Below are 105589 nucleotides of genomic sequence, written 5' to 3' on the forward strand. Positions count from 1 at the left end.
GGTACTTGTGAGTGAAAATTTGGGTGAGGAATCATGGAAACATCATTAAATATTTGGCTCTAAACTTTACCCTGGTATGTCAACATACAGTGAATGAAAGAAGGTTAAAGGATGGGGTCAGTATACAGCTAGTTCACTAATCAGCCACTGGCTTCTTACCAAAAAAAGCATTCAAATCTCATTAAACTGCTCTTTATCTAGTGGAGGAAGAATGTACATCAGCTGCCTTCATTGAAGGACAAATGGCATACAAGTGTTATGGCTCTTACTGCTCTCAGGGATGAAAGAGAAGAGGGAAAATGCACAAATAGCATCTGCCAGGTGTTATTTTGTGATTATTATATGATGGACAGCAGTGGAACAAGAAAAGACAATGGCTGAAAACTTTGGTGACAGATGAGAATGAAGGAAGAGTCCTCAATTTTGTGGTTAAAGTGCAGGTCTCAGCTGATAGATTTGAGTGAGGTTTGTAGCTCTCCCAAAGACTTCCGGGGTGAGGCTGGCAAGTCACCTAGGCATCAGTTTTCAAAATTCTTCATTTAGATAAGCTTGAAACAAGTGGGCGATATAGATGGGATCAGCCGCTCAGAATATCTTGCTCTAACTGTCTCAAATGAGCCCCTGAAACTGAGGTAGTGTCTGATGCATGAAAAGTTAATGGTTTCAAGCAGAAGCTGTTACTTGCGTTTTCTCATCTGCAACATGGGTGCATCTTCAGGTTAATAAATCTGAGTCAACAAACATTACTGAGACTGTCTTTACCTTCTCTTACTGTAGCATCATTCTACTTGGTCCCTAACATTTCACTTTATATTGCCTTCCTTCCTTAGAAATACCTGTTGAGCGCCCAAAGAGGCAGGTTTTAGTGGCCATCCTTCTCTTGTAACCTCTCCTCCCTGCCTGCAACGTCACTGTAGAGGCTGATGGATACTTTGCAGGGCTAAGTGGGGCTCCTCTTGGTCTGCTATGACCGTGTAACCTCTTTGCTTTCTGCACCAACTTGTAATCTGACCGTGGTATCCTTACTGATACAGGCAGACCTAACTGATAGAATTGCAACTAAAAGAACAACTTACATTTGTAAACCTCACACACTGGAGCGCGAATAGCCAAGACTGGGCCCTTAAAAATCTGCTACCCAGATGAACACCCAGGAGCGCCACTCTGTGAGTCCCACTTCTGCTTTCCTCCACCCCCTTCCATGGGTGATGTAACATATTTTACTATGGCACAGATTTCCCGGCTACAGTTCCAAAACACTGTATGAAACACCCTATGAACCGCAGGCAACAGTACAATGTGAGTCTCAATAATCATTCATTCTTTCATTCATGGATTGTGCCCTGGGAAATGACTAGTTGTGTTGAACTACAAAACTTGATGCTTTACAGGTGAGACATTATTTAGGACTGATCTTAAATTAAGTTCTTCAGGTTAAACAATGAAGTAAATACTGTTATGGATGGTCTCAGAAAGGTAATTATTTAAAATATTATTCTCATGCCATTTACATCTCGTATATTCACATCTCATATATCTCATGACATCTCACATATTCTCATGACAAATATTGTTCTCATGACATTGTCACTGTGAAAATCGCCGGAATAGCAATAGGAATGTCTTAAGTGTTAAAAAAAGTTATTTTTCTACAAACAGATCCATAATAAAAATAATACAAGAAAATGACTTGTTATGTATGTGATATACTATAATTTGAAAAGGATAAGATCTCCAAAAGAAAATAAAGTGATTTCTGAGGTTTATATGGGATCACATGCTATCATTTCATTTCAGAAATGCGATTTTTCTCATCTAGAACTGCCATATGCTTCCTTCCTTGACAGATAATGATTTGCCCATCACTTTTAAATTTCAGCATACCAAAGGAATGAACAAAACAAATATTAAATTGACTTAATATACTTCTTTTCTGGTTCATAACCACTCATTTTTTCTAATTTATATGTCATATTTTTTACTTTTTCAGAAGGGATATAGCACAGTGACAAGCTTAGTAAGTCAGCCTTGAAGAATTATATTTATAAAAAATCATTAGCATAGCTTTTAAAGAAATAAAAAGAAACACTGCTCCAACTGGATAGAAATACAAATCAACATGTAGTGCGCAACTTTCTTTTGTGGAAAGAGACTACAGAAATTATCTCTTTTTAATTGGTAGGGAAATGAAGCTGTCTAATGAAAATAGCTGTTATTTAAAGATGACAGGCAGAAATGATGATAACCTCCCTGTGCAGAGTTGGGAAAAAAATATTGTCACTAGTAAGCAAGCATTTCTTATGGAATAGAGGTGTTGGCTGTCATGCTCTACTACTAGCTGCTGTCTGGCAAAACAGTTTCCAAACTGAGACCACTGATGGTCCATGTGGTCAGGATAATTGGTCATAGGCATATAGGGAACTATATAAAGCAGCAAAACCCAAAATGTAGCCATTTAAAAATTTAATGTTAAACTGTGCATAATAGGCTGCAAGAAAATGTGAAGGTTGGCAGAAGTCTATCAATTCAAAAGGCTGTGGGAAAACCAGTCTGCAGTAATGCCAGGAAATTGATACAGAGTCTTAGATATGCAAAATTAATAATAAGCCCCAAAGTAATTTGATATCCCTTTATGACTAAAGGAGATAAATATAAACCAAATATACAGTCTGAATATGATGGAGCACTGGGGCACTTCTAGAATTTCTCCTTATAGCATCTCTTGGGATTGCAGACTAACTAGTAAGAAGGTAGGGAAGCGAAACAGGGTTTTACTGCCCTGAAAGATTATCAGACCAGAAATGTTGGTGCCTTAAGTTTTTCTTGCTTATATTAATTTTTTTTTTTAAGAGATTCCAGAATTGTTACCACTGGGCGAAGCTTGTGGGAGCCTTTTGTTGTAGGCCAATGAAAGAGAGCCACAGGCTCTGTATAAAAATAGGTTAAGAGTATAGACTTTCTCTTCGTAAATGAAAACATTATCTAATAAAAGCGTGCTGCTAAGACTGAAAGATCCAAACAGCTGACTTTCATCCCTAGGGGGGCACATGCCTTTCCTCAGCTCCCACGTCTTCAAGGGAAGCGCGCATGGCGCAGTACAAAGCACCTCTTTGAGAGCGCCTGGCCGCCTCCCCGGAAGGACCTTTTTGGACGCCCAGGCCTGCGCAGAGTGCGAGGAGAGGATGCAGCTACCACAGCCGCCCTCCTTCCGTCGCTGAGCTGGAGGTGAGAGCTAACAGCCTTCCAGTGTGTGCAGATGTGCAAGAAGAATTAAGAGGGCATCGTGCTGTCTCTACCCCTCCATTTAAGCTTGCAAGAAGATCAAGCACAATTTGGTCCCAAACAGTGGAGTTACTGTTGCTTTCAGACTGCAACCGAGAGTGTAAGGAAGGTTGTGAAATAAATGCTTTTAGTAATCTCCAGGATGATTCTGGCTAGCAGTCAGACTGCCTCTGGGGATCGGGAAGAAATACATGCCAAAGCAAGAGCCCCGCCGCCATTCAGCCAGGTTCAATGCCTCAGATATGGTAAATTAATTTAGCTCAGCTAATGACTGTTTAGCTCAGTTAACGACTTTTTTTTCAGACTCTTCTCTATTTACACCTCTTAAATGAGTTTGGAGGGATATTTTGTCCAAGAAAGGTCAGTAAGTGTCTTTCTCAACATGTTTCCTTAGCAAAACTGTTTACAGCTTGCACTGGAATACTTTCCAGGGATGTCTGTCCTTTGATAAACCTCCAATATCTAAGTAAACACAAGCCCAATTACTCATTTTTTCTTCTTTTTTTGAGAGCCAGTCATTTTTTCTCTCATGCCTAAAATGTTCATCATTCTCTCTCCCTCTGTTTTGAAATCAGCTTTGAATTTGCTGTGTTCAGCAGCCATTTTTACTGGGGAGAAAAAAAAAAGTGATGTTTTTTAAATTATATTGATGATGCCTTGAGAAAGAGAAGCTTTCAGATTTTTCAAAGGTGGCTGTCACAGCAGTACTGCAATCATCCAGAGTTCCTTTTGGATATTTTTTCTAAGTTAAATATAGGTATTTTACTAAATATTTGACCTCATGATTTTTTTCTAAGTACAAATTCTTGTTTTAAATAACTTGGTGCCTTTGAGAAATTTGTCTCTTTGGCCATTTTGTCCCCACTGGACAATGAGTGAAACCCTAGCACCATATAAAATGTGGGAACATTGCCAAGGCTTTCAATGAGGCCAGACTTAGTTAGGGACTATGTCATCATTTTATATTTACCATACATCTTTTCTGGCTATCCAGCCCAGGGTATAGCTTGGATATTGTAATATATTTTAGGCTGTAATTGTAAAACATATACAACTTGTCCTTTAAATTTGTATTTATAACAAAAAAAATAAGAACAGAGAAGTAAAGCAACCCAGCTGCTTGTTTGTGCCATTGAAATATTTCATTATATAGTTCTAATACTTTGTGCAATTTACATTTTTCATGTCATCATTTTGGCTTTAAGTATTAAGTTATTTACAAATATGACTCACTGCAATGCAAGTAATCAATTTCTCTATTTTTATATCATCATGGCTGAGCACTTTGGGACTGTGTATCCTAATGGAACAGTAATTCTATTTCTCCTTAAGCCTACAATATAAGAGGGCACACAGAAATCTCAGCTATGTCAAAACTAGTACAAATCTAACTAATGTGATTACAGATGGAATTTGGCATTTTTTTCATTCCCTAGATGAGGATTTGTTGCCATCTCTTTGAGCAGAGTTGTGAGAAAGAGAAATGATTCTATCATATGGGAAAAATACTGCAATAGGTATTTTTATCAGAATATTTTGGGGCACATACAGGTGTATACTTATCTCTCCCTTGTATCCAGACCCTTGCAACTACTCCTGATCCCTTTTTAAGGGATGTGGGTAATCACTTCAGACCCGATGAACAGTGCGTTCATTGTGGGTGAGACCTCCGGCTACCACAGAAATCAATAATAACCTCTGAAATTTGATCTGCAATCTGATTTCTAGGCCAGCCTTTTCCAAACTATTTCTAGCCAAAGACACTCTTCAAAAAATGAGCAGTACTCCATACATCACTGTGTTCAGCCCCCTAGACCTGTCACAACCTGCCCTCGGCCCCTGCGGGCTGCGCTGCCAGCTCTGGCAGGACCCTCGCTTGGACAAGGCTCGCCAGGGGCAGGACCCTGCGTTGGCAACCGCAGCCGGCCCCGTGCCGGCCCCTGGCACGCCGGCTCCCAGCCGCGCAGCGTGGGGACACGAGCGCCGCCTCTGTAGGGCCACAACGCCTCTGCCAACTAGGCGCCGCACTGCTCCTGGCTTTACACCTCACCCGTTGGAAGCTGCTGCGTTAGGGTATGGTATTCTGCAATAAGGGAAATCAAGGACCAATAAAGAAAGTGATGCAACACTTTATTCCAGGAAAGAATTAGGTAAATTATAAGTAGGAGGAGAAAACTGGCAATCCTCCTTCTCTTTCTCTGAGTCATTTCTATTCCCAATTCCATTGCTCCTCTATCTGGGATCTACCTGATATCCCCACTATCTTTTTCTCTCTTTCATAGCCCTTATCTTTTTTCTAGTCTTTTCTTTCTCTGGTTCTTTTTCACCAAGATGTTTTTATCTTTCTCAAGTCTCAATCCTCTAAGCCAATCTCTAACCTCTCACAGTATCTCCTCCAGGACCACTACCTAGGAAATAACCCACATACAGATGTTCACAGTTGCTTCCCAGGTTTGTGTAGGCCACCAGCACTGCTCCTGGCAACAAGAAGAAGGACTTAAGAATTCCTTTGCTGCTCTGTTCCCTTCACTCACTGTGAAGACAGAAGAAAGGGGTCTTAACCTGTGTCTCTACACCCCTCTTTGTTGATTTTGTTCTCCCCATATGATAAAAGAATGAAGTGAAAAATCTTTGCCAGGTAGTCACTTCCATCTTTTCCCATGGTTCTACTACTGTCACTTTATTGCTACTTTTCCACCCACAAAACACGTGTTTAAAACTTTTTAAAAGATCAGTGCTAGTGACAGTAGAGGACATTCTCAGTGTAACTCATTAGACTTTTTCAGGTGATCTCCAGAGATTTCTGCTGTTTATGAATTGCTACTGTTTCCAGATGGAAGACTGGTGACTTTATGAAACAGGAATCCAACAGGATCCAGTGTTCTACTGAAAAAAACTTGGCTCATCAATAAAGAACAATATGAAGATGATGGAAATGTTTGTGAAGAATTTTCTGTTAAAAATGATACCTAGATAGATGACTAATGTTTATTATGGCTGCAGCTGCCACTAATCTTGGTTTAAATGTTGATGACCTGCTTCACACCTTCTCCCTATCCATTTACTTAGCATACCAACTCGAACTTTTAACCTGTCCGATGAAACTTTATACTTAATTGTGTGCTTTCACTTTGTTTTAATTTAAACACATTAATGTCAATACGCTTTTTACCTTTACTACAGAGCATTTACATTTTAAATTCCACTCAAAATGTACTTGACATCCATGAGTAATCTCAGAGAGATGGGTGGTGCAGATTGCTTGAGGCAATAGCAACTTTAGTTGCTACTGTTAAATTTTTCTTCACTTGTGAATCAAAACCTGTAGAAAGGCCACTTATTTCTTTGTAGTAATACAAAATAGAAAGTAACTTGAGATAGATCTCAACACCTAACACTAAACACCATCTTGACTATATGTAGTTGAAAAAATATTTTTAATTTAGAAAAAAGTGGATCAAATCCTTGCAAGCAATGACCCAAATGTAAAAAGTTAATCTGTCATTTCTGAGAACAGTGAGTTCTTTAGGGTCCCAGCCTGACAGAGATAGTCCATGAGTTTGACTAAAAAGAAATTTTCTTAGGTAGGCAAAATATCAGTGATATTACTGTGTTTGTGTAGACCAGGCACTAGTTAAGTTAGTGACTTTGCAGATACTGAAGGTGAATGGAGAATTTGGTCTATGAAATTAACTAATCTGTGATACTTCCTCCGTCCGAGCAGCATCCCCAGTTAATCGTGTGTGTCAGTGACCAGGCCTTTGCAAGTTTGTGTTACTCATCTTACCTTGTTCTCATGTATGATGCTTTCAAAAAAAGTGAACTGAGTAATGTTGAACAAATCCTGCCATATTGTATTAGAATACTTAACTATATGAAAACATATATTTCATTAGCTACTTAAATATTTTCTTTCTTCCTTTTTCTTTTCTTTCTTACTTTCTTTTTTTCTTTCTTTCTCTCTTCTCTTTCTTTTTTTCATCCTTTTGTTCTTTCTGTTTGTCTGTCTTATTCGTCTTAGTAGCTTAAAAACAGTGTATTAATGCATATACTCACATTTGGACTTTCTTCTCCCTTTATAAGACAGTAGTGCTCTGTCGAGTTGCTCATTTTTGCTAAGTTTCTTGATTTCAGTTATTTCTTGTCTAGGCAACATGATAGCTCATAGTACTCTGCCAGATCCACTAACATTAGGCAAGAATAAACATCCCAGAAACTAAATGATGGAGACCCACAGAATACAGCTTCGTTTCTCCCCTCACTTTGATGGTCAATGAAACAGTAATATTAACATTTAAATATTGTCCATGAACATTTGAGTTAGCATCTCACTGAGATGAATTGGACAGTAATGCCTCTTCCATCTGTTGTTTTAGAATCTGCAAACTTAGGCAAACATCACAACTCTTTTACATTTAATTAAGTATTTCAGGGTTTTCTTCAATCATAACTTTACACTGACTTGCAAATACAATGCTTAAATATTGGAATACAAGACAAAAACTTGGAGGAATCATGGGTCACCTTTCCACCGTCTATTGAACACCTCAGTTTGATGCCTATTTCTGTGCTGAACAAACCAAAAAAAGTGGTTCTTGGTTAGCTAGAGAACAAATTTGCATGGGAACTGCATAGTTTCCCTTATGACTAAGAAAACTGCTCTTGTATCCAGATGACTTCATCTCAACTGCATGCTCCTGTCAAGGAAAATGAGATGTTTAAAAGGCAATTGATTAGGATAACAAACTATGGTGAAAATACCTAAAGCTGCTCCTAGAAAAAAGATCTGCAATCACATAGAAAGGAGTACAGTGCAGCCTACAATTAGAAGAAAAATTAAATGTATGCCTGTACAATGCACAGCCTAGTGCAATGTAGAGATAGTTAAGCTGGTTCTAAGTTTGGGACTTGTCTAGCATGGAACTCTATGACTCGCTTTCTCAGGCTAATTTACTCTGCTGAGAAGACAAGTAAATTAGCTCATGCTTTGTTATGTACTTTCATGGCTAGGATGGTTTTGGTACCCAGGAAACCTGCAGTCATGACAGAGTACAATGCCTATATATTCCAAATCAACAGGGAGACAACATACTTTTTTCAATAACCCTTTTCCATCATGCGTTCTTGATAGTACGTCAGATGTCAGCATCATCTGAAATGGACCATCAGGGAAGACTTTTCCTTTGGACAGAAGATTATCTTGGATGGACCCCTGCAGATGATGCTGTGTGCATGGAAAACAGAAACTATTTAAACACATATTGCTGCTGCTTATCCTTAGAGCAAAAAGGGAATATAAAATAGAGTATTATTTGTCTTCTGTATGTACAGTAGCTTACAATATCAAGTCTGAAGGTGTATTTCAATGGAGCCTAGCTAGCTGCTCCTGAAAATGTATTGCTTGCTTATAAATATTTCACTTTATTAAAATAGAGAAATCTTAATAAAGTTGGCAGAAAGTGAGTACTCTGGACTTACCTGAACTCCAGTTAGAGCCAGACAGATGAACTCTCATCTTTCAGGCTTCCCTGCTTTGGTCTCTACTCAATGAGAGGCCACATGGGGCCTGGATTGTTTGAATTGCAATAGCCAGCAAAAGGCTACTCCAGCAACTGGAGACTGCGAAGTACAAGGGCAGTGTGGCCACATGGGCTTCCCAGTCATGTTTAGCAGGAATACCTGAGTTGGTTAGGCCAGTTCTATAACTTTCCTGTATTATGAATGGGTTAAAATACCTGTAGTAGGAAGTGGGAGATAGCACCATAACTTGAGCATGTCTAGTTCCCCCCTATATATCCACTAAACCCTCTGTGTTGTCACAGGCTCCTTCCCACATCTTTAGGCTGACAGCAGGGCCACAAACAGCATGATGAGATTGGCTGCAAACTACACGTGCAGGATGGGTTAGCCAGTACGTTGGCGCTGATGGACTGGTCGTATACCAAATGGGTAACAGCCCTTCCTACCACCCCTTCGCACCTCTCCTTGTTAGTACAGCCCTCTCTTCCACCCAGCTCCCAGCGGTCACAAGACTTGAACCTCCACCTGCCAGTCAAATTCAACTGCAGTTTGGTTCAAAACTGCTAGGAAAAGAATAATAGATATCTAGACATCCAAACAGAGACTAGAATTGCATAGCTTCATGGCATGAGGAAAGCAGGTCGGGATTTGACTGATGGTTGCTATACGAAATGCAGATAGATATCTTTTGTGAATGAAGTAGAGAAGTTTGAAAACTGGGGTTTTCTGGATTCTGAGTAGCTGGAGTATTTTCAGTGTCTTTTTAGAGTTTCTATCTTTTTTGTGCATTAAACATAGTAAGTGAAAAAGTTAAATGGGACCATTTCATTTACATAAATGTGCACTATGTAAATGTACATTACATATCACCATACAAAATACAGTTTTTACTGTGCAAATGCATTTTTATTGTTGCATTATCTTGCCTCTTTTTTACTGGAATATTTGTTTTGTTTCTTTTATAAAATGAAATATTATTGAACAATTTTAATCATTTCTATCAGCAGCTTTTACTTTGACCTGTCAAGTCGCATGTTTTCAATATGAGACTCATGAATTTGGCCCTTATCTCCTTTCTTCCAGCCATGGCAACTGCAGCTAACACATTTGCATCCCAGTGTTATGGCTTCTTGCCTGCTGTAGCTGTGGCTGGCATATAGAATCCCAGTGCTGGAGGTAAGGTATATAATTTATATCCCTGCATGTGGAAAGGCTGAACTGGAAGTCATAGCCCCACATACTTAATGTAATGTTAGGTGAAAGGTCTGGTTTTATTCTCAGATTGTTGATATACTGTGAGATTGTTGAATGCATAAATATTAAGCTAGAACTCAGTGTAGTACAACTAAGTACAGTCTGTAACTACAATATAATCTGTTCTGAACGTTATGCAGTAAAATAATACTTGAGAAAAATAACAGGTATTTAATGGAACTGTGTAGGTAGGGTTTTTTATTACAGAAGCCACCTTTTGAATGTGTACATACAGATCTTTCAGCACAAGGAGATCTAGAGGTAGTACTGAAGTGTTAATACTTGCAAGATCACCAGATAGTTCCCATGCAAAACATGAAATTGTCTTAAGTGTTGGAATAATAGATAGTGCACTTGTTAAGTATCTTGTAAGCTTTTAGTGCTCTGTCCTGTCGTGCTTTCAAGCTTTCCTCTACAACAAAGAGGATTAGAAAATGACCTTTGAGAGAAATTAAAATGGAGTTTTAAAATATTGGAAGTAGTCTGGCAAAACACTAGAGCTGGTGTAACACAGCAACATTACAGTACTGTCTCAGAAAAGTGGCTGCAGAAGTGGTTTCTATTATGGAAGACATTGTCAAGTGCTTTTGGTAGTTGTGATATAATGATGGTATGCTGGGGCGGAGGATACGTGCATGCTATGAGGTGCACGGGGGGATGTTTTGGATGAGGAGAGTCTGAGAGAGGATGGTGTCTACCTGAGACTGTCGGAGCAGGCAGTGGGCAGGGGCAGAGACTGCACAATAAGCAATGCTACCGACTCTGAGTTTATCTCAAGGCGCACAATATTACGTGCTCTTCAAAAAGCTCTGTAAGCTTTGGAAATTAGGTGAGAATGTTCAGCGTTCACTGTCCAATAAAAAGGTACCGAGTGCTTATAGTCAGGCGGAGATTGCCGCTGTAACTCGCCTGGACGGCAACAGCCGGGAATGAACGCGGCTGTGGTCCTCTGCTCACGGCAGCTGGCCACGCAAGTCCGCAGCGGCCCTGGCTATGCCCTTGTGCTGCTGATCCACGACGAAACGCAGGGCACTGCTTCTTCGCTGCCCAGCCCTTAGCTTCGCTTTGCAGCGTTGTTATTTTGACAAGTGCCTCGGCCAGCTCCTGCGGCATTCCCGGGACCAGCTGCCGCCGCAGCCCTGGGCACGGGCAGCGGCGCCTGGCTGGGGCGGCGCGGCGGGGCAAGGAGGGCCGGGCGCCGCTGCGGCGGCCCGTACGTGCGGGGCGCCGGGCGCGGGCGGCCGCTGGTGTTGGAGGAGGCGGCGGCGGTTTGGAAGAACGGCGCGTGGGCGCCTTCGAGCGGAGCACGCGCGGGGCGGCCCCCCCGGGAGGAGGCCGTGCCTGGCGCGGGGCCCGCGCGAGCCCTCTGCGGAGGGCGAGCGGGGAGGGGAAGCCCCGCGGGCGCGGGAGGGAAAGCCTGGGGGCGGGGGCCACGGCGCGGGCAGCGGGGCTGGGTGGGGCTGGGCGGGGCTGGGCAGCCATTTCACCGCCGGCTCCATCACGCCCGAGGCCGCGGGTCCCAGGCGAGGCCACGGTTGCCAGGGTTACCGGCCGGCGGCGCCCCCGCCCGCCCCCGCGCGCCGAGCGCCGCCCCCCTCCCGCCCCCCCGGCCAATCGGAGGGGCGGTGGCGGCGGAGCGAGGTTCCCTTTGTTCAGCCATTTCGGGGGCCGGAGCGGCGTCGGGCGCGGAGCCGTGGCGGGAGAGGACGGGCCGCTCCCTCGCCACTCCCCTGCCGCCGGGCTCTGGGATGGTGTGGGTAGGTGTCCGAGCGGCGGGGGCGGGCCGGGCCGGGCCGGGTGTCCCATCCTCGGCACCCGCGGCCTGTCCCCGCAGCGCTCCGGCCGCGGGCCCGAGCCGGGCGAGGGGCGCCGCCGGGGAGGGGAGCGGTGGGGCGCGGCCGTGGCCGCCCCTCGCCTCCCGTGGGCGCCGCGGGCGGGCGCTGCCACCGCCTTGCGCCGGTGGGTGGGCGGCGGGCGGGGGGCCGCGGCCGGGGCCTGCGGGGCGGGCAGCTCCCCTGCCCCGGTGCTGCCCGGCCCGCAGCCGGGCCGCCAGCTCCGGCACTACAGCGGGCCGGGAGGTGAAAGTCGCCTCGGAAGTAGGAACGTGGCCATTTTTCCTGCCTTGCTTTCTGGAGTGTGTGGTGTCAGCCCCGTCCAGATCTGTTTTGATGCGATCTTCTTTCTTTATTTATTTATTTTACTTTTTTTTTTAAGAAATGCCAGAGAGGAGGGAAAACTCCATGTCTTTTTTTGTTTTGTTTTTTGAGGGAAGGATGTTATTGATTTAGGGGCTCGATAGGATTAGCCAGAGGAACTTGTAAATCCTTTGTGGGGCAACTGTACAAAGGGGCGTTTTGAACGCTTCTTGGTTTGGTAGTAAATGGGTTGCTCAGCTTGCGAGCTCTTTATGTCCTTGCTCAGAAGATAATAATTCCTCTCGCTTGGATTTGTTCTCAGGACCCGAGAGATCCTCCTACTGTGAGGATTGTTCTGCTGCGCATTGTGGCCACCACAGGCTTGTAACTTGTTGTTTGCTTGCCTGCCTGCATTTTTAAGTAGTCATTAATGTGGTGTTTGAATACTTTGCAGATATTCTTTAATCCTTACAACACTTATTCAACAAAAAGTTGATTTGTCTCTATTCAGTAGATGAGTAACTGAACAGAAAAAATAACAAAGGCTTCTTGTAGCATCTTGGGCATGCAGTTAGAATTGGAAATTGAGCCCAGATCCAATGTTGCAGCTACATTTGAAAAATGACAGTATATGGTCTGTTTCTAAAAGTCCTCATTTTGCATCTGATGTGTGAACTGTAGTTATTTTTGAGTTATAATGTGGGAGGATGGAAGAAAGGTGCCCAAAATTGGGAAGAATAGTTTCTACATTGTTGGAGTTACTTCAGAGTGCATTTTTAAAAATTCTCTAGCAAGCTCATACTCAAAGCAGTAGAGTGCAAAGGGAGAGCTATGATTCTGCAAAAATAGGGTTAAAATGCAATTTACTCTGTGTCTTAAAGTATGAAGTCTCTGGTTAGAATTAACATTGACTAAGGGTGATGTTTACCATTGGATACAGGCAGTGACATACATTTCAGTGACTTCAGAAATTGATACAAATGTAAGCACAGCTGCTGAATTGAGCTCAGCATGCCCTGTGATAGGAAAGTAGAAATAACATTAATGATGGGCTTTTTATTAGATTATCTGACATACATTTTTTCCAGTATATTTATTTAGACTCCAGTTTAGGAGTCTCTGTATGTGGATGTTCAAGACAGCACAGATACATGTAGTTAGTTTTAAGTTTGTGGTAAAAATTGAAGCAACCCCAGGAACAGGGCTACCTTATAATCAGGTGATAGGTACATACAGAGCTGTCCAGCAGAGCTGGAGTAGAGTATAATTCCATCAGGTTTCCTTCTTATTCGCGCTTCTGGCATGCCGATATGCGATGGCTACAAAGGACAGTGGCAGAAGGCCAAATATAATCTTCCTTAATCAAAGCTGGTATGCAAAAGCTATAGGTTTTGCAGATCAGGGCTGCAGTCAATACTGAGACTTTATTTTTAAATACTCTTGTTGTTAGAGATCTACTTTTGTAGATGCAGTGGTGTTGTCACTCTGCCATATAAAAATTTGTACCACAGGTTCATGAAACTGGCACGCATTAATTGGTGCATTACGGTCAATGGAGTTGCGCCATTGATGCACAGCAGGGGGAGGATTTTTCTTTGCTTTGTTTTTGAAAGAGCTAGGGCTCCTCTTCCTTATTTTTCATATCTTAATTCTGTTGCAACTCTATTTTATTAGCTTCTGACCACAGAAATGAATTTTACCAGTTAATTTGGTTCCAAATTCTATGAACATTTAAATATATGAAACAGTAGTTTAATGTTTTGATCATCTATTCCACTTTTTATTTCCATTGTTTTATAGTATTGATGTTGATCATTCTAGGTTTTCTACATAAAATATATAGAGAGATTTCATATATATATATATATATATAAGGTGAATACGTGCACGGACACGCACACACACACAGACATATGATTTGCAAAAGCTAGAGGGACCCAAGATCAGGGCTGCAATCTAATCTGAGATTATATTTTTAAAATCTCTCATTGGTAGAGATCTGCTTGTGTCGACCCAGTGTGTTGGGTGTATGTATATATAATCTATTATATATAGATAAATAATTATATATATTGACCTGTTTATTATCCATGTATACATGGATGCTGTGGAATTTGGTATCTTGTGATGATATCAAAATAAACTTCCAAACTTCACTTTTGTCTCTAGAAGTTTTCCCTTCCACACTAGACTTCACACTATACTTTAAACAGTTAGAAAATTCACTATCCATTTCCTGTATATTAAATAGACTGAAATTTTTAGTTTGTATCTAAATACTTATGAGTCAAATCTGAGATAAGGCATAAGATTCAAACAGAATTAATGTTTAAAGAAGCCTTTTAGCTTTCAAACCTTTAGTATAGAAAGCTACTGTTAAATTATTCCTGTGTTAAACAATTTTTGTATAGCATTTTTATACAAGCCATTGTGAAATAACCTTAAGCATTCAAAATATGCTGCATATGAAGTACCTGCCATGAAGTGTATTATATTTTAAATAACTAATCAGTGCTAAATATAAAAGCAGAGGGAAAGGCAAGACAATGTTTTTGGCAGAGAATAGAAAATGGATAGAAGGTGAGTAGGTGCAAAGATGCAAGAAAACTGTTACTGTATCAGATCTGAAAAGGAAATACTTGCAGAAATGGTGGTGAGGTAGCACAGACCAGGGGTTTCCAAACCTAATTAGCTAGTATATCATCATCTGTGACTCCTGGCATCCAGGATCACATGCTTTCTAACCCCCCTAAACCAGAGCATCATCTACGGCTCTTCTCCTCCCAGCTTTCTATTGGGCGTTCCCATTCTCCAAACTAGGATTCTAGTCCAGTGCTTTCACTTCCTTCCCCATCCTTTCACACACCCACAGAAGTTTACTCTGATATTTGATCTTCAGCCATGTCTCCTCATCCTTTCTCCTGCACACACCCAGATTGTGAGTCTTCACACTTCCAGCAAACACAAACTGGAACCTCAGCTTTACCTGTGTGCGTGCCAGCTCACTAATCCTGTTCTTCCTACTTCACCATGCCTTGCTCCTCTTCCTATATCCTGAGTCCTAAGCGCAGGTCTGCTTGCGGGCAGCAGAGGTGTACATTAGTGTTGGATGCAGGTGGTGGCAGCAGCAGTTCCTAACTGTGTTAATGCAGGTTCTTAGAGGACCTTGGAGGCAGTTCCTCTGCTGCCTGCTTCCTGTAAAAGCAGGAAAAGCCAGGAGCTGATGCTCAGTTCAGCATGGTGGTATGTTTCATGCTGAAGTACACACAACCTGAGTGGTGTGTGTACTGCTCTTCGGCCACCTCTTCTGCAGAGAAACAAAGTCAATAGGAGACAGGTGCAGAGAGGCAAGGGTCTGGTCCTTGTCTGAGGATAAAAAGCACAAGTCTGTTTTTTAAACCAGCTAAATCAGTGCAGAAGTCCAAATAGATACCTGTATTTCAGTTTGTGTGTTTTGTCAGCTGAGCTCGAGTCAATTTCTTGAAAAAGCATGAGCCAGCATTAAGTTGAAATAAATGATTTTGGATGGGATCTTGCAAACTGACGTATAGGCAAGTTTAAGCTAAATCAGTGAAGCTTTCTTGTGCAGACAAGCCCTGACCTACATGGTTGGAAATTGGGACGAACTCCACTGTACTCCGTTAGATACAGAGTAAGTAAGTGCAGTTGGCATAAGAAGCAGAGACTTCAGTTATTGAAGAAGGCCCATAAGAAGTAGTTAAAAACAAACAAAATAAGGTTTGAATGGAGCTTTTGAACAAATGGGAACCCAATTGAATTAACAGGAGCACTGGAGTTGATATAATTACGTTCTTACTTGTGTGTGAGAAACAAGTCAGCGGTAGGTTCAAAAAACGAGTCAGAAGCAGTGATGCTTTTAGAGGCCATTGGAAAGGAGTTAAAGTAGGCAAGCTGATGAGAGGAAGTAGTTGGCTTAAAAAAAAATCTATGGTTGTTTCATATTTCTTTCTAACAAGCAAGCATATATACTGGTGCAAGTATGTGTGTGTTTGTGTATCGCATCTTCAGATGTCTGCTTAGCTTAAAATCTGTTAATCTTTGATATGCAAAAATCCAGTTGCTCGTTTGGTCACATTACCAAGCAAGAACTGCAGACAGCTTCCCTTCCAAAATCCTCCTCCTCTCTGAAGACTTTTGTCTCAGTTTCTTGATACTGATATTTGTAGGTAATATGTTGTAATTCCAGGCAATGTTTTGCTTTTAGACAGTGCGCTGTTACAGATGTTCTCTGAGACAATCAGTATTTGTAATACACTTTATAGTTTATGACTGTAATATATCTTCTAGTTCAGCAAGGAAATGTGTTTTAGGTTAGACACTGTCCATTCCAGTGATTCTCTTAATTTTGCTGTGAATAAAATGCAGAATCAAAATATCAAAAATTGAATATACCACAATTGCCATTATTTTCACAGCTTCCCTCATTCGCAGTGTAGATTTTCAGGTATCCTTTGTTTTGTTTGCGATCTTCTAAACTGGAAAATTTTCAAACTGGGTTGGAAAAGATGATATTGATAAGGAAATTTTATGAGACAAAGGTGAGTCTTGCATATAACCACCACTGAATTCAGCCTTTTCTTTTTCATGAGTAGTTCTACAATGTCTTTGAAAGATGAGATAGGTTTCTTTTAGGTAAAAAGAAATTGAACAGAATATATGAAGCTGCATGCTCTAATGTTTTTCTCTTTTTATTATATATATTTTGTTTGTTTGTTTGTTTTATATCAGCTGATGAAATTGAGATTCAGCAGACACTGAAACTATGACTCTTGCTTAGTTTCTTCTGTGCTAGGTAACAGGGCCCATGGAGCATAGTGAGGCTTTGAGAACCTCCGTTCCACTGAGATAGGACTCTCCTTGTTTAAAAGAAATGTTACCTAAGGCTGCTTTTTTGAGGACCTTCTTGCAGGTCTTGTTTTGGATAAATGCATTTCAGGATGTTTCCAGATTCTGGGGTAATGCAGATTTAACTGGACATAAAGATGATTTAAAACTTGTTTACCATGCCCCTCTCTTGAAACTTCAGAGAGGAGTATATCCATAAAAATAAATATCCAAAATGATCTAAGGTCATACACATTGTACTTAGGCAGAGGTTTTAAAAGTTGGTCTGTGAGTTTTTGGTAATCTTTTTTGCTACTGTCAGAAACAACAGATTATACTGACAAATATATGAAGTAAGATTACACATGTAGGAAATCAGATAATAATAGAAAATAACATTTATCAATTTGGCAGCAGTAAGAATTAATTTATATTTTTCAGTCAGTATTCTTGATGTACTTGTTATACCAAACATAGTAGCAGAAAACAAAGGAAATGTTAGAATTGAGAGATGTGGTGAGAAAGTGATAAATAAGGAGATGTTGATTTCCAGAATTACCCAATGCAGAAGAATTTGACATCTACAATAAAACATTATATCTATCAGAAGGTATTCTAGAAAAAATGCTATATTATGTGCTTTTGAGCTCTGAAATACCTCTTATAGCATCTTCAATGGAGATTACAAGGGGATGCATAAAGTTCAGAGGAAACACAACTCAGTGATCCTATATTATGTAATGTATCCATTGCAATTAAATTGTTCGGTCATCCAGAATATGATTTTAATTTAAGATAATAAAACTCATAACACAGTTTTGACAGTACTGTATAGATTCAATTACTTCAGCCTTGCATCTAGGAAGACCAGAATGAAGGCAACCAAATGCATCTTTTTACTTGAGTAAAGTTTAGCTGTCTGTGTGTACGCTTTAGGTAAGTGTATATTAGGGAAATCTGGTTGTTATACAGACATCCTTTGATATTATGGTAATCTCTCCATTAATATACGTGGGACTGAACTCTGCTTTCCTTAGTTATACTTTTAAGTTCAAGTTTGACACCTTGAGGCAGTATTTCAACTCAATGTTGATCCTGTCTGTGCTGAGCAACTTTCACACTGTTGGTATGCGCTGATGGTAAAACCAAATTTTAAAAAGTAACTTTTTAAATTGTAGGTAGGAATTCATTTTAAAGCCAGTACGCTATCAAATACCCAGTTTTGTCGTTGAAGTATATATTAAAAAAAAGAAAAGAAAGAAAAAAAGATGGGCACCCGTGTCATGGAGAGAATAGCCCACATCTTTTTGTAATTGGATATAACACTTTTTAGTTAAAATTACAATAGTGCCCAGGAGCCACCATACAGGTTAAGGCTCTCACATGTAAGGCAAAGGTAACAACAGTCATTTTTGCGTATGACTTACAACTGAAGTATAAAACAAGAGACAAGTGTTCTACCATAGACAGGTACAAGGAGAATAAGAACTATGACAGAGACTCTAGGCATTTGTGAACATTGCAGCAAAGGAGAATTTCTACGTAAAATGTGAGAAAGGGCAGAAGGTATCTTGTGATACTTCTTGCATTTTTAAGGGCAGCATAGGAGAAACTGTGCTGACAGTTGGAAAACTTAACCTCAATATAAAGACCATTAGTATCCCTATCAGAATAAAACTGGAGATTCTGTATCATGATGATACATAAGCACTGTTTTATAGGGTTGAGACATTAACTGGCTCTGTCTGTAGACAATTCAGTCTGTGATTGTGGTTTCAACTCTTAATAGCTTTACATTTCCTGTAGCAGTTAAATTATTATAAGACAAAGATGATACCTGGGATGCCAGTGAATGTATTTTGTGGAGTAATGGTGAAGATATTTGTAACAGTTTTTATTAAAAATGTATTAAAATGGGCCTTAAAGTTATTAAATGACTTATGCATCTAAGGTAAATTGAATTATTTTAAATTAGAATCTCCCCAGTAAATGAATCTCCCTTATCTTTGGGCAAGGAAAAAAATAACCTTTAAAAACCTCCAAATATTTGTAGGTTTTATCTGTTGCATTATTAGTCACATTTTAAGGGAATTCTTTTACATATTTAGCTAATTAGATGAACAGCTAATCACAGCTAGGATGCCCTCTGATTCAAATACCATTCTGATATCTCTCACAAACCAATGTTAAAGTATTTAAAGACAACATTTTGAAAATTCATAACTCAAGTAAAAATGGCAATGAAATTCCATACTCAAATTTTCACACATTCAGGTTCCTTAGGTTTATATGGCTTTTCTTTCTCGAATGAATAATCTACTTCTAATTTAATTTTTGCTTTCTAAAATTTCTTCTTTTGGTGTGAAGTGCTGCATTTGAATTGAAATGAGGTAAAATAATTGCTAAGGGGACTAGTAGCACTTTTGAGGTCTATCCTTTTTGGATGAAGCTTCATTAACTCCCCAAGGAATTTTACCTGATCATTCATCTACATAACAACGATCTCTATCAGCATGGAAAAAATAACATAGCCACTTTGGTGCACAAGCATTGGCTTAGGTGCATTGATCATATTCAGACTCGCATGTAATTTCTTTCATGCTGGTTCAGTACTGCTTTGCAGTCTTGCAGATATGGTTGTGAGAATGCTTTTTCAAAAAGTATAATTGAAAAAGATATTTTACAATAAGAATTGTACTGTTATATACTTGCACACTTTTTATTACTTCCCATACTTTTTTTTTTAAACAGACGCTGTAAGTACATCTGCTTACCTGGAATTATTAAGTGATCTCTTTATGCTGCTTGCTGGAAAGGGCCATGAATATCTGTGCAGCAGAATTACATAGGCTTTCCTCTGTGATATCTGTTGGCTTTTTAAGCTGTAACAACTTGATTATGTTACTTAATTGAAAATCCAAGTCTTCTCTTAAATCTCTTCTTCAGATGTCACATCCAAGAGTGATGTTTAGAGTATGAATGAATATGCTTGAATGGAAAAAGTTGATGAAGCATTCTGCTGTTGAAATGTTCATTTGTATTTGATACTCAGTGTGCATCTATTAATTGAAATAGTCTTCACTACTAAGATTATGCTGTTTTCTGTACCTGATTATCCATTGTGTTTTATTTTTCCGGTCAGATGAAAACTGGAAATTCTCTAAAGGAGTTTTTAATATAGTTTTAATCGCTAAAGATTATTTCTTTTTTCTTTTATATTTGTCTCACATAACTCCTGCTGAGTTAATGTTGCAGCACTTGGACAATACTGTTTTCTATATTAAGCAGTAATAATTAAACTCGTAGTATTATTTGCCAAGTTAAAGTACTGATATTCAGAGGAGGAGGAGGAAGCAATATTTTTAATGTGTCTGCAAATCCCACTACAGGTGTATATGTGGGAACAAATTTTGGGGGGCTTAGCCTGCCTTCTTTTTTTCCCTTCTCCTTCAGCTGAGCCTTAAAAGGCAGGGAATGTCTGCAGTCATTTCTCAGTTATCTCAGCAAGATCAAATTAGTCCTATTTCCTCACAAGCCTGCTTCTTTGATTAAGCTGGTTCGGGTATCATTCCTTTCATTTATGTCTGATCAGATTTGTTAATTCCTCTCATTGATGATCAGGCATATGGCTTTGTCTGTTTTGGCGAGAACTTCATTCTAGATCAGTATTTATTTGCTTGTTCTTTTCCAGGAGGATGGAATCTCAGAGTATTTATCTGACATTATAGATTAGAGAAGGCCAAACACCTGTACTCAGATTCACAGGGCAAAAGATTGAATTCCAGTTCCTGTCTGATGCCTTTTAAGTCTTTTTAAATTAATGTCCCTACCGATTGGTATGTGACTCCTATTAGTCCCTATGCAGGACAGATACCAGCTCACTGGAGTCATGCAGGGACTAAATATCAGTCCAAATAGTGTCATTTCTTTGAGGCAATAGCGTCTTAAAGACCTTAGCTCCTAGATAAGTCACTTACTGCAGTAAGAGAACAATATGCTAGCCTTCGCCTATTAAAATGGCCAGCAATGCTGATTTAGCTTACAGTATTGCTGTCTGCAGATATCACCAAATTTCCTATGCTAGCATCAATGACAGATTTGATAGTGGTGGTATCAGTTGCATATCTTGATGTATGTTTTGTGCATGAGCAACCTTTAATAAAAATTGCAATATTCTGATAAAAACAAGGGGGAGGGAAGCAGGCAAGCATGTGATTCTGAATTCTGTGCATCCTGAATGCAATGTATTTTGTTGAGAAGAAAAAACAAAATCAAATCCGAACTAACCAGATCTTAGTGTTCCCAATAACCTTACTGTTTCCACCCCTGTACTCAATCCCTAATAATGCCTCCTGTCTTTAACAAGAGGAGACTCCTTACCTGTTAGGAACATCCTTTGTAATCATGCCTTCACAGCTGGTGCTAGTGCCTACTGTGAAAGACAGTGGTCTGATTTAAATAATGTAGAATAACTAACTTTCAGTTTTCTGATTTAAATTATTGTGAAAAGCTTAATTTTGTGTGTTTGGTTTTAATCTTGCTTTAAATTTGTAGCTTTTATTTTCCTCAATAAAACATGCTCATCTCATTTATTCATCAAGACATACTTGGAAATAAATATTCCATTTGTATTATCTTTGTTATTCCTTTCTATAAGTAAAAGGGCTACTGTAGTTTTTTGTTTCCATTTAGTATTTAATTAGATTCCTAATTTTTACATTTTTATTATGTAAAAAATATCAATGACACTTTTGATAGATAATTTTTATTTATGATTGTGTTAAAGTGTAGTTGTACAAAAAGAGTGCTTAAACTTTTGGGGTTAAAATATCTTAATTATGGTGGATACATAAGTAATTTATCAATATGTATCTTGCATTTAGAATTGGTTTGTTTATTAAAGTACATATTAACTGTAGTTAGAGAACTGATTTATTTTGGTTCATCATGGAACCAAATTTCAAAGTTAGGGTTTGAAAACAGAGATAGCTGCTTAGACTTTAAAGGCTTTTTTAAAAATAATTGTTCATAATTTTAAGGAAGTAATATACTCTTTTTAGAGCCCAGAACTTCCCAAAAGTTGTTACTACCCCACAGTGATGTCTATTGTCCTTCACATTTGTTGGGGTGTATTTTTTATTTATTGTCTGAGCAGGAGACTACTCCTCTGAAAGTCTTTGAAAAAGAAGACAGAGACATGCCACATGCATTGCAAGGGCCCTGTCTACCACAGCTGAACTGCTGTCTGTCTGTCGCAGCTGAAACAGCCTTATGTACAATGCGCCGGGTCTCCTTCCCTGACTTTCCTTCCTGGGCTTTCAGGGTTAGGACTGCTTTTTCAAACATGTAACAAGAGGAGATATGAATCTCATCTTATTTTTTACTAATCCCATTTAGTTGACAAGAATGAAAAAGTAATTGAACAAAAGTAAATGTTAGAATTTCAGGAACAGCATCTTTTCCGTCACAGTGTTCTGTCATTCTCATCCATGGATGTGCCTTTTTTTCAGTTGTAATTTCTTTTTAAATCCTTTCTGCCACTTCTCTCTGGTATTTCCAAGAGTCACAGTATTGAGCTATTAATGAGGGACAGGCTCAAAAGCTATGTGAAATTTTGCTATCATCTCCTGCTTAGGACATCCTGAACTGTCAATTACAGAATCCAAAATCCAACTAAAATCTTGCAGTGGACACCAGCTACTGTGCCTCTTTCAGCTAAGAGAAGGAAACATTACTATTTCTTAAACAGGGAGTGAATAGGTTCATATGAACCTGACAATCTTGGTATACCTGAAAGATTTAAGCTGACAGAAAGCACACCCTGAATTACACGCATGAAATTTGACAATAGAGACTCAAATAAGACTCTAAACCCTCAAGAATTACTCCTGCTTTTGAATGCCCACTTACTCCTTTACAAAAAGTTTGGACTATTACAATAATGAATGAGGTTTGTTACCCAGGGCAGAGCTTTCCAATTTGACCTTCTAGTCCTTAGTTGCCCTTTATTTTCCATGTCTTCAAAAACCCATCTCATGCTAGGCAATTAGAGGCTCATATGCTTCATTTAGGAGATCTAGGTAGAGTAGTCTAGAATTTGGAGAAAGAAGGTTTTGTCCTGGGGCAGGAGGAAGGGATTATACTATTTTAGACTTCAGATGATAGATCCAATACCTTCTGTCACAGATTCAGCAGGTAATGATTTTCTCTGGCAGCCCTTCATTCAGTTTCAGATTGCTTTATTACTGTTAGCATTAAGCACATATGCTACTAAATTAATATATATTCAGACAACAAAAAGCGTATGTGATTACGGAAAAATCATTGACAATGCAAGGTCTTTCCATTTGGTATCTCTACAGTAATGTGAATCTCAAAAAGATGCAGAAATGAAGTAGCAAGCACATTTGAAAAGACAATGCATCCATATATATCTTTGAGAAGATTAGTTGATCCAAGGCATTTTAAATCAGATCTTTGCAGTTTTGCATTATGCCTACCACTTGTTCAATAAGCTCGACTTCTTAATGAATTACAAGAATAGTGTTTCCTCCTATCAAAATATAATTCAAAGCATTCTTGCTCATTTCCAAACTGGCGGAAGCTTAACACTTTTCTGTCTCTGCAGTTGATAATGCCAAGTATCTAATTGAATCCAACAACTGCAACAGACTTGGTTTTCAGTTCTGACTTGCATGTAAGCCTGTGCTATGCAGTGTTGTTTATAAGACTTAATTTGCATTAAATATTCCACAACATGTCTAATGCTCATGCACACTGTGGCCCATCATTCAGCTCATCTGCAATGGTGTGATGGTTTTACTCCTTAGTATATATGTAAGCTATATTGCTCTTCTTTCTTCTATGCTTCTGGATACATGAGGGGTAATCATAGGTATCTATTAGATATAAAAGAGCAGTTACTTCTGTCTACTACTGTCTGTGTAAAGAGTGCAATTAGAAGCTGTCAGATTATCAGGCATAATATTTCATCTGCCCAGTAGGATTCTACAGTGCAGACTCTTACAGACTTTATCTGTAAAAATAAACAAATTCTTGTCCCAAATGTGAAGAGCAGAAGCTATGAAATTACAGATGGTGATGTTACAACATGAGCCACAGTAGTTCTGTTTCTCACAAGCAAGTCTAGCAGATTTCCTGAGCAGATAACTCATCATAACTGCAGGTACTCTCAGAAAAAGTCCATTATCATCGTTCCACAGAGAGCAAATCACATTACAGATTTATTTGCCTCCAATATTGAAATGTCCAGTGTTCCAGGAAATTTGAGTTTAGCTTCATTACAAGATATCATGCTATGGGATCAATCATACACCTACACAATTTCTAGTATGATATGCAACATAAGACAAAAGCAGTTATAGCTAAAATTGGCTCAAGAGGTTGGGAAGATAACATACTTTCTCCTAATGTTTCTTCAGCTTCTTGTTCTATTCCTCTGCTCTTGTTCTATCAGCCATTATAGTAGGAGATGAAGGTCAGATAATGTAATTTCAGGTTTGGATACAATTATCTGAAAGCCCATATGTGTGTTTGCTGCTTTGAATGTTGCTGACAGATTGATTGCTTATTGCAGATAGAAGAAATTCTTCTGTAAATCAAAGTTCTTTGTAAGAATAACTTAAGCCTACAAATGAGGCAGATTCTCAGTTCAGTATCTTCCACACAACTTTTACTTGACCCTGAGGCCAATGTACCATTGTACTTTGGATCGTGCTGGACTAGTCTTACATTCCACCATGTGGATTTTCTATAGATACTGTCTTATTCAGCTTTTTGTCATCTTCTGACTTTGAAGAACTCTTAAAAGGTTTGTTGCATGCTTAATTACCAGAAAGAGATCCCACTCCTGCCAATGGGAACTTCATACCATCTGTGCAAACCTTATGATGAAGTCCTGTGTTCAACTTTTTAGGAATATTTACATAATTTCACTTTCAACAGTGAAATTAGTTACTTTTGCATTAGCCAGAAAGTCAGTAAGCTTATAGCCTTTTATGGCTAATGTCTTTATATAACTCTCCACAAACATAAATCAATTTTGAGACTCCATCTTTGATATTTGTCTTGTGTCATACAGCTGAACTCTGGAAGACTACAGTAGATTTTTTAGAATGGATTCTCCTTTGAAATTTTGGATGTGAGGACTACCGGTATTTTTTAAGTGAAAGCTTAGGGCATGTCTTCAGGCAGAAGGCATTGCAAAATAATCTAGTAATAGCTATTCTGCATGAGCTCCTTTGTATAGACACATTTATTCTGTGTTATGAGAGATTTTTTTTGTGCTTAGCTTAATCCACATCACTCTCAGCCTGAAATAAGAGGTTTACACAGAGAGCTATTATGGAATATCATTTATTTTCTCTTTGTATAAAAAATCTTCTATACACAGAGATATAGAGAGACACTATAAACAGCCTGCAATACATGCAAGCCTGGGATATCCTTACAATGGATTGGATGATTGATGCCCATTATTAAATACCAATTTTATAGATAGTAGTGCCTGTACTTTGTGATGAGAATGAAGGTAGCTCATTAGAATTCTCTCTCAAAAAGAAAAAGAAATCTAATATTACTGATGTAGTAAAACTAAAGACAGAGAAATTTTTTGTAAATGCTAAAGTGGCTAAAACTGCTTGTCTAAAAATTATTCCAAAATTAGGAAAAATTTGAGGATTAATTTTGATTAGAGAACAATTATTTGAAACTAATTTCAAAGCTGCTAGACAAGCTTCAGTAAGAAGTTTTACTTCCCAAAGATACAGCTTGGAGGCTATGGCATTTGAGAGATAGGACATCTTCCTAGTAGTTCAAACCTCTTTTCTGGCTGGATGTTAGTAGGGATTTGCACCAGAGGCTTCCATGTCTATTATCAGTGCAGTGAAACTGCTGGAGAGGTGGGGAAAATAGATTCTGTCATAAGTCTCCTAACTATTGGTGCATCTCCATTTGTATAAAACATTTAAATATTAACTGATAATTATTATATGGGATGCTCACTGGGAAACATAGTTTCTAGGGTGGTTGAACACCGAAACAGATTGCCCAGAGAGGTTGTGGAGTCTCCATCCTAGGAGCTATTCAAAACCTGACTGGACACATCCCTGAGCAACCTGCTCTAGCTGATCCTGCTTGAGCAGGGGAGTAAGACTAGGTGATCTCCAGAGGTCCCTTCCAGTCTCAACTATTTTGTGATTCTGTGATTCCAGTTCTCATTAATATCTGTTTATAACACAGTGAAAAACAAGTTGATAGGAGAGATTAAAAAACCTAGTGTAATATGATAAGGACACTTTCCTGAATGATTTGGTTTCCTCATGCTAGAGAAGAAGCAAGATTTGAACCCTGTCTTATACATTGAGAGCTAGTACTCTAGCGGATTTTGAACGAGTTAGCAGTTTTACAATTCTTAGCCATTCCTGTCATCTCCTTGTATGACAAATGCCTGAAATGTGTCATTTCAGGTTGTTCTAGTGGGACATTCTGAGGGAGAAAGAGAAGAGAATATTGGCAACAAAACCAAAAATATAAAATTCCCCTTGCTCTGGGCTCAGATGGAAACTCAAGTTAAATGCAGCAGGGTTTGTGGAGAGTAAAATGAATTAAATTGACTAGTTTGTTTGTTTGTTTTGGTAATCTTTTTGAAAACTATGCCCTGTGTGATACCGATAGATTCTGGCTAGACTGTGACATCTGAAGCTTGGATAATAGAGAAATCAAGGGTTAACCTGATCGTTTGTATAAGCCTTTTGTCTTTAATGGACTTTTGTTTTCCTAACATTTATAGATGCAATGTTCCAAATTTATTTCTGGTACTGATGAATTAGGCCATCATATGTTTGGGTGGGTAGCTTTTGTGCTTTTGACTGTACTTAGTTTAATGTGATTCCCAATTCCTTTCTACGCAAGAGGCTGCTTGGTTGAGGGAAACATGTACTAGGAAACAAAGAGGCAGAGAATATGGAAAGAAGCAGCTTTTCTCAGTTTTTTTGCTATATGTTCTTTTCTTTCAATCTGAAATATTTTCTTGACTCATTCAGTTAAATTATTTTCCCCTCTCTTATTTCCTGAACAGAATTTAAAGGATTAGAAATGGGTAAGAATAATTTCAAGGTGGTGGTCAAGAAGAGAAGGTATCCAGCAAGATACCTTCTTTGGTATCCAGCAAGGTACCTATTTGATTTCGGTACACTTTGAGCAGTTCCTAATGGCAAAGGATACTGTGTGGAATCTAAGGAGGAACCAGCCCTGGAGGAGGATTGAAAGAAGCTTTTAGATATCCCCACTAATTGTACAGGCCCCCATTCCTACTCTACTTTGTAGGCCTCTGTCTCTCTTTTCCAGCGCAGTAGGATCTTACGGGGATTTAGTTCTGGTCATGTTCATGGAAAGGAAACGTGTATCAGTTTTCCTTACTTACAGATCCATGGCCTGCTTCTCTTCCTGCCTTTTCCTGTTCTGTCCCTCAGCCTTCCTTTCTGGTCTCCTCCCTTGTTTCCCATATCTAAATATAACTTTGGTCTAGTGCACTTTCCAACTTGGTTTCCTAATAAAGTTAAGCAGATGTAATCCTTTGTGTCATAACTTTTGAATAGTAACTTTTGATGTTCTGAATAATTTTCAACCAGATTTGATAGTGGGTTTGAAGTCTCAAAGATACTAGAGTTTCTAAAAGCTTCAGGTAACGCAGCAGTCGGAGGAATGAGATATAAATGAGCAGTTCTTAGATCTGCCTGGTCTCATGTCTCCTCTGCTCCAGCTGTGTAGGTGTCACTGTGGAGAGCTCTCCTGCCCATATGTTGTGAGCCATGAACATAAATTTTAATGGCCCGGGTTTGGCTAACCCAGATCTTTTGCTTGACACCATTCTGCACTAGAAGAGAAACTAATGGAAATTACCACTCTTCATGAAAGTCTGCATAGCCTTAGTGCCAGTCCTTTCCTAGTAACTGGTAGCAAGCCTTCACCCTCCCATCTTACTGAGTCCTACTAGTAGGCATTTTGCTACTGTATGCTCTCAAGAGGTAAGATACTTTTGCAGTCTCTCTTCCAAACACCCAGTGATAACTATGGCAATTGCTTGAACAGAAGAGATTAAGAAAAGTGCCCTGTTTTTTTTTTTTAACCTATTTCTATTCTATTCCCTGCTCTGCTGCATACTTCACTGCTATTTAGCTGTTTCCTGCTTCTTATTCCAGTGTACGTGCTTTCCTGATTCATCAGGTACTCTTTTTCACTGTCCTCATTATCCAGATGTGTAGATATTATAAATATACTGTTTGTCTTCCTAGTTACCTACTACCCTGTGACACTTGCCTTGCTGTTTGCTGGAGACTATGCTATGCATACTAGTTTTGGCTCCTTCCACAATAGTGGTGGCCCACAGTAATGAAGGGAAGGCTGGCTCAGGACACTTCTTAGCAGCTAAAACTGGACAACGGACTGTAACTTAAATGCTTATCTGATTGAAAGTGGTGGGGAGGTGAGACTAAGAGCCCTGTAGCAAATAACCTGGGGCCAAGTTTGGGAATCACTAATGTTCCTTGTCCAAGATGCCTCTGAAGAGCTGGGACTGTGATGTGCTACACGTGTGGCATTCGTGCCCAGCACTGGGCTGTGGGAGAGGAAGTGGAAAGTGGGACTAGTTTCCTGTTAGACAAGTGGGATGCTTACACACACAATGACTAAAAATAAGAATGTAAAACTAAGGGATTACTGTTTTTCATTTTCATATTTTAGAACAGTTTCAAGCAGTGTGTGTTCTTATTTTGTCCATTAACATACGTATAATTATATATAAAATAGCTATATACATAAATACATACAGCTATCTATCTATCTATCTCTATATAGCTATTTTTGACCTGAGATCTCCTCAGATATATTTTTGATACTAAGTAAATGTAACAGGTATTCAAAGCAGGGTTTTTTTTGAGCTTTTCCGCCCTTCTTGTGTAGCTGGTACTATTCCCACATTTTATGTGGAGCTGAGAAATCCTGAAAAGGCAGCTGACGTAGAAGTTCGGCAGCGGACAGAGGTGCCGCGTTCCTAGCTCCTGGGCCTGCTTTAGGGGTCGCCGCTTCCCCGCCGGGCTCGGGGCGCGCGGCCGCAGCCGGCGCTGCGGGGCGGGCCGTGCGCGGGGGCGGGCGGGCCGCGCAGCGCAGCGCAGCGCAGCGCAGCGCCGCGGGCTGTGCGCGGGGCCGGCGCGGCGCTCTGGGCGCGGGCGGCGGGGCCGGGCGGGAGGCGCCCCGCGCCCGCTCCGCGCCGCCGCTGAACGGGGGGGCGTCTTGTGTCGCCTGCAGGCTCCTGACGCTGAGGGACGCACGAGGCAGCGGCCGGCGGCGGCGGGGCCGAGGCGGCCCGGGTGGGCGGAGGCGCGCCTGGCGCTAGGACCCAGGAGGACGCGACGCGGCTCTTAGGCCAGATTGCAAATTCGCAGTGACTCAGTCTGCTCGGCGCGGCGCACAGCGGGCGGCGGCGGGGAGCAGGTCGGTGCCGTTCGCCCGGCGGCGGGGGGGCCGGGCCCGGGGCGGTTGCGGGGTGCGCGCGCGGGGGCGAGAGCGGGCCGGGCCGGGCGGCGCGCTGCCCCCTCCCATCCTCCCCCCCTCCCCCCCTCCGGCCGTGCCTTCCCCGGCCTGGGCCTGCCGCGCCGCTCACGGCGGCCGCCTGTTGTCTGGTGTTTTGCAGCGAGCCAAGATGGAGTATGAGTGGAAGCCTGACGAGCAGGGGCTCCAGCAGATCCTGCAGCTGCTCAAGGAGTCCCAGTCCCCGGACACCACCACGCAGAGAGCCGTGCAACAAGTATCCTTGGCCGAGGCCTGCGCCGCGCGGGGCGGGCAGAGCGGGGCCGCCGCGGCCGGGCCGGGGCCCGGGCGGGCGCCGGGGGAGGGGGCGGCTGGGGCAGCGCGGCCTCCGCAGGGCGGCGGCGCGGCCGGGCCTGCCGCGGGGCCGCCGCGGCGCGAGGCCGAGCCGCCGCCGGAGCGGAGCGGAGCGGGGCCGGGCCGCCGTGGCGCGGGGTTTGAACGGCGGCGGCAGCCTGCGGGCCGCAGGGTCGCCTTCCCCCGCTGCCGGCGCGGGCACCTGTTGCGAGCCCGGCGCCAAGGGGAGGCTTTTCTTTTTAAAGCCCTGGCCGTGGCGCGGCTCCTTCGGTGTCTGCCGCCTTACCGGCTTACCCCGCGCTGGGCCGCAGCCAGCGCCCAGCCCCCAGCCGCGGCGGGGCGGCAGCGCGGCCCTCGCCGCCGCGCGATCCCGTCAAGCGGCCGCGCCGGGCCGCGCCGCGGGGCGCCGGCAGCCTGCGGCAGGGCGGAGGCGAGGGGGCGCCGGGCCCGGGCCGCCGGCGCTGATCCGGCCTGGGGGCTCAAGGCGAAAGCCGGAGCTGGCGGGGGAGCGCCCGGTGGCGGCGCCGCTGCCTGCGCCCTGCCGTTGGCCTGCTGGCGCTGACGCTGCCCGGCTTCCTGCGCCCGGGGGCCTGGGCCTCGGGTACCGCTCCTGACGCTGTTGAAAACTGATGGAAGGGGGAAAATCATCTGTACCTGGCTTCTTGTGCTGCTTGCGGTCCGCTTAATATTAGCATTGGGGATTGTTTCACCCCGAGTCTCTTTTAGTTGTGGGAGTGATGAAATGGCAGTGTTGTACGGAACAAAGATTGAGGGAGGAAATTTTTAAATAGGGCTATTAGAAGCATAAAATCTTAAAAAATAGATCTCTTATCTGCCATCTCTTGCTCCTTCAGCTTACCATATTGCTGCTTTGAAATATCTAGGCATCCTTCTGAAATTACATGAAATATGTCAACTTATCGTCTATATATATATATATTTTTTTTTTTTTTTAAGGCATTTGCTTGGAGTTCCTCAGAGAAAGCAACAATTTATTCACGTAGATGAGCACAAATATTTTTTTTAGGTTAAGAGTTTAGCTTGAAGCCAGATTTGCCTGACTTCTGTGCTTTCCTAACAGTTGCAGCCAAACTCAGGAAGACTTCTGCTCTTATTTAAAAGGTGCAGTTAGTTTTCATGTCAGTTGTTCTGTTCTTGCAGCTATGTTTTTGATTTTTAAGATGTTGTTGCTTACTTTGAAAAATCCTGTATAGAAGTAGCTGGCTAAGCAAAGTATTCTGACAATGTAGGGTGAACCCCCCACTTAAGTAGGTGCTCCTGTTTAGTATTTCAAATACAGAAGTGTTTATCAACAGTAGCTTTAATGGGAAATTATATTTAAACCTCCATTTCAGATAACTTAATAGTATCTGGTTTATTTTAAAATAGCAGTGTACATGCAGGATAGGCATTGTGAATGGTGTTTTGAATATGAGTAGGAACTGACTAAACAAAATGCTATTAAGCAGTATCTGAAATGCTTCTTAAATGGCGCTGGTAACTCCCTGCTGTGCAGCAGTACCTGTGTTTTCAAGGAAGTCCTCATGCAAAGTCATCTAATGTTGGCCTGTAAAGTGGTGCATTTTTACTGTTTTATTATAAGTCAGTTTGGGAAAATGTTCTGATACAGCTTGACAAGCAATGTCTTATAATTAAAAAAAAAAAAAAAGGTCTTTTGAGACTGTTTCTACAAACCTTTGTGATGGCTGTTGTATTGCAGGATGCTACTTAGTAGCATGTCCAAGCAGGATGGGGATTGATGGTTTCAAATTTAAAGGACTTTTAATCCATAATTTTATAAGAATATCAGTGTGCTGACTCTTTCATGCTTTTTCTTTGATGCATTTTTGCCACATTCAAGTGCTTGTAACTCAAATATGATAAGGTGGGAAGAACAGGTTAGGCAAAACTCTTTATTACCAAAATTCTGACTCGGTGAGCCTTTCAAATATTTAATATTGAAACTGTTTTTAAAGGTGAGGATATTGAACGTATCTTGGGGGAGGGGGGGAAGGTAAAATGGATGAAGAAGCAGTAAAGAAAGAAAGTGCGGCCTATAACATGTCCTTTGGTTCCTAGAGCAATTAGTGTATTCTAATTAAGTTTCTATTTAATACTGCTCTTCCAGTTCTTTCTGCTTGCTTCCACTGCTGCCTCCCATTTGAGCCATAGCAGGTTCATAGTTATTAGTAATGTCCATCTGACTGCTTTGGTGATTATATTTCTGAAGTTTGGGGGGGGGGGTGGGAATTGAAACTTGCTTCCCTACCTGGCCGTTCCTAAACCAGCTTTTTGACATGGCGCCTTTTACAACTGTCTTCAGATGTATATTGTTTCATTTCTAGGGGTTGTGTAGAGTACTCGGTATTAATTTCACTTGCTACAACCATTCTTCTATTTGCATTTGCTCTCCTGTGTGTTTCACAGCAAAGGAGCTTGGGGCTGTGATAAGTATGCTTTCCTCTTTTATTAAGTGGGGAAGATAGCAGGCTTCTCTGGTAAAGTTACTGTTTGATTCAAGCAACCTACATATCTAAAAATGGAGTTTTGTACGTTTGTGACTGAGACTAAATGAACTGGTTGTTGGTCATTGGAAGGAAGGAGATCCTTTGGAACTGGAAGGGACTTGCATCTGTTTAGCACTTGATGGCCCAGTATTTGGCTAAAGTTTGAATACTTCGAATGCTTAGTGATTCAGCTAAGCAGTCAGTAAAGTAACTGCCTGTGAAGCAAATAGCCTTACTTCTTCTAAAAATTGATTTTACCTAAATAAGTCTTGATTGTTTAAACCTACTAGATTTCATCAGTGTGGCGGTAACTCAAAGATGACACTGCATGCTTATGACTTAAAATGTTATTGCTGAACAGAAGAATACCAATTAATACCAGAGTGTGAAAGCACGATTTAAGGAGAATGGCAAATCACTGTTCTAGCCAAGCAGTGGCAGAATACTTGCAAATTTGAGCCAGAAGAAATGACAAATTTTATCTAGAAAAACAACTATATACCTTTATAGCTGTTCAGAAATGTAAGTCTTCCTGCAGTCTCTGCAGGGACATAGCAAAGAAGTTGTTATTGCTAGTAAGATGCTCATTCAGAGAGCAGAGAGAAAATGGGCATGTATACAGATACAAAGTTTTAAATTTTCTTTTAAGAGACAGTGGATAAGCATAAACTTTGTGATACAAAGTATCTGGCCATTTACAATTAAATTAATTCTTAAAGCTGAGGCTGCAGCTAGTTAGCATCATAAAGAAGTGTATGTCTAATACTAAGAAAGTGAGTAGCTTATCAAAATCTTAAATACTTGTGTTTTGGTGTTGAAATGCCTCTTTTCTGTATGTGGGGAAGCTGTTCTGTTGGATTACCCCGTTGGTTTCCTTAGGTTTCGACTGAAATCCAAAACAGTACAGAGAACTCGCTTTCTTCTTTTTTTTCTTTTTTTAAGTGCCTTAAAATATTTTTAACAATCTGTTAATGTCCATATCCATGGATTTTTTTTTTTTTTTTTCCAGATTTCAGCATAACTGAAAGGGGTTTTTTGTTCATGTAGTTTTAATACACAAACAAACTATTTTCACATAGTTCTTATGCTGTATATTGTGGGCTTATAGTCACAGCTATTTGAAATGACACTGTAAAAGTATATAACTCCATTTAATAGTCATTATATCCAGAAAGCTCTTTGTGCTGTATGTGAGAATGCAATTTTCCTTAACAGTTTTTCTCTCCAGAAACTAGAACAACTCAATCAGTATCCAGATTTTAACAACTACCTGATTTTTGTTCTTACAAAGTTAAAGTCTGAAGGTAAGTTCTTGAGGTATTGACTTTTTTTTATTCTAGATACTTTTCTTTTGACTTTGAACTGAGTTTCCTTAGTTTGAAAGAAATAGGGAGCTGATTCCTACAGTCATCCTCCAAATCCTACAATCTCCATAGAACCCTGTTTATTCTCTCAGATATCTTTCTGGTAAAAGATCTGGTAACTTACTGTTATCAATAAGTTGTTTTAAGATGTTGGAATAGGTTCCATTCTAAATTTCCTGTATAATCTTCCCAGAAAGGTGAGAGCATCACACTTGCATTGGACTGTAGTTAAATTGTGGAGTAGCTTTGCACTTCAGGTGAATGATGATGTAAGGTAACAAATAAGCTTCTAATTATGTATGTACACATGGTAAAACTTGCTGCTCAATCCAGTTATGATCATGATCTCACTAGTGCTCTTGACATGTTGTTTATCAGCCTGTTAAATATTTTGCAGATCACATATGGGAGTGGTCTGAAGATGCTGTCTGTCAAAATCTTAATTCTGAAGTCTTAATTCTAGTAAAATACAGTTGGAGCTCCACTGTCTCCTTCTGTTGGCTTATTCTTATGAACATTAGCTCAGGCAGTGTGGCACACTGTGTGCCTTTTACCAGTTGGTAAATTTGGACAGTTCCTTAGTAATGATCAGGGTTTGTAAAAGGATGGTTCCCCCCTTCCCACCCCAGTGTAGTACAGCTACTGATTTGTGAAGTCTTTGCCAATGATAGAGATTTGTTTTAGGATCTGTTCTAGCACCTCTTTGGCTTTTTAACGTTTGTCAATACGTTGGATTGTTTTTTGTTTTGTTTTTTTCCCTCGGTGCCATGCTAACACTGTTTTTTCTGCCTCCTAGTGCTTCTCCTCTGAGTTTTCAAGTGTTCTTTTTTCTCTTTGAGTTAGATTTGACTTACGTGTGGCCCTGTAACGTTCAAAGCATCACTAACAACACTTCTGTTTGAACTAGTGTTTTGGTTCTTGCTGTTAGCTTATTTTGGGAGGAAGGGAAGAGAGAGAAGGAGGAAAGTATATTTTCATTTTTGAAGGCTGGAGTATATCCCATTGTTTTGGGGTATTCTACATAGGAAGTCTCTTGATAATCTTTAAGGCCTTGGGGACATATCTCAAGTTTGAGAGAAAGCCTTCAAAAAGTGAATCAGCCAAGATTTTTGAGCAAAATGCCAGCATAGATCTAAATTATCCAATACCTGCTTCCTAAGTGTGCTGTCACGCTTTAATTGTTCACATGCTTTATACTGTTGACAGCAAAAATAAAACTTGGAGTAAGTCTGGTAGTGGGATCTGGAGTTTGTACAAAGGATATGGTGAGAAGGTTGCTCCACAGCTTTTTTCCTCGACATTTTTTAATACTGGCTTGCTTGCTAATTTCATCTTCTTCATTCCATTCTCCGCTTGATGTTCTAGGTATGTGTAAGAATCACTTTCCAACAGATCTTCAGATTATCCCATAGCCTTTTTTTTTCTTCTTAATGGTTATGTACACCAATTTGGGATGGAATTAAGGGTAAGAGAAATTAACGGTTACAAAATAGTTGTTTTAGAGCTGTTATATCTGGAAAAAAAAACTTTAAATTTTGGGGGGCTAGGGATCTAGGAAGTTAATTTGTAAAAGTAGGTATCTGGTATCTGTCTGTACTGATATCTCTTACTGGTACGTGAGGTAGGTCACTTGTGTGACTGCTGAGAAGCAGTTGTTGCTTCAGAGAAGCTCTTGTCCTGCATCAGCGAAATGTTTGCACAGTTATAACCTTTTGTCCAAGGCAGCTGTTCTTACCTTTCCAGTTTAGGAAACTTTCAGAATATTGAAGGTGCCAGAGTCAAGTCCAGTGTTGGTCCTTTTCATAGTACTTGCCAAGATCCGAGTATCCTGTTACCTTGCTTGGGCAGGACTAATGAGGGATGCCTGAGGGCTGTTGGTTGGTCAATCATCCCTCATTAGTCCTACCCAGGCAAGGCAAGGAGACCTTTGGAACTGCCATTCACTAGCTTCTGTACTCTTGCATCCCCTTTTGGACCAGCAGGAAAAAATGTGATGAACTCATCAGATAGATAACTGTCTTCAGTGCAACTGGGAAAGTACTCTTTCCTTCCTACTCCTGAAGAAGGTTGTGTTAACAGTCTGTCCCACAGCCTTGCCAAGGTTGTTGGCTAGGGGAAAGAATTAATGTGCACCTTGAAGCACCTACACGTTAGAGCCAAGCTAAGAGACTTAACGTTCATACTGTTGGAAGTTCATGTCAAAAGACATGAATGAAGAGAAATGGGAAGACAGCTTATTCAAAAGAAATGAAGGTATTTTGATAGCTGCTGCATGAGCAAGAGAGCTCAGTTTGATACCAGGTGGGACTAACTTAGATTCAGCTTTTGCAACTGTTGCAACTGCTGCTGAGATACCTGTGCTTAAAGATACACTTAGGTGACAGCTCCTGAATGTGGGCATTCTGTAATGTTTAATAAAACATGTCTTAAATACCCTTGCTTTACTGTGACAAAGGTTGTACCAGATTATCTTTGACCTGAATCTTAGGCCTCTTCTACCTCTGCAAGCAAATAACTTTGCCTGTGAAGTTAGCTGTTGCACTGAGGCCTGTCTGTAAGATGCATAGGTAGATCTTGTGCCTAGTTTGGGGAGGTGTTTAGTTCTAGCATCAGAAAAATTTCTTTTTCAGTTGGAAAAAATGTAGCTCCCTGCCCCATAATAGCTTCTTCAGGCTCCTGTATCTAGATGCTTATTGCTTGCTGGTTTTAAGTCTACGGTTATGCTACCACGTGTGTGTTTGTTTATGTAAGTTTCTGTGGGCCTTGTTAAGCCGTCAAAGGCTTGGATCTTCCTGGAAACATATGTTGCCTTGCTACCTTTTCATTAGTGGAAATATATGGCCAAGTTTACAGATATGGCATATGCATACCATGTATGCTCTAAGTACTTCTGTATTTTTTACTACTGTGCATCTGTAAAGATAGCACTGCAAATCTGGACAAACCTCAACATTACAAATATCTCAGAATATAAAAAATATTGATGAAACGGCATGCAGTCCTGGAAGTCAGACAGTAGGCAAACTGATGGACTTAAATATGATCCCAGCTCATTAGAGGTTGAGGTGTGGGTCTCTACAAGGTGCTTACCAAGATGCATGGTGCTTGGCAACCTTCTTTCATTGGGAGAAGTGGAGTCCGGATTAGCTGGAAAATGTCTGAGTGAAAGAAGTTTGGTTTTACTAATTTATCTGTAAATGAAAATATCATTCAGATACTCTGTTACTGTAGCTGTCCCTTCTTGGATTGGCAGGTATAAAACCAGGCAGATAATATAGTTGTATTGAGTTGCAGTGTTGGGGGCTTGTTTGTTTGTTTGTTTCCTCTAATATCTTCTGAGCTGAGCTCAGGATCCTCTAGGCCTCCCTGCGGTTAATTGGTTATTTTCTGGAGTGCATGCATGTAACTGCTGTTCCTTATATCATTTTCTTTTACATGTGGTTGACTGAAACAGAAGCAGTCCAATGTTGTAAGGGAGTATTATCTTTGTTTCTATTGCTTCTTTCTCCATATGCTTGAAGCAACCTTCTTTATTCCAAGTCATGCATCTAAATCCTCTTTTCCATGTTCTATTTTCCGTACTTAAGTCTGTTCCCTTGAATGAAAAGATGAGAAAGCATTGTTTTAATTTCAGCCATCTTTCTGTTTTGTGTGGGACAGTTCTAGCCTCTAGCTAAGGGACGTTGAGACAGTCATTCCAGACATCTGATGCATGAGGCAGGTCAGAGGTAGGACTTCCAGGTATCAGAAAACTGATAGTTCATGCTCTAAGCCTTGCTTGGTTTATACCTTCTGTAAATGAATGTTCTTAAGATTTCTGGGATTTTTTTCCTCTAAAAAATAAAAATTGCTTCCTTCTTAATTTCATCTTCCTGTCCTTTTGCAGGACAATTCTGTCAATTCCCTATGAGTGTTTTGTTTTTTAACCTGAAATTATACCTTGCTTTATTTTGCACAGCATCCTGAGCTTTATGAATGCAAGATGGATCAGGCTTACGCTAAATTATCAAAAGTTGATAGCTGTTCTCATTCACTAAGAATGCGCTTTAATTTTTAGTAATTCAGCTTGACAGTTAGGGAGTATTGGGTGTGGTGACTGTCATAATTGTGCCATAATGTTTTGTTTTGTGAGGTGGCATCAGCATACGCTGAGATAACACTGCCTGTTTTCATCAGCAAAGACTACTGTGTTGTCTCCTGGTAGCATTTCTCTAATTAACTTTAAGGAGAAACTAAATTGAGAATTTATATTATCTGTAGACTACTCACGTTATGTTTATGCCTGTATCCATTCCTGAGTGAGATCTTCACACCTGTGAGAGAGCAGAAAAAGAAGCTGTCTGTATATGGCTTCAGAATTAATGTGGCATTCTGTTTGGCATTCATTTGACCTAATGCAGCCTTCATGTTGGTGGATGGTTCTATATAAAAATTGCAAGAACATAAGTGATACTGAAGCTTACTACTTGTTAGATAAGGTATGAGATGCTTAGCACCTCTTTATATAGTGAGGAAAGAACACAACTACTGATAACGAGATCTGTTCTAGTTAAGATGCAGACCGTCCATCCTCCTTCCCAAAATGTCTATTTCCTCTCTCAGATCTACATTTTATCTTGCTTAGACAAGAGATAGAGGTCGTTGTTAGTTTGCTTGTGGTTTCTGTAAAGCTCCGAGTTTGGTTCCTTCTCCTCTGTCCTTTAGAAGTGCTGCTGGGCTGTTGCTTGGTCCTAGGTGAATGGGAACGTACGTTTGAGACAAATGCATGATGGTCCTGATAACTATAGCTGTCTGCTAGCCCACATAGCCATCTACACTGTTTCAGCTATATAAACTCTTTGTGATTCTGATTTTGGATCATGTTTTAGTAATTGACTCTTTACCCCATCTTAACGTGGGAACTCTAGTCATAGGTCTGAGTGTTATCTTAGTAGATAGATCATATCCTAGTGTTTAAAATAATCTTTGAGATGAACTTTTAGCCTAAAAGTGAATGAGCTGAGAAGGCTGCTTGAGTACAGTCTTTATGACAGCCTTTAAGGATGGTCTTTTAAATTTATTTTCAAAATGATTTGGATTTTTATGAATCAGTTGAAGCCTTTCTGCAACTCTTGATCTTGTTCGTGTGATGACTTAATCATTCAGAGTGCCTTTCTTTGACATGGAATATTACTATGAAGAAAGGCACTTTTTTTCCCCCCATAAAAGTTACCACAGGTGGTGATTTATTTTCTCAGTGATATGCCATTAACAATTCATCTAGCTCTGTGAGCAGAATTTGAAATGGTTTTTTATAAACTATTACTAGGATTGAAAGTGGTGCTGTGGATTTGATGAGATTGTTTTCTGATGAACACTGGAATTTGAATTTGAACTGTTATCTGGACAACGCTTTTCATAAGCCTGTTCTATTATGGCCTTTCTCAGTATGTTGGTGTTAAAAGATCCTTGAAGCTGAGCAAGAAAGACCATTGTGTGAGGTCAGGTGTTGACTACCCGGCTTCCACTTTCTCAGAGGTGTTTTTGATGAGCAGGCCTAGTCCAGAAGAGTGGTTCAGCAGCTCCTGCCTCCCCAAACATATTGTCATCCAGAAGTATACCATTATTAAATAGACTAAAATAACTGCCAAGGAGTGAATCAGATTGATCTTAATTCTGAATTGTAATCCAAGCAGACTAATCTGTTCTTACATTTTGAAATGCTGCATAACACATGTAGTGTCCTACTTAAACAACAGCAAAATACTTTTTCCATTAAACTCGGATAAATTAGTAATTACAAAAAGAAGCTAAACACAACTGAGTTTCAGTAATCAATGCATAAAGTAATTGAGGTTCTTAAATATCAAGAGTGAAACCAAATTGAGATATTAATTTTATCTGAGACCACATAAAGATTCCTTGTTTTTCTCTGTATGATGCCTAATCTCTTCCTTTTCCTTCCCTTGTAGGGATATTGTAATGTGGATTTAAGGAAAATGTTTCTCCTAAGTAGTTCTGTGGCATACATGCCATATGCAAGGAGTGACTCTTTAATTTTTTTTTATTATTGTAATAGTCTAGAAACTCTGCTAACTCTTTTAAGAGTCTTGAAAGAAACTTTTGAAGTTACCTAGTGGATCACGTAATGTGATTCAGTGCTTCAGGAATGCTTTCTTGGAACTCCTTATTCTTTGAGCATCCAGAATCAGAGAGGAGTGTGGGGTCTCCATTATTGTCTCTTCCACATCCCTGAAGCCCACACAGGGAAAACACTGGAAAAGAACAGATACAATAAAAAGTTCCTTGACTGTAGTACCTTCTGACTAACCTAGTGCCCTCAGGTGTTTGTTCACGTTGGTTTAGATTTTTCAAAGGTGCTGTTTCCCTCAAATGGCTTGTGGAGCTAAAGAAGAAAAGTTTTCAGGCTTTTCTGATCCTTATTGTTATCAGACTCTTTGATTGTTATTAGCTGTGCCACCTTCTGAGGTTCAGGTAGTCTTGGGTAGGGTCTCTTTTGGCCCCACAATAAATGCATCTGTTTTTTTTTTGTTGTTTTTTTTTTGATGAGTTGGAGGGTGTCTAGATGGTTCTTTGAAGCCTTTCCTTAGTATGTCTCAGAATGTGAATGTAGTTTGCTGCAAGGAGTATTTCTTTGCATGTTTACTTTTAAAAGTCAAACCGTCCTACTCAGTGACGTTTACTTTGTTGCCTTTCTTGTCAAATCTAAATGTATCTAGAAGGCCAGTATCAAACACCCGTGTGGTGTTCCCCTAGAGAAAGGGAAGGCATTGCTGGTGTGATTTCTAAATATGCTTTTACCCACCAAGCACTACTTGATTCAGTACAATTATAAGGTGTTTGAGCCAGGCATTTGTTTCATCGTGTGTTTTAATCCTCTTTTCCTTAGAATGTAACTTTCTGGATAGCTAAAAGAACTGAGCTACTTGGATGAAACTAGTGTTTATCCACTGGCAGAATGTGATATAATGATTATGAGCATAGCTCATTTTTGCCTTATTATTCTTGTGATGATGGCAACTTAAAATGTTAGGCGTAACTTTTTTTTTTAAAGGAAAACTGCTTTGTCTGCTGATTTCAGTTCCTAACTATTAAATCTGTTTTAGAAAGAATCTGTGATTCTGCATGTATTTTAACTAGTGATGTGGATTTAATGCATACAAATGTGGTTAAAATCATGACTAGTATCACTTGTTCATGACGATTTCTGATCCTTTAATGAGAAATTGACTGTCTCGTAAAAGAGATAAAACCAAAGAATAAAGATCCTGCCTGAGCAGTGTCATCTAAGAAGCAAAAGATTATTATTTTCTTCTGTTCTAATGCATAAGAATGCAGATAGAAATACAATACAGACACACCTTCATGAGGGTTTTTTTTTTTTTTAGTTGAAAGAGACCCTACCTTTTCATTTGTTTGTGTCTGATGCTAGACTTTAACCTTAAGTATAGTACTGTGAGCTTAAACTGGTACAGTCTACTATCATGTCAGAAGCAAGACTGAGGATATTTCAAAACATTGAGTGTATCTGAATACATGAATGACCTCAAAAGGTAGTGGCTACTATGAAACTAATCAGTGCTCAACTGACTTGAGAGTCGTGGAAAAAAGTTTAACACGACTGCATAAGTACAGGAATGTCTGTAAGAAACTAAAATAAAGCTGGAAATGTTCTGTTGATGCTGAGTGTTGCATATTTATTGGTTAATAAGTAGCAAGCTTCTGAAGAAAGTATTGTAAATAAAACTGATCTGTGTAGAGTGTGGGAAGGCTGTTGAACTGCTGACCAATAATTAGTTTATTGCTTAATTATGCAAGATTGTGCATTCTAACTAATAATGACTACTGATCAATCCATGTGCAAAAATTTGTACATCTCTGCAAGCTTGCATGAACACAAAGGGTTTAAAGAACTAATCCTCTGGTTTCACTCCTGCTTTCAGCTTCTCTATCATATGCCCACAAACTGGTTGTCTCAGCTCTTTTCCTATCTAATGCCATTTTATGTATCACCTCCTGATCCTGCAATTAAATCAGTGCTGGAATTCCACTTTCAAGAGCAGAAGAATCCTTAATAAGAAATCACAGTGCAGTGTAATGATGGTATGATTCGATGCAATATCCCAGACTATATAATTAACCCTGGATATTGTTGCAGTTTGGGAACATCTGAAAAGTAGTGTCATCTCTCTTTGATCTGTACTTGTGTTTGTGTGGGGTTTTTTTGGTTGTTTTTTTTTTTTTTTTCCAAGTACCTTTGCCCTAAATTAAGTGATAGGGAAATTAAATGACAAGCTTCCTGATGGAAGCTGCTTAGACAGTATTTGGCAATGAATGAATTACGAGTTAGGGTGATTAATCTCTCTGAAGAAGTGACTTTGTTGGATAAATGAAGTTTGGTCACTATCTGAATATACCAAAGGTGACTGTTACATGACAATCCATCTTTTGAAATAGCTGTTGGAACACAAAGATTGATTGGGTGAGTGAAGTGAGGCCTTGTTATCAGATTGGTGAGTGAGTATCAAGAAGCCCAAAATACAGGATGCCCACCAAAATTGGAACTGTGTAGGGTGCCATGGATTGGAAGTTTTGGCTTCTCCTCTTGCTGTCTATGTCATATAGGTATAGCTTAACAGAAAGTTTTGTGTTGTCCCGCATGTATAGGTCTTGCTGTAAAGCTAGGCTTATTTTGGTTCTCTAACTGATACCCTTCCTTGCCAGTAAGGCTTCTTCTCCTGTGCATTGAGGCCTTCATTTGTCCTTATAGAACAATAAACAGCCCAACTCAGAGTTCACCTGCCATAAGCAATGACATGTATGTGCTTTTATTGCATAATTAGTTCATCAAGACAAGGCCCTTTCTCATTTTAATTTACTAAGCCTGTACTCAGTATATTTCCTTTTTACTGGCTGACCAAAAATACAGATTTTTTTCTTTCTATACAACATTACCAGATTTTTTCAATTAGCAATGCTAGATTTTCAGTTGCAGTCTGGCAAATAGCAGAGTAGTGTTTGGGCTCTAGTGGAATTGCTCTTCCTAAATAACTGTGCCTCAATCTGCAGTAAGAAAATAGAGTGCACCTACCTGTTCTTACTCTAATGCTCCTTCATACTTCTTAGAAGTTTAACTTTCTTCTAGTACTTGGCTATACAAGTGTTCTTATGAGGAGCTGAGTGAGTGATCCTTTGCTACTCAGGATACCAGTGAAATTGAGACTATCCATGAAGCTTTGATGTGTGACTCCTGCTGAACTTGATCCTTTTTCAAGTAATTTGAAATCCATCTTCATTCTCTCTATTCAATTTCTACACAAGACTTCCATCAGTCTCCTTTCCTTATGAAGGGAAGGAAATGAGGGGAAACTTAGCATTTAACATCCTGGAACACTTAAAACTCTTGAAGCTTATGGCTTGCCAGACAGAATTACCTTTGGTCAGGTAAATATTTTTACTTGGAGATACTGAAGTAGAATTCTTGCTTGAACAACCAGTGTGTGCAGCTTCTGATGAAGCAGATAACCTCACCAGGAAAGAACAATGCAGACCAGCCCAGTGCTGCAGGGCTAAGCTGTGATGAGAGAGGGTTGCCAGAACTGAGCTGAATGCAGACTGCAGCCATTATTGGTACTTGTGACTCTCTAATGACGTTTTTACACCTGAATATCTTTTGAGAGCAGAAGGCAGAGCTCAGTGGAATCTTTACATGGTTCTGAAGAGTGAGAATTATGTCATTATGGGAGGAGGAGAAAGGACTTTAAAATACTTAGCAAAAATGGGAGTAGTGCTTAGCCAGATGCTAAAGTCTATTATTAGCATCAGATATCTCAACTGTGGGATCAAGATACACTTTTATATGGTTCTTCAGATTGCCTTCAGGAAAGATATTCAGGTCCAGAGCTGGCCAGAATACTTTGTGTACTGTTATAGGTGGTATTGAAAAGTATTTCTTCTTTTCTGGGTACTACTCCATTTGACATTAAAGGAAAGGCATTCTTGCTTGTATGTGACCGGTGTGAGAAGTGGTAACATGCATCCCTTTTTAAGGCTGGATTTGACTTCACGAAAGTGGTGGGCTATCCAGTTGTCCCCCAGCACTACAAGATAACACATTGAAACTGTTCTGGCATCATCCTGATGTCTCACAGCAAGCCTGTTTTCCTAAAATCTAGAATGAGGTGGTGATCTTGCTTCCTAGGAGCCATCACAGCCTACATCAGACAACAGCATCTTGCCTTATGAGTAGGAAACACCATTTTTTCGCTGTTAAGGGTAATAAACACTCTGTAATACCTAGCTGTGTTACATCTTGTCCTCTCAGGTAGGACGCTACTATAACATTGCACCCGTGTCTGCTTCTGTGGACGTTTGACTCATCAGAGTGAGAGACTATACATCGGACTTTCTGTATCCTAGACTTGTTCTTAGGTAGACCTCCAGATGAGCTGCAAAAACCTCATTGCTTTCGTATTTGCAACCTAAGTCACGTGAGCTCTGATAAGAAGGAGCATAGCTGTTTGAGGGCGCATGCTAGTGCTTAAAAGCACTTCAGTAGCCTTAAAATTATTAATGATATCTGTGTAATGTGTTAACTGTTTACCATCCAAACAGACGGTAGGTATGCATCTGTGTGCTCTGTCCATAAACCATCACAATCTGAAACTGCTATTAGGCTGTTGCAACAGAATTGAAAACCTACTGAGGACCAAATGATATTTTTATGATATGGTTTTATTATAGAAATGATGCGGCATGAGAGGGGAATCTTGTATTGATGGACTTAACTGGCACCAAAGATAGTATCAAATGCTAGAGGTCTGCTTCACTTTCCTTCTTTTCCTTGTACTGTATGTTCTTGTCAACTTTCTATACTTCTAGGTTGACTGAAATGGAAGGAGGCAAGACTGTGATCTTTCTGGATGGCTGAAGCATATGGCTGACAGAACTTATCACAGAATCTATGAACACTGAAATGTCTTACTCAGCTCTTAGGCCATCTGCCTGTAATCTCAGTGTTACAGCAAGGACTCCATCAAGACCTATATTACTGTCTCTTGGCAGTGTAGCTGTTAAGTTGCTGAATAGCCTAGATTCCATAAATATCTTTGTGCAGTCATGTATCAGAAGACTTTTTCTCAAACTAAAATTTTGACCATGGTGTAGTTTTAAAAATATCTGAGTATCAGATCCTAGGCTACTACCACAGCTCAAGTGGCTGGTGTGCTTTTAGCACTGAGTCTGTTTCTCAGTGATATCCGCTTGTCACCTCTCAGCATGGTGATAGTTGTTTTTGCTTTTTGTTTTTAATCTCTTCCTCACTTCTTGAATTTTTTCATTTGGCAGAGATTTGACTTCAATATGAATCCCTTGGAATCCTTGTTACAAATCTGGAGGATAAACATTTCCTATGAAGAATAGTCTTTCTGTTCTTATCTTGGCTAAAGGAATGAATTAAAGATGCTTCTTACTGCTGCGTTGCATAGGACAGTCCATAAGAGAAGTAGTTTTGAAGTTTCACCTTAATGTGGCCTTGATTTTTTTTATTTATTTTTTGATCTAAATAAGCTGGCTAATCTGCCCATTTCTGACACAAGAAACTTCCTAGTATCTGTATCTGCTTGGTTACATTGAGGCTGTGGTCTTTTCTTCTGTAATCATAGCTAGGCATTCTAAAGGATGAGTCTTTTTTTCTTAATGCATTGTTTGCTTAATATTTTCTTATTATAGTTTATGACTGATGTAGCTTTCTCTAATCTGCCTTTGGCTGGAACTCTGACTTTGTTCCCTATTAAGATACTGCTGGCTTATAAAGGACAGTAGCTGTTGTATGACACATTCACTGTGGCTTGCGAGGGCTTTGAATCATGTGGGAACTGAAGACCCCCTTGCTTTTTTTTCTGGCCAAGAGTATAAGCACAACTTTGAATCTTACTATTCACTTATGGAGGACTGGATTTCTTGAAGGTGTGTGCACCTGTCGCTGGATTCCACTTACCTAAAGCAGTCAGAGTTCAACTTATTAAAATAGTGTAATGGTAGATGCAGAGACTTTACTTTGAATTCAGAGAGCGTATCGATCAAATCTGAGACTGATCAAGAGTTCAGGTGAGAACATTTTTCTTCAGGTCATGTTCTCCCACTGACCTTTATTAATGATATTTTTGAAACTTTAAACAAAATGACCAAAATACTTGGTTCAGCTCGCCAAGGAATAATACTTGTCACATGTCATAGCCAAGTTTTTTGGTTGAGAAAAGTTTGTCCATTCATCCACTGTTCAATTTTTTGGTTTAAAGTAATAAACCCTTTCTTCCTTCCCTCTCCATGCTCCTAGAAAAGTCATTGGCCCTTGAAATGCAGTGCTGTACAAGTGAAACAACTTTTACATTTTTAGAAATTGATATGTACTTAAAACCTGTAGTGTAGGTAAAGTTACAGAATTGTTTCAAGTGTTTATGCATAGCATGGCTTCCTGGTTTACTGTTTCATTACATAGCTTGCTAATTAAAGTTACTGAATTCTTTGCAAAAGCTATATTCATTTGTAAATCAATACATTTATATTTATAGAGCTTAAATAACGCTTCTTTAGGAAAGCTAAAATATAAACTTAAAGACAAGATTAAAATATACTTGAAGGCTTTCTGATTTTGAAGCTTAAATAAAATCAGTTGATTAAAATGAATTTTAAATTCCAATTAGCCAAACAAAACACCCTCTTTTTCTGGAGAGAGCTGCTTCTGCTCAAACTAGCACAGGTCACATGATAAAATGTCTTAACAGCTGTCAGTCTGAAATTACAGATATACTGAGAGTCCTACTGTTGTGATACAGTAACTTGTTTTAAAATATTCTGGATTTGAAAGTTGTATCTCCTCTTTTGCTTATTCATTTTTGCTGGGGTGTTAGTAATAGTTTTGAAGGTCTAGAATAGATCTGCTTATAAACTCTTAATTTCTGGGGCAAAGGATCTTCACTGAACAACCTTATTCCTCCCCCAAATCAGGGCTGCATATGAAAAAAATTAAGAACATTAGCTAATGTACTAATTAGCGTATGAAGCAAATGCTAGTTAGCTAATTAGTAAGCTGTAATTTTAAATGTTACTGTACTATAAACTAGTCCTTTGCATATAGAACATCCAGAACTGACTTTCAGCATATTTTAGAGGTAATACTAAGTCCCTCATTCACTTCTGTTGAGGAACCAGACATGAGTCTACTCCAGTATAACTGAAAAACCTCTGCTGTGCTTTTTCCCTTCCTCCTCTTGTCTCAGTAATTTAGAGGAAGATACACAGGCAAAAAGAGCTCAGTGAGAACTCAAACAGTGCTTAAACTTAAATTCTTACTCTGTTTATGTCAGTTCTGTTAGGTGGGGTTCTTTTTATTAATGGCTCACATAACACCTGTTAACACTGTTTAAAGCCTTTTTTCTTCTCTAATTATTAATGTAATAGATTAATAGAACAGTTGGTATCTGAAGGAAGTACAATACTTGTTTGTATTTTGTGGAAAAGTTGAACGCTGAATTTCTGGTGGGAGTAGGGGAAGGGGAAGTAACTGCATAGTCCCTACCTCATTTAGGTCTTGTAGAGGGGAAAGCTGGTTTCCCATCAATTTCTTACAGTAACAGTGCTGCAGCAAGAGTGTCAGTATGATCAGAATGGCTTCTGCCAACCAATTGCTTTCATGAGTCTCCTATATCCTATGACTGTAAATCTAGTCATGGCCTGTATCTGTAGAAAACTTTATCTTAATGTAGAATTGGCAATATTAATATGCTAATTATGAATAAGTAGAAATATTGAACAAGCTTTTTAGGCTTGGAATTCAATGAATTATTGGGTGTAGCTGGAAGGAGAAGTGAGGAAATAAAGATTAATATCTCTCACTATAAGCTTTGCTCTTGGTGTACTGTTCTGGAAATCTGCCTGGTCCTATGAGTTGATTGAAGTCTGAATGTAACTTATCTTCTGTTGCAGATGAACCGACACGTTCCTTGAGTGGTCTCATCTTGAAGAATAATGTAAAAGCACATTTTCACAACTTTCCAAATGGGGTAACTGACTTCATTAAAAGTGAATGTCTGAACAACATTGGTGATTCCTCCCCCTTAATTAGAGCTACCGTAGGTGAGTTTGCTCTTATTGCTGTCTTCTACATACTGAAAATGTTATTGATAAATTATAGGTGAGAGCTACATTAGTGAGGTAAAGAGTTATGAAATGCCTAAAAACTGTTTGCTTCCAATAATTGCCCCAACCTCACCATGTTTTGATGCAGATACTGATTTTAAATGTGAGCATACGAAAGTTGCACTTGTTTTTGCTTCCTCTTCTCTTAAAGCATAAAGATTTTACAGTTCAGTTCATATCTCTTGAAATCTAGCTGAAAATTAGTATACTTGGATCTCCTAAAATTCAGCTTGCTGCCAATTTTTGTACCTTAAAAACAGGGCTAAGGCAACTGACTTCAGAACTATTTCAGCACTCCACTTGCATCCATGAAATACTTCTGTTAGCTGATTTCCCTCTCATCCCCAACACACACACACGCACACTCCTTCTCCCCCTTCAGGAAACTATTGTATTATGCATCACAGAAATTCAGATAACGACAGTTTCTGTTTTTAAATGCCTTCTGTCAGAAGATAGTAGGTAAGGTGTGGTAAGAAGAACATCAGCTAGAAGTTTCTTTTGTTAAATGGATTTCTTACTTCCTAAATACTACGTTTTAGTGCACCTCTTCAGCAAAATATGTATGTATGCATTATGCTCATTTCTAAGTAGAGATGCTTTTTTTTATGTCTGTACTTCAAGAATGTGGTTTCTCCTCATAAATACATGCATAATAACAATTGTCCTCATCCACTCCAAAAACAAGAAAAAAGTAAAATAAACATAAATCATACTTTTGAGTACACAAAAAAGGGCACCAGTTCAAAAAGAAGTTTAGCTTGTATCAGCTAACTCATTGTCTCAGCAAGTGTACAAAATAAGCTACCAGTTACTGCTTCCTTAGAAGCCTTTGTTTTTTTCTATAGGATTCCTCCTGCAGAGATCTGGGTTTTGGACTCTGGCCTACAGAAAAATGCCCATCTTAGTTTTTTTCCTCCTCAGTCACTTATTTTGAAGCACTTTACTGTGAATTTTATTGATATCCCATCTCCTTAATGACAGTAGAAACAAGTCTTTGAGGTGAAGGTACTTCTGTGCTTTCAGGGTATAGAAGAATCATATTTGCTTGTTTGCTTGTAGGAGCTATCAGTGGAATATGATGGAGCTGATTAAAGAATACATTCCAGCTCCATTTGGATTGCTGTTTTAGGTACTTTTCTTTGGTGAGCAGTTATTCTTTGCTTTTTTCTAGTAGGAAATATTTGTGGATTCAATTCAATTACTATTGAGCTTTAAGTGATTTTTGCAGGGGTTATTCAAGCACGTATGAACTCTGAAGATGCATATCAACTGACGGACTGCATGCTTGCATAAGCATTTCTATTTAGAGCCTTTACTTTGTATCCTCCTATGTGAAGTAATTAAATGTTGTATCTCTATAAAATTCTGTTTTAATAGTGAGGTTGGGCCAATACCCACTGGTCTGTTGATACTAGCTAGGTGTAAATATTTCACTATCTACTGAGGCTGAGTTGACATGTGCTACTCAGAGCTGCTGTTTGAGATGCATACAGGTTTCTGCTGTTGGAGCACCATAAACTTAGAGGGCCAACTGCAAATAAGATTTCTGGAGTTCTGAGAGGAAGATGAGCAAAATGCTGCAACATCAAAATAGCATCAGAGAAGACTTAATACAACCTCCATTCTCCTTTGTGGTCTCTGACATCTGGTGGTAACCACACAAAAACTATCTTTTGACCAAGATGGAGGCAAGCTAGTTAATCCCATCCTCAGAAGTGACCTCACTGAGGAGAACAAGCCTAAAACATGGAAATAGAGTCAATTTTAGAAATGTGACTCAAGGTCAAATGTTAATTTAACTATATGTTCTTGTATCCTTACTTATTTTTTTCCAGTTTTAACTTCCCAATGGATAACACTGTGGAACTTCTCTGGCATGTGGTACAGATTTTGAAGATATTTGTGCCAATGTTGAGATAGGGATTCAAATTCACAAGACTGAGAAATTTTCCCTACTCTTTGCATGCAGACTTAAGGAGGAAATAATTGCATCCATCTGGCAGATGTCTGTGGCTATCATTAAAGTTGTCCAGTGTTCCTAAGCTGGGCAAGACCTGTAGTGTAGCTTCTGCTTGCAGGCAAGCAGGAGAAGTAGCTTGAGCGTTTAAGAGTGGTAAAACTGAGGAGCTTCACTGTTAGAAAGAAAACAAAAGTTAAAATTTCTTCTCAGAGAACAACCATTATCAGGAAGCTCCACTTTTTAGAATTAAGGAGTTCAGAAATTGTCTTTAGGAGCTATAGAGGCAAAGTACAACCCAAAACCCCCAGACCTCCCCCATCCTGTTTGTTATTGTTATGAAAATACTGAAGCATAGCTGTTTTATGCTCAATTCTTTATTGTGGAGTTGATATGGAGTTGATGTAATTAACTGGGGTGGCATGTAATTGGAATACATTGACATGATCCTGTCTTGACATTTATGCTTCTGGTTTTAACAGTTTCTGACATCCCTCTGGAGTTTGTTCTCTCACATGTTTACTGCTCAAATAGCCCAACTGCTGTATTTAGGTTAGATTTCATATTGTCAGGTGAAATGTTAGATTCTGTAGCACTCATTTAAAGTTCCTTACAATTAAATACTGTCTTACAAAGACTTTCAGTTTTAGCTTTTTAACCTTGCAGCTTAGTACTTTGCTCAAAAAGAAAAACGTAAGTTCTAACTGTCAAATGTAGCCCAACCCTGTCAAAAAGTCAGTGAGAAGCTTCTAAATTGATTAGTCCTTTACCTTGATTGTTCTTTCAATGTCCTAGAGAAACAAAGGTGAATGTCTTCTGTTTCCTGTTTGCCAAGTAAAGGAGGATGGTGGGAGATGTTCGACTTTTGAAAGGAGATGAAGTTCATTAGACGTTCGTGTGGATTTTAACATGAACATAAGTGCCTAAAACTTAGTTTTATTCCCTCATTGTTCTTAAGCTTTTTACGAAGCTTCAAATGTTGTAGCTATTGCCTCTAACTTCTTAATAGTCTGATTTTTTTCCACAAAACTCTCTCTTCATCCTTGCCAAAAGAAACTTGCACAACATTAAATGACTTCTCTGCAGACCTCTACAGAAAGACTGTGATGACTTGTATAGCCTGAACTGCCTTTGTTCAGTAGAAGCAAATGTTTCTGTTGCAAAAAGACTGTGGCCTCGAGTAGCTTCTGGCCTAGGCACCTGGAAGTATTTCCTCTAAGGTTATCCTGTTGCTGTATGGGATAAACCTTTTGGAGGAACGCTCAGATAAAGTAACACTGATGCTATGTTTTCAGATAGTCTTTCCTTCAGCTCTGAAAACTTGCCCGTATTACAGGTATAGACTGAACTTTAAAGACTGTTGTTTTTTACCTTCTGAAAACATTTCTAAAACCTTGAAAATATCTTCAACCAGCTTCTTTCCAAAACTGCCAACTTCTTTAAGACCTATAATATGACTACTTTCCCATATTGGTCCAGAGGAGTACCAGGATTTTCAGTCTTCTGTTTGTTTCTGAATCTGTGTTAACAAACCTGTGCCAGATCTAAGTCAGGGAGACAACTCTGCACTTGGAGTAGTTGGTCTAGGAGGCAAGAGCATTCATGTATTTTGTTCTTTTTGTGAAGTTTAGTTTAAAGAAAATGCAGATCACTAAGATCCAGTGACAGTGAAATAAATATTTTCTACTAATGCATCTGATGCTCTTTACAAGACCATGATATTCAGAAGAAAAGCAGTCTTTAAGACTCCACAGATCTCCATAGGTGTTTAGGAATCTCTATGTTCAGTTCTGATTATGGAGAGAACTGGCTTAGACAATTTTCAGTGCTGTAAAAATGACTTTTACCTCTGTCTTCATCATTGCCCTTTGACTTTTTGGTCTCTCCAGCTTTATTATCACAGCTATGTATTTTTTGCCTTAATACCAAGGAGCAGGGGAAAGTCATTTCTCAAGATGGTCTGAATTGCAGCTTCAGGGCAAATTCATGTGGTCAAAAAGAATCACAGAATCACAGAATTGCTGAGGTTGGAAGGGACCTCTGGAGATCATCTAGTCCAACCCCCCTGCTCAAGCAGGGTCACCTAGAGCACATTGCACAGGATTGCATCCAGGCGTGTTTTGAATATCTCCAGAGAAGGAGACTCCACAACCTCTCTGGGCAACCTGTTCCAGTGCTCTGTCACCCTCACAGTGAAAAAGTTTTTCCTCATGTTCAGATGGAAGCGTCTGTGTTTCAGTTTGTGCCTGTTGCCTCGCGTCCTGTAACTGGGCACCTCTGAAAAGAGTCTGGTCCCATCCTCTCGACACCCTCCCTTCAGATACTTGTACATGTTGATAAGATCTCCTCTCAGCCTTCTCCAGGCTAAACAGACCAAGCTCTCTCAGTCTTTCCTCCTAAGAGAGATGCTCCAGTTCCCTAATCATCTTTGTAGCCCTTTGCTGGACTTGCTCCAGTAGTGCCACATCCCTCTTGTACTGGGGAGCCCAGAACTGGACGCAGTACTCCAGATGTGGCCTCCCCAGGGCTGAGTAGAGGGGGAGAATCACCTCCCTCGACCTGCTGGCAACACTCTTCCTGATGCACCCCAGCATACCATTGGCCTTCTTGGCCACAAGGGCCCATTGCTGGCTCATGGTCAGCCTGCAGTCCACCAGGATTCCCAGGTCCATCTCTGCAGAGCTGCTTTCCAGCAAGTCAGTCCCCAGCCTGTACTGGTGCATAGGGTTATTCCTTCCTCCCTAGGTGCAGGACCCTGCACTTGCCGTTGTTGAACTTCATGAGGTTCCTCTCTGCCCACCCCTCCAGCCTGTCCAGGTCTCTCTGAATGGCAGCACAACCCTCTGACATATCCGCCACTCCTCCCAGTTTTGTATCGTCAGCAAACTTGCTGAGGGTGCACTCTGTCCCTTCATCCAGGTCCTTGATGAAGAAGGTGAACAAGACTGGACCCAGTACTGACCCCTGGGGGACACCGCTAGCTACAGGCCTCCAACTAGACTCTGTGCCACTGATCACAACTCTCTGAGCTCTGCCATTCAGCCAGTTTTCAGTCCACCTCACTGTCCACTCATCTAGCCCACACTTCCTGAGCTTGCCTGTGAGGATGTTATGGGAGACAGTGTCAAAAGCCTTGCTGAAGTCAAGGTAGACAACATCCACTGCTCTCCCCTCACCTACCCAGGCAGTCATTCCATCATAGAAGGCTATCAGATTGGTTAGGCATGGTTTCCCCTTGGTGAAGCCGTGCTGACTACTCCTGATCACCTTCTTGTCCTCCACATGCTTGGAGATGGCCTCCAGGATGAGCTGCTCCATCACCTTTCCAGGGATGGAGGTGAAGGCTGATTGGCCTGTAGTTCCCTGGGTCCTCCTTCTTGCCCTTTTGGAAGACTGGGGTGACATTGGCTTTCTTCCAGTCCTCAGGCACCTCTCCTGTTCTCCATGACCTTTCCAAGATGATGGAGAGTGGCTTAGCAATGACATCCGCCAGCTCCCTCAGCACTCGTGGGTGCATCCCATCAGGGCCCATGGATTTGTGGGTGTCAAGTTTGCTTAAATGATCTCTAACCCACTCCTCCTCCACCAAGGGAAAGTCTTCCTTCCTCCAGACTTTTTCTCTTGCCTCCAGGGTCTGGGGTTCCTGAGGGCTGGCCTGAGCAGTAAAGACTGAAGCAAAGAAGGCATTCAGTACCTCTGCCTTCTCTGCATCCTTCGTCACCAGGGCACCCACCCCATTCAGCAAAGGGCCCACATTTTCCCTAGTCTTCCTCTTGCTGCTGATGTATTTGAAGAAGCCCTTCTTGCTGTCCTTGACATGCCTTGCCAGATTTAATTCCAAACGGGCCTTAGCCTTCCTCGTCACATCCCTGCATACTCTGACAACGTTCCTATATTCCTCCAAGTGGCCTGTCCCCCTTTCCACTTTCTGTAGACTTCCTTCTTCTGGTTGAGTTTTGCCAGGAGCTCCTTGCTCATCCATGCAGGTCTCCTGCCCCCTTGGCTTGACTTCCTACTCATAGGGATGCATTGATCTTGAGCCTGGAGGAAGTGATGTTTGAATATTAACCAGCACTCTTGGACCCCCCTTCCTTCTAAAGCCCTAACCCATGGGATTCCTCCAAGTAGGTCCCTGAAGAGGCCAAAGTTTGCTCTCCTGAAGTCCAGGGTTGCGATCCTACTTGGTGCCCTGCTGCCTCCTCGCAGGATCCTGAACTCCACCATCTCATGGTCACTGCAGCCAAGGCAGCCCCCAACCTTCGCATCTTCCACCAGTCCTTCTTTGTTTGTTAGTACGAGGTCCAGCAGCACACCTCTCCTTGTTGGCTCCTCCACCACCTGTGTCAAGAAGTTGTCACCAATGCTCTGCAGGAACCTCCAGGACTGTTTGTGCCTAGCTGTGTTGTCTTTCCAGCAGATATCGGGGTGGTTGAAGTCCCCCATGAGAACCAGGGCCTGGGATCGTGAGGCTACTTCCAGCTGTCTGTAGAAGGCCTCATTAACTTCCTCTTCCTGATCAGGTGGCCTGTAGTAAACACCCACAGCAGTGTCACCCATGCTAGCCTGCCCTTTGATCCTTACCCATAAGCTCTCGACTCGCTCTTCATCCACCCCTAGGCACAGCTCAATACATTCCAGTTGCTCTCTCACATAAAGAGCAACTCCGCCACCTCGCTTTCCTGGCCTGTCTTTCCTAAAAAGCACGTAGCCATCCATGACAGCACTCCAGTCATGCGAGCTATCCCACCATGTCTCTGTAATGGCAATGAGATCATGGCCCTGCGACCGCACACATATCTCTAGTTCTTCCTGTTTGTTCCCCATGCTGCGTGCGTTGGTGTACAGGCATTTCAGGGAGGTGATCGAGCATGCAGGTTTCCCAGGAGGGGTACAAGAGGGTCCTCCATAGCCACATCCCACGCGCACTTCCCTGGCTGCATTCACCTGTTGGAGGCATCCTGACTTGAGCAGTCTTTTGCCAACTACCCTGTCACTATAACTCTCCCCTTCCCCCGTCTTTCCTAGTTTAAAGCCCTCCTTACCAGGTTGGCCAACCTGTTGGCAAAGACCCGCGTGCCCCGCCTCGTGAGGTGGATCCCATCTCTCACCATCAGTTGTCGATCTTCAAACAGGGTCCCATGGTCGTAGAAACCAAAACCCTGTTGCCAACACCAGCGGCGCAGCCAGTCGTTAAGCTGGAAAGTCCGTCTCCTCCTCCTCTCATCCATCCCCCTCACTGGCAGGATTGAGGAGAAGATGACCTGGGCTCCCAGACCCTTGACCACCATCCCCAGAGCTCTGAAATCCTGCTTGATGGTCTCCAGAGACCAGAGATTCTCCTGATTGGAGTTCTCCAAAAGAGAAAGTATTAAAGGAAATCCAATCCAATGTCTCTTGAGCTACCATTTGTCTTGCCTATAATGTCCTCTCCTCTATAATGTTGTTCAGTGTTCTTGTGTATTTAATAAGAATTTTAAGATTTTATTCCTAAGAAATCTGATGATTAGCTCTCTGATACCAGGAAAGCTTTCTCTTTTCACTTTTTTGGAGACTACTAGCTGTAGTGGTTTCAATTTCTTCTACCTTCAAACCTATTAGAGGTAAATCAGTAGCAGTTTATGGATTACACTGTTTCATTTTGTCTTGAGACAAAATGGGCTCATCCAATGTAATACTAGTCCATAATCTGCCTTCCCTGTTCCCTGGGATTTCTGTATGTGCCAGAAATGGAATTAGTGACTCATTAGTGACTCAGTCCAATCTGTTAGCTGGATCTGGATCAGCCAAACTGTACAGCTGATCACTGGATGACCTGCCATAGTGTGTAAGCTCTTAGTAGGTATCTTAGTCTTAGAATATGTCCTTAATGTTTTGTGTAAACATAGTGAGGTTGTGAACACAGAAATTACCACTGGGTTACAAGTTTATTGAATGACTCCAGATATGAAACACTTCTGATATCTGTGCCTTTTAGTATCATAATAAACAAGAGGTGACTTAAGGTGGATACTCAGTGTTCACTAGAGGTCAAGCTTTGCACAGTGCTTAATAAATTTAGAGCCTAACCTGTCTTGTAGTGTTTGGACATGATTATATATTTAATTGGAATTACTTTGCGCTTAATTTCTGACATGTCTGAATCCTTTGTAGTAGCAGGAAGGAACAACCAGCTTTTGGATTCCCAAGTCCTTCAGTAGCATTTATAATTAAATGTACTTCCTCCTTTTTATACTTGCCAGTTCTTAACAGAAGAAACACATTTCTTAACTACTTAGTTCTTTGAGAGGAGAAAAATTAAGAAAACTTGGTTAAAACCTGCAACCTTATGAGGATCTCATTTCTTTCATATGTCTAATTCTCTTAGGCATTCTGATAACAACTATTGCCTCAAAAGGGGAATTACAGAATTGGCCTGAACTCTTACCAAAGCTTTGCAGCCTGTTGGATTCTGAAGATTACAATACCTGTGAGGTAAGGAGGCTTATTTTGAAATAATCAAACTGAGATGATGATTTTCTATTTTGTGTCTCTTTACAGGTACAATGTATATGTAATGTCCTCAGAGACAAGTGGCTCTAATGCAATACTTCTTATTCTACCTCATTCCATGTTCTTAGTGTTCATTCAAACTAGCTTGTATACTCTGCATAAAAGCAGAATAAGACTCCACATGGATAGTCATAGCATCTCTGTTGAAAAGTGACCTAAAGTTATCGCTCTGTTGCCTAATCTTTTAGGCATCGTCAAGTTGATGTCTAGTCCTGACCTTGAATTTTCTCTTACTTTGAGTAGTGTTAGTTGTTCTTTCCTCTGATAACTTTGTCTGGAAGCATGATCTGTCATAGTTGCCATGTTAGGCTAGTATGAAATGAACTCCTTTTTGTTCAGTGTGTATGAAGGAAAATAAATGCTGATTTATCTGTTGTAAACCATGAGGAGAAAAAGGTCTTGTCTTATCAAACATTATCTATAATCACATCACTTTGGTTACTTGATGCTATCTCCATAAAAGCTGTGTGAGGCATTTTGTATAAAGAATCCATAGAGATATGAGAATGGTTCAAGCAGCAATGCTGTTATGTAGTGTTAGTGCTGTTTTCTTTAAAAAAAGAAAAAAACCTCTTGAAAATAAAACTTAAATTGACCGTTATGTCTGGAGTTCTCTTTTGCCCTGTAAGAAGTCACTAAAGAAAACACAATCATATATGAAATTAAACTGGATGTTTCTGCATCTGAGCATTTTTTTTTTATTATTTTTGAAATGTGAACTAGCTTTTAAGCACTTTTTAAGTATGGTTGACTAGATGACTATTGAATGCTGAAATTAAAATTACCATTTATCAATAGATTACCCACTCACCCAGCTTGAGATTTCACAGATGAAGGTATAAAGTACTTAAATAAAAAGAGTCTAAAGATGTTTCAATTTAACTAGCTGCATTTACTGTGTTGTTGTGCTAAAATGACATATTCTATACGAAACCTGATACATTGCTTTCTTCAGAACCGGAATGAACAGTTTGGGGGTTTTTTTATTTTTTGTTTTTTAAACAGGGTGCATTTGGAGCTCTTCAGAAAATATGTGAAGATTCTGCTGAAATTTTAGATAGCGATGTATTGGATCGACCACTCAATATCATGATTCCTAAATTTTTACAGTTCTTCAAGCACAGCAGTCCAAAAATAAGGTAGGTTTAGATGTTGTACTACAGTTCTATGTTAAAACTTTATTTACATGAGCAGCAAGGTTGATATTTTAGAACTGTGTAAATTACACTTAATCTTTTTTTTAAGTGTTCCTGCATGTGCAAATGTGAGAAGGCACTGAGGTTCCATGCACCAGTAATTTCCATGCTTGCCTGCTTAGTTAATAGATATCACTCTCGCCTGTTTATTCTTCTTCCAGATCTACCTACAGTCGGTCTATGATTTTGAAAATGAAACTGTTTCTTCTATTGTCTGGCTTGTTATCATGGAAAATTCAATGTTGTGTTTAGAACTTAATATTCTGATTAGAAAGCATTGTTGGTGTACCTCATTCATTTTGTAATGACTGCAGCAATGAAAGAGCCCAAAATAATTTGCTAATAATGGTTTCTGAGTTCTCATACAGAAAAAAACTTCTGCTTTTTTTGACTGTGCCAAAACTTTAGAAATCTCTTTATCTTTCAACTGGATCATATTAAATGGATTCATCATCTTTTCACTTTAATACTACATTGATCTGTCCAAAGTAACAGAAATATGGGATAGAAAAAAAGATTTCAGAATTAACCTGTCCTTGCTAATATTTATTAACAAGAACAGTAGCTCTTATCCTAAAATGTGTTTTTGAAACCCTGTTTGGAAATTATCTTGAGAGATGATCTACAACTTGAAGGATGGAATTCTTATTACAAACTGTAGTAGATAGTGAAGACTAAAAGGAGGAGCATAGCTGGAAATATTTCATGTTAGGATTAAAATAAGAATTAAAAACTTGCTGACTTAAAATAAATGTGCATCTGCACAGTGAGAAGAATGTGCAAGGCATGATCTAGGGAAAGATTAGGCAAAAAAGGCACTTGTAGAAAGATACACTAATACATCCTTGGAGGAGAGAGAGGTGGAGGAAAAAAATGATTTTTTTTAAATTGTTTTTGTTTTCCCTACCATGTTCTACATGCAAGTTTGGGGGGGGGATGTGTAGCGGAGGGTTGTGTGTTTTTTCTTTTGTTTGTTTAAGACTTTGTTAAGCCAGTTTCAAATTTTATGCAGGACATATGCTGACCTGCAGCCTGGTTTCAGTAGATGGGGCTGAAGTATGAAAAATATTAGCAGTGTCTATAAAATATTTTATATCTAAATATGTCAGAAAACTTCTGAAAGATGTTCTGTGAGGCTTTGTCTTCCAAGAAATGTCTGAGCAGAACAAAAGTTCAGAGTTAATAAAAATACTTGAATGAATCTTCAAAGGCTTTGAAAGGTAGCTTTGCCTTGTGCTTTTACTTCTGGAATTTGACTGTTTCATCTCTGAGAATGAAGAGACCTCTTAGTTGCATGACAAGAATGGATAACTTTAGTCTTCTAGTATTTTCATTTCCCATAGTACTATGAATTAAGAAATAAAATTACTCTCCAAATCAATTTGCATGAGGTGGAATAGAAGAAAAGATGCTTCCTTTTCATACATTTCTGCAACTTAAAATTATACCCTACTGCAGATGTGTATTCTGAGCTGTAACTGTGTATTGTTGACACATACTGGTCTTATTAAATACTAAAAATATTGCAAAAACAGTTGGCTACTTGGCAATGAAGGTCATGGAGAAAATTTCACTATGTTGACTGATACGGAATTGTTAATGTCAGAGATGATCAATAATTGTAATACACTCAAAAAGAACAGCCTTAGAAAAGTTTTGACAAAATGTTCCAGGTATAATCATCCTGCTCTGTTTTTGTTTTATATATTTAATAATCTATTTTTAAATATTTATTAGATATATTAGAGTATCAGGTACTTCTTAAAATCTTCCTTCTCTCAGAAAATGCAAGATTTGGGGAAATTTCCCTTGCAAAATGGAGGCAGGGGGGAGGATTTTATGCAAAATGGAGGAAGAAATTCCAAACTATCTTTCATTGTCTCTCCCAAACCATCACCCCTCAAGACTCAGTGCAGACCACTATCTTTCTGACAAAATGCTCAGTATAAATTCTCTGTATATCTGCTCACCTCAAATTTTATGTTGGTGAGCACCTGACCATGTGTATATGTGATTTCATAGTTCATAAGGTTGATGTGGCTATGGCCTGTGTGGAGAGGGGAAAACAGTATAATCTCTTGCTGTTCTACCTTTTTAACTTTGAGTGGACTGTTGAACTGTTTAGATTTTTCTGTTCTCTTACGACTTAACCTAAAGTGTGGTTTAGTAGTTTAGTTTGGAAGTACTGTTGATGTGCAGATTGTTCACTCTTTCTTTTAGAAAATATTTGGTCAATGTGATGTTTTATTTTGTAATGTTTTTTGTGCCTATGTAAAGCTTAGAAAAGGGTTTTAAAACATGAAAAATAACATATATATATCAACTGTTTCATTTCTAGGTCCCATGCTGTTGCATGTGTCAATCAATTTATCATCAGCAGAACTCAAGCTCTTATGTTGCACATAGATTCTTTTATTGAGGTGGGTGTGCATTCTTGTTTAATATAGGGGTTTTGTGTTTGTTTTCTTTAAATTAAATTGCAGATCTCCTTTACCAAGAGCTTTGAATACTGCTCTGCAACACCCAACCTCCCCACACATCTGGCTTCCCATCACTATCTTCATATCAACCCCATGGCCCTGAAGTTCCTTCTGTGTGCTTGTGCCCTGAGTTGATCAGTCTGAGCGCTCTCCCAGCTCAGGCAGTAGTAGTTCTAAGGTGCTGCCTTTTCATAAGTGGAACCTCTCATTCTGTAAAGATGTAAAAGCAGCGACAGAGGTCTGTCACTTGCCCATGATGCAGAGGTCTGTACTGGGATTGTCTCGCTGAGCCCATCTAAGATGATGGGTCTCTCTGAATACTGCTACTGAATATGTATTAGAAAAGTGATGTTTTGGGTTATCTGGAGTACTTGATTTGCAGCTGTTAATTACTGAAGCAATTTTCTGGCTCTAGACTTTCATTTAGGTTTCCAAAAAAAAAAATCCAGGAAATAATATTGTTGTGGTAGCGTCTAATGTTTTGATCATGTGTACCATGAATGTTACTGAGATTCTGGGAAGTTATTTGCTCAGCTATGTGTCTTTAGGAAATAATGTGGTACTCTGATGAGGTGTAGGGGTGGGAAGGGAACAGAATAACATACTTGCATACTTTAGTTTGCTAGTAATGTCAATTTAAATAAAAGATGCACTGGATAAATTGAGGCTTTTCAACCAGTATTGCTTTCCAACAGAATCTTTTTGCATTGGCTGGTGATGAGGAGCCTGAAGTACGCAAAAACGTTTGCCGTGCTCTGGTAATGTTGCTGGAAGTTCGAATGGATCGCCTTCTTCCTCATATGATTAGTATAGTTGAAGTGAGTCTCATTTCTCAAATTGTATGCAAAAATCTTTTGGGAGTTGTAGAAATGATAACAGATAAAAAGCATTCATTGGAACATGTATATTGCTCTTAACGCTTGCCTGCTTTTCATTTGCCTTCAAGGTTGAGGCTGTGAAGCTGTCTTTTTAGCGCATTTGTTTGACAATGCATGCTACAGTTGTTTATCTTCTTTAAGGTGATTGATCCTGAAATGGCCAGGATCAGTTATACTGTGGAGCAGCCAGGCATTTTCTGACCACAAGTGAGAAGACCATGTTAAAAAACAGATAAGATAAGCAGATAAGATACAGTTACAGTTTTCACATTGAAGCTGTCAATGCTTCCCCCCCCCCCGATGTGTTGGCCACAACAAGGAAAAGGCATATTATGTTATATAGCTGTGATGCTGTCTAAGCTAGTAATGAATTTGCCTCCCTTTACGTTCAATTATACAGGTTAATGTAGTTGGATAGTTCATTTATGGTTCTAGGTTAGTTTGGGCCTGCCTACCAGAGGATCAGTCAGCTCCTGGTCTTTCTCCTCAGCTGCGTATGATCTATGAATAATTTCCACTTTTACTGGCTAGCATGCCAGTTTCTAGGTAGCCTGTACATATGTGACTTACCGGACCAGAAGAATAGCTGAGATCAGTATGTTTCTCATGCAGATTTCATATGAACCAGTGTCAAATCCCGTGATAGTTAGGTCCAGACAAAGTGAAGAAAGCGTTAATTTTTTTTGTTCTTGGACACAAACTTCTGTCAGAGATTATTAAAATTAGGTGACCCCTGAAAGTCTTGTCCCACTGTATAATCTTCCTAGTTTTTGGAGTTCCAGTGTACCAGTCCTGCCAAGGCAGGTCCTTATGTAGCGCAGGACAAGCAAGAAGACCCTGTGATTGCTGGTGCTTAGGCTTTTTTGTTTGATTGAGGAGTCTTGTTTTAGAGAATAAAGTTTTGGGAATGATTCTGTCAACAAGTGATAATTTCTCACCCTCCCAAGTTCAGTAAGGAACTTCCAGGCTTTCCAGGTAGAAATGTTGTCACCAACCAGAATAAGGTCGAAGATTATATTCTCATTATATCTAATATTCTGTCATTGGAAAAACTATAACTAGGCTTCCTCACTACAAAAGACAGTAATAGTGAATTTTTGTTCTAGAACAGAAAGTCTAGACTTCTTTTGGTTTTGGGACTACCAGGTACTGTTGCTGTTTTTCCCAGTTCAATATATGCCTTGGTATGTGCAAATGTGATGTCCCAGAACTGTGGCTATTGCTCAGCATTCACCAGTAGTTTTTTTGCCTCTTTGAAGCTTGAATGCCTCTCAAGGTCAACACTGCTGATGGTGACTGCTCTCCGTAAGTGCAGGAAGTCTTACAAAGAAAAACTTGTATCCATGTGATGTTCTTTATACATATGGAGAATCACTTTTTTAAGTAGTTAAGAATATTAATGATCCAGCAGTGATTCTAAGACTGAAGATATTAAACATCATTTTGAAGAAGAGAGATTTTAATATGTTCATGCCAAGTTTCCAGAGCATACGGGAATGGTTGAGTTTGTGTTTTGGGGTTTTTTTGGCCATGCACTTCCAGGTGACCAGAAATAGGTGTGTGGGGTTTTTTTTGTTTGTTTGTTTTGTCTTGTCTTGTTTTGTCTTTGGGTGGTGTAGGGTTTTTGTTTTGTTTTGTTTTTTGCCTGAAAACTTGGTATGTCAGGAGTAGGCCTAACAGATTTCAATTATTAGATTGCACTTGTATGTTCACAGAGCATATTTATCCGAATACATGGCTCATAAGATCTTTCTCAGTAGGAATACTAACTTTTTATTATACAATGCATAATGAAAAGACTTGTAATGAATTAATAGTGTGTTGATGTTATGAAGTTATAACACAACCACACTTGTTGCTGCAGTCATAAGACTGTGTGCATTCTGTTCCTTTCTTCAAATAAAGATGTCTGTTACTGCTTAGAAAGATATGTTCCTGAGACTTTGTGTATCCTGCTATTCTTGATGGTTTAACAAGACTAACACAATACTTTTGTTACAGAGCACACAAAACCGTGTACTGAATAATCTTCCTATATTTTGTAATTTATTGTTATGAAGCAACATATATATTTCCATTGGCTAAAGTCGATACAACTTTATAACTTATCATTAAAAATACTTATTAAAATTTGGTATGATAATTTTAAAAAAGCTCTCAGATACTCTTCCCACGTTTTGTTTTGTTATTAGGATCACTGTTCTTACTATGGTTTCTAGGCTGTATATATGGCTATCTTTTACCACTGAGTGTAAGTAGCCTTCTTAACCTATTACTGTCTAACTTCATGGAGCATAGACTGTAATACAAATAATGCACATTTACAGAGGAAACTATAGTGTGAGGAATGCCTTCAATTAGATTACAATTTGTTGCTCTATATTTGTCTTCCTGACCAATACATGAATATAACAAAATAGTGGATTTTCAAGCCCTTTGGGGAAAAATGTCCAATCTCTTAATTTCAGTTGTATTAATGAAGCCTTGCTTAAAATGGGTGTGATAGTTCTCAGCTTTTCGGAGCTGTAGTCTGTTTGTTGACAACTCAAAACAGTATTTCTCTTACTTTGAGTTCTCAATCGCAATAGCTAGCCTTTAGGAAAGGCAAATTTTGTGTCCCTGAAATGCGTAGGGATGTAATGGTTATCCCATTCTATTCAATTTTGGGAATAAACTGGTATTTTGAAGCAACTGAAAAGGGGTTTCTTTAGTTTTAATTAAATCCATATATGAGGAAAATAGATTCATGGACTTTCACTCATTTTAGAAAACTCACTGAAGAGCCAGCTATTTCAGAAGTGAGGGTTGGCATGGACAAATGCAGAAATACTATTTTAGAAGCTGCAGGCTTCTTCCCTAGATTATTTTGGCATCTATGTGTAAGAAATTGATGTAGCAGTAGTATAAATGACTTTGTTTATGCAGGTATTTGGGGTTTTTTTGGTTTGTTTTGTTTTTTTGGTTTAAAGTAGTCCTTATTGGGGATTAGATTTTAATAGCAAGCTTAAAGATTTGGTGCAGGATCTCTGAATTACTTTTAATGCTAGTAAATTATGAGACTGTCTTTTTGTTATGGGTTCTACTTAATTGCATCCTGTCAGGTCATCAAGATTGGGAAAAGAAGTTGTTTTTATGGTATTAGAAGTAACAAAATGTTTCCATCCATATAAAGTATGTAGTTGTACTACCTTCTTAGTCAAAGGCGAAGGGGGAGGGGGACTTTTCTATGGGACCTTTTCTATGGGAAACTGGTCTCTGTCTCTGTAATCACAGGTCTCTGTCTATAGTTTCTTGCTAATAATGTTCTGTCTTAAGTAATGAAGACATTTTAGAATCCAAGTCATCTGTCATGAAGAAACAAAATTCTCTTAGCTTATTCCCACTGTAGCCTTAAGTAGTCTCGTATATCCTTCCTCTCCCCACCCTGCCCAGCCCTGCTCAAGAAATGAAATGACTGTGGTGGCGTGACATTGGTGGCACACTCGGTTTTTGCAAACACACTTTGCAATGTTGGTATGTTCTTCTGGGCACTTAAAACTCCTGTCTTATACAATAATTTCTTTCTATATTGTGTAGTACATGCTTCAGAGGACCCAGGACCAAGATGAAAACGTGGCTTTGGAGGCTTGTGAGTTTTGGCTGACTTTGGCTGAACAGCCAATTTGTAAAGATGTATTATGTCGGCATCTTACTAAGTAAGTATTAATGATTACAACTTGTAGTCGTTTTTGAAACAGTTGTCTTTAAACTTCAATTGAATTGCTTCTATATACTTTTACAAAGATAATACCTAGTTTGCAGCATGCTTAAAAGAATTTTCCTATGGTTAGCTCTCCTGCATAATAAAAATGACCTGTAGAGTAGAGTTCATTCTGTAGAATAGAGTTCATTGAAAAGACTTCTGAGGATTTCAGACCTAGTTAAATCCAGAAGCAACCTAACGGTGTCACTGTGATGCTTTACCTCAAGCCTAACAGCCTCTAGCTCAGATGGAGGAAAAGATACACTAATGTGCTCAAACTAACTTCTCCACATGATATTACCTTTAATATCTGGTGTACTGTGATATATGTGTACATACAGTGTTGACAAGTGGTGTTTTGGGTATCTCTGTGCAATACTTCTGTGTGTGTAGTCATGCCAAGGGATATCCATCTTTATATATCACATAACAAAATGACATAAGATCACTTAGGTTTAAGAATCAATGTTTATATCAGTTGTCACTGCAATTTAAAGAAAGCTTTACTCATTTATACTACTTTAGAGAGGATAACTTTCTGAAATTTAACTACTAAACCTGAAAATATAAAGTCTTAGTTCATCATGTAAATCCTTGATTTGAATGGGAATGAATGCCCATGTTTCAGATCTGAACATCTGCATGTCTGCAACAGTGCCTGTAACTTTTTTCCAGAGTAATCTTTTGCAATAAGAAATGAATTCTTCAGTGTTCCCAGAAAATGTAGACTTTTCTTTTTGATGTATTCAGGGAAAGTATTTAAATATATTGGGACAGTTATGTCTCTGATTCTGTTCTCTCGGTCAAGATTTTGAGAGAATAGACATGTGCTTTTCAGCAGAGGTGAGCATTATAAATGTGAAGCAATAAAAAAATAGCAAAATTTCAGTTTTCAAAAGCAACTAGAAAGTAGAGAATTGAGTTTAAAACATCTATTACAGCGGTTGAGGAATAGGAATTGAAAGCAGGAGAGCTAATGTTATGAAAAATGATTTTTAAATTTTAGAACAGTTTCATTTAATTCCTTCACTTGTAGCTTTGAAAGACAAAAGAATGATAGCACAGTTCTTCATTCCACCCCCCTTCCCACTTTAAGGGAGGTGACTAGTATTAAACCTTCTCTGGCCAGTATGAACATTGACATTACATCAGCTTCATACTCAATTTTTAAAAAGTTTTTAAAATGCTGTAAAAACATAGTAGGAGAATAGTAATACTACACATCCTTTTATGTGATCTTTCAATGTCTTGTTTGTTGCTGAGTCCTGCTTGACAGGAGTTGTATAAGAAGTCCATCAATACTTGATGATGCTCTTAATTTTTATAATAAATTAAAGATGGGACAAGATTTTCTAAAAACCTATTTGTAGGGTGTATAACATCTTGTTCTTGTTTATTTTACAAGAAAGCCTGTAGGCCTTCTTGTAAAATAAATAGCTCCTGCATACTTTATGCTGGAGAAATGCTAATTAACTGGTGTTAATTTGAGTACTACTTTTTCCTTTATTAGAAGTTATGCTGGTAACATGCCATTGGGATGCGTGAATATTGTTGCTGACTTGAGTGCTTTCAGAAAGTCTTCTCTTCAGTTGCAGAACATGCAGGGATTGACACCAGTTTAATAACTAGATGAAGTTCTAGGATAGATTAGTCAAGATCTTTTCCATGTTGGGGACTTAACTAGTAACCACAAAAGATGAAGGGGGCTTAATGTAGTGAGACTTTCATCTTTAAGAGTAGTGAGGTAGGGTTCTCGGCCACAAGTAAATAAAGTGACAAGTGCTACCGGTGAGAGCCAACTAAGGATGGCTGGGACAGGTTTACTCCTCAGTACTTATTTATCAAGTATATTGTGGGAGTTTGAATTCTTATTCAAAAGCTTTAGACTTAATTTTCAAAAGGTGCTTCTGGATAAACTTTATCATATTGAAGAATATTCCTTTTTTTAAAGTGTAAAACTTGGTTCTGCCATCTGGCTAGCTCTAGTTAGAAAGTTTGTAATTTGAAATTAATGCTTTTTTAGATTACAAAATATTGATACACCTCATAAATGGAGTTTGGTTTAGGTACTAGTTTTTGTGAGCAAGCTAAAGTTTTCTTGGTTTGGGGTTTTTGTGTGGCAACCAAAATTATGGCCCGGGTAACTGAAAATTGGCTTGCTTTATTTATGTGTTATTTTTGACATGTATCATTATTTCTTTGTAGGCTGATACCTGTGCTGGTAAATGGTATGAAATACTCAGAGATAGATATTATTCTGTTGAAGGTGAGCACCAATTTCTTCTACCCTGTAAGAATATCTGGGCAGCTTGTGACCTGTAACTCGGAATGGTTCAGCTGGTAGTACAGATCTGGTCCACCACCTGTTCCATGGAGAATTAGCTTTTGGGGGCACCCTATGTTGTTCCAAAATCTAAATGCTACTGTTACCATGTCTGTTGTAAAATAGTTGGATCTGTGGACTTTCTTGGTTCTCACCCCCACCCAACTCAAACTTACCCATGAACTACTGCAACAGTGCAGCCTAAAAAGAATGTTCAGAATTAGTCCTAATGACTTTCTGGACTGAATGACCTGGCTTTTTTTATAACAACATTTTGGAATATAGCCTCCTACCAGAATTTCTCTAAAACTTTTTTCTCCTAACTTTCTCCTAATTCATTCTCATCAAGAATTATTTCTTAACAAGAAAGATACTTTGTACTTTTGTGTGAACTTACTTCTCTTCCTTCTATTTCCCCTTAATTTTTCTGGGAAATACTATAGCAAAATGCAGGAAAAATGGCATTTTTAGTTAGCTGGGCAGCACAAGTGGCATGTGAATCTTTAATACTCTTATAAAGTTTTGAACTAAATTTTACACTGTATTCTTAATTTCTTTGAGCAATATAGTTGCACTAGTTTATCTGATTAAAACATTTTGATGACAGGGGGATGTTGAAGAAGATGAAGCAATTCCAGATAGTGAACAGGACATAAGACCTCGTTTTCATCGTTCACGAACGGTGGCACAGCAGCATGAAGAAGATGGTATTGAAGATGATGAAGATGATGATGATGAACTTGATGATGATGATACTATTTCTGACTGGAATTTAAGTATGTCAGAATAATGTATTAAATGTTTAAAAATATAGGTGCTTGTGTAATATGATGACCACAGTAAAAAGAGAACTTTTTTGTGTAGCAGTACTGAGGCTTTGGTTTTGAACAGAAACAGAACTATCTCCTGATATAATTGGTGTTTTTTCCGGAACTCTTTCAGATGTGTAACACATTTTGCCTATGTAACTGGACTGACAAAAACTAGCCAGCTGTAAGCTTATTTCTTATGTTGAATATGGCAGATGGAGCTGCAAATATTCACTGGATGCAATTTAACAGAGGCTTTGGGCTTAGAATTTTAATTCTATAAGCTAATATAAACCATGCTTACTTCAAAAAAAAAAAAAACAAAACTTTGTTCTTAGCTTGAGGAAGCTTACTAATGCTTTCTTGTACTTTGGTCTTCCCTGTAAAACTGTTCTGTGGGTGTGTGGTTTTTGTTTTTTGTTTTTTTTCCCCATTTGAACATACTCCTACTACTACCAGCAGTTATCAGTAGTTCTTTTTATATGCAAGAAATTTGCTTTTGAGCAGAATGTAGAACTTCAGCTATGAAGAGAGGAGATAACTGAGGTAAAAGCACAGTTCTGATGATCTGTATGTATCATAGGATCTTTAGGTCAATAGGTCATGTGGCAAGGAAAGAAAATGCCACTAATTGATTTTTAAGCTTGGTGATAAAAGATTGTGAGTGGAATTCTGATAAATCTGACATAAATATACTTTGCAGTCAAGCAGCCTCATTCTAGAGCAGTCAAGGATTTATGTTTTGACTGTCTGTTTCTATGTGAGATAGACCTGCAACTGCCACTTTGTCTTTTTGTTGAGTCTGCTGCTAACCATCTGAAAAGGTAGAGCAAGTTCTCAAGTAGGTTATTGTCAATCCAAGAGCTGACTTCTCAGTTATGATTTGCAAAACTTTGATAACAAAGTGAGAAAGTCTGGCATCTTGGGAGTGTTGGAAACTTATGTGTTGATGTGGATTAATTTGATAAAATATATATTCTTTTTGAACCTAGAGAGTCTACAGTTAGGTTTTTTCATATAAGTAGGAAATCACAATTTATAGATTTTGTGTCAACAACTTCATACATTATTTTGAACTACTTCATTGAGCTCTTAAGGTGTAGAAATGAAACACCTAATCTTGGTGACTGTCTCAACTTTCATTCAAAAGCTTCTCAACCCATTTGCTTTGTTTTGTTCTTGTACTGTTTGTCCTTTTCACTGTATGGTGGAAAGGTCTTACAGAAAAGTTTGTTCCTGAAAGACCTTCTTTTCAGTTTGGAAGTTCAAACACGTCCACATAAAATTGTCTTTTCCAGAGTCCTGAGATTTTTGTGACAGATGAACATAGTTTGAAACTTATGCATCAGTCAATTTTGAATTGTTTCTGGATTTTTTATTATTGTTGTTTTAGAAGAAAATATGAGCAAAAATTTGTTCCTTTTTGTAAAATCTCTTATTTAGAAAGCAGTATAGTTATAGATCCACAATGCTGTTCTTGTCACTGTTGTTTGTAGACATAGCAGAACTAAATATAATTTTTTTTGAAAAAGATAGTTGAAATTGGGAAAGAGTGCCCTCTTGTCCAGAGTTTTGGTGAGGAAGCTAAAGTTGACCAGGAATGATGGCCTGAAGGGGAAAGAGCAGGAGGAAGGTAGGGGAAAGTCTGTATTGACATATGTCATCTGGGCTTGAGAGAATTTAGGTTATCTGAGACTGGGAACTGAATGTGCCCTATTTCTGGGAGCAGAGTAGAAAAGTTTTGTATTTATTATTTGTTCTAGTAGTTGCTACCTTCTAGGTGAAACTTTCCTGTGCCTTTATTTGGGCTTACTAGCAGTTTGAGTAGAGTTAGGATTTTTGTTATTATCTCTGATGCCTGTCTTGTATATACTTTTGTTCCAGTTGGATCCTTTTTGACAGATTAAGAAGGAAGTGAGATCCTAAGCACATAAGCACAGTTTAAATTCTCTAATATAGGCAATCTTTGTAAAACAAGCTTAGTATTACTTTTCTAAACGTGACAATGCCACAGCAGAGAACCAGAGTTAAGGATTTTTGAATCATGTTTTGAAGTTGTTGCTGATGATTTTTTTTCTTTTATGAACTTTTATTTGCTAAAAGTAGAGGATTAAAGACTTGTAAAGAAATTTTCATGTGTGATCTCTTCCTCCTTATATTGGTGTATCAGGAAATAGGAGTAAGATATAAGAACTTAGTGCAGAGGCCGGTAAATTCCTTGCAGTCTCTAGAGCTTTATGATTTTGCTTCTTTTGCTTTGAGACATGGATTGCTCTTGAACTTTTCTTTTTTAATCCAGTGCTAATGTTTTTATGCTATATCCCTTTCCCCTTAGTTTCTTTAGTTAGTATATTACGTTCACGTCACAGACCTTCCTTCTTCCTTAGTGTTACTCCATCCTGAAATTATGTAATGTATGTAATGTTGCAGTGTAATGTTGGGGCTCCTGTCTTTGTGTTTTAATATCCCTAGTGTATAAATCTTTTTAGTGGCTATGTAAGTGCTGCAAAACTGACTTTAAGAGTCATAGCTTTGTATCAGAGCACAGTGGATCACTGCGTCTTGTATTAACTTAGAAGTATTCTTCCTCCTCATGCCCAGAGACTCCATGGGCAGCTGAAGGTTAAAATGAGGATTATATTGTCTGACTACAACTGGTTGCATACTATGCAGAGATTAACACTCCATTATTCCCCTCAGGGAAGTGTTCTGCTGCTGCTCTAGATGTCCTGGCCAATGTATTTCGTGATGAACTTCTGCCACACATCTTGCCCCTTTTGAAGGAATTGCTCTTCCATCCAGAATGGGTAGTCAAAGAATCTGGTATCCTTGTTCTTGGAGCAATTGCTGAAGGTAAGGTAACATTGCGTATCAGGCTGCTGAATTTCTTGGTTGGTTCTAAAGCAGCTTTATAATTCCTTCTAGGTGAATTTACTCATGCAAACAAGGGGAAGTGCTTAGCTGATATGGTTTCAGTGTGTTGATTAATCTCTACATCTGCTACTTGGTGACTGCAGTTATTTCTTTAATTTTTCATTTTCAAAGCTATGTATGTTTGGGAGGCTAAATAGCTTAGATCGTTTCCTTTATTCCTTCGCTGTCGTAGCTCTGCAGTATATATTTATCGGTCAGTCCTAAAGTACTATTTTGGCTTGACATAAAAGGGACACTAAATAAATTTAAGTCTTAATTTCATTTAATGCTTTCAGAAGTGGAAAAGACAGTAGTCACAGAATCACAGAATGGTTGAGGTTGGAAGCGACCTCTGGAGATCATCTAGTCCAACCCCCCTGCTCAAGCAGGGTCACCTAGAGCACGTTGCACAGGATCATGTCCCGGCGGGTTTTGAATATCTCCAGAGAAGGAGACTCCACAACCTCTCTGGGCAACCTGTTCCAGTGCTCTGTCACCCTCACAGTGAAAAAGTTTTTCCTCATGTTCAGATGGAAGCGTCTGTGTTTCAGTTTGTGCCTGTTGCCTCGCGTCCTGTAACTGGGCACCTCTGAAAAGAGTCTGGTCCCATCCTCTCGACACCCTCCCTTCAGATACTTGTACATGTTGATAAGATCTCCTCTCAGCCTTCTCCAGGCTAAACAGACCAAGCTCTCTCAGTCTTTCCTCCTAAGAGAGATGCTCCAGTTCCCTAATCATCTTTGTAGCCCTTTGCTGGACTTGCTCCAGTAGTGCCACATCCCTCTTGTACTGGGGAGCCCAGAACTGGACGCAGTACTCCAGATGTGGCCTCCCCAGGGCTGAGTAGAGGGGGAGAATCACCTCCCTCGACCTGCTGGCAACACTCTTCCTGATGCACCCCAGCATACCATTGGCCTTCTTGGCCACAAGGGCCCATTGCTGGCTCATGGTCAGCCTGCAGTCCACCAGGATTCCCAGGTCCATCTCTGCAGAGCTGCTTTCCAGCAAGTCAGTCCCCAGCCTGTACTGGTGCATAGGGTTATTCCTTCCTCCCTAGGTGCAGGACCCTGCACTTGCCGTTGTTGAACTTCATGAGGTTCCTCTCTGCCCACCCCTCCAGCCTGTCCAGGTCTCTCTGAATGGCAGCACAACCCTCTGACATATCCGCCACTCCTCCCAGTTTTGTATCGTCAGCAAACTTGCTGAGGGTGCACTCTGTCCCTTCATCCAGGTCCTTGATGAAGAAGGTGAACAAGACTGGACCCAGTACTGACCCCTGGGGAACACCGCTAGCTACAGGCCTCCAACTAGACTCTGTGCCACTGATCACAACTCTCTGAGCTCTGCCATTCAGCCAGTTTTCAGTCCACCTCACTGTCCACTCATCTAGCCCACACTTCCTGAGCTTGCCTGTGAGGATGTTATGGGAGACAGTGTCAAAAGCCTTGCTGAAGTCAAGGTAGACAACATCCACTGCTCTCCCCTCACCTACCCAGGCAGTCATTCCATCATAGAAGGCTATCAGATTGGTTAGGCATGGTTTCCCCTTGGTGAAGCCGTGCTGACTACTCCTGATCACCTTCTTGTCCTCCACATGCTTGGAGATGGCCTCCAGGATGAGCTGCTCCATCACCTTTCCAGGGATGGAGGTGAAGGCTGATTGGCCTGTAGTTCCCTGGGTCCTCCTTCTTGCCCTTTTGGAAGACTGGGGTGACATTGGCTTTCTTCCAGTCCTCAGGCACCTCTCCTGTTCTCCATGACCTTTCCAAGATGATGGAGAGTGGCTTAGCAATGACATCCGCCAGCTCCCTCAGCACTCGTGGGTGCATCCCATCAGGGCCCATGGATTTGTGGGTGTCAAGTTTGCTTAAATGATCTCTAACCCACTCCTCCTCCACCAAGGGAAAGTCTTCCTTCCTCCAGACTTTTTCTCTTGCCTCCAGGGTCTGGGGTTCCTGAGGGCTGGCCTGAGCAGTAAAGACTGAAGCAAAGAAGGCATTCAGTACCTCTGCCTTCTCTGCATCCTTCGTCACCAGGGCACCCACCCCATTCAGCAAAGGGCCCACATTTTCCCTAGTCTTCCTCTTGCTGCTGATGTATTTGAAGAAGCCCTTCTTGCTGTCCTTGACATGCCTTGCCAGATTTAATTCCAAACGGGCCTTAGCCTTCCTCGTCACATCCCTGCATACTCTGACAACGTTCCTATATTCCTCCAAGTGGCCTGTCCCCCTTTCCACTTTCTGTAGACTTCCTTCTTCTGGTTGAGTTTTGCCAGGAGCTCCTTGCTCATCCATGCAGGTCTCCTGCCCCCTTGGCTTGACTTCCTACTCATAGGGATGCATTGATCTTGAGCCTGGAGGAAGTGATGTTTGAATATTAACCAGCACTCTTGGACCCCCCTTCCTTCTAAAGCCCTAACCCATGGGATTCCTCCAAGTAGGTCCCTGAAGAGGCCAAAGTTTGCTCTCCTGAAGTCCAGGGTTGCGATCCTACTTGGTGCCCTGCTGCCTCCTCGCAGGATCCTGAACTCCACCATCTCATGGTCACTGCAGCCAAGGCAGCCCCCAACCTTCGCATCTTCCACCAGTCCTTCTTTGTTTGTTAGTACGAGGTCCAGCAGCACACCTAGTCTTATGACTTGAGTGTACTGAACTGCTCTTTGTGGATGGTTCTCTTGTTTAAATGTGGTGACTTCCATTTCTTTGTACTTACTAAAACGCTTGGGGGGGGAGGGGTTGCCAGTATTTCCAGCATATCTCTGCATTTTGGAAACCAAAGGAGTATGTTGGGGGCTATGCCGGGATTATCTTGGTTTTTCCACAGTGCCTACTGAACATACATTTTCTTTTTGCTAGAGAGCTTTTTTGTTGGTTTTGACTTCCAGTCAAGCAAAGTAAAAGTTAGCACTTTTGGCAAATCTTAGTTTTTTATTGCTGCCCTTGCTGATCATAAAGGTGTAGGTTTTTTTGCTGGTCAATGTTTGCATGAAATTAGGAGAAAAGAAGAAGAAAATTAAATTTCCTGAAGAATCCTTTTTAATGAAGTGACTGTTTGCTTTCAAGGCTGAATCTTTTCCGTATGTTTTTTTTGGCCACTCTGAGTGTACTGATGTTTTTGGTAGGATTTCCAGGCTGTAGAAATGTATTTAGTTGGATGTACTTGCTGTACTCCAGATAATAAAGCAGAACTTTTGGAGTTTGGAGAAGCACTGAAGTAGAAATATAATTGAGATGTATATAAAATTGATTGTGGATTTTAAGTATTGCTTATGGTAAGGAGCTAACATAAATTAGGTAGATTATGTGTAAAGGTATTACTGCATGATAGAGAATGAGAGTACGTCCCTTCTAGAAAACAGAGAACTTAATAGAGGACTTCTTTTGTGGCTCTGCAATAGCTGTGGTGTTTTTCCTTACAGGCTGCATGCAGGGTATGATTCCATATCTTCCTGAGCTGATCCCTCACCTTATTCAGTGCCTCTCTGACAAAAAGGCTCTTGTGCGCTCCATTACATGCTGGACTCTTAGTCGCTATGCACACTGGGTAGTTAGTCAACCCCCAGACACATACTTGAAGCCATTAATGACTGAGTTGCTAAAGCGTATCCTGGATAGCAACAAGAGAGTACAAGAAGCTGCCTGCAGGTGAGTCAAAGCTTGAACAAAAAGCACTAATTGCGGCACTGCATTTTCATGGGACACTGTTTTAATGCCTTTTTTGATGGAGGCATGACTCCATTTTTAGCATTGATTTTTTTTTTTTCTTTTAAATAGGGGTAAGTTCAACTTCTTGTGGAGTTGTCACCAATTCTTCTGAGTTCTGATAAAGTGAAAAAGTTAATTTGCATTTCTCTTGTCCATTTTGATTTCATAGTATGTTAATCACTGAACTAAAATAATATATTGCAGTAAAAGAAAGTTGCCTGTATGTGACACCCATTTTTTCAATATTTGAAGTTACTTGTTTCATTGACATCACTGACACCATTCATCTGGCTTTTATATGTGTATGTACAGAGTCAATACCAGTCACAGTGGAAACCTATCCTATCATTGAGTAACTGATGTTGCTTATATCTGGCTCAGGATCACCAAAACATTTGTGTTATAATTCTTTGCAAGGGAGACTCCTCTTCTCTTGAAAGGAATATCCTGGGAGATAAGATTCACTCTCCCACTTGTCTACTGATACTTCAAAAAACAAATATTAAATGGCCTCACTGTGATGCTGAGCTTTTTGCACAAGAGGTGCATACAAGTTTTGCATGCTAATTTGTGTGGGGCAGGACTCTACACAGCAGATTTGCCAAGAAGGTTTCTTCATAAAGCAGTATTAGATCTGCACCTGACTGTGTACTTAAAATACTCTTTTTTAGTTTCAGTAGTGCATAAGGAGGAAGCTGAGATCAGAGTTCTTGTACTAGGCACAAACTGGTAGATGTATCCTTGCCTGAGAATGGGTACAATGAGTTTAATGAAATTTATTAAGCAAGATTTGTGTATTAAACAGTTTTTCCCTTTTTATCTCTAAACCTTGTCAAACATTTGGCTAGCAAATTTGTTCTGGTTTAACTCCAGCCCCTTCCTACCTGTCTTCTCAAAGTGATAATCTCCTGTTCCTTCCAGAATGAACAGGAACATGGTGATACAAGAATATTCGCTTCACACTTTTTAATCCAAGGAGTCAGAGTTCAGTATAACTTTTACTTATTAAAAAAAAAAAAAAGCTTTGGTCCACACTTCTCTCTTACAGAACATGGTTAAAATGTACGTGTAGTTAAAAACAGCTATGTTGCAATTGTTGAATACCCTCATGCAGCGCTTACAAAGGATACGCAATAGGCAGTGGAAATTGCTAAAGTAAGAGGAAGGAGAAACAAGGGAAATACTAAAATAATAATCCAACTGATTTTTATTTTTTTTTAATTCAGCCAGTACTAGATTTATAGCATACATTAAAGTGCTTTCTTCAGAGTAGAGTTTCATTAAAATTACTGCTGCAGCAAGAAAATAAACAGTCTGGGGAATTCCGCTTTGAGGAAAATGTGGAGCTGTTATAAGTCAAGACATACTTGCTAGCTTTATAAATTGTAAGGACATGTTATGATCATTCTTGGATAGGAGCAAAAAAAAAATGCATCCCTACAGTGAATAGCTACATAGATCTTTAATTTCTGCTATATTGAAAATTGAGTATAGAGTATTACGTATTTACATCACTGACTTCTGTATCATCTCAGATATCTAACTGTAATTTCCTTGCTATTGAGAAACTACTCCTTTAATTGGGGATACCCTAAAAGCTCTTTGACTTATGTATGTTCTCCTGCTCACATTCTATGTCTTTCTGAAAAAGCAAAATAAGAGATGACACTGATATTAGCCATTTAAAGCATTCACAGTTGTATTGTGCTAAGAAAAAGGCATTTCTGTATTTAGTAGCACACTAACAAGGGGTTGTTCACCTCATAGGGTGATGCATAAATTTTTAGTGCTAGGATAGGCTAATAATAGTCTTGTTGACACAAGCCAGGTGAATAAATCTTTAATAGCTCGTGGTTTTTTCATTTTAATATTTCTCTGAAGTGGTATATGTGTTATTTGGGTGGGGGGGGGGTTGTTTTGGTTTTGGTTGGGTTTTTTTTTTTTTTTGGTGCCATCGTTCATAAACATTTAACAGACAATCTGATAAGGTTCTGTGATGTGTGCTTTGACCAAGGCTGGACGTAATTGTTCATGCACTGCCTTTGCTTTCTGTTTTCTGTATCTTTATCTGTTTTTCTGTGCAGTGAAGTCCAAAGGGTACAGGCTATCTGATGTTGACATGGTATCTGGCACAGTGGTACTGGGGCTTCTAGGTGCGGCTAGAGCACACGTTAAATGTAACAGCTTGTGTTATGGTTCCTAATGTTTCAGTTAATGTATTGTAACTTCCTATACAGTAACTCTTCTAGGGATTTTTCCTGTGTATGCATGGCTTTACAAAAATATTTTTGAATTTTATTTGTCGCAGTATAAGTGAGTCCTTAATGTGTTCCATCAAAATCTGCATTATCCCAGTAATACCATTTTGAAAATGTATCTCAGATGAGTCTGAGGACTGAGTACAATTAGTATTGAATGGAAACGTGTTGTGTTGGGATGTTGTTGAGTTTTTTTGTTTTGTATTGTTTTCAAGGTACTGACTGACCTGTTTTTTGTCCCTCAGTGCCTTTGCTACTCTAGAAGAGGAGGCTTGTACAGAGCTTGTTCCTTATCTTGCTTATATACTTGACACTTTGGTCTTCGCATTTAGTAAATACCAGCATAAAAACCTGCTCATTCTTTATGATGCTATAGGAACTCTGGCAGATTCTGTAGGACATCATCTAAACAAACCAGTGAGTATCCCTTATATTCTGTAGAAGTGCTCATTATATGTTGAGAAATGGATTCAGTGTGCTTTATATGTTAGAAAATGGAAATCCTGATCTTTCTATGTAGTTTTTGGTCACATTAAATATTTACATGTAAAACACTTACATAGACTGCTTGTAACTTGCCCACTACACAAACAATCCCTGTTTTGAATAAACCACTGTGTTTGTAGTGGCTTTTGATTTGTGCTTTGAATTTGATTATTTTTTTCCAGTCTCAACATTTTTCAGGTCAAAGGAGATACCTGTATCAGTATAGATACTAAAAAGAACTTAAGAGAAGTAGGTGTAATGTGTTTGCGAATTTCTAATGACCAATCTCTTTTGAGGAACGTCTTTCAGTACAACTAAGCTGCTCTCTGTGTGTCTCTTTCTAATGTATTGGAGCACATTGTTGCCTGAAACTACTTTATCAGAGGATGGGACAGACATACATTTTATATATAAAAGCGCAAAATCCTTTGGACAAAGCACAGATAACACACAGGCACATAATGTGTTTTTTGTAGCATGTGTGCTTATTAATAGAATATATGTACATGTCATATGTTACATGCATCTTATGCTGGCTGTTAGAATTTGTTTTGTCTCTCTGTAATGTTTTGCATGACAGACACACTAAAACAAAACTACTTGGTTTGTTGCCATGGCATTTCACTTCCCATCCGAGGCCCCATGCAATCAGAAGACCTCTTCTTCAGTCTCCCTCTGGCGTTGGTCAACTTGACGGTTGACAGCACCATAAAGGAAGATAAATGGGAGCTCCTGCTGGCAGTGGGAATTTCTTCAGACCTTTAGAACACTATCTTTGGGCACAGCATTAGTTGGCAGCATTTGCTGGATCTTTGGGTACCTTCTGGGAGCAACAGGCACTATAGGGATGCCCTGCTCAGTGTTCTTGTGACTGAGCAGTGGCAGAGAAGATACCCATTCTCTATCAAGCTGTTGCATCCTGGTGGAAATGGGTCCTTCTGGAAGGATGGGAAATGACTGCCTTCATGGATGGTTAGTTGCTCAAGGAAGAATTTTCATGAACATGGATGGGATTGTAGCATGAGGGCAATAGGGCATTGCTGAGAAAAGCAGGTGACAGATGCACAGCCAGAGTGCATTGCTAGTAAAAAGACTTTTCTGTATACCCTGAGGTGATCGTGTGGATTTACAAATCAGGGAGCAGTTGAAAGTTGCTAGACTGAAACCGAACCTGGAGGAAAAGGTTCACTCTGCAAAAGGTTGTGTGCCTCTACCAAGAAAACAAAAACAAAAAAACTTGTTGAACTGAATGGAATATTGTCTTTCCCTCTTTACTGTGTTTAGAAATTATTACATGAGTATTGCTTCACAAAAATAATTCCCACATACAGAACAGACGTGATGTATTTCTGGATACAATTAAATAAACACTTGTGGTGGCAGAACCAATCTTCAAATTTTTTTTATACGGTACAGCTCACCAATAGCGTGAGGAAATTAAGACTTACAAAGTTACCTTTATGTGAAAGTTTTTAGCTGAATTATGTCAGTCACTGCTTCTTACTACCTCAACTATAATACTAGAAACACAAATTTGATTGATATTGGTGTTTTGTTGAAAATCTTAAGACCTAATTGTAAACACTAAGATTAAACTTTTATCAATAGACAGAAGAGCCATCAATTTTTAAACATTTTACAATGGTTGAATTATGGTACATCAGTTTTGTCTTTTGTCAAAAGAAAAGTATAAGTGGTTTTTCATTCCACACTTAGTTTATTTCGAGGCTAGAAAACCAATATATTGAAATTGTTTCAGCAGCTGATGCATTTTCATCCTAAACAGGAATATATTCAGATGCTAATGCCTCCATTAATCCAGAAATGGAACATGCTGAAGGATGAAGATAAAGATCTCTTCCCTTTATTAGAGGTAAATGTTAAAAATTGAATATCCTTAATCAATTTCTTTTAGGAATTACACTTGCATTACTGAAGAAACTCCTACTAGGAAGCGTGACTATAAAAGTTGACAGTGTTAGGCATTTTTCATAAAGGAGAAAATCTGATTCTAGTGAGAAAATCTTGTGCCTAAAGAAGTATCATTAGGTTTAGTGGAAAGTTTAGATTTTTTTCTGCTGTTTTTGAGTATTTTCTTTGGGATTCTTTTTAAAGAAAAAAATAGTGTTCCTTTTCCCCTTTTTTTACCTCTTTTTCCCCCTCTCCTTTCACTCCTCTATTAAAGCTTCTGTCAAACAAGCCAAAGATGTGAACTAGACCATGTAAACTGTTTTGCTATACTTTCCAAATCTGAAGCAAGAAAACTCTTGTAGAAAAAGTAGTTTCATAACCTAACTTTAATGCTAAGTCTTTTATGTGAGCTTGTATATAAGTGTTGGCTGAATATTGTAGTAGCTGTATTCATATGCGCTTTGTCAGCCGCGTCTAAGAAGATACTACTTCTGAGAAGTTTTCTTAACTGGCGTATTTAGGAGAGAGTCACAGTTAGCTGACAGTTGGCTTGGCTCAGCTAGTAAGTACTGATTTTCTAGGTTGTGTTTATTTAATCAGGTATATATGACTGTACTTACAATGCTGACACTGCCCACCCCTCCCCTCATCCCTCCAGTAAAAGACACTGGGGGCACAAAGAAAATTTGTGACTTTTTCATTACTTATTTATTCCAGTGCCTGTCGTCAGTTGCTACTGCCTTGCAATCTGGCTTCCTTCCATACTGTGAACCTGTGTACCAGCGTTGTGTAAATCTGGTGCAGAAGACCCTTGCACAAGCCATGGTATTTTTCTATTGCTATTCCTAGGATTTCAGAATATCTCCTTCAATCAATGTATTAAGTATGTAATATTATGGCTATGTAAAGGGATTTATAGTATAACTATTGAACGTCTAAATGAAGCTGCAGTTGTGAAACTGTTTTTTTTCTTTCATGCATGCTTCTGAGACAATCTAATACTCGTTTTGAAAATGTGTGCTTGTTGTTGCAGTTGCACAATGCTCAGCCAGACCAATATGAAGCTCCAGATAAAGACTTCATGATTGTGGCTCTTGATTTACTTAGTGGTTTAGCTGAAGGACTTGGAGGCAACATTGAACAGCTAGTGGCTCGCAGCAATATCCTGACACTAATGTACCAATGCATGCAGGTGAGATGAACCTGTTTAATCCCAGAATTTTCTTTCTTATGAGAATCAAAACCACTACTAGAATTATCTTTTTCTTTTTTTTTTCTTTAGGATAAAATGCCCGAGGTACGGCAGAGTTCTTTTGCATTGTTAGGTGATCTGACAAAGGCGTGTTTCCAGCATGTTAAGCCTTGCATCGGTATGTTTCTTTTTATATATTAAACAATTGGCTTGTTTTACAAATTGGTAAGAAGCTGGCTTAAATATTATTAAGCCAGCTTCTGTGGCTGGCCTTGTTATGGTGGTGTTAGTTTTCATTACCCTTTATCAGCAGGAGTTATAGTCTTGTCTACTTCAAACTGTGTGTTTAAAAATACGCATTTTTCCTTTTATAGACAGTGAAGAAGTTCATTTTGTCACTTGATTTTTATAATGCAATGAGCTGCCTGTTTTGCTGGAATAAAGCAATACAGATAGACTTTAATTAGAACAGTTGCTTTCTTTGATTAAATTCTTCAGTTTGTAACTTCTACTGTTCTACTATAATTTAGTGTTATACAATTACATATATATTAAAATTAGGAAACTTAGAGAGAAATTTTCCTTTTCAGTAGGGAAGTAGCATCAGTTACAGACTTCCAAAATATTTGTTGTCTCATCCCTCAAATACCCTAGAGGTGCCTTCAGCTTGCCAAATGAGTGTTTGGATAGGCTGGGAATTGAAAATTTATTTTGGCAAATGTCATAATCTTATCTTTGTGATTCATAATATTTTCTTAAACTACATTTAATCAAGGAGGTGATTGACTTCTAGGCTTTATTTTCAAGCATAGCTGAATACGTAGCTCTCCGCATGCTTTGAGGGTTGTTCAACTATCTTATAAAAACTAGAAGTATTTGTATTTGATTTTTCCCCCCCCTACACCCCCCACCCCTCTCCCCCTCACTTCCCATCCCCAAGAAACAGGCAGAAAAATTTGTAGGTTTACATAAAGGTAAAGTCTTATTAGAAACCTTTCAAAATCATAGTTTGAAAAGACTTGTATTGATCTGTTTAGATTCTAAAATCCAGGTTAATCCACTATGTAGCAGAAATATAGCTCTTGTTAATTCATGCATAACACGTTCCGCTTATGTGGTTTAAAAAAAAAAAAAAACTTTTGTTGTGAGCTTACAGTATTAGGGCAAGATGGTTGTATTGTGTGATGAGACTTTAAAATGTTGTTCTTTCTAGCTGATTTCATGCCCATTTTGGGAACCAACTTAAACCCTGAATTCATTTCTGTGTGCAACAATGCCACCTGGGCAATCGGAGAAATCTCCATCCAGATGGGTAAGACTTTTTTTTCTTTTGAGAGACTTTCTTGAATGTTTTCGCTTTTGGCATGTTTTCTTTGTTTTTTGTTGTTGGTTTTTTTTTCTCAGAGTGATACTTTCACATTAAAATTTAAATTCATTTTGAGATTCTTGTCCTGATATGAAGTTCAGTGTACTGGATCTATAGAGATTATGTATATTAATGGTCATTTTCTTCTGAATCTTTGTTTTTGGCTATTTTAGGTATAGAGATGCAGCCTTATATTCCAATGGTGTTGCACCAGCTTGTAGAAATAATTAACAGACCCAACACGCCAAAGACGTTGTTAGAGAACACAGGTACCCAAAAACTGAACCATTCATGGTGAAGGGAATTAGGTTTTTTTGTTTGTTTGTTTTGGCTTTAAAAAATACGTAGGCAAAACACACCAGAACTGGTATCTGGCTTTTCTAAACAAAAGTAATCTGTTTTGCAGAAGTTCTTACAAGTCTCAGTCTTGCAGCAAAGCATCTATCATATATCTAGATTCTTTAAAATGTTGCTTTCTCACCTTGTAACATTTATTATATTTATTTATCATTATCTGAAGTTCAAGTATTTTCTTACAATTTTATTTGTTTATTTGACATGACAAATGTATGCAGTAACACTTTTAAGACTTAGTGGCCTTACTTTACACTGATTTTAATATATGCATGTACTTACATATAATGTGTACTGTATATATATGTCTAATGTTTGAAGCAAATGTAATTGGCATATAAAAACAAAAAATGAACTCCTTTAACTTACAAAAAAGACTAGATTTTTTTAAAAGAAATTTATAATATCATGCATAAAATCTAGATCTGTGATGGCAATATTACCACGATGTAACTAAAATTATGTGCAATATCTATTACCTGATCACTTGATTACAAATTTCTGAAAAGAAGGCTAACGATGGCACGCGTGTTTGTGTACAGCCAACAACTTTGACTTTCAAATTGGGAGCAGTCCATAAATACCTTATTAAATCCAAATTTCTGAGGCTTGTTTCTTTTGCATTTTTAGAGGGAATGTTCTGGTATGAAGAGCACCTTCCATACTACAGGAAAACTCTATTAATGATTTGACAGGTTTTTGTTTTATTATTTTATTAATAGAGAATCTTTCCAATTTTTTTTTTGTTTGATAACTAATTATCATGTGAGAAAACGGTAGTTTAGTCATTATAACCTGACATGATTGAAAATGATGCAAGTTCAATGCTACAGTTGCATTTTTATGAGATAAGCGTGAGTTAAATTGGAGAGAGATTTTCAGTGCATATTTTCCTCCAGTATTTTGTGAACTTAAAAGCTCCAGTGTCCCTACCCCCTTCTCTTCTTTCCTCTACTTCCCTAATCTAGTATGGAAGGTGAACTTGAAGAAAAATTAGCTAGTTGTTTGGCATATTATAGGTATTGCTTTTTAAAAGGATAATTTTGGAGTAAATACCTATTCATTATGAAGTAAACTATAGAGTAGTATAGCAATATAAAAAAATATATATATTTTTTTATTATTATTTACACCCTTCCTCGTTTTTCCCCCCACTGATGGATGTGTAGTACCTATAACTGACAGGCATCCAGTACTTAAATGCTTGCTTCCATCACTATTAGAGAATTTTTGGAAGCATCCAAATACTGACGTTTTGTTTATTCTCTTAATAGTTACTTTAAATGTGGATGCATAACTGCAAATAAATGTTGTGTGGTGTACTTATTATAAGTTTGTTGTGGGATATTGTGCTGCATGCTACTGGTATGTGCTAGAATATTGTTGTTTTCTACTTTAGCCTACTATGTAATAAGCTATTAAGCCACTTCTCTTTATGGAAACATGAGACAACATTAGCAAAAATTGCATAGAAAATGTGTACATGCCAAAAATTTCACCTCCTTTTACAGACTGTAGCTGTGAGGACTTAGTGATGAAACCTACAAGTGTATCTTCTTTTAGAAGTAGTACTTCAATTGCAAATAACTTGTTTATTATTAACATAATGCTTGAATTGCATACTTAAAACCAATCTCACAGAAAAGACAGTTTCACAAGTTAGATCTGCTGAAAACTTTAGATGCTGAATACTGAAATTGAGTAGTATCAGAGAAAAAATAGTACAATACCAGTGTGCTGCGGCTTTCACGGAATGAGCACGCTTCAAGCTGCTAGTATATCCTACACCAAACTTTTTTTGGAGAAAGCATCATCTGCTTTACTGCATGTTTCATGAAACTGTTCACAAATGCCTGTTTAATTAGAGTGTTGCATAGTATGTCCCTTGAACATAGGTTTCCTTTCTCTGCTTCATATAAATCTGCTGGATTTTAGTATTATTCATGTATTTTGCTTCAAGTAATCCTGATACATTATTCCCCACCCTCTCCTTTTTCTAAAGATTAATCTTTTGTGAGTTGAGCAAACACCATTAAAACACATTTGTATGATGGTATTTCCTTCTGTCTGTCCCTCAGAACAAAGGCCCAAACTATCTAACCATCCGGAGAAGCAGTTCTGCTATTCAGGTGTCCTGCTGCCTTTGTATCAGAAGTCAGATTCTTCTGTGACTTCTATGAAGAAGCCTTTTGTGAACAATAGAAATATTGGGATTAACAAACAAATTTATGATATGCAATTAGTTGCTGTGAGATAGCAACCGCTTTAAAATAAAAACTCTGCAAGATCGTGAAGCAAATAAGTATTTAGTGCTTACTGAGAAGGGCATCATTTACTTAGTATTTTTAGGTAGGCCACAGTATATTCAGTGTAAACATGTTTCTAAATGTAGTTGTTTTGATAGTTAGTAAACCAATTAAAATCTTGAAATCCAAATTTTTTTAAAAAAAAATTTATAATACTTAATATTATGACTGAAAATGCTTAATTCCTTTTTATCAAGAGTATCCAGAATAGCACGTTTGAATAAAAACTTAGAAGTGTATGGTAGATACATTTAATGTAAGAGCTGACTGTAAAGAGGGCAGAATGACTACTTGTATCAAAAAGCCTTTGGATTTTAAATTGTGTTTTTGGTGTTCTCTCATTTACTTCTTCAATTTTTCTTTTTACCCTGGAGAGTATACCATATATGTTGCTGCCTCTTATTTAGGGGGTGGTAATAAACAGCACTGGTGAAATCTTATGTTTATTATCATACACAGATTCTGTTGGTTTCTGTTTCTGAGTTATTTGTTGTTTTTTCTTTATTTTTTCTCCTTCCCCCTCATTTGCTCATGTCTTGGTTGGCGTTTGGTGGTGTATAACCGTGATTGCGTTACCTTAGCAATAACAATTGGTCGTCTTGGTTACGTTTGTCCTCAAGAGGTGGCCCCCATGCTACAGCAGTTTATAAGACCCTGGTGTGTATTATTCAATCTTTTTTTTTTTAATTCATTTTTCTTCACTCTCTTTCTTTCTTCTCTCTATCTCACTTTTAGATATATTTTCAGTTGGTTACAAAATCTCAATCCTTAATCATTGCCAACCATGTGACTAATCTTGTCCTATCAGGTTTGTGAGTTTTTAGTAGCACCGTCATGTATTCTTTATGTTGTGGCTAACGACTAATTTATGCATGGGATAAGATTGTCACATGCTTGCTGTGTTAAAAAGCTTGACTATGAAAGAGCATTTTAAAATCCACCAGAATGATAATACAATGCATGCAAATACCGTAAAAGTCAAACGGTGCATTACTTTACTTAAAATTCAGTCTGAGGCTTGAATTGCTGTTAGGAATTTATGTTTATAGACTTGTTATGTATAAAATAGTTTGCTTGCTGCTGTAAAAGTTAAATAACTGTTCCGTAAGTGGTATCTGACATAATTCATACTGTGGTAGTAGTATATGTTCTGCTTCTAATAATGATAATTTCTATAAATATTTCAGATACATGTTTCTTTTGTATTTAATGGAATGCAGGTCACACTTTGTAACTGTATTTAGTACAACAGGAGAGCAAGATTCTGCAGATCATGCCTAATGTAAATATTATTAGTAAATACAGTACGCGACAAGTATTTTTCTATCTTCTAAGCGTTCAGAATAGTGTTTCATATCATCTTATCAGTGTGACTTATTCCATCAAATACTGTTATCTAGTTCTGACTTAGCTGATTCTATTACTTTGTCATTCAATTAACAGCTTTGCTCTCCAACTTATTAGGTGCACTTCTCTGCGAAACATAAGGGACAATGAGGAAAAGGATTCAGCCTTCCGGGGGATATGTACCATGATATCAGTCAACCCCAGTGGAGTAGTCCAAGTAAGATACTTGAATAGATCTTTCTTTTTCTCTCTTTATTCATGTGAAATTTAGTGAAAGCTGTAAACAGAGTATTTAAAAAATTCACCTTGATGTTGATGCCCTTCAATACATGATGTAGCTTTATTTTTGAGGTTAAGGAGACCAGAGTGTTTATATTGCTAGTGATACATATAGCAATACCTCAGGATTTCTATTTCAGTAATTATCATCTATGGAAGCGAAAAGAGTAGAAGAGAAGTAGTCTTCCATTCAAATTATGTGTCTTTTAACTGAAAGAAAAGTGTAAATAATGAGCTTTGATTAAAATAACTTTTTTGGGATTTCTGTTAGTTTCTTTATTTTTTGTGTTGAGGATCTGTAAGGAAAACATAAGGCAAAATTTTATGTATGAAATTCTACTTTTCAGATACAATCTTGACTTTTTTAAAAAAGAAACAGAACAAAAAAATAACCATTTAATTCTTAAAGTCTGGATAGGGACCTTGGACATACTGCTTAAAGAATCAATGGGACAAGGAAGATGCATCTCTTGAAAATAAATGCTACATGTCTGGAATAGACTATGGCTTGCTCTTTAGTCTCCACAACTCCAAAGTAAAGCTATACCAATGTAGTATGTTGTAAGAGAAAAAAGAAGGTGGATTCCTCTTAGAAATCTTGAGGATTTCATAAAGAGACTATGATGCAAGTTGCTGATTGTCTTAAACACACAGGTCTTCCCTCCTTCCCCTGCTTGGAATCTTTCTCCCTGAAATGCATGAGTTGAGCCTTTACCTTGTTTTGATATTTTTCAGTTCATTTTACTAATGCCTAATTCTGTACTTAACATTGCCTTCTTCTGCTGTCCACTTGTTCTTTCACACAACTTAAGGGGGAGGAGGAGGAGGAACTTAAGGGCTTTTTCATTATCCCATCTCTCCTTCCTTGTAGTTATCCTCAGTTCCTATCCAAAAATATATATTATCAACTTAATGATTAAAGACTTGTTTTAACAGTGTACTAGGAGGTAATGCATGACAGCCAATGAACTTAGTGAAGGATTTGGGGGTGCCTTTGTTTGTGAATTTGAATGTTAAAGATTGTGTGTCCCAGAAACTTCTGGCTCTCCTTGAAGAAATACAGTTTTTTCCAACTGGAAATATGTGAGAAAGAGTTGCTAATGTAGTTTTGAGTTTGCTGCTTGTTATAAGATGTTTAGTTCTTGAACTTGGTTGTTGTACTAAGAATTAGACAAGTGTGTTCTGGAAGAGGAGAGGTTTTTTGTAACTTCTTGTTTTATTTAATCAAAAACTTAAAACACTATTTCTTACACCTATGCATACAGTAATTTGCCATCATTACCTGAACTGACTGGAAAGTAAATAAAAGCAGTTGTGAATTGAGATCAAAGACCCTGTGTAGTTCATAGAAAGAACATCAAGCATTGCATTCAGAACTATAAATTGAGTTTTCTAACCTGTATGATTGTTTAATCTTATAGGACTTTATTTTTTTTTGTGATGCTGTTGCATCGTGGATTAGCCCAAAAGATGATCTTCGAGACATGTTCTGTAAGGTAATGTTTCTAGTATAACAGTGTATCATAACTGTGGCTCTGCTGGATCTTCTGTTTCTTTCTTGCTTTCCACTCTTACCACTTAATGTATTTGTGTTTGTAGAGGCTTCTTTGCAAAGTCTTGAACTTTCAGATAAAACAACATAAAAATCTAAAGTTGTTTTTACCTTTATATTTTGTTATATGCACTGAGGTTATTCCAAACTTCTTTTTACCAATACTGGAAAGCGTGGGATCTTATTCGAAAGGGTAATTGCCCTCTCAAGGAACTTCTCGTAATGTCCAGCCTACTATTTTTTGACTGCATTTGAAAGAACTGGGTTTTTTTATACTACATATAAGACACTTTTAAATGATTTTTTTAAAATTAATTAATTATTTATTTAATAGAAAATGAGGTCTCTCTGGTTATAGGTGGGTTTTGTTGGTTTGTTTGTTGCCACAAAAATAACTATTTTGGGAAAATAATTACAGGCATACCTCATTTTATTGCTCTTCGCTTTATTGCGCTTTGCAGATACTGCGTTTTTTTTACAAATTGAAGGTTTGTGGCAACCCTGTGTCAAGCAAGCCTATCGACACCATTTTTCCAACAGCATGTTCTCACTTCGTGTCTCTGTGTCACATTTTGGTAATTCTCGCAATATTTCAGACTTTTTCATTATTATTATATCTGTTATGGTGATCTGTGTTCAGTGGTCTTTGATGTTAATATTGTAATTGTTTTGGGGTGCCACGAGCCGTGCCCATACAAGATAGCAAAATTAATCGATAAATGTTGTGTTCTGACTGCTCCACCGACCGGCCATTCCCCCGTCTCTCTCCCTCTCCTTGGGCCTCCCTATTCCCTGAGACACAACAATATTGAAATTAGGGCAGTTAATAACCCTACAATGGTCTCTAAGTGTTCAAGTGAAAGGAAGAGTTGCACGTCTCTCACTTGAAATTGCAAGCAAGAAATGATGAAGCCTAGTGAGGAAGGCATGTCGAGAGCCGAGACAGGCTGAAGGCGAGGCCTCTTGCGCCAAACAGTTAGCCAAGTTGTGAATGCAAAGGAAAAAGTCTTGAAGGAAATTCAAAGTGCTACTCCAGTGAATACACGAATGATAAGAAAGCGAAACAGCCTTCTGGCTGATATGGAGAAAGTTTTAGTGGTCTGGATAGAAGATCCAGCCAGCCACAACATTCCCTTAAGTCAAAGCCTAATCCAGAGCAAGGCCCGAACTCTCTTCAATTCTGTGAAGGCTGAGAGAGGTGAGGAAGCTGCAGAAGAAAAGTTGGAAGCTAGCAGAGGTTGGTTCATGAGGTTTAAGGCAAGAAGCCATCTCCATACCATCAAAGTGCAAGGTGAAGCAGCAAGTGCTGATGTAGAAGCTACAGCAAGTTATCCAGAAGATCTAGCTAACAGAATTGATGAAGGTAGCTACACTAAACAACAGATTTTCAATGTAGACGAAATAGCCTTATATTGGAAGAAGATGCCATCTAGGACTTTTGTAGCTAGAGAGGAGAATTCAATGCCTGACTTCAAAGGACAGGCTGACTCTCTTGGTGACTTTAAGTTGAAGTCAATGCTCATTTACCATTCCGAAAATCCTGGGGCCCTTAAGAATTATGCTCAATCTACTCTGCCTGTGCTCTATAAATGGAACAACCAAGCCTGGATGACAGCACATCTGTTTACAACATGGTTTACTGAGTATTTTAAGCCCACTGTTGAGACCTACTGCTCAGAAAAATTCCTTTCAAAGTATTACTGCTCATTGACAATGCACCTGGTCACCCAAGAGCTCTGATGGAGATGTACAACAAGATTAATGTTGTTTTCATGCCTGCTAACGCAACAGCCGTTCTGCAGCCCATGGATCAAGGAGTAATTTCGACTTTCAAGTCTTATTATTTAAGAAATACATTTCATAAGGCTATAGCTGTCATAGATAGTGATTCCTCTGATGGATCTGGGCAGAGTAAATCGAAAACCTGCTGGAAAGGATTCACCATTCACGAATGTTCTTAATGACATCTAGATTCTTGGGAGGAGGTCAAAATATCAACATTAACAGGAGTTTGGAAAAAGTTGATTCCAACCCTCATGGATAACTTTGAGGGATTCAAGACTTCAGTGGAGAAGGTACCTGCAAGTGTGGTAGAAATAGCAGGAGAACTAGAATTAGAAGTGGAACCTGAAGATATGACTGAATTGCTGCAATCTCATGATAAAACTTTAATGGATGAGGATTTGCTTCTTATGGATGAATATAGAAAGTGATTTCTTGAGATGGACTCTACCACTGGTGAAGATGCTGTGAACATTGTTGAAATGACAGCAAAGGATTTAGAATATGACATAAACTTAGTTGATAAAGCAACAGCAGGGTTTGAGAGGATTGACTCCAATTTTGAAAGAAGTTCTGTTGTGGGTAAAATGCTATCAAATGGCATCACATGCTGCAGAGAAATCCTTTGTGAAAGGAAGAGTCAGTCGATGCGGCAAACTTCATTGAAGAAATTGCCACAGCCACCCCAGCCTGCAGCAGCCGCCACCCTGACCTGATCAGTCAGCAGACATCGAGGCAAGACCCTCCATCAGCAAAAAGATTACGACTCGCTGAAGGCTCAGATGATAAATAATAAATAAATAAGCAATAAAGTATTTTTTAATTAGGGTATGTACATTGTTTTTTTAGACATAATGCTCTTGTACACTTAATAGACTGCAGTATAGTGTAAACATAACTTTATCTGCACTGGGAAATCAAAAAAATGCGTGTGACTCCCTTTATTGTGATATTTGCTTTATTACGGTGGTCTGGAACCAAACCCACAGTATCTCCAAGGTATGCCTGTAGAGTTGCGACTGGAAAGTATTTAGTGCTGTCCTGATCTATTTATCTTGCTTCTGCTGAAAAATAAGCTTTTGGAATTGCTTAATCCTCTGCAGAATCCTTCTCAGATGAGTATTGAATATAACAAGGCTTAAAGAAAAATGACACCAAGACCAAGAATACATTTCTAGACAAACCGTCAATAGAGTTTAGGCAAAAGATCAATTTGCCTTGTGTGAAAACAAACAAACAAAAGCAATCCACCCAGAAACTGATATATTGTGTCTTTGTGTTAGTCTTGGAGGGGGAAAAAAAAAAGGCCAATTTTCATAGAGAGATGCTGCTACTGTTCAGTAGTGTGGCTCCCCTTGTGTGTAAAGTGGAATGTTTTTGAGGTATGTATCTCAGCATTTAATGATAGTCCTCTTAGCTAAAACAGAGCATGTTTCTAATCACTGGGATCATGGGTCAGTATTACATTTTCAAATGATTCAAATGACGCTGAGTGTGAAGATCAGAATAGAAACTAGAAATTTTGAATGCCATGCTGAGGAGCAAAGACAGAAATCTCACTGTCTTAGGAGACAGTTATCTGAGATGCTTCTAAGAAACACCAACATGGGAAGTGCACAACTCTGAGTATCAGTAGAAGAAAACAACAAATACTTACAGTCTTAAAGTCCAAGGCATTCTCTATGTTGATTGCTCCAAACAGTTTCAGTGCATGTTTCTGCACTGATTCTTCAATGTGGAAGAAAAGGAGCTTAACTTACTGAAGCAAGTAGTCATTCACATTCTTTTCAGGATAGCCATGTGGGATCTAATGCTTTCAAGCTAAACACAGAGGGCTTTGGTCTCCTGGCATGAAAGGATGTATTTGCTTTTGACGGTATATTTCTTTTTGCTTGATTTTGTTTTACTATGCAAGAAAGGAGCTGGACCTTTCTTCAGGTGATGGCGTGTGACTTAATCACCTGAGTGGGTGTTGATGCTGTCTGAATACATGATTACTGTATTCCAGTTACAAGTTTTTTCAAGCCCTTCCAACAGTAGTATGCATTTTAGGAACAATGGGGAAAAAAAAACTTTTTTGGAGTCCTTGAAATCTTTCTCTTGCTAGCGAATGGCCCAATGTTTTATTTGGGAGTACTAAAGCTGAGAGAGAGAAAAGCCTTCTGCTGCCGATGTTAAGATCTGATACACACTATAATTTTATTATCACCCTTTATAAAAGCAAAGGATCTTAAGACCGTAGCTGAAGCTCATCTGTTAAAACTGTACCAAAAGATTATTAAAATAGTCTGTTGCTTTTTGTGGTACCTGAGTGTTCTTGGCTTTTGTTAATTGCTAAGTAGCTGGCTAATGCGACTCTTCCGGCTGGGGGAGAGAGGTGGGTCCGCCTGTGGCAAGCAGGTGACCCTGTCGTGGCATTATTTCCTCTTGAAAAGCAGTTGTGCTCAAGAACATTGTGTTGAGGGTGAACTGGATACCATAAGCTTTAACTTTGACATTACCTCATCCTCTTTGAGGATGTTTTCGTGACAGGCTGTTCCTCAATTCAGTATCCTTGAGCTTAAAAAAGAAAAAACACAACTTAGGCCTCTGTGCATTATTTTCTATGAAGAGGAGCCGTTTAATCTGCTCTTGTTCTTTCTTATATTTACCTTCTAAACAGCTTTTTCAGAGCAAAAAATAATACCTTTTTGATAGTATCCTTTAACTTTGGTGGTTTAGGTAATTTGTTACATTGGAGGGTTCAGACTGAAACTTGTAGGATGTGGGGTGTGGGTTTTTTTGTTTTGTTTTGTTTTTTTGTTACACTGGCTTTTGACTGCTGTGGATCCCCATTCTTTCAGTGTATAGAAGACTTTTGACTTCCTTTTTGGTGACAGTTTGAGTACATGCTCCATGGAAAAAAACACAGCTACCCATAGGATGCTTTTGTATTTGTGACAGTATGAATGCCTGCCAAATTCCAGCAAATACTGGCTATGGTTCTGCCTTACTTTCCTTCCTGACCTTTAGAAAGACATGTGGATATAATAATCTTAACATATAAACTGTGTCAGTTGACAAAATGTTTAGCATTCTTAAATAGCCTAACTCTAGACTGTAAGTGACTGGATGCAATAAAAATATTTGTTCTTCTGTTAATTTTTTTGGGTAGCTATATTCTAGATGCTGTCATGCTTAACACAAGTGAATTTTTCTTTTAAGTAAGACTTTACTAAATTTATTTTGTTTCTTAGTACTGTTTAAATATTAAATTTGAGAACTTAAATGGACAGATGTACAATCCAGCAATTAGTGATTGTCTTAACTTTCCTCCCCCCTCATTTGTAGATTCTTCATGGATTTAAAAATCAAGTTGGGGATGAAAACTGGAGGCGTTTCTCTGACCAGTTTCCTCTTCCCTTAAAAGAGCGCCTTGCAGCTTACTATGGAGTTTAACCTCATGCACTGTAGCTGCAGTCCCATAATTAGAGGTAAGCACTCAAAACACCTTTACTAAACAGAGTTGTAAAACAGGCTTCCTCTCTATTTGCATTATATGAAACATGATTAATTATTGACTAGGTTAAATTTTTTTCAGATACACTGGATCAGATATCTTTTCTTCCTATAAGAAGAAAAAAGGATGATAGCGTACCTGATTGGTGGTAGCTGTAGCAATAGCAGTTGTCAGGCTGTGGGTGTTTTTTTGGGAGCGTGGGAGAGAGAACTATATGCACAGTAATATATCAAGATACAGTTAGAAGTATAGCTGTAACAAAGTGCCTGTTTGGGCTTAATAAGCAAAATGATGAATGTGATCCTCAAACCATCATATTGAAGACACGGGACTTTGAAAGACATGCTCACGCTGTGTCTTATGAATGGTAGATGATAGATGTGGTCTATGCCAGAATGCTTCTCTGGGGTAGGGAAAGCAAGTTTGTTAAGACACTGGCTATGAGAAGTCCTCGGCACGTACTAGGTGATCTTTGCACTGAATAAAGGATACTTTGCTAACCCTTAATTTTACTGACTCTAGAGCCTGATGTTTTGGGGAGGTTGATGAGTTTATTATTGCAATGTCCCACTTTATACACCAATTTGGAACTTTTACAGTTGTGTCATGGAGAATGACAGCTTCAGCCTCAGCAAAGAATGGTAGATATGCATTCTGAAATAATACATTATACCTTCTTGCTTTTTATGCTGTCCCTACACACTGTATAAAGAAGTTTCCGCATATGAAGTAGTGTAATGCTGTGAAAGATTATTACACTAATAATCTTTAGTAGTAATAATACTAAAAATAAGGGTGGATTAAGTTTATTCATTCGTCTTTATTAATTTGATATTTGCTCTAGAATTTTTATACTGAAATCATGGAATTGAATCGTGCAATTCTGTTTTATTGTTGAATGGACAACTATTTACAAGTCAGCCTAAGATTATTTACAGTCAGTGATATAAAATACCCTGTTTGAATTATATGTTTGATCTGAACATCGGATATAAAAATAAACTTACTTCAAACATTTACGTATTTATGAATGAGGGTATTTAGTTCTGATATAAGGGGTTTTTTGGGGTGTTTCTTTTTCCTCCTAATGAGGAGGAACCTCATCACTGTCCAGTTTGTATTGAGGGGTTACTATCACTATCTTGTTTAATCGGTCTGAAAGTAAAATTGTTAGGTCAGAAAAGCATACATATAATAATCTGTTCTTGATATCTTAACCATCTCTCAATTTTGGACAAAAAGGGTTAGAATATACAGAACTTGTTAAAATACATAGAACTGCTTTTGTCTTAAATCTAAGCCTAGCCACAACAGTGGAACTGTTAGTGTAGCTTTGAAGCATGCATCATTGTTTCATGAATAATAATTTTACTTTGTATAAATGTGATCTTTTTTAAACAAATTTAAAAGGACAAATCTGGGCACAAATTTATTTTTAACTTGAAGATTGGCCCCTATTACTTAAGCAAAGAACGCTTTTGTGGTGGTGGTGTTTTTTATGCACAGCTCTGTCAGTTAAGTTTCAAAGTAAGGTTTAACTATACCTTTATCTCTTCATTTTACAGGTCCTTCAGTCTGGGAGACTATGAGGGAGCCTCTGCACCCAGGGAAAATGTTACCCTTTACTGGGGGGAAGGGTAAACCAGTAGGGAATACAGTACAATCCCAACCCTACTGGGAGGGGCGGGAGGGAGGTGTTGCCGTCACTGTATTAAGTCGATGTTGGGAAATGTTTTAACATCTGGAGCCTTTGTGGGTGGAAATCTGTCTCCTATTACAACTCTGCACTGGATGTGAAGAAGCAAAAAAAAAAAAAAAAAAAAAAATCTATTCACAAAACAGCACATTCTGGAATACTGTGGGGAATTGTACCAAAATAAGAACCATATAATTGAACCATAGGGATACGTAAAGAGGAAAACTATTTTGCGCACAATAAAGGAAACCTAAGAATGGGGGTCACAAACAGTAAAAGGCTTTCTTTTTTTCTTTTTTTTTTTTTAAGTAAGGGTTTTCTACATTATTTCATCCTGCTTGATGGGATTCCTAGGTATTTGCATGTTAATGAAGAACTACACAAATGAAGTTAGTACAGTTAAAATGCAGCTTGTGTCTGTATTAGGAGCAGGCACTTGCAGTGTACGATACAGAAACCCCATCATAAATTAATAAAGGCTACCTTTAACAAAATGAAGAAACCTGCAAGCTGCCAAATGAGTCACTCCTTTCATTTTGGGGGTAAGGGGAGGGACACTTCAAAGGAAAGATTGACATCTTAATTTTTACATTTAAAAAATTTAAAGTAGTGGGTATGATTTGATTATTGTACTTCATTAGATTTAATTTCTAGAGTAAGGCATTATTCTTAACGTGCAGTTTAAGGTTCAGGCATGCATTCTGGCTCATAGTGTTCAGAAGTAATTTAAATTAGTGGGAAAGTAGCATGCTTGCATCACATAGAGTGAAATTGGTATACATTTACCTATGTTGCGCCAGTTTTGTGTTGCAGTTTACCAATTCAATATAGCCCTGCATTTAAATTTCCTTTTCTAAGATTCTGTGGATTTTATTTTTATTAAGGATATAGATATAAAGTACTGTAGTTTACAATTAGGCCTTGAAATACCTTTTTAGGATCTGTTAAGAATAAGATTGATATTGTATTGTGTGTAACCTGCACAATGTGGAAAGCTGATATACCTGTGCAAAATATTTGCCTCTGTGCTGTCAGTGTGATGTGCTTTCTGCATGGTTATATACTAGTGATTTTATCAGAACCTCTAAAAATGAGTTACATGGTAAGACCCGTTAAAGGCTGCATAAATGTTAGTTGGCACGTAAGACAATTGTAGAAGTTGATGACATGATTGCTATATTTGTGTTTATTCCCACTCAACATATTACCTTCTATGCTTTCTTTTTGTTCAAAGCATGATCTTAAAGAGATGTTTAAGTTAATGGATGTAATGCAGGGTATCTACACTGTATCGGCGCATGTTGGTGGCCCTTTGTGATGTAGTTAAATGCACAAGGGTGCAAGTTTAAAGCTACGGAGTGAAAGTTGGTTTGGATCCTCTTCATTTCATTTGTTTAGCTTTCTGTTGTGTTTTTTTTCTCTACTTACATGTATTCCTGTGAATAAATCCTTGTTAAGTTAACCCTTTACTTTTCCTTCCATGTGTATTTTCTTATGTACTGTGAATGTGAAATCCTAACTGGTACACTTGATCTTGTGTCCATCTAAAAGTGGCAAGTCTTTATTAATTTAGATTGCCTAGAGAGTATCCCATGATGATAAAGGAAAATGGAGAGATTTTTAACTCTGCTGGTCAGAGGTGAAGCCACACCTTTCCATTTTTCAAGTGCTGCATAATTAATCTGCAAAACAAAATTAAGCCATAACCGCCTTTTTATAGTTTTAGTTTCTCACCTTTGCATTGCAGAATGGATACTGGATAACAGTTTTTTGTTTGTTTTTATTTTTTTGTTTTGTTTTAAGAACTTACTCTTCTTTGCATGGTTCTCTTCTCTGAGTGTTGAATGATTTAGCCATTGCACTGAAGTTTGAGCTGTGTGAGTGTGAATTTATAAATGCTGTGTTAGGAGTTTGGGGTTTTTTTTATGCATGATAGCATGCACATGTTTTACATGTTTCTCCCACCACCACCACCTTTTTTTTGGCTTTGCAAATTTGAATGACTATGCCTGAAAATAGTTTGGATGTGTACTATATGAAGTACATTCAGTAATGCTAGTACATAATATTAATTCAATTTGGTCAAAATTGCATGTGATAACTTACTCTCAAATTATATTGCTTCAGTATCAAATATAAAATTCCTTCTTAACTAATGATTCTGAAGTAAATAATAGTTTTAGTCACTAAAACCACTTTAAACCCAAATTCTGAAAGAAAAAAAAAACTTTAAAATTTAGCGAGGTAGGATATTATCTCAGACCTGAACTTATTTTAATTTTGAGTTTGTTTAAGCATTAGGGAAGAGTTTCAGAAGGAAGTGACATTAAAGTTTCATAAAATAGAAAACCTACCTAAATAATACTGTAGCATTACAGATAGAATCTGAGTTTAGTTAAACTCTTTAAAGTTTCAGAAAGTCCCTTTAACCAAAAAGAATAAAAACCACTCCACCTCATCTTAGATTAGCTTACGATGCCACTTTTGTACATACATATTTTTAATAGGTGTTTGTGAACTGATCTGGTATAACAGCAAGGAAAGTGATTAAGGCAGAAATAAACAGTACTGACAGAATAGTCTTTTATATCAATAAGTTCTTTCATGGTATATTTTAAAGCTAATAAACCATATTCTTAATGCATAAAATAGTGCAGAGATTTGCAGAAGCCATTTAGGATATAACATGAGGTAAGAAAAGTTCTGAATCAGCATTAACAGTTATGATTCAAATTGTTGCATCATGGGATATATAAAAAGCATCCTAGTTCTTGTGGTGTAGTCTTGACAGTTCTTGAATGTTGACTGAATGTTTATACTGGTAGAATTGTGAGTTTGTCTTTGTTACATTCCAGTGTTTCTGCCTCTTGGCATGCTAAAAGCACGGCTTACTTCATTTGCTCCTTACACACTGAATAAAGTGCTGTTAGTGTGCTAAACTACAGAAATAGCCGCTGCTAAGTAATGGTGTAGATTTTCTACTTGAATATTTTTGTTGTAGGAACCTCAGGAGGTCAGTGTTTACTGTTTTTTATATATGCCTTTTTTCCTGTTTTGAGTTTCCCTTTTTGAAGGATTCTGAGAGTGAACAAAAGCTGCTGATCAACCTAAGTTGGTAACAGAAAGTGTATTTAAAATCCTAATAAATGCATCTTTTCGGCAGTTCTAAATTGCAGTTAAATTAGTCTTAAGTGACGTTCAGTTCTACAGTTTCTTTCATTACACATTCAGGAAACAGCTCTTTTCATTTAGGGAAAAAAAAGTTAGAATAGTTCATTATTTTAACCAGTGCAAGTAAAAATAATAAATTTTGTAAGTTTTTTCCAAAGCTTGATTATTTTCTAAATCAGTGAATGTGTATATATTAAAATTGTAATAAGCTAATTCTTATGCTTTAGTTTATTGCTACTTAAAGGTTGTACTCGAGATCACTTTTAGAAGAATGGGTTTAAAATTTATAACCATTATGATTTTTAGAAGTTATGAAGTAGCATAAATTTTGTAACTAACAATATTGATACTCACTGTGATTTTTCTTTTTTTTTCTTTTTGGTTAGGACTTTTATGTTAGCATCAATCTTAACTACTTAAACTGCATATATTGTATAATAGTAAAATGTATATTTTAGAACTTCAAGTGGCTTTCCTCAAACGAAACTCATTGCTACTTAGATAAAAAAAAAATATTCAAATACTAGCTTTATCTCAGGTGAATACTCTTGTACCCTTTTTGTTCAGAATACATGCTTATGAAAATGTGTCTTAATTATATCAGTTTATGTATTTCATATTAGGCAGCTCCTCTGTCTTAAACTTACTCTAAATTACCTTCTACTGTGGGACAATAATGACTTTTGCTTCACCTATTTTATTCATATTGAATGTATTAATAGATACAGGTGCAAAATCATTCTTCCCTTGAGGAGAATGCATCCATAGTCAAAAACAACTGAAATACTTTAAAAAAAAAATGCTTTAAATGCAATGTTGTTTTGAAAATCTTTTGTTTCAGATTTTATCAAGGAAAGAAGTTGCAACTTAACACTAATTGCTTCAATACTGTTTCTTTCATGAGGGTGATAGATGCATAAAACTTCTATGCAGGGTCTAAAGAGTAACTTTTTATCTTAGATAAAGGTTAGGCTCTACAGTGAAATGACTGCTGTAAATTACAAAACATCTTGCAGTTATCTCAGATAGACACTGATAGAGTTTGCATACGTATTTGTTACATATTGCGTATTTCCAGTAACCTCATTTTGAGTAAATAAAGCTTGATCAGTAGCTATTTCACTCACCTATGCATTCTCCAGGGTGACTTGCATCCATCAGTCTCCTAGGTATTCTTCTCCAATAGAAACCTTTTTTTCTGCCACTGATGCTTGCTCTTTGCACTTAAATGTTGGAGCAAGCCAGTTTTAGGTTATTTTAAATGGGAAACTCTGAGGTGGGTACTCTCTTTGCTTGCCTTACAGAGTATATTCTGCTAAAATAATAAGGATACTTACTCACTTGAATGTATTTATGTGAGGGAAATTAATATGACTCTATGAAAGATGAATCCCTGTGTGATGTTACAGTATACTTCTTCAATAAGCCAAATTCACATCTCAATTCAGCGCTTATAGTATAGTATCATTTTCCTGTAGGCTGGTTCTATTCTGCTACTTTGCTTTGGGTGAGCAACAAAACTGAGAAGGCCTGGGTGATTTACGTGGGGACAGTAATTGGGGAAAAAAGATTGGTGTAACCAGGTTTTTTTGGCTGTTGAATTCTCCAATGTAATACTATCTTTTTTTCATGGGAAGAAATAGGTAGATTCATTGTACATTGTCTGACTTACTGAACACTTCTAAAATTTTAAATTGGATGCGGTGTAAAAAAATTTAAAATGAGAAATGACTGGATCTTTCTGCTGACAACTTAGGTTGTATGAGTTTTGCTTGAAAGCTTTAAATCTGATGTTTCTGTATCTGCCACAATGTTGGAATGTTTCCTTCAAACATATCCTCCTGCAACCTCTCAAACTGTACTAAATTGAGTGATATTTCTTGAAGTCTGCCTATGTGCTAACAGAACTTCATTTTAAATAGAATATGGTTTTAATTTTTGATAAGCTGCTGAATTTTAAAGAGTTTTTGGGGCCACCAAATATTTTGGATCATGCAGAGAATATATATTGTACTGTAGTAATTTTGTATTTACATTTGTATGATGTGACATAATAGATGTGAATGTTAATCACTGCTTGACTATGTTAATAAAGTTGTTTAAATATAGATGTTGCGCTCCAGTTTTTAATGAAAGGTGGGAGCTTCGTGTTTAGTTTATCTGTTTTGCCTGACTCAGTAGTGCACTCTTCTGGTTCATATATGTAAGTTCTGGAGCCTGCTTAGAATTTTTAAACAAGGACTTTCATTTTACCTGAAAGAAAATGATCTTTGGATAAGTTAATGTTAACTCATGCTGCTTGGGAACATTTACAGATCTATGTAGACATAAGAGGTTTACCTGAATTGAAACTAAGTCTGTGGGTGATGCTGGTACCTTTTTTGCTTTATTACCAAGAAAAAATAGTGTGTTGACTGTAATTTTGTTTGAAACAGCTGATGCTTGCTGTGTGACCAAATGGTGGGGGAAAAAAATCCTTCTCAGTACTTGTATTACCAATACTCTGAATAAAAATAGGAGTAAATTAAAAATAAAGGAAAACTAATCAAGGCTTGGAACCAAATCTTGCGGTGTTCTTAATCTAATTTATATAGCTTTTATAGAACTGTGCTAATACAAGCTATTTAAAGATTTATTTTTCCACTTACTTAACTTGCTGCTATAGGGTTCTGTGATGTGAAATCATAAAACTAGCAGTGGCAGCTCTCTGGACAAAATACACATAGCTGATTTGAACATTTTGTGTTCACTTTCAATATTTAACAGTTGGTCAATTACATTTAGACAATTGCGTATGTGTAGTAGAGATTGCTTGTTTAGTGTAGCGATTAAATGTAGCAACATGCATCATCATGCTTTTGTATGATTGCTAACTAAATAAAATTTATAGTAGAAATTAATAGCTGCATATTCAGCTGAAAGTCTGCTTAAATAACTTAGGTTTCTGGCTCTAAAAAGAGGAGAAAGCCATGGAATAGCTGTTAATAGCAGGGGGGATCTGTAGGGACCAGGTTGATTATAGAGATGGGTTCCTGTTGGCTGTAAGACACGAGTGCCTGGGTGCCTGGGTGGGGGTGCGTGGTGGTGGTTTTGTTTTTGTTCAGATAGCCCTGCCCACACCGCCCTGTTGTGGGAACAAGATTGGTGATGGAGCATCCTGCTGTCCGTAGGAGACTTGTAGAGAATATCTAACCCTATAGACGCAGAGCCTCAGCTTTAGCTGTGGCCTCTAATGTTGAGTCTGGGGTCAATTACTGCATGTATGCACAAACAAGAGATGAGTAGAGTGAGGACTATCATCTTGAATAAGTGGAGTGAATTTTATTACTAGGTTTGAGGTCAGATTGCAGCAGTGGAAAGGATTGTCCTTACTTTCAACATATGTCATGCTGTTCCTTTAGAAAAGTCTCTTTCACATCCAATTTAAAGATATGCACTCAATTGAGAATTAAAGGATTTCAACAGGAATATTGTGTGCATGAAAAACAGTTAAGTATGTTAAAATCTCAGAATTGATGTTGATAGGTTTTGTTATCACAGAATGACTCATAATGAAATGTACTTATGTAAAGTGCATTTGTTTCAGAGGTATTTTCTCATGTTTTATATAAAATGAGCAATATATACCAATGGAAACATCCCAAAAGACAGCCAAATAATAATTGAGTACTAGCAGACTTAAAATCAAGTTTTTCCTCACATCAGTCTACTTCTAAGAAATGCAAAGATGCAATTACGCTGCACATTTACTAAGACATGTATGTATAAATGATATCATATAAGGAGTTCTTTCTTAAATAATACAGATTTTTCATTTCCTTTTTTCTTTGCAATATCAAATGTTTTTGGCCAGACTTTCATTTGAATCACAGAAGTGAAAACTGAGGTATCATTCTATTTCGTACCTTCAGGTATAAATCACTTTTGTCAAATCTTAATTTTTATTTAAAATATGGAAATAAAAAGGGGCAAAGTGTTTTGCTGATAGTTGTCTTACTCATTCTTTTTTTCTGTTGCCCTTTAGCAAAATGGGTGGTCATAGATTTTTCACAACTGAACATACAGGGGAACTTAATGTCTTCCCCTGTGTTTACAATATCCAGATTAATTTGGATGCTTAACTATTGCAGTATTACTATCACTGGAGCAATTTATTTTTTTCGTTACTTCTTCCCCCTCTCCCCCAGCATTTAATGCAAATGCCAAACAGAACTTCCTTTCTCTGATTGATAAAAGTACTGTACGCAATGAGGAATAATGTAATCTGCCAGTTGCCTTGCCTTGAAATGAGTGTCAAGGAATGCCCTAAATGTACAAACTACTTAATCAGCAGTTTTCTCAAACTGTTTCTTTGATTTACATTCGTGCTGACTTGTTTGGCGGATTCTAGAGCTTGCAGATTCAGGAGAGCTCTTTTGATTGTGGTGTGGAAAGTACTGCTTTAAAACTGGAGTGTTCCAGAGTTTAAAAACTCAAAACGTAGTGAAATGACACAGTAAAGAACTGAAAAAGAAACTTACTTAAAAAGAAAAAAAAACAGAAATGTTAAAACTGAATTTGGAGGTGGTATTTTTCTTCTCAGAATTGCATCTTGGCACAAGCCATGTTTTGTTTCCTCTCTTTAAATGGATTAAGAAAATTTCAATCATCTTGCCTATTTTTCTTGAAAGCACACTGGTCATTTTGTTGCATATTCATCTTTTTATTCTGAAAGGTATTCATTCAAATAAACATTTTGGAGCCATGTGCAAATAATCCCAGGCCTGCAAAAGCATGCATCTTTTCCTTCTAGTGTTGGAAATAATTTTGGAAGAACCGATGAATCTCATGACAGAGTAAGAATTCAAGTGGCCATTTTCTCTTAATTCTTTACATACCTTAGCATAAGAAAGAGCAAGATAAGTGAGATCACTCATTTCCTCCAGTAATCTTCCATAGGGAGATGTAGCTAATTTAGTTTTGCTTATCCCCCTCCTCCTTATCAAAGGCTTTGCACACCCAAACTGTCGTCTGTCTTGGACCAAAACCAGATGGAGGGTAGCTGGAAGCTTGGACCACAGGTCTGAGTTGTGGCAAACGCTCAGCTGCGCAACTTTCTCGGTTCATAGAATGACAGTGTTTAAAAGGAGGGTTGTGGAGAACTGCAGGAGAGAGAAGCAAATAACTGCTTACTGGAACAGCTAAGGGCTTTATTTGCTTAATTAGGAACTGCTTTTATTCCTAAAAAAATGGGAACAATGATTATCTTCAAGATGGCAGAAATAACAGCATGTTACTCTGTGTGTGGGGGGGGGGGGGGGGTGGAGAGGAGAGGAGGCCCTCTAAATCATTACCAGTACAAGTGTCTGCTCATCTTCATCAGCACTTAGTCTAAGATTTTTATCAAAGTGATAAGGGCACTATCAAGTTCACATCTTTCTTCTAACTCTTCAGGTTAGAAATTGGTTTTCAGCTGCTCTCGGTGCTGACACAGCAAGCCAGGGTATGTGTATCTATGGATGTTGTGATGAATCAAAGGTCAGAATTATTTTTACACAGCATGACTTCCACCCAAATGCAGCCCACTCACTGCTTATGCTGTCCATCCTATTGCTCAGATTTCTAACTTTTACTTCAATATCTGTATAGCCATGCTGTGTCCAAATCTTACATCTCTTACAGCATTTCCAGTGTGTTTTTGTTTATGTATTTTTATTTTTTAACCTAGACAGCTAAAAACTTTGTCCAGGCTAATCTCTTTCATTTTTGGTTACTTCATTACCATCTGCTTGTAAAACTCATTTCTGAACCTTCATACCTGCTCTCTGTTGACACAGTAATAAAATAAACTGTATTTGGTTTTATTAAAAACACAAGCACTACTCATTCCACTATACTGAATTAAGAATACTTGCCTGAGATGCCGTGTAATCTTACTAGTGTAGCTCCAGACTTTTCTACCATAAGCTACCATTTCTGTTATGTATTATGTCCAGGCTGGATTAGAAGATCTATGGGATTGAGTCATCACATCTTACTTGTGTGCTGGGTATTATGGAGTACTTGAATACTAAGTGAAGTTATACAATCAGAGCTTGATCCTCTAAATACTTGAGGTCTGTTTCTTACTCTTCATTTAATTGAAATCCTTTAAACACTTAAATCTTTTTTTCATTTGAGTTTTTTTTTTATTGAGTGCAAATAGCAGACTGGTTCGGGCTCATGGATGTATTTTCAGATAAGTATCTAAAATGTTACATACTCAATATCAAACATTTTAATATGTCAGTAATGTAAACTTAGCTAACCACTGAATCTATACTTGACAGCATTGCAGCATAATAGTTCATCATGTTATTGCCCCACCTTACATAGCATATGAGAAATTGAGCGCATCTGTAGTGATGTATTTCCTAAATATATTAGAAATCATCCAGGATTCTTCATGCAGGGCTAAAGTGTGACTGGAAAGATTCAAAATTAAATTTACACCTGTTAAACTACTGCAGTTTTTAGTTACTAAATGTTAACTGACACTTTCTAATGCTTCCATGTGGTTTGGTTTTAAAGTTGATTTAATGAAATATGCTTTTGGCAGCAACAGAGCAGAAGAGTAATGAAGGTGGAGTATCAGCACCAAGTGACTCACTCCAAAACAATGCTGTTGGGTTCATAATTTAAGTAATTCAAGTAATGAGCAGGTTGTGATTAAGTTTGGTGACTAGATCAACAGAAGTGTGCATTTAGGTATACAGTGAATGAGCTGATGCAACCTAATGGAATACATCAGTCCAGGGACATTGAAAACAATGCAGTTAAAACTCACAAGTAAATGCTTCAACAGATTGTACTGAATTATTGGCAGTTTCAAAAGAACTTAGGTAAGGTATTACACAAGGTTAAAAAAAAATTCAGCTGTTATCTTACTGTGATAAATGTGGCTATGTATAACTGTGTGCACATACACAAATATTTCTGCTTGCTTGGTTGCTTTTCCTTTTTTCTTTTTTCTCCCTTAACACATTTCTTTTCATCTTAAATTCAGACTGTTAGAAATATCCATCCTACCCATGTAGGTCATAGTCTTGTCAGTGATCTCTCATCAGTCCATAATTCCAACTTGAATGTATCTTTAAGAAAAGGCCTAGCCTGTCCTAAAAGAACCTGAAAAGGGCCCAGTATGCTTTGAATATATTACTTCAAGTTAGCTGTATTCACTAACTTTTTAATCTCTTACTCCTGGACTGATCTTCCCTGCCCCACCACCCCCTTCTTCTATCTGTAATTTTTGTCCATGGGATTTCATTACACTTTTTCTAGAAAGAACAGTCTGCAATAAATCTCTAGTCATGAAAGCATGTTGGTCATCTGCAAGTGAATTATTAAACTTCTGGGGTCTGCAGGTACAACTGCTTGCCTAGAACATCCTGATGTTTTTGAAATCATTCTATAACATAATTGGATAGTACTTACCAAAGTTAAAAAGCTCTTGAAAGAGACGTACCTGGTAATCCACTGCCCCTTTTCCACTTCCCCACGTTTTGTCCTTGCCACAGCAGTAAGCACAAGCTCTGGCTTTTTATATCTCACTCTGGTGCTTGTCATCTTATGGAATACCTGAATTAGCAGTATAAGTTCCTGTTTACCTATCAAGACTTTTTGTGTAGTATTTTATTTATTTATTTTAAGCAAGGACAGTAAAGAAAATGCAATTTGAAGGGCATATCCTCAACCTGGTATATATTTGAGAAGGATAAAATAGCTCCAACTTCATCTGTTTCTTCAGGCTCCCTTAAAAAATAAACTATAGTGTTAGATTGTGCATTTTATCTTAATCAGGTTTTTTTA

The 105589-nt window shown here is 38.6% G+C and overlaps 1 protein-coding gene across 4 annotated transcripts; it reads left to right on the top strand.

Annotated features, from left to right (window-relative positions):
• Window positions 1–11736: 11736 nt before the first annotated feature.
• On the top strand, window positions 11737–99870 carry TNPO1 (transportin 1). 4 transcript variants are annotated; one of them, XM_067316372.1, is made up of 26 exons: window positions 11761–11813; window positions 29364–29549; window positions 29749–29862; window positions 33675–33750; window positions 47797–47946; window positions 56334–56440; window positions 57524–57657; window positions 60053–60134; window positions 60890–61012; window positions 64649–64767; window positions 67020–67080; window positions 67745–67913; window positions 70647–70799; window positions 74278–74503; window positions 77067–77238; window positions 79094–79180; window positions 79936–80043; window positions 80252–80410; window positions 80501–80588; window positions 81624–81722; window positions 81950–82045; window positions 85018–85093; window positions 85901–86000; window positions 87484–87558; window positions 92727–92869; window positions 94461–99870. In XM_067316372.1, exons 3-25 carry the CDS (start codon window positions 29758–29760, stop codon window positions 92832–92834), a joined length of 2673 nt encoding a protein of 890 aa, XP_067172473.1. In that variant the 5' UTR covers window positions 11761–11813; window positions 29364–29549; window positions 29749–29757; the 3' UTR covers window positions 92835–92869; window positions 94461–99870. The 4 variants fall into 4 exon arrangements, with proteins under 4 accessions (XP_067172472.1, XP_067172474.1, XP_067172475.1 ...); XM_067316371.1 differs by lacking the exon at window positions 29364–29549 and having other exon boundaries at window positions 11737–11813; XM_067316373.1 differs by lacking the exons at window positions 29364–29549; window positions 87484–87558 and having other exon boundaries at window positions 11737–11813.
• Window positions 99871–105589: the final 5719 nt, after the last annotated feature.

This window comes from Apteryx mantelli, chromosome Z (genome assembly GCF_036417845.1).
Source record: "Apteryx mantelli isolate bAptMan1 chromosome Z, bAptMan1.hap1, whole genome shotgun sequence".
Lineage (NCBI taxonomy): Eukaryota > Metazoa > Chordata > Aves > Apterygiformes > Apterygidae > Apteryx > Apteryx mantelli.

Coding starts and splice junctions, on each gene's coding strand:
- TNPO1 (XM_067316371.1), top strand. Junction 33,751..47,796: donor TACAAAGTTAAAGTCTGAAG/GTAAGTTCTTGA, acceptor CTTCTGTTGCAG/ATGAACCGACACGTTCCTTG. Junction 56,441..57,523: donor AAGATTACAATACCTGTGAG/GTAAGGAGGCTT, acceptor TTTTTTAAACAG/GGTGCATTTGGAGCTCTTCA.